General features: G+C 44.2%; 2 protein-coding genes, 1 long non-coding RNA gene and 1 pseudogene across 4 annotated transcripts; 2 read left to right on the top strand and 2 right to left on the bottom strand.

Moving 5' to 3' along the window:
- The first annotated feature begins 6,464 nt into the window (after positions 1-6,464).
- Positions 6,465-8,410, top strand: LOC115151194 (somatomedin-B and thrombospondin type-1 domain-containing protein-like; annotated as a pseudogene).
- Positions 8,411-13,315: 4,905 nt separating this feature from the next.
- Positions 13,316-80,330, bottom strand: LOC115150332 (potassium voltage-gated channel subfamily B member 1-like). Its single transcript, XM_029693518.1, has 4 exons — positions 80,024-80,330; positions 73,690-74,371; positions 15,379-15,589; positions 13,316-15,222 (listed from the first exon to the last, which is right to left on the bottom strand). Exons 2-4 carry the CDS (start codon positions 74,263-74,265, stop codon positions 13,406-13,408), a joined length of 2,604 nt encoding a protein of 867 aa, XP_029549378.1. The 5' UTR covers positions 74,266-74,371; positions 80,024-80,330; the 3' UTR covers positions 13,316-13,405.
- On the top strand, positions 19,496-20,384 carry LOC115150333 (uncharacterized). Its single transcript, XR_003867093.1, has 2 exons — positions 19,496-19,612; positions 20,262-20,384. It is a non-coding gene; the product is annotated as an uncharacterized LOC115150333 (long non-coding RNA).
- A 9,357-nt stretch (positions 80,331-89,687) lies between the features above and the next one.
- LOC115150334 (prostacyclin synthase) lies at positions 89,688-102,493 on the bottom strand. Of its 2 annotated transcripts, none has more exons than XR_003867094.1 (10): positions 99,975-100,667; positions 99,514-99,689; positions 98,391-98,537; positions 98,039-98,166; positions 97,364-97,572; positions 94,883-95,048; positions 94,225-94,406; positions 92,779-92,930; positions 91,059-91,758; positions 89,688-89,838 (listed from the first exon to the last, which is right to left on the bottom strand). XR_003867094.1 is itself a non-coding variant. In XM_029693519.1 (10 exons), the coding sequence occupies exons 1-10, from the start codon at positions 102,421-102,423 to the stop codon at positions 91,608-91,610; spliced, it is 1,506 nt and encodes a 501-aa protein (XP_029549379.1). In that variant the 5' UTR covers positions 102,424-102,493; the 3' UTR covers positions 91,280-91,607. The 2 variants fall into 2 exon arrangements, 1 of the variants encoding a protein (XP_029549379.1); XM_029693519.1 differs by lacking the exon at positions 89,688-89,838 and adding an exon at positions 102,353-102,493 and having other exon boundaries at positions 91,280-91,758; positions 99,975-100,098.
- Between the last annotated feature and the right edge of the window lie 1,942 nt (positions 102,494-104,435).

Genomic DNA, 104,435 nt, shown 5'->3' on the forward strand with positions numbered 1-104,435 from the left:
TGTTTCTGCTAAAGAGCCTTCATCGGGGTGTGGTTGGATAAAAGCGAAGGATCATGTCTGAATTAAACACCTTGAACAACACCTGGCTGGCACAGTCAGAAAAATAATAAACAGACAAACCTTTGCTTACAGTACTGGAATCAGGTCCAGTTTATATTACTACTACAGAGTGGCTGGCATGGCCTGACATCTGTTGAGACTTGGAAACTGTGCAAATAACTTATCAAAGCTTCCAATTGCGCTGCCTTGTTGGCACATAGTGCTGCCTGATGGTGTGCCAGCCAGCCAAGTCCTGCCCAGGCCACATAGCAGAATAGGCCCTAAAGCCTGAGTTAGCGTTTCATCATTACAGTATTGCTGCCTGTGGGGATGATCCAATCACACCGTTAGCTAGCAGTCCTATGTTTCCCTTATAGCAGTTATCTTGATTTTGGTTTGATGTTGATAGGTTTTAATGTTGTGAGTCAGGATAAGAACTATGATCATACTGTATAACGCAAAATGCAAAATGTAAATATGAGAGTGCGTGTAGTATATTACCAAAAAGGCTGGTCAACATACATGTGCAGTACTTGTCAGTCTTTAAATGAGGTGAGATGTGCCCTTAAAGGACTGCTGACAAACTTACAGTATACATCTGGCCCATATTCATAAAGCATCACGGAAAAGGAAAGGTCTTATTCATTATGATATAAAGGCAAAGCTGGATCAGAAGTCCTACTCTGATTATTGCTGTCTATCAATAATGACAAACCTCCTGGTACTGACAACTTGGATGGAAAATTACTGAGGATAATAGCGGACTATATTGTCACTCCTATTTTCCATCTCTTCAATCTAAGCCTACATGAAAGTGTGTCCCCTCAGGCCTGGAGGGAACCACAAGTCATTCCATTAACCAAGAATAGCAAAGCACTATTTTCTGGTTCAAACAGCCAGCCTGCTACCGACTATTAGTAAAAGTTAGGAAAACATTGTTTTTGAACAGATAAAATGCTATTTCACAGTAAGATTAACAACAGACTTTCAGCATGCTTATAACGAAGGGCACCCAACATGTACGGCACTGACACACACATGATTGATGATTGGCTGAAAGAAATTGCTAAGATTGTGGGAGCTGTTTTGTTAGACTTCAATGCTTCAGTAATCTGCTGTTGAAAAAACACGTGTCATGGCTTTACATCCTCTGCCATATCATGGATTGAGAGCTACCTATCTAACAGAACATTATTTAATGGAAGTCTCTCAGGTTGAGTGTGGTATAACTCAAGGCAGCTGTCTTGGTCCTTTACTGTTTCCTATTTTTACTAATGACCTACCACTCGCTTTGAGTAAAGCCTGTGTGTCTATGTATGCTGATAACTCAACATTATACACATCAGCTACCACAGCAAGTGAAATCACTGCAACCCTTAACAAAGAGCTGCAGTTAGTTTCAGAATGGGTGTCTAGCAATAAGATAGTCCTAAATATATAAAAACTAAAAGCATTGAATTTGGTACAAATCACTCTCTAAACCCTTAACCTCATTTAAATCTTGTAACAAATTGTATTTATTTAACCTTTATTTAACCAGGAAAAGCCCAATTGAGACCCAGAGTCTCTTTTTCAAGGGAGACCTGGTAAAGAAGGCAGCAACAATCAATACATTACATAATTAAAACATACAACAATAGAAGACAACAACGTGATCCAGCCTAAAAAAAGCATTTACACTCCTCTGTAATAGAGTCTAACATCAATATTTGAAATTAATTCAGTGGCACTAACATATCTAGATGAAGCATGGATTGTAGATTATTCAATGTGTCTGGTGCACAAGAAGAGAAGGCAGTCTTGCCTAATACTGTGAATGTCCTGGGGACTTTAAGTAGCAACCACCTAGCAGACCAGGTATGGTAACTGCTGGTGGTGAAGGAGACCAGACTACAGAGGTAAAGAGGGAGTTTACCCAAAAGGGCTTTGTAGATGAACACATACAAATGTATCTTTCTGCGCATATAAAGTGAGGTCCAACCTACCATTTGGTACAATGTGCAATGGTGGGTGAGTGACTTGGCATTTGTAATGAAGTGCAAGGATGCATGATAAACAGAGTCCAGTTTCTGTAAAACGGAGGAGGTTGCATGCATATACAACAAGTCACCATAATCAATTACAGAGAGAAAAGTGGCCTGAACAAGCTTCTTTCTAGCCATAAGCGGGAAGCAAGTCTTATTACGAAAATAAAAACTCAATTTCAATTTAAGCTTAGTCACAAGATTATCCACATGAACTTTAAAGGACAACTTGTCATCCAACCAAATACCTAGGTATTTGTAGGATGACACTTTTTCAATGGATAAGCCACCAGATGTGACATTGCTAACGTTCCCTGGCAGAGTTCTAGCTCTGGTAAAGGTCATGAATTTAGTTTTTGTATATTCAAGACCAGTTTGAGAACATAAAGGGAAGCCTGCAGTGACTGAAAAGCAGTCTGGAGCTCTTCAACAGCCTGAACCAGAGAAGGAGCACGTGCATATATGACTGTATCATCTGCATATAGATGTAACTTTGCTGGTTGCATCACATTTCCCAAATCATTAATAAAAATTGAGAACAACACAGGGGCTAAAATGGAACCCTGGGGCACACCTCTATTAATGTCAAGAAAGCTAGTCTTGTGATTGTCAGTATATACACATTGTGTTCTGTCAGAAAGATAGTTCCAAAACCAATTTACTGCCCCTTCACTGAGACCAATGTTCCTGAGTCTAGCTAGCAACAATTCATGGTCAACTGAATCAAAGGCCTTTGATAAATCCACAAACAGAGCAGCACAATGTTGCTTTTTATCAAGGGCATTAATGATATCGTTTGCCACTGCCATAGCTGCAGTTGCGGTGCTGTGCCCCGATCTAAAACCAGACTGAACCCCCTCAGTATGTTCTTTTCAATTAAGAAGTTTTAAAACTGTGAGTTCACTAGGGATTCATAGACTTTGTCCAGGATAGGGAGTTTAGAGACAGGACGATAGTTATTAGTATCTGAGGGATCTCCACCCTTTAGCGGTGGGAGGACATAAGCATTTCCAAATGCTGGGTATGGAATTGGTCAAGAGACTCAAGTTGAAAATGTGAGCCACAGGTTCAGTAATAATACCAGCTACTATCTTTAAGAGGTAGGGGTCCAGGTTGTCTGGACCTGCAGACTTTTTAGTGTCTATAGCCTTTAGTGCTTTATAGACCTCAGTATAAGAAACAGGCTCAAAGTTAAAATGGTTCATAAGGGCCTGTATCATAGTTGACTGTAACAGAGTTTACATTAGAGGCCTGGGCCCCACCATTATCGAAAACTGAACCAGCAGATATGAAGTGCTTGTTAAAAACCCCTACAATATTGGCTTTATCCTTCACTTCATTAGAATCCATCATTAAATGGTCAGGAAGGCTAGAGGATACACTAGAACCTGAAACTGATTTGATTAGTTTCCAGATCTTTGTAGGGTTGTTTAGGTTCTCTGTAACTGCATTTAAATATTAATATGATTTCGACTTCCTGATCAATCCTGTGAATTTGTTTCTTAGCCCTCTGATGGAGGCCCAGTCAACAGGAGCATTTGTATGTCTAGCTTGAGCCCAATAGATATTTCTCTTTCTAATTAATTCTGCCAAGTTATGTGAAAACCAGGGATTGTCCCTTCCACTGATTCTAAATGTCTTCACAGTGGCATGCTTATCACAAATTGACACAAATTTTATATAAAAATAGTCCCAGGCACTGTTAACATCGGGAATCAGACTTACTCTGTCAATATTATGGTACAGATCATGTAAGAACGCTTCCTCATCAAACTGTCTAAAATGTCTTTTAAAAATATAACAGGGTTTGGCTTTGGTCAGTTTTGTATTTCTAACACAAGCAATTACACAGTGATCACTGACATCATTACAGAATATCCCAGTCGATGTGTATTTGTGAGGGGTATTCGTTAGAATAATGTCCAATAGCGTTGATTTGTTAGGTGCTCTGGGATTCGGTCTTGTAGGCACATTCATTAATTGAGCGAGATTCAGAGTCACACAGTTCTTTAAAAGAGTCCGATACAGATGTAAGCATATCCCAGTTCAAATCTCCTAAAATAATCAATTCAGAGTAATTTAGCTTGTGTAGGACATCAGAAAGAGTGTTAAGTGCGTCTCCCGAAGCCGAGGGTGGTCTGTAGCAGCCGACTACAGTGATGTGGGAGTCCTTATGTATGTTCACTTTAACTGCAAGCAATTCAAAATGTTTGGCTTTTGTAATCGAGAGAATTTCAGAGGTGTTAAACTCGGATTTCACATAAATTGCTACCCCTCCTCATTTACTCATCCGATCCGTTCTAAAAACCGTGTACCATCAATAGAAATCAAGTTATTTGACACAGATTTCTTTAGCCAAGTTTCTGATAAAACCATTATGTCTGTGTTTGTCGTTTTGGCCCATATTCTAATCATGTCTATTTTTGGAAATAAACTTCTGACCTTAACATGCACGAGGCCAACACCTGCTCTGTTTTTAAAATCATATGGAGTCGGTAGAGATTGCATGGTATCTACCGGCCCAGGGTTTGGTTGCACATTACCTAACATCAACAATAAACGCGTAACAATATATCTCAGTTGCCCAATGCGTGACGACTTGGTGGAGCCAGCACCATTGTCAATAAAACAGACTGAGTCTTTCGACAAGTTGAGGAGACTAAATTGCTTGGTCTATACCTAGATTGTAAACTGACATGGTCAAAACGAATTGATGCAATGGTTGCTAAGATGGGGAAATGCTCTGCTTTCTTGACATCACAATCAGCCAAACAAGTCCTACATGCCTTAGTTTTATCACACCTGGACTACTGCCCAGTTATATGCTCAAGCTCTGCAAAGAAGGACATAGGCAAATTACTGTTGGCCCAGAATAGAACAGCATGGCTGGCCCTTAAATGTACATATCAATCTCTCCTGGCTCAAAGTAGAGGAGAGATTGACTGCATCACTACTTGTATTTGTGAGAAGTATTGATGTGTTCAAAGCACCAAACTGTCTGTTCAAACAGCTAACACACAGCCCGGACACCCATACATACCCCACAACACATACCACCAGGGGTCTCTTCACAGTCCCTAAGTTCAGAACAGACTCCGGGAAATGCGCAGTACTACATGGAGCCATGACTACATAAAACTCTCTTCCACATCAGGTAACTTAAGCTAGCAGTAAAATTAGGTTAAAAAACAGGGAAACTACACCTCACAGCACAACGTGGACTGTGAAGAGAGACACACACACTCTAACATACAAACTCTACACACACGCACACATTGTAATATTTTATTGTTTAAATATTGTACATTTTATATTTACAATTTGTAATGGTGAAGCAGTAGCCATTTGTGAAGTGCAGAATGTCTTGTGTGATGTATTGTTTTATTTATTTATTTAGCCCCTAGAGCCGCATTTGGTCTTCAACGAGATCCGGAGGGCCGCACCAATTTTTGGAAATATTTCTTCGCCGTCAAAATTTGCAATAAATGATCCCCTATCCATCATTTCTGTCATTTTTTGTGCTCCCTGACTGTCTAGCTTCTATTTTGTATTAGCAAGCTGGACACAGTCAAGAAAATGTATGAATGAAGAAGGTCCATTAATATTCCTACACAGTTTCGATTTGGTTTTAGTCATTTTAAAGTGTATTGAGTTTGCCCCCGCCCTGCTTGATACAGAGACAAAAAGAGAGGAACAGAAGGAGTTTGAGAGAGAAGGAGGCAGAGTTATTACTGCTATGTATAATATGCCACTCAGAGAGAAGTCAATATATAACACAAATCTTTCAACAGGTAGACTACAATTATGAACTGTAAATGCAAAGGTTCTTCAGAACTCCCAGTGTACACCAGGACAGGGCCCCTCAAACTGTTGGTATGTGTGTGGAGAGAGAGGCACTGCAGTCAGGTCAATGCTTGGGAATATGCCCCCCCCCCCACGTTAGAGAAACTAACTGAAACTAACTGTCCCTTTAAGAGAGAGTGAAAGAGACATGGGGTTGACATAGGCCATTGTGTAGGCCAGAGATTGCAGCATGATTGCCTGATGACACTTCGACCCAGCACACAGAAGTAGAGGGTACAGCAACAGCCTGCCAGGGTGGTTTGTCTGAGCAAGAAGAACAATTTGACATTTGAATTCATGGGGATATTTGGCTGAACAAACTTGGTGTCAAAAACATTTCTGAATGATATATATTTTCTAAAATCGAATTACAGAGATGAACGACATCAGAAACTCTCTCAATTTGAGCGTGTGAACGAACAGCTCTCTGGGATTTTACAGGTGTTGACTGCGGTGCCAAGTGGCACACGCGGAAGTAGGCTACTCCTCTGTGCCATAGCCATGCCCCCGTTCAGGTATACTGTTACCGGCCGCTGGATCTATTATTGTGTCGGGCTGATGGTTTTCCTGGTCGTTTTTTTGGATGCAGGGTGTGAGGAGGCTGGTTTCTGCTGCACCGGCCGCGACCCGTCGTGCATCAGTAAGGGATAGAGAGCTGACCGTTCGTATGGCACCTGCTATTGCGACCAGGCTTGTACCTCTACCCTGGACTGCTGTCATGATTATGAACTAGCCTTCCCAGGTAAGAAGTTTGACAAATTATATGTCGCCCAAATTGTGTCAATTTCAACAACACCACACTAGCCTGTTATCTGTTTTTAACATCACTGGATACCTATGGTGATTTTTAAACCCAGTTTGGGGCAAAGGTAACTGAGTTTCTCCTGGAAGTGGGTTTATTCATTTCTGTGTCAGACATGATTTGTTTGTAATTCATATATGTCTTGCTTATAGATGTACTGTATACCAATATACTTTATCTCTCTCACTTTGACTACATGCTTTTTCAGTAGCAACATGGTAGAGGACACTACCATAGATTAATGATTGTATTTGCTTTTATTTCCTCCCTGCTATGTCCTCATCCAGTCCTGTCCTCCTTCCTAGCGGTGTCCTGTGTGGTGAGTGAGTGGAGTGTGTGGTCTAGCTGTGCTGAGCCTTGCAGGGCCACAGTTCGGATGAGGAGCAGGCAGGTCCTGCAGGAGCCCCAGAACGGGGGGGGGGGGAACCCTGTTCACACGTAGAGGAGCATGCCGGCTGTGCAGAGTACAGGGACCACCACCGGCAGTGCAACAAATCACTGGGTAAGTACCACAGCCATACATATAGCCTTAGGTTGCATCTAGCGTTGGTTAGGACCTTACCCATATGCCGTTAATGGCATCTTGTCTATGTCAAATATTCCTCTGTCTTCAAATAAAGGTTACCTTCCCAGGTCCCTCTTGGGAAAGAAGTCTTCTGACCTCTATGATACTACCTGGTTAAATAAAGGCTAAATAAAAAAGCATATTGTGTGTGGGGGAACTAAATCTGTTGTTGTTGTCATGATGTTGTTATTATGGATGTTGTTGTCTTTGCAGTACCGGCTCTCATCCCTACCGGTGGCTATGGCAATGCCAGGAAGAGAGACATCCCTGTTAACAATGATGATGATGTCACAGGGTGAGAGGCCCTGTTTATGTGTTTGTGTTATTCCATGGTATTCCTGTTATCTTCAGAGAAATATGATATCTAACCCGTGTTTATGTGCGGCAGGTAGCCTAGTGGTTAGAGCGTTGGGCCAGTAACCGAAAGGTTGCTAGATCAAATCTCCGAGCTGACAAGTTAAAAACCTGTCGTTCTGCCCCTGAACAAGGCAGTTAACCCACTGTTCCTAGGCCATCATTGTGAATAAGAATGTGTTCTTAACTGACTTGCCTAGTTAAATAAAAATGTGTATGTCTATATATGCTTGTGTTTGTGTGTGTGTATGCTTATCCATGTACTGTGTGCAGTTCCAGCTGACCTCCCTGACCCCTGGGTGCCAACATAGTGTGGGGCAACACACACGCTGGATGCAGTACCTGAAGGAGGGCCAACAGGTGTGTGTGGAGTGCCAGCCTCCTGCCCTCGCTGCCGGGCAGAGTCACTGCTCTGGAGACGGTGAGGAGGAGGAGAGGTAAGACAGGCTGGGCCCACAAGGAGAGGAGAGGCTATAGATAGGTAGTAAAGATTTAAATCATGTTTACATACTAACCCAATATTGTGTTTCTTGTTTGGAGAGTCAGATTTCAGCCACTAGGTGGCAGGCATAGTCTAAACGAGTGCCTGATAAAAACTGTCTAGTTAACAACAGTTGTTTCTCTCTCTCCAACTCCCACCCCCTCCCCCCTCTCTCTCTGATTTTCTCTCTCTTTCCCTCCCCCCTCTCTCAGTGGCAGACAGTCTCTGCAGTGGCAGGAAGTGGGTAACGTGTTTGGAGACTAGACTCCTGCTCCTGTCCCACCGTCCACAGCTTCCTCTTCATATAACCCTGGACAGCTTCCTCTTCATATAATCCTGGACAACCTCCTCTTCAGATCATCCTGAACAGCTTCCTCTTTGTATTACCCTGGACATCTTCATCTTCATATAACCCTTGACAGCTTCCTCTTCAAATAACCCTGGACAGCTTCCTATTTATTTAACCCTGGACAGCTTCCTCTTTATATAACCCTGGGTAGATTCCTCTTTATATAACCCTGCACAGATTCCTCTTTATATAACCCTGGGTTACTGTCTACCTCCTCTTCATGGACATACAGACACAGGACAGCACATGGATCAGGCATAATCAGAAAGCCGCTCAGACAGTGTGTGCATGCATATGGACCAGACTGTACCAGTATCTCCCATAACAATTGGTATGAAACCTCTGCCAACATATAAGTCTTGTTTATATGGGTGTTTTGGGTCATTTTGTTCTCTGGTTGGACAGAATCTTCCTTCTGAAACATGCTATTGTAGATCTGCTTCTTTCCTAAGAGTATATAACTGTCAGTTCAATTTTTCTTTATCACTGAAAGCCTTCAATAATGCCTGGAATACATGTCAATAATCAAAACCATGAATGAATTTGATTTTATTTAACTGTCAGTCATCTAAGCGGAATGTAAAGAAAGATGTTGGGACATTGAGACACTTTTTACAGGACAGGTAAACCGGAGTTGTGTGTGTGTGTTTCACAGCCAGTCACGGCCCCAAAGTTACAACATGCATTGATAGAACAACATAACATTTATACAGAAACAACTTACAGCATAGGAAAGACAACAGGTAGAAACATTACAAAACAAACAGTAGCCTAGAGACCTTCAAACAGTAGAAGAAGAGGTGTAACGTACACAATTTCCCTGGAATTTGTGTATGTTACAATGACTGGTGGATTCAGCAAGGTTGGAATCAATTCCATCTATTTAAATTCTCTTCAAATTTCAAATTCAATTATTTAATTGAATTCTAATTTACCAAAGCATTTCAAATGGACCCCAACCCTGAAATCTAACACATTTCAATTGCATTTGGCTAATTCCTAATTGTAAGTTTTTCATATCTTATATATAAAAAAAGAGAGATAAAAGAAGTCATTTGATTGTGCTTTCTCATTAAAACATAACATTTACAAATCCGTTGACACCAGAAATCCTCTTGTACAGGATAACAGTAGAAGTTAAAGGTCTTGTACACTACAGCCGTGTTTCACTACCCTGTTCCTCCAGTACCACTAACAGTACACAGTTTCATTGTAGCCCTGGACAAACACACCTCATTCAACTCATTGAGGGCTTGATGATTAGTTGACAAGTTGAATCAGGTGTGCTTGTCCAGGGTTACAACAACAATATGTACTGTTGGGGATACTCGAGTCCCAGGGTTGGGAAACACTGTACTACAGGACATTTGGATGTTGGGTGACTTAGAGATGGAAGAGAGGACTGATGTAGAAAATAGTTTTTTTTAGACATACCAGTCAGCGGTCACAGTATAGTAGTAAAGATATTTGACCTTGTCAGAATATTTTCCAGAGTCGTCCCTCCTACCAAAACGAAAATATATAAAGGCTATAAGTAGATACTTGACCTGTATGTGTCTGTATGTCTGTCCATGACATGTGATCCAGTCAGTCTGTCCATCCTATGACTCTCCATTGGATCTTCTCTTCACAATGCTACAATTTATTTCATGTCTATTCATGAGGATTTGATTGTCATCATTCTTTAAAGAGATAGTTTCCATGACAAAGCGGTCCCTGACTCCCACAATATATTCTTACAGTGAAAGCATAAATTGATGTGTGGTAATGTGAAACATAGGGGACAGGAACACATATCTCAGTGTTAGACAATGCTCAATACCAGAACCGAGCACGAGAAGCTAGCGCTCTACAGATGACAACTAATTCAACCACCGGGGCAGTCAAAGGAAGGATTTGAAGGAGGATTTGAAATGCATTGTGAACACAATGAAAATAAACCTGTGACATTGTACTGTATGTCCACCCTACAGCTGAAGTCATTCATGTTAACATTGTTAAACAAAGTGGAAGTCTAGTTCTCTCTCTCTCTCTCTCTCTCTCTCTCTCTCTCACACACACACACACGCATGCACACCACTGTGACTGTTCAGGCCTAAGCATTAAATAGGCTGTGAACTACAGTGTTATGTGAAGGTAGAGATTGCCTTGAAGCGCTCTACAGGCAGAGAAAAAAACTGTAGCCAGTGAAAAAGAAGTGCTCAGTATATAGGCAAATGGTGTTCCCCAGATATTACTGTAACTCTAGTCACTGTTGATGATAACAGGTGCAGTCTGTAGGGTTGAAAACGACATACACCCTCTAGATCAGAACTATCTCGTCCATTACGAACATATATACACACACACACACACACTGGAAGCAGCTCAACTTCCTCCACTAAACAGTAACCACAGCTCTAATCACCAGCTCTCTGCTTGGCTGAGCAGCAGTCCCTTTAGAAATGATCAACACACACACACTTTTTCAGAGGTTCTGCCCCTTCATTGCTATTCCTTTCACACCTCAGCTCCACTCGCTCGGATCCAGCTCAGACAGGAACAGGAGTGATACATTTGACTCTGGAGATGCAGAATCCCGCCTTTTCTCTTTTTCTCAGAGCGAAAGAGAGCAAAGGACAAACACATGGACGTTTATGTGGACAGTGTTGTGGGTCTGTCTATGATTTTATACGATATCTACAGTATGCACTGTGATGTCTATTATTCAGAAAGCATTATCATGGATATATTCAAAACTAGGGTTGCATTATACCTGTATCTGAATTACAGAACAATGCAGGGGGGCTGTGGCTTCATGAGAGATATTTATCTATGTACATACCTGTGTACTAACTACAGTATGTTTGAGAGTTTTCAAACTGTATAAACGGATGAGAATGCATGCAATTTGATACAATCAGACTACCCACCCAAATTAGCAGAGCTATGCAGCCCTGGTATCAGCCTTGCCAGGAGAGAGCCTGTTACTATGGAAACTGGGCTGGAGCTTTGTTGAAGATGTCTGCCATATAAGACCTGTGTATCAGCTGGCCTTTAATGTATGAATGTCTGTGTGAATGAATGCAGACGCACTCAAATAACACTAGACTTGCTATTCAATCCAAACCTATAACCAGGTTTGGTTACGTAAGCTCTTCCCTTTATGAATTAATATGCTGTTCAGATAGCATTCTGGATTATTTTATGGCTTGTACGGCAGACCCAAGGAGTACCGCATGTAGGATCTCGCTCTCAGTGTCTGTCTCTCTGTCTCCCCCCCTCTCAACGCTCAGTCCCCCCCACCCCCTCTCTCAACACTCAGTCTCTTTATGTTGTTCAAAGGAAAATGATGATGATGCATGTTGGGGCAGCTGTGTATCAATGTTTCACACTGTTTTAATATGAGCATATATCCTAAATGTTTGCTTGGATTTGGAAATATAAATTCATAAATCCATTCACTACATTCTTTATAAAATACCATAAAAATAAACAGGTTATTTTTCCTTTGCACATCTCAGCATTTCGTCTGAAGCGATTCTTTTGAACCCTTGTGTCTTGGTGGTATCACTAGGAGGAAGAGGCAGGCTATTCGGTACATGAATGCCTTGGAGCAGAGCTCTCCTAAATGTGTGCTTGATACACAAATCTTCAGGGATGATTATGATTCCTCACTTTGATACCAAAATGTACAGATTATTTCAACCATTCCCCTCTGACTCAAACTCAGTGTAACACAAAACAACAGACAATCAAGACATTTTCACAGACAGAAATGGAAGATCAGATGTGGTACTCTACACTCACCACGAGATAAACAAACTGTACCAAGAAGAACAAGACTCACCGACTGGTTTTCCCCTAAAGCAAGTCTGGTTGAATCTCCAATAACTGTCTGACAAGAAGAAATATCTCATACAGAAATACGCAAACAGATATGGTCATGACACAACAGACTAGTAAACCTCAGATTCATATAGGTAACCTCCTTTATCTATATAAAAATAAATTAATCAGGTAAGACAATCTCAAAATGTGGATACATAAATTATCCTTAAACATGTGCGCGCGCGCACACACACACACACACACACACACACACACACACACACACACACACACACACACACACACACACACACACACGCACACACACACACACACACACACATATGACTAAGGCCAGGTTTGGGGCTAGGGGGGCTCTAGTAAGTAGCTTATTGGCGTCTACCGTAACTCTTCTTCTGGAATCCCTACTACAGTGTGAGCTGGGCTGGGGCTCAGGCTGGAATGGGACAGTGGTCACCTGAGATAGGTAGAACTGTAGGAGAATATAGGGGATGATTGTCTTTCTATCCCTATGCTCACAACATGAATCTCTCCTTGCTCTTCCCTGCCTCCTGGTTCCCCCCTTCATCCATTCTGCCTCACCTCTTTCCCCCTACCCCAGAGCCAATCAATTGGATGCTTTGCTTTGACCTTTGATTGTCTTTCTATCCCTATGCTCACAACATGAATCTCTCCTTGCTCTTCCCTGCCTCCTGGTTACCCCCTTCATCCATTCTGCCTCACCTCTTTCCCCCTACCCCAGAGCCAATGAATTGGATGCTTTGCTTTGACCTTTGACCTACTCCCTACACCCCTGCTCAGATGGGTCCCTGGGAGTGCTCTCTGCAGTTTTGTGGTAGCTAGTGTACTGTGGCTAATAGGGAGGGAGAGTGGTGTTCTCGATCTATTCTACAAGTCTTTTCCCAGAGTATTCAACACCACAGCCCAAACTCTGCCCTGAATCTCTCTCATTTCCTGGCCCTTTCTGTTAGTTTGTAAAGGGACTCGGCACAGTGTGTCTCTCTTTCCTTCCTTTTCTTTCTCTCTCTTTCTATCTCTCTATCACTTTCTCTTTCTCCGCCTTCCTCACACGGCTAGTCCGTGTCTCTCTGGATGTCACTGGATGTCCCTCTGCAGCTCAGAGGCTCTGGTCCATGGTACTAGACTTTCCTCTGTCCCCTTTGGGCCTGCGGGGCAGCTCCGGCACCACATTGTTCTCCATGTGGCCCCCGCTCCCCCGCGTCCCCCCATCCAGGCTGGGGAACAGGCAGTTCTGCCCCAGCATTCGCTGGGTGGTGCTTGATGCCAGGTGGTTGATGCCTCTATGGTTGTAGCCACTGTTGATGTTCTGGCTGCATTTGGGGGCGCTGGAGCCGGCCAGCAGGCACTCCGAGGGGCTTGTGGCATCCGACATGTCCCTCAGGTGCTCGTCGTCATCTGTATCGGCGTCAATGTACTTACTGATGGAGGAGTCATGGAAGGTGAAGACAACTGGGGTGGAGGTCGGGGCCGTGGTCAGGGTGGAGCTGTCCGGAGACTTGGGTGGGGTCCTGCTACTGGCCGTGGTGTAGATGGACGTCTCCGGGCTGAGCAGGGAGCGGTCAGACAGGATGGAGATGCCTGAGAGAGGATCACCGCTGCTGGGCGACCGACCTGGTCCTGGCCCCGACTCCCCTCCACTGCTCCGGTACTTCACCTTGTAGGAGTGGCTGCCACCTTTCAAAGGTTTGTTGAAGTTGTGAGTGTTGTCCGAGACTGAGTTTTTTGCAGCAGAAAAAAACTCATGCTCCAGGGTGGTCTGGAGGCCAGGGTTGGTGCTGACCCGCCCAGAGAGGGCCATGGCTGGGATGATATGGGAGAAGCGGCTGGTCTCCTGGGCAAGGAGGGCCAGGCCGGAGGCTGGACTTAGGGGGTAGACACCACGTGAATTCTCCTGGAAGTCTGCAGCACAGCTGATGTAGCTGTCAATACTAGACAGGCTCTTCATGTCCCCCACCCCCTCTCGACCCCCTAGCATAGGGTCCCCTGGACCTCCAGGGATGGCCCCCAGCTCTATCTCATCCCTCTGTCTGCCAACCCTGGAGCTGTTGTCTTTGGCGTTGAGGTTGGGCTGTGACTGGGTCTTGGCCATCTGGTAATACATCTCCTCCAGCTTCTGAGCGTTGAGCCCCTGAGGACTGGAGGCCCTGGCCTTGCTGGGGGAACCCGTCTGGGACTCCACAGGGTTGAAGGAGTGGGCCGAGCTGGTCTCTGAGGCGTTGGCAGCCCGCTTGGGCGTCCACTTCCAGTGGCTGGGCGAGAGGTGGTTATCTTGCGTCAGCAGCCTCTCGCTCTTCTCCACCACCACGTTCATCAGCTCGGCGCTGCGGGCAAACGCCTCCTTCATGTTCATGGAGACAATGCTCCCATTGCGTTTCGCCCTCTCCAGTGCCTCCCGACGCTTCACAGCTTTCTCTTGACGCTTCTGCTCCTTGTAGAACTCCGAGAAGTTGTTGACGATGATGGGGATGGGCAAGGCTATCACCAGCACTCCTGCAATGCAACAGAGACCCCCCACAATCTTCCCAAGCAAAGTCTTAGGGTAAATGTCCCCGTAGCCCACCGTGGTCATAGTAATGGTGGCCCACCAGAAGGAGGCAGGGATGCTTTTGAACTTTGTGTCATCCTCGTCCTTCTCGGCAAAGAAGACGAGGCTGGAGAAGATCATGATGCCCATGGCCAGGAAGAGGATGAGTAGACCCAGCTCATTGTAACTTCTTTTCAGGGTGAAACCTAGAGACTGTAGCCCCGTGGAGTGACGTGCCAGCTTCAGAATTCTCAGGATACGCATTATCCGGAAGATCTGAACCACCCTCCGGACGTTCTGGAACTGTAGAACACTTTTGTTGGACTCTGTCAGAAAGATTGTGATGTAATAAGGAAGGATGGCCAGCAGGTCGATCACGTTCAGGGGACCTTAAAGATAAGATAAGACAGTACTTTATTCATCCTCAGGGAAATGTGTTTGCACCAGCTAAAATATAAAACACCAATAAATACACAACAGTGGACACACAGACAGACACTAAAGGTAGCACATCTTAAAAGTACATTAAAAACAGAAGTGTTCACCTTTGATGAACTTCCATTTGGTGGGGGATGAGAGGAAACGGAGGAGGTACTCCATAGTGAACCAGGCTATACAGATGGCCTCTACGTGGGCCAGCTGGGGGTTGTCTGAGGCATGGCCAAACTCATCTGTGTCCTGCAGCTCAGGCAGGGTGTTGAGGGACAGGGCGATGGTGGAGAGGACAATGAAGAGGATGGAGATGATGGCTAGGATCTGGAGGAGAGAGAGAGAGAGAGAGAGAGAGAGAGAGAGAGAGAGAGAGAGAGAGAGAGAGAGAGAGAGAGAGAATGTATGCGTCCCAAATGAAACCCTATTCCCTATATAGTGCACTTTTTTTTACAATTCTGTGCCATTTGAGACTCAGGGTCATTATCAAAGACATTATCAGTGTCATTGATATACGCTATTTAGCAGACGCCTTCATAAAAAGTTACTTACTGTAAAGTACAATATGTGAGCAAGTAGCAGTGGAGATGTCAGGAGAAGAGGAGGACAAACAGAGGCTCTGTGAGCCCCATGAATGGGAAAACAAACAACATACAACTTTATTGTCTAATGTGATTTGCACATTCGGTTTTTGCTGTCGTGTGTTATTCTGAACAGATCTGCACATCTGACACATACCTAGATTCAAATTTATTGAGGACAAATTGAGGAGAGTAGTATTAGAGAAAAACTCTGAATGCATTATAAAAATGCATAGTCTTGAAAACAAGGTTCCTGGTTCCAATCAACCACCCCACAATACAAAAGCTTACACCAGTTTTTGTGTGTTTGGGTAGGAGTTCAGCCTAATGCAGGGGGACTGGCTTGGAACAGTTATTAACTCATGACCCACTTATCTGACTACAATTGCCTCCTTGCTATGAATGAGCGTTAGAGTGAGAGATAATGCTTAGCCAGCAGAATGGCAACAACAATCTGACATTTCAACCAAAATTTAAAAAGGTCAAACAATGGATGGAAATATCTTTAAGAGCCTGACAAGTCACAGAAAAATCCTATTTCCAAATTAATTTTGGCTCCCGAGTGGTGCAGCGGTCTAAGGCACTGCATCTCAATGCTTGAAGCGTCACTACAGACACACTGGTTTGAATCCAGGCTGTATCACAACCGGCCGTGATTGGGTGTCCCATTGGGCGGCAAACAACTGGCAGAGTCATCCGGGTTTGGCCTGTGTAGGCCGTCATTGTAAATAAGAATTTGTTTTTAATTGACTTGCCAAGTTGAATAAAAATATATATATATACATTTCATAACTGTTTTATTCGCTCTATCTAAAAGGTTGAATACAAACACATACTTTAATGTTACCCCTTCCTTGTGTTTTTTGTAATAAATAATATATTTTAGAACAAACAAGCTTTGTTCAAAATGATTCCAACTGTATTCAAATTCAAATGAATTCCAATGATAATGCCCATGATAGATCCCAAGGTAACTGTTAATCTGACCTTGATGTTATCCAACAACAGTAGTGCTTTAACCTGGGGTTTACTGTAGAATCACTGCAGATAATCCATCTCTCCAGAGCATGTGTGAAAAATGTCTGTGCCTGTGTTTGTTTATCTGTTTGTGTATACATTGTGTGTTTGTGTGTGTGCATGTGTGTGTATGGAACGTTACTTGAAAGTTAGCCACAGGCTCATTGAGGCTAGTCCAGTATGACAGTTCTAAAAGAGCCCATTGCCTTCCACATGTCACACACTCACACACACTTTACATTTTAGTCAACTTAAGGATCTGGCCCTTTTTTGCAATTATGACATACCCAAATCTAACTGCCTGTAGCTCAGGACCTGAAGCAAAGATATGCATATTCTTGATACGATTTGAAAGGAAACACTTAGAAGTTTGTGGAAATGTGAAATTAATGTAGGAGAATATAACACATGAGATATATATATATATATTTTTTTCCCCATCATCTTTGAAATGCAAGAGAAAGGCCATAATGTATTATTCCAGCCCAGCCATAATTTAGATTTTGGCCACTAGATGGCAGCAGTGTATGTGCAAAGTTTTAGACTGATCCAATGAACTGTTGCATTTCTGTTCAAAATGTTGTATCAAGTCTGCCAAAATGTGCCTAATTGGTTTATTGATACATTTTCAAGTTCATAACTGTGCACTCTCCTCAAACACTAGCATGGTATGCTTTCACTGTAATAGCTACTTTAAATTGGACAGTGCGGTTAGCTTAACAAGAATTTAAGCTTTCTCCCCATATCAGATATGTCTATGTCCTGGGAAATGTTCTTGTTACTTACAACCTCATGCCAATCACACATTAGTGCACGTTAGCTTAACTGTCCCGCAGGGGGGATACTGACCCCCCCCCACCCCACCCCCCACAGAGAAGCACAAACACAGGCACACTGGGGAACACTTTACTGTCTGTCTGGCCTTTCAATCCTTTTTCATTGATAAGAGCATTAGGAAGAGATGCTGGAATCAGCACTACTCAATCCCATAGCCTGAGGCACAAATCCAGTCTGGTCCAGTCAAGTTCAGCCAGTCCAGTCCAGTTAGTCAAGTGCAGTCCAATCCAGCCAGTCAAGTCCAGTCCAGAAAAGTCCAACCAGTTCAGTCCAGTCTAGTCTAGTATATTAGGATATACTGCTACTCTATGGCCTACAACTCATCAGTATATTAGGATATACTGCTACTATATGGCCTACAACTCATAAGTATATTATTAAATACTGCTACTCTATGGCCTACAACCAGGGCTGGCCCTCCCATTAGACCTATGGCGGCACTTGAATTTGGGGCGGCATTTTAGGGGCGGTTCTGGGGGGGGGGGCAGTGCCCCTGTGATAACAATTTTGAACCCCCTTGTGGCCCCCCTAAATGTGGAGTATGAAATAATTTTGACATAACAAATTTTTGCTATCGTTCTTTTTTTACATCCGTTATTAGACAGTGGCAATGCGGAACACTAATGATTATGAACATGGTCTTTTGCCTGCTAATGCCTGCAATGCAGTGAAGAAAACGATATGACAACAATAACGTCTAATGTAACTGGCCCCTCTAACAGTACAACTGGCCCCAGCTTGGCCCCCCTGTTGAAATGGTCTAGAACCGCCACTGGGCATTTTGACAATTGGCTGCCGCCCTCAGACGCCCCTGATCAGCTACTACACTGCCAGCGGCACCCCAGCCAACAGCTCATAGCGTTGCTGCCGTTCCCGCCCCCACCGCATTCCCGCTTCTCCTGAAGTTCACTCCCACTATCCTAAAGTGATGTGTGTGTTTATATGGGATTATCCAATTGTGAAACATTAATAAAAATGAATCTGCCAATGAAATGATTGCATTGGTTTTTTATGTTTGTGTGTGACTGTAAGGACCGAAGCCGGAGATGAGAAGCAGGTATGGGGATCATCATTTAACCAGGAACAGACAGGTAACAGAACAGGAAAAGCGTCAGCACACGGGTAAACAAAGACAAGTGACAATTCACGCTAAAGGAGGGAACAGAGCGAGGAACCAGGCATATATAGGGAAGGTAATGACAGAGGTGATTGAGTCCAGGTGAGTCCAATAATCGCTGATGCGCGTGATGGGGGGGAGGCAGGTGTGCGTAATGATGGTGGCAGGAGTGCGCAAACTGGGGAGCCTGGCACCCTCAAGCAGCAGGGGGGAAGAGCGGGAGCAGGCGTGACAGTGACGAAGACGATTAGTGATTAAGGCAGTAGCTTAACCTAGCCTGTTAACGTTAGCTAGTTACTAATAGTGGATATAATTTTTGCTAAAAGTAAGCTATAGAGATTTGAAACAATTTGCTACCATGTCTAAAAGACAAAAACTATCAGGAAGCGAATATTAAAAAAAAAAACGGATGAGAAAAGAGCCACAATCTCTAAACCAAAGAAATTCGCTGCTGAAATGTATCAGCGTGCAGCAATGTCCATCAGCCGGTGTGGAGAATGACAAGCCTCCGGGGACAGGCCATTCATTCGCGCAAGAACAACGAGCCCCCGTTCGCTGATTGTAGCAGCGAAGAGGGCAAACCGGAGGAGTCCGAGCCATGCACTTCCACCGATGATGACAGCTCTCTGGCTGGAAAATGACAATTGGTTACACCAGGCCTAGCCACACCTCCAAACAATGCCGGCAGAGACCCTACTATCTTGGACCCAGACTCAGATTCGTCAATCCTCGTCCCCGATGACAGTGGCGGTGCTGCTGCTAAATCCGACTTCCAGACAAAAAAAACTAAAGATCCCGGTGAGTGGCCAAAATATATGAATGGATCTTTACGGGATATGTTGTGCAGGCTGGGCCACATCAGGATAAAGAGGGGAATTTCCCAAGGGATGAGGGGCATCGAAAGTTACAATAGGAGGATGGCGAACAGGGAGAGAGTGGAGAGACCATTGCTTTTTTAACAGGATTGCAAATCTGCGCTGGTCAGGGATGGAAGCAGGGACTGGAAGAATCTGTGCCCCCTCCTCAGCTCGCATGAGAAGTAGCATTACCACCAAGTTAGTTTCCAGAGGTGGAAGGAGCTGGAGATCAGGCTGGTGTCAAAGCAAACTATCTTGTCCCAAGCCTAACGGGCTATTGACGGAGAGACTGTCAACTGGCATCAGGTGCTGCAGAGGCTCATAGCCCTGATACGCGTAATGGCCACTGAGAACATTGCATTACGTGGGACCACCGACAGGCTGAACGAGCCAAATAATGGGAACTTTCTGGAGTTTGTGGAAATCTTGGGTATCTTTGATGGAATTATGAAGGAGTACTCAATTATGAGAGATTATTCTATCACCTGTTTACATTGTATTTTTTAGATTTAAATAGACTACATCCTAATCTCGTTCTCTCACTCTCTTTCTCTCTCTCTCCCCTCTCTATCTCTCTCTGTCTCTCTCAGGTGATTTGATTTCAGGACCATGGACAGCTACAGAGAGAAAACATCGCTGACTGCAATGCAGCACCACAGAAGAGGAAAGAGGCCACTTTAGGCGGAGACTAAATAAATAAATGCTGAAACTGATGTTGGACAATCAAATTCGATATGTAAATAAACAAAAATCGTTAAGGGTGGGTCATTGACATAAAGCTTATTTTACATTGCTCCAGCAAAACGAGGCCCACCATGCATTTATGAAAGCACTTCTTTCTGAAGCTCAAATGATCTTACTATTTTTTTTACAGTTCTACGGGAATATAAAAATGTGTTAAATATGTTATAGAAAAGTGTTATCTTTATTGTAACAATTATGGGATTGCGCCATGTGTGATAACAGGGGGCATTTTATAAATAAGACACTCGGTTTCCTACTATAGGCAGTTCGCTGCATAGTGATAGCAACATTGTAACTCTCCAATGCAGGGGCTAAAGTCAAATATTCCCTTCTGCCTGGTAAGGGACCTCCTATATGTGCACGCGTGCACCAACATTTTCTATGGGCATAATCATAGAATTACATGTATAATCGGAGCCCATTTCTTCGTATTCCAAAAAATAAGTGGAAAGCTTACCTGTTTGACAGACACAATTATGCTATTCATAGATTTCGGTATAGCCAAATACAATACTGTCGCATGCACTGATTAAATACCTCCGTATCTGGGAAGGGCTTGTTGTGTTTGGTTAAAACCAGGGCTCGAATTGAGTGAGGGTATCACATATCCTTTTTGCCCTTTTCTTTAACAAAGGGTATCTATTGTTTGCTTTATATTTTGAAATAAATACATAAAACGTATCCAGATTATATAAAGTGTTCTTTAACAATGCTTAACTCGTTGATGCCTAATGGTAAAAACAAGCTCTAAAGTGCCCGAGAAAGACATGACTCCGATGCATATGGGGTTAGATTGGTTTGATAGATTGATTCCTCTCTGTGGCATTCTGAAGCTGAGCTGCAGCCTATAATATTCCAGGAGATTAAAAAAAAATGTACTTTGCTATTCTGTCCCTATCAATTGAGCATTTCTATTTCTGAAAAGAGAAGATGTTTGTTTAAACCCAGGCAGCTTTTAGGGAAACACTTCTGTTGTTGGGTTATGCAATGGACGAGTAGCCAGCAGTTGAAGCTTACATTTTTCTGCTCTGTCTGGGTGGAAAGGTCACTTTTGAAAGTGCCATGCTTAGATTCATAAGGATGTCTAACATGTAATTATTTGCAAACAGCGTTGCAAACAAGACACTCTGGTATGACATTAAGAAATATGGCAAGAATGCCTATTTTCCTGTCCATTATTCCCTGAAACTTCAAATTTTTTTGGGGGGGGGGTTCGTCTCGCCGAGGGCGGCAGAGCGTCCAGGGCCGGCCCTGCCTACAACTCATCAGTATATTAGGATACACTGCTACTCTATGGCCTACAACTCATCGGTATATTAGGATACACTGCTACTCTATGGCCTACAACTCATCAGTCTATTAGGATACACTGCTACTCTATGGCCTACAACTCATCCGTATATTAGGATATACTGCTACTCGTCAGTATATTAGGCTACTAGACAACAACTTAACTCACCCTGACAATTTGCCAATTTATCTGTAGTATTACCTGTATTACATGCAGTCTTATAAAATGACTAGTTTATAAATGAACAACCCGGCCATCTCTCTCTCTCTCTCTCTCTCTCTCTCTCTCTGTGTCATGCACGCACGCACGCACGCACGCACGCCCTCACACACACACACACACACACACACACACACACACACACACACACACACACACACACACACACACACACACACACACACACACACACACACACACACACAGATGTAGAGCTTGATGTTAAAAACTAGCGAGGAGATAAGAGCCAAAACAGTGCAATAGGAGTGGTTGTTAGGAAGTGACTGACAGCGAAGGCCTTGACAACGGTCTCATAATGATTTTTCCGGCTCAGTCTCCCAGGAGGAGAAATGATGACCAGCCAGGCCACCTTATCTACGACCAATCAGAGACAGAGCACACTGTTGCCATAGTGTCACGGCAGATGTGAATAATGACCCTATCTGTTTATCTTCATCTGTTTATCTTCTCCTCCTTCTCTCCATTCTCTCCTTCTTTCAGCTTGAAATCTGGTGTTTGGCTTAAATGCTCGCGGAGCAGAGAAGTGCAGCCAGGGCCTGGTGTGTGTGTGTGTGTGTGTGTGTGTGTATGCTGGGCAGGAAGGAACAGAAGGGGTGGTGGAAGGGCCGCAAGGAATGGAAATGTATTATCCTAATAAAACAGGCAGTGAGTCGCAGACTGTACGGTTCTGAACTGATTTCTCCGTCTTTACAAATAGACTACGGTGACAATATATTTCGCGAGTAAGTCAGGGGTCAATGACGACAAGCTACAGGGGTAGGGTACACGAAGAAATTGTTCGGGAAAGAGCTCAAGATGAAATTGTATTTTGGATTGGTATTTATTACTCTTCCTGGGGTCCAGCAAAATTAAGGCAGTTTATAAATTTGTAAAAACATTACAATACATTCACAACACACTGTGTGCCCTCAGACCCCTACTCTACCACTACCACATATCTACAGTACTAAAGCCATGTGTATGTATAGTGCGTATGTATGTGTATGTGTGTGTGTGTGTGTGTGTGTGTGTGTGTGTGTGTGTGTGTGTGTGTGTGTGTGTGTGTGTGTGTGTGTGTGTGTGTGTGTGTATGCATGTGTCTGTGCCAATGTTTGTGTTGCTTCACAGTCCCCACTGTTCCATAAGGTGTTTTTTTTAATCAGTTTTTTAAAAATCTGATTTTACTGCTTGTATCAGTTACTTGATGTGGAATAAAGTTCCATGTAGTCGTGGCTCTATGTAGTACTGTGTGCCTCCCATAGTCTGTTCTGGACTTGGGGACTGTGAAGAGACCTCTGGTGGCATGTCTTGTTGGGTATGCATGGGTGTCCGAGCTGTGTGCCAGTAGTTTAGACAGACAGCTCAGTGCATTCAACATGTCAATACCTCACATTAATACAAGTAGTGTTGAAGTCAATCTCTCCTCCACTTTGAGCCAGGAGAGATTGACATGCATATTATTAATATTAGCTATCTGTGTACATCCAAGGGCCAGCCGTGCTGCCCTGTTCTGAGCCAATTGCAATTTTCCTAAGTCCTTTTTTGTGGCACCTGACCACACGACTGAACAGTAGTCAAGGTACGACAAAACTAGGGCCTGTAGGACCTGCCTTGTTGATAGTGTTGTTAAAAAGGCAGAGCATCACTTTATTATAGACATACTTCTCTCCATCTTAGCTACTACTGCATCAATATGTTTTGACCAAGACAGTTTACAATCTAGGGTTACTCCAAGCAGTTTAGTCACCTCAACTTGCTCAATTTCCACATTATTTATTACAATATTTAGCTGAGGTTTAGGGTTTAGTGAGTGTTTTGTTCCAAATACAATGCTTTTAGTTTTAGAAATATTTAGGGTTAACTCATTCCTTGCCACCCACTCTGAAACTAACTGCAGCTTTTTGTTGAGTGTTGCAGTCATTTCAGTCACTGTAGTAGCTGACGTGTATAGTGTTGAGTCATCCGCATACATAGACACTCTGGCTTTACCCAAAGTCAGTGGCATGTCGTTAGTAAAAATTGAAAAAATCAAGGGGCCTAAACAGCTACCCTGGGGAATTCCTGATTCTAACTGGATTACATTTGAGAGGCTTCCATTAAAGAACACCCTCTGTGTTCTGTTAGACAAATAACTCTTTATCCATATTATAGCAAGGGGTGTAAAGCCATAACACATACGTTTTTCCAGCAGCAGACTATGATCGATAATGTCAAAAGCTGCACTGAAGTCTAACAAGACAGCCCCACAATCATTTTATCATCAATTTCTCTCAGCCAATCATCAGTCATTTGTGTAAGTGCTGTGCTTGTTGAGTGTCCTTCCCTATAAGTATGATGAAATTCTGTTGTCAATTTGTTTACTGTGAAATAGCATTGTATCTGGTCAAACACAATTTTTTCCAGAAGTTTACTAAGGGTTGGTAACAGGCTGATTGGTTGGCTATTTGAGCCAGTAAAGGGGGCTTACTATTCTTGAGTAGCTGAATGACTCAGCCCACTCCTGTACTCCCTGTTCACTCATGACTGCACGACCAGGCACGACCCCAACACCATCATTAAATTTGCCGTTGACACGACAGTGGTAGGCCTGATCACCGACAACAATGAGACAGGCTATAGGGAGGAGGTCAGAAACCATGTGGTGCCATGGCCATGTGGTGCCAGGACAACAACCTCACCCTCAACGTGATTAAGACAAAGGAGATGATTGTGGGCGACAGGAAAAAGAGGACCGAGCACGCCCCCATTCTCATCAACGGGGCTGCAGTGGAGCAGGTTGAGCGCTTCAAGTTCCTTGGTGTCCACATCACCAACAAACTAACATGGTCCAAGCACACCATGACAGTCGTGAAGTGGGCACGACAAAACCTATTCCCCCTCAGGAGACTGAAAAGATTTGGCATGGGTCCTCAGATACTCAAAAGGTTCTACAGCTGCACCCTCGAGAGCATCCTGACTGGTTGCATCACTGCTTGGTATGGCAACTGCTCGGCCTCCGACCGCAAGGCACTACAGAGGGTAGTGCGAACGGCCCAGTACATCACTGGGGCCAAGCTTCCTGCCATCCAAGACCTCTATACCAGGCGGTGTCAGAGGTAGGCCCTAAAAATTGTCAAAGCCTCCAGCCACCCTAGTCATAGACTGTTCTCTCTGCTACCGCATGGCAAGCGGTGCAGGAGCACCAAGTCTAGGTCCAAGAGGCTTCTAAACAGCTTCAACCCCCAAGCCATAAGACTACTGATCATCTAGTCAAATGGCTACCCAGACTATTTGCATTGCCCCCTCCCCTCTCCACACCACTGTCACTCTCTGTTGTCATCTATGCATAGTCACTTTAATAACTCTACCTACATGTACATACTACCTCAACTAACCGGTGCCCCCGGACATTGACTCTGTACCGGCACCCCCCTGTATATATTGTTATTTTTTACTGCTGCTCTTTAATTACTTGTTACTCATCTCTTATTCATGTTTTTTTTTAACTGCACTGTTGGTTAGGGGCTTGTAAGTAAGCATTTACATTTTAGTCATTTAGCAGACACTCTTATCCAGAGCGACTTACAGTAGTGAATGCATACATTTGCTCTCCATACTGGTCCCCCGTGGGAATCAAACCCACAACCCTGGCGTTGCAAACACCATGCTCTACCAACTGAGCCACACGGGACCACCGGGACCACCATTTCACTGTAATACCTGTTGTATTCGACGCATGTGACTAATACAATTTGATTTGATTTTAGCTTCCCTCCAGGCCTGAGGGCACACGCTCTCTAGTAGGCTTAAATTGAAGATGTGGCAAATAGGAGTGGCAATATCGTCTGCTATTAGCCTCAGTAATTTTCCATCCAGATTGTCAGACCCCGGTGGCTTGTCATTGATGACAGACAACAATACTTTTTTCACCTCTTCCACACTGACTTTATGGAATTCAAAAGTACAATTCTTGTCTTTCATCATTTGGTCCAATATACTTGGATGTGTAGTGTCAGCGTTTGTTGCTGGCATGTCATCCCTAAGTTTGCTTATTTTGCCAATGAAAAACTTGTTATAGTAGTTTGCAATATCAGTGGGCTTTGTGATGTATCAATGAACAATGAAGCCGAGTTGTCTTTTTTCCCCAAAGTTTCATTTAAGGTTCCCCAAAACTTTTTACTATCATTCTTTATATAATTCATATTTGTTTTATAGTGTAGTTTATTTGTATTTTTATTTCGTTTAGTCACATGATTTCATAATTTGCAGTACGTTTGCCACTCAGTTGGCTGCCAGACTTATTTGCCATACCTTTTGCCTCATCCCTCTCAACCAAACTCATTTTTCAATTCCTCATCAATCCAAGCAGATTTAACACTTTTTAAAGCCATTCTCTAAGTGGGTTTGTGCTTATTAGTAACTGGAATAATTATTTTCATAAATGTGTCTGGTTGCTCCTCATTACACACCACAGACCAGGAAATGTTCTTTACATCATCAACATATGAATCACTACAAAACTTCTAGGTTGAACTCTTATACACTATATTAGGCCCAGCCTTTGGAACTTTGGTTTTCCTAGATATGGCTATTATATTGTGATCACTACATACTATGGATTTGGATACTGCTTTTAAGCAAATATCTGCAGCATTAGTAAAGATGTGATCAATACATGTTGACGATTTAATTGATTGGGAAGCCACCAAGGACGAAGGTGCCGGAACCTCTGGATCCAGGGCGGCAAAGCTGTTTCTGGTCTGTGTCAGTTCCGGGCTCAACATCTCCATGAAGACCCCCGTTGCCAGAGGACGCCTTCTTTGACTTCCACGGCGAGTGACGTACCTCCATGGCTGGTTGGTTGGGTCGAGAACAGCTCCATTCTCCAGGGAAGGGGGAGACCCATTCGGGGATGAAACCCTGCCTAGCACCGGCCAGTCGGCTGTGGAGAGCTGACACGGCGGCGAAACTTCCACCAGACCAGAGCGGTGTCCGGCTACTGGGGTGGAAGAAAAATAAAAAGTAGGTGGGCATGGGTTCCCCAGTAGCTTATGTAGGTTTGCTACTTGCTTGCTAAGAGTAGCTACTTCGCTCCTGTAGTCCTCCGCAAGCAAGCAGTAGCTATATTGAAAGTCAACGCGGTCCACGAACCGCTTGCACATTTTATTCTGCGCTTGCAGATTTAGCATTTATAATTCTACATTTTGGCATTAGTTTTAGCGAAACTCTGTTGGAGCCAATTTTGTTACTGTAGGCCTAATAACTGCATTTAATTCAAGGGGGTTTGTACAGGTTTAGCATAAACAATGCGTGCGCATTGAATATATGGCGCAAGTTGTTGTTCGTTTGTATAACAGCACACACACTCAAATCAAATCAAATTTTATTGGTCAAATACACATGGTTAGTAGATGTTATTGCGAGTGTAGCGAAATGCTTTAGCCACAACAAAACCTAATATCTAACAAATTCCATAACAAAACCTAATACACACAATCTAGTAAAGGAATGGGATAAGAATATATAAATGTAAAATATATGGATGAGCAGTGACAGAGCGGCTAAGATGCAATTGATAGTATAGAATAGATGTTTAAGAACAAGTATACAGTATATACATATGAGATAAGTAACGCGAGACATGTAAACATTCTTAAAGTGCCATTATTAAAGTGACTAGTCTTCCATTTATTAAAGAGGCCAATGATATCAAGTCTGTAGTTAAGCAGCCGCCTCTCTGTGCTTGTAATGGCTGTTTAACAATCTGATGGCCTTGAGATAGAAGCTGTTTTTCAATCTCTCTGTCCCAGCTTTGATGCACCTGTACTGACCTTGCCTTCTGGATGGAAGCGGGGTGAACAGGCAGTGGCTCGTGTGGTTATTGTCCTTGATGACACCGCAGACCGTACCACCCTCTGGAAAGCCCTGTGGTTGTGGGCGGTGCAGTTGTCGTACCAGGCGTTGATACAGCCCGACAGGATGCTCTTGATTGTGCACCTGTAAAAGTTAGTGAGGGTTTTCGGTGACAAGCAAAATTCAACCTCCTGAGGTTGAAGAGGTACTGTTGCGTCTTCTTCACCACACTGTCTGTGTGTGTGGACCATTTCAGTTTGTCGGTGATAAGTACGTTGAGGAACATAAAACTTTCCACCTTCTCCACTGCTGTCCCGTCAATGTGCATTGGGGGGTGCTCCCTTTGCTATTTCCTGAAGTCCACGATCATCTCTTTTGTTTTGCTGACATTGAGTGAGAGGTTATTTTCCTGACACCACACTTCGAGGGCCCTCACCTCCTCCCTGTAGGCTGTCTCTTCGTTGTTGGTAATCAAGCCTACGACTGTTGTGTCGTCTGCAAACTGGATGATTGAGTTGGAGACGTGCATGGCCATGCAGTCGTGGGTGAACAGGGAGTACAGGAGGGGGCTGAGAATGCACCCTTGTGTGGCCCCAGTGTTGAGGATCAGCGGAGTGGAGATGTTGTTTCCTACCTTCACCACCTGGGGACGGCTCATCAGGAAGTCCAGGACCCAGTTGCACAAGGCTTGGTCAAGACCCAGGGACTCAAGCTTAATTATGAGTTTGGAGGGTACTATGGTGTTGAATGCTGAGCTGTAGTCAATGAACATCATTCTTACATAAGTATTCCTCTTGTCCAGACGGGATAGGGCAGTGTGCAGTGTGATGGCAATTGTATTGTCTGTGGACCTATTGGGGCGGTAAGCAAAGTGGAGTTGGTCTAGGGTAACAGGTAGGGTGGAGGTGACTAGTCTCTCACATGATGACAGAAGTGAGTGCTATGGGGCGATAGTCATTTACTTCAGTTACCTTGGCTTTCTTGGGAACAGGAACAATGGTGGCCATCTTGAAGCATGTGGGTACAGCAGACTGGGACAAGGATTGATTGAATATGTCTGGAAAACACACCAGCCAGCTGGTCTGCGCATGCTCTGAGGACGCGGCTAGGGATGCCGTCTGGGCCAGCAGCCTTGTGAGGGTTAACACGTTTAAATGTTTTACTCATATCGGCCATGGAGAAGGAGAGACCACAGTCTTTGATAGCGAGCCGCGTCGGTGGCACTGTACTGTCCTCAAAGCGCGCAAAGAAGTTGTTTAATTTGTCTGGGAGCAAGACGTCGATGTCCACGGCGGGGCTGGTTTTCTTTCTGTAATCCGTGATTGTCTGTAGACCCTGCCACATACGTCTCGTGTTTGAGCCGTTGAATTGCGACTCCACTTTGTCTCTATACTGACACTTTGCTTGTTTGATTGCCTTACGGAGGGAATAACTGCACTGTGTATTCGGTCATATTTCCAGTTGCCTTGCCATGATTATTTCCAGTTGCCTTGCCATGATTAAATACGGTGGTACGTGCTTTCAGTTTTGCGCGAACGCTGCCATCAATGCCATATTTCTGGTTAGAGAATATTTTAATAGTCCCAGTGGGTACAACATCTCCTAGTCAGCGTCAGCGTATACGTCAATGTTGTTCTCTGAGGTTACCCGGAACATATCCCAGTCCAGGTGATCGAAGTAATCTTGAATCGTGGAATCCGATTGGTCAGACCAGCATTGGATAGACCTAAGCATGGGCGCTTCCTGTTTTAGTTTTTGCCTGTAGGAAGGGAGCAACACGATGGAGTCATGGTCAGATTTACCAAAAGGAGGGTGGGGCAGGGCCTTATATGCATCGCAGAAGTTAGAGTAGCAATGGTCGAGCGTGTTACTCGCTCGTATACTGCAATCGATATGCTGATAGAATTTAGGTAGCCTTGTTCTCAAATTAGCTTTGTTAAAATCTCCAGCTACAAAAAATGCAGCCTCAGGATATATCGTTTCCAGATTGCATAAAGTCCAGTGAAGTTCCTTGATGGCAGTCTTGGTCTCCGCTTGCGGTGGGATATACGCCACTGTGACAATAACTGAGGAGAGTTCTCTTGGGAGATAATACGGTCTGCATTTAATTGTGAGGAATTCTAGGTCAGGTCAGAAACTCAAAAAACTCAAAAGGACTTGAGTTTCTGCATGTTGTTACAATTACACCATGAGTCGTTAATCATGAAACATACAGTTGAAGTCGGAAGTTAACATACACAAGGTTGGAGTCACTAAAACTCGTTTTTCAACCACTCCACAAATTTCCTGTTAACAAACTATAGTTTTGGCAAGTCGGTCAGGACATCTACTTTGTGCATGACTGTCCTGACCAGTAAAGGGGTTATTTGTAATTGTAGTATGATCAGGGCGTGGCAGGGGGTGTTTGTTTTGTGTGTTTTGGGGTTGTTTGGTTCTAGGGGATTTTTGTTCTAGTTTTCTATTTCTATGTTTCTTTTTCTATGTGTGGGCAGGTATGGCTTCCAATCAGAGGCAGGTGTCTTTCGTTGTTTCTGATTGGAAGCCATACTTAGGCAGCCTATTTTTCCTGTGTTTTGTGGGTGGTTGTTTTCGGTATAGCCTATGTGTCTTACGGAACTGTTTATTGTCGGTTTATTATTTTTGTTTTAAGTGTTCACTTTATTAAATATTAAAAGAAGATGAACACTTTACCCGCTGCATTTTGGTCCCCCTTCATTGACAGTTATGACAATGACACAAGTCATTTTTCCAACAATTGTTTACAGACAGATTATTTCACTTATAATTCACTGTATCACAATTCCAGTGGGTCAGAAGTTTACATACACTAAGCTGACTGTGCCTTTAAACAGCTTGGAAAATTCCAGAAAATGATGTCATGGCTCTAGAAGCTTCTGATAGGCTAATTGGCATCATTTGAGTCAGTTGGAGGTGTACCTGTGGATGTATTTCAAGGCCTACCTTCAAACTCAGTGCCTCTTTGCTTGAAATCATGGAAAAATCTAAAGAAAGCCAAAACCTCCACAAGTTTGGTTCTTCCTTGGGAGCAATTTCCAAACGCCTGAAGGTACCATGTTCATCTGTACAAACAATAGTACGCAAGTATAAACACCATGGGACTACGCAGCCGTCATACCGCTCAGGAAGTAGACGCTTTCTGTCTCCTTGAGATGAACGTACTTTGGTGCGAAAAGTGCAAATCAATCACAGAACAACAGCAAAGGACCTTATGAAGATGCCGGACGAAATAGGTACAAAAGTATCTATATCCACAGTAAACCGAGTCCTATATCGACATTAACCTGAAAGGCCGCTCACCAAGAAAGAAGCCACTGCTCCAAAACCGCCATAAAAAAGCCAGACTACGGTTTGGAACTGCACATGGGGACAAAGATCGTACTTTTTGGAGAAATGTCCTCTGGTCTGATGAAACAAAAATAGAACTGTTTGGCTATAATGACCATTGTTATGTTTGGAGGAAAAAGGGGAAAGCTTGCAAGCCGAAGAACACCATCCCAACCGTGAAGCACGGGGGTGGCAGCATCATGTTGTGGGGGTGTTTGATGCACGAGGGACTGGTGCACATCACAAAATAGATGGCATCATGAGGTTGGAAAATGATGTGAATATATTGAAGCAACATCTCAAGACATCAGTCAGGAAGTTAAAGCTTGGTTGCAAATGGGTCTTCCACATGGACAATGACCCCAAGCATACTTCCAAAGTTGTGGCAAAATGGCTTAAGGACAACAAAGTCAAGGTATTGGAGTGGCCATCACAAAGCCCTGACCTCAATCCTATAGAACATTTGTGGGCAGAACTGAAAAAGCGCGTGCGAGCAAGGAGGCCTACAAAACTGACTTAGTTACACCAGCTCTGTCAGGAGGAATGGGCCAAAATTCACCCAACTTATTGTGGGAAGCTTGTGGAAACGTTTGACCCAAGTTAAACAATTTAAAGGCAATGCTACCAAATACTAATTGAGTGTATGTAAACTTCTGACCCACTGGGAATGTGATGAAAGAAATAAAAGTTGAAATAAATCTTTCTCTCTACTATTATTCTGACATTTCACATTCTTAAAATAAAGTGTTGATCCTAACTGACCTAAGACAGGGAATTTTTACTAGGATTAAATGTCAGGAATTGTGAAAAACTGAGTTTAAATGTATTTGGCTAAGGTGTATGTAAACTTCCGACTTCAACTGTACACCCCTACCTTTCTTCGTACTGGAGAGAATTTTATTCCTGTCGGCGCGATGCACTGAAAATCCGGTTGGCTGTGATCATACAGATAGCGGAGCACAGAATACAGTAGAGAAGGCACAATTAGACCTTGCATATCCTGTAACAGTTCCATTTCACTTCACGGTGTTAATATAAATTATTGATTATAATTTATTGGTTTCTCGCAGTTATTTATCTCAGAAAACAGGCGTGGGTGTGGGTGGTACATCCCGGTAACCTGGTTCCCGCTATTAAACCCTTCTGTGTCTGTGGGTCTTTGGGAGCGTGCCTGTGTGTGTGTGTGTGTTTGTGTGTGTGTGTGCATGTGTGTGTGTGCGTGCGTGTGTGTCTGTGTGGGTTTTCTGTGTGTAAGTGTCTATGTGAGGGTCCCAAGGAGTGGGGCCCATGGGGAAGAGGTGCCTGTGTAGGACAGGAAAGGATAGAGCTAATAGGATTGGAAGGCTGCTGGAAAAAGGTTGCTAAGACAGGGAGTTTAATAATGGCACATTGCTGCCTCTGCTGCTGCTGCACTATGTTCCACTATAGGAGGAAAGCCTGTAGTGTGTTGTGTTCCTTCTGACACCTTCTGCCCTTGTTGCCATCTAATGGGAATTCCCTCTACACATGACACTACATTGAACAACATTGAACAATAACAATAACAATGGCCAAGAGGACATGTGCAGGTTGGTTGGTCTGTCAGACACTGTCCCTCATCTTATGGCATCTTCTCTCATCATCTGATCATCTCTCTCTGTCCCTTTTCTCAGTCTTCTCTCCATCTCTCTCTGTCCCTTTTTTCAGTCTTCTCTCTGTCTCTCTCTGTCCCTTTTCTCAGTCTTCTCAGTCTTCTCTCCGTCTCTCTGTCCCTTTTCTCTGTCCCTCTTCTGTCTTCTCTCTATTCTCTGTCCCTCTTCTGTGTTCTGTCTATTCTCTGTCCCTCTTCTGTCTTCTGTCTTCTCTCTATTCTCTGTCCGTCCGTCCGTCCGTCTGTCTTCTCTCTATTCTGTCCGTCCGTCCGTCTTCTCTCTATTCTCTGTCCGTCAGTCTGTCTGTCCGTCCGTCTTCTCTCTGTTCTCTGTCCGTCAGTATGGCTGTCCGTCTGTCTTCTCTCTATTCTCTGTCTGTCTGTCTGTCTGTCTGTCTGTCTGTCTGTCTGTCTGTCTGTCTGTCTGTCTGTCTGTCTGTCTGTCTGTCTGTCTGTCTGTCTGTCTGTCTGTCTGTCTGTCTGTCTGTCTGTCTCTCTTTTTCCTCTGTCTGTCTCTCTGTCTCTCTTTATTTTTGCTCTGTCTGTCTCTCTGTCTCTGTTTCTTTTTGCTCTGTCTGTCTGTCTGTCTGTCTCTCTCTGTCTGTCTTTCTCTGTCTGTCTCTCTCTCTCTCTCTCTCTCTCTCTCAATTCAATTCAATTTGCTTTATTGGCATGACCTAACAATGTACATATTGCCAAAGCTTAATCAAAATTGTCAACAGTCTCAACAATAACCAAGGGTCAAAATAACCATAAATTGAACAATAAGTAAGCATACAGTAGAGGTCATGTGCAGGTTGATTGGTCTGTCAGACACTGTCCCTCAACTTATGGCAGGCAGCAATGTAGTGCGCTGCCAACCCACAGCTCTCTGCGTCCTCCCCCAACAGGATGGGTAGCCTACTCTCATCAGAGAGGTTTTTGAAACATTGAATAAGGGTTTCAAATTTGGGGAAATGACAGTCTCTAATTGTTTTATATTTTTTACATTTTGTCAGGAAATGCAGCTCGGTCTCAGGTTCTGCTGTTGTGCAATGGTTGCACAGCCTTTCCTCTACAGGGAGCCAGGTTTTCCTGTGTCTACCCTTCTCAATGGCAAGGCTGTGCTCACTGAGCCTGTACTTTGTCAAGGTTTTTCTAAGGTTTCGATCAGTTGACCATGGTCAAAAAGTTTGCAATGGTGTACTGTCGATTTAGGGCCAGATAACACTGAATTTTGCTTTGTACTTGTGCTTCAATGACACATTCAATTAGTTTTAGCCAAATTTTAATAGGTATTTCAATTTGAATTTGTTTTTTAATGGCGTAGAATGCCCTGCGTGCTTTCACTCTCAGTTCATTCACTGCCTCATTAAGGTGTCCAGTTGAGCGTATTTTTAAACCTAAGTAATTGTAGTGTGTGCAGTACTCTATATACTTTGTACCAATTGAGAGCTTTGGTCTAATTCCCTGAGATCTCCATCTTCTCTGGAAAATCATTATTTTAGTCTTTTTGGGGTTTACTGCCAGGGCCCAGGTCTCTCTCTCTCTCTCTCTCTCTCTCTAAGTGAGGGCAGTAGGTTGTTAGTAATCCATCCCACTGTAAGTAAACAACTGCTTCAAGGGGCAACGCAAACACACATGCATGCACACATGCACACACACAAAAACACAGATTTCCACAGAGAGTTGTTGGTGGTACTACTGTTTGTGACAGCAGACAGTAAATAATAGGGCAGTCTGGTGATATACACTGACTCTGGACCCTGTGGCAACATGCATAATGAAACTGTCTGTCTGTCTAAAAATAGTGTCCATGTAGCCCCAGGTAATCTGTCTAATATGAGTAAGCGTGAGCCGAGCACACCAATGCAGGCTGTTGTTGTTTTATATATATTGGGCTGTCTGTGTGTCAATGGGCTATGTGTGTGTGTGTGTGTGTGTGTGTGTGTGTGTGTGTGTGTGTGTGTGTGTGTGTGTGTGTGTGTGTGTGTGTGTGTGTGTGTGAGAGAGAGAGAGAGAGAGAGAGAGTCCTCTCACCAACCAAGAATTCACAAAATGTGAAAACACCAAATTGAGACTCTGCATGCAGAATTCTGCAAAACTATCCTCAGTGTACAATGTAAAACACCAAATAATGTATGCAGAGCAGAAATAGGCCAATACCCACTAATGATCAAAATCCAGAAAAGAGCCATTAAATTCTACAACCACCTAAAAGGAAGCGATTCCCAAACCTTCCATAAACAAAGCGATGACCTACAGAGAGACGAACCTGGAGAAGAGTCCCCTAAGCAAGCTGGTCCTGGGGATCTGTTCACAAACACAAACAGACCCCACAAAGCTGCAGGACAGCAACACAATTAGAACCAACCAAAACATGAGAAACCAAAAATATAATTTGGCCCTAAACAGAGAGTGCAGAATACCTGACCACTGTGACTGACCCAAACTTAAGGAAAGCTTTGACTATGTATAGACTCGGTGAGCATAGCCTTGCTATTGAGAAAGGCCGCCGTAGGCAGACCTGACTCTCAAGAGAAGACAGGCTATGTGTTCTGTTTCATGTCCATTGTTCATTAAATGTTCACCCTGTACCTGCTTCTCGTCTACCAGTGTCAATCCTCACAGAATGCTGACACCACTATACTAAGCATCAGGGAGTTTTTTGGGTGGGTTTTTACGTCGGGTCCAGCTGCCGCCGCCGATGGTGGTGCCTCAGCTGGCTCGTCGGGCTTTCACGCCTTAGCTGGCTCGAGAGGTTTGCTTGCCCCGGTTGGGTTGGCAGGCTCCCATCCCATGTCCTGCCTCAGCCGGCTTGTCGGGCTACTACGCCTCAGCCGGCTCATCAGGCGCCCATCCCACATCATGCCTCAGCCGGTTCATCGGGCTGCCACACCTCAGCGGGATCATCAGGCTCCCACGCCGCTGCCGGCTCATTGGGCTTCTACGCCTCCAGCCGGCTTGTCCAGCAAACATGCCTCGGGTGGCGACCCTGGGGGAGGGGTACTGTCACGCCTGCTACCGCTATCCCAATCAAACTGTCCACTTAGGAAGCAACACTGATTGACAATACATTTCACATGCTGTTGTGCAAATGGAATAGACAACAGGTGGAAATTATAGGCAATTAGCAAGACACCCCCAATAAAGGAGTGGTTCGGCAGGTGGTGACCACAGACCACTTCTCAGTTCTTATGCTTCCTGGCTGATGTTTTGATCTTTCACTCTAGTGGTAGCTTGAGACGGAGTCTACAACCCACACAAGTGGCTCAGGTAGTGCAGCTCATCCAGGATGGCACATCAATGCGAGATGTGGCAAGAAGGTTTGCTGTGTCTGTCAGCGTAGTGTCCAGAGCATGGAGGCGCTACCAGGAGACAGGCCAGTACATCAGGAGACGTGGAGGAGGCCGTAGTAGGGCAACAACCCAGCAGCAGGACCGCTACCTCCGCCTTTGTGCAAGGAGGAGCAGGAGGAGCACTGCCAGAGCCCTGCAAAATGACCTCCAGCAGGCCACAAATGTGCATGTGTCTCCTCAAACGGTCAGAAACAGACTCCATGAGGGTGGAATGAGGGCCTGACGTCCACAGGTGGGGGTTGTGCTTACAGCCCAACACCGTGCAGGACGTTTGGCATTTGCCAGAGAACACCAAGATTGGCAAATTCGCAACTGGCGCCCTGTGCTCTTCACAGATGAAGCAGGTTCACACTGAGCACATGTGACAGACGTGACAGAGTCTGGAGATGCCGTGGAGAACGTTCTGCTGCCTGCAACATCCTCCAGCATGACCGGTTTGGCGGTGGGTCAGTCATGGTGTGGGGTGGCATTTCTTTGGGGTGCCGCACAGCCCTCCATGTGCTCGCCAGAGGTAGCCTGACTGCCATTAGGTACCGAGATGAGATCCTCAGACCCCTTGTGAGACCATATGCTGGTGCGGTTGGCCCTGGGTTCCTCCTAATGCAAGACAATGCTAGACCTCATGTGGCTGGAGTGTGTCAGCAGTTCCTGCAAGAGGAAGGCATTGATGCTATGGACTGGCCCGCCCGTTCCCCAGACCTGAATCCAATTGAGCACATCTGGGACATCATGTCTCGCTCCATCCACCAATGCCACGTTGCACCACAGACTGTCCAGGAGTTGGCGGATGCTTTAGTCCAGGTCTGGGAGGAAATCCCTCAGGAGACCATCCGCCACCTCATCAGGAGCATGCCCAGGCATTGTAGGGAGGTCATACAGGCACGTGGAGGCCACACACACTACTGAGCCTTATTTTGACTTGTTTTAAGGATATTACATCAAAGTTGGATCAGCCTGTAGTGTGGTTTTCCACTTTAATTTTGAGTGTGACTCCAAATCCAGACCTCCATGGGTTGATAAATTGGATTTCCATTGATTATTTTTGTGTGATTTTGTTGTCAGCACATTCAACTATGTAAAGAAAAAAGTATTTAATAAGATTATTTCATTCAGATCTAGGATGTGTTATTTTAGTGTTCCCTTTCTTTTTTTGAGCAGTATATTTCCCCTCTCCAAATGCTGTTCCAGCATCAATCCTCACACAACCCATATTTGTGTTTATTTATTTTCCCTTTTGTACTTTAACTATTTGCACATAATATGACATTTGAAATGTGTGTAATGTAATGTTTACTGGTATTTTTTAAATATATTTATTATTTCACTTTTGTTTATTATCTACAGTGCATTATGAAGGTTTTCCACATTCCGTTACTTAACAGCCTTAAATTGCTTTTTTTCCCTCATCAATCTACACACAATACCCCATAATGACACAGCAAAAACAAGTTTTAAGAATTTGTTGTTAATTTATTAAAAATAAAAACCTGAAATATGACATTTACATAAGTTTTCAGACCTTTACTCAGTACTTTGTTGAAGCACCTTTGGCAGTGATTACAGCCTTGAGTCTTCTCGGGCATTACGCTATAAGCTTGGCACACCTGTTTTGGGGAGTTTCTCCCATTCTTCTCCGCAGATCCTCTCAAGCTCTGTCAAGTTGGATGGGGAGTGTTGCAGCACAACTATTTTAAGGTCTCCCCAGAGATGTTCAATCAGGTTCAAGTCCGGGCTCTGGCTGGGCCACTCAAGGACATTCAGAGACTTGTCCCGAAGCCACTCCTGCGTTCTCTTGGCTGTGTGCTTAGGGTTGTTGTCCTGTTGGAAGGTGAACCTTCGTCCTAGTCTGAGCTATTTAGTGCTCTAGAGCAGGTTTTCATCAAGGATCTCTCTGTACATTCCTCAGTTCATCTTTGCCTCGATCCTGACTAGTCTCCCAGTCCCTGCCACTGACAAACATCCCCACAGCATGATGTTGCCACCACCATGCTTCACCGAAGGGATGGTGCCAGGTTTCCTCCAGACGTGACGTTTGGCATTCAGGCCAAAGAGTTCAATCTTGGTTTCATCAGACCAGAGAATCTTGTTTCTCATGGTCTGAGAGTCCTTAGGTGCCTTTTAGAAAACTCAAAACGGGCCGTCATGTGCCTTTAACTGAGGAGTGGCTTCCATCTGGCCACTCTACCATAAAGACCTGATTGGTGGAGTGCTGCAGAGATGGTTGTCCTTCTGGAAGATTCTCCCATCTCCACAGAGGAACTCTAGAGCTCTGTCAGAGTGACCATTGGGTTCTTGGTCACCTCCCTGACTAAGAAGGCCTCCTTTTTAATTTATTTAACCATTATTTAACTAGGCAAGTCAGTTATGAACAAATTCTTATTTACAATGACGGCCTACCCGGACGACGCTGGTCCAAATGTGCGCCGCCCTATGAGACTTGCAATCACGGCTGGATGTGATGCAACCTGGATTGCTCAGTTTGGCCGAACTTCCAGCTCTAGAAAGAATCTTGGTGCTTCCAAACCTCCTCCATTTAAGAATGATGGAGGCCACTGTGTTCTTGGGGACCTTCAATGCTGTAGACATTTTTTGGTACCCTTCCCCAGATCTGTGCCTCGACACAATCCTGTCTCGGAGCTCTACGGACAATCCCTCGACCTCATGACTTGGTTTTTGCTCTGACATGCACTGATATAGAGAGTGCACCTGTCCAAATAGTGTCCAATCAATTGAATTTACCACAGGTGGACTGCAATCAAGTTGTAGAAACATCTCCAGGAGGATCAATGGAAACAGGATGCAGCTGAGCTTAATTTCAAGTCTCATAGCAAAGGTTCTGAATAATTATGTAAATAAGGTATTTCTGTTCTATATTTTTTATACATTTGCAATTATTTCCACAAACCTGTTTTCGCTTTGTTATTATGGGGTATTGTGGTATTGTGTGTAGATTGCTGATGATTTGTATTTATTTAATACATTTTAGAATAAGGCTGTAATGTAACAAAATGTGATAATATATTAAAGCCCTTCAATTGAAATTGAATTGAGAGAGAGAGAGAGAGAGAGAGAGAGAGAGAGATAGAGAGAGAGAGATACAGACAGACAGACAGACAGACAGACAGACAGACAGACAGACAGACAGACAGACAGACAGACAGACAGACAGACAGACAGACAGACAGACAGACAGACAGACAGACAGACAGAGTGAGACACAGACAGAGAGCGAGAGAGTGCGAGACAGAGAGAGACAGACAGAGATAGAGAGAGAGATGGAGACACACAGATAGAGAGAGAGACACACACAGACAGACAGACAGACAGAGAGAGTCACAGAGAGAGAGAGAGAGAGAGAGAGAGAGAGAGAGAGAGAGAGAGAGAGAGAGAGAGAGTGCCAGAGGGGGTGATGTGGCTGGTTGGGACACATAGATTAACAGCACCTGCCACTCAGAAACTACACACACCCGGAACCTTCTTTCGTCTACTGGCACGTTTCCACCACACCAGGCACACCACAGCTCTCTCACAGTACTGCAGACAGCGCCTAGACATTGTGTTAGACAAGGTCGTCCTAACCTGCACCAAGCTATTTCCGAAGATTCCCCAGACATTGTTGGTGGGCGTACCAGTCCAGATAAGCAGACAACACAACACTAAACAGCTCTAAAGGAATAGGCAGTCTGCCAACATAGCCACTGATAGCCACTGTAATATTGTACTGGTGTACTGAAGTAATGTAATATACTATGTTTTATTGTGTCATTGAGAAGATGTGCACTGGAGTGATGTTTCCTTGAAACAATGACGACATAAATCAAAGGAAATTTAATAACATTGAAGATCATGTTAATTCCTGACAAAGGCATTATTCATGAAATCATGACGATCTTCTACGATGATACAATTCACAGGGGTGCGTCCATAATGGCACCCTATTCCCGTCATAGTGTACTGCTTTTGACCAGAGCTCTATGTGTCCTAGTCAAAAGTAGTGCACTACATAGGAAACAGGGTGCCATTAGGAAGGCAGAGTTTTGATCTACAGAATCCTCTATGAAAGGCTTCACAGTATAATGGTTGTACAATGTATTATTACAGGACGTGTGCCACTTAAAGTTGCAGTCTTGAATCTTAAGCACTTAAAAATGTGTAACATATTGTACGAATTGGACAAAAAATATATATTATTATTAGTTTATTACTTTTTCAATTCGTAACATACTGCATCATACAAAATAGATGATGTAGTACACAATTGTGCACAATTTCTGGGTACCTGTTTTGGCTCATGAGCACTACTTTCAAAATCACTGGCTCAAATTATACAAAACCATTGGAGCATCAATTTAATACAACCACTTCAATATGCTTCTGCATTATAAGGAAAAATATAGCCTAATTAGCACCCAAACCTTTTCAAAATGAGCTCATTTATTCCTGTTCACTGCTTGAATTGGCAATAACAGTCTCTTTTTCTCTCCTACAGACGGTATACTATCCTCTCTGTCTATCTCCTACAGACTGTATACCATCCTCTCTGTTTCTCTCCTACAGACTGTATACCATCCTCTCTGTTTATCTCCTACAGACTGTATACTATCCTCTCAGGAGATACCCTACTTAGAGCTGAGTCCTTGTAACTATGAATCCTTTGCTCCACTGTGTGTGAGTAGGCTACAGCTCTGATCAGGGCAGGGGTCTTACGCAGCGAAGTGCACATCCTGGAAAGTGTTTTGTCATCCCAGAGGGCAGGGCAACAAGAAGGAACTCGGAGACCTCGAAGCTGGCATCCATCTCATTACCAGGCCCAACTGAGTGCTGTGTGTGTTTGCATGTGTGTGTGTGTGTGTGTGTGTGTGTGTGTGTGTGTGTGTGTGTGTGGTGTGTGTGTGTGTGTGTGTGTGTGTGTGGTGTGTGTGTGTGTGGTGTGTGTGTGTGTGTGTGTGTGTGTGTGTGTGTGTGTGTGTGTGTGTGTGGTGTGTGTGTGTGTGTGTGTGTGTGTGTGTGTGTGTGTGTGTGGTGTGCTCTAACCAGACTGTTCCTGAGAATTCCTCCTCCACCATCCTCATTGAACTCAGTACCTGGTCGGCCCTCAGGAAGCCATGACACTCCACAGGGATATTGCTCATATTGTGTCCATCTCTCTCCATCTCGCTCACTCTCTCCCTCACTTTCACTATCTCACTTACTCACTCTCTCTCCCTCACTTTCACTATCTCACTTACTCACTCTCTCTCCCTTACTTTCACTATCTCACTTACTCACTCTCTCTCCCTTACTTTCACTATCTCACTCTCTCTCCCTTACTTTCACTATCTCACTTACTCACTCTCTCTCCCTTACTTTCACTATCTCACTCTCTCTCCCTTACTTTCACTATCTCACTTACTCACTCTCTCTCCATTACTTTCACTATCTCACTCTCTCTCCATTACTTTCACTTACTCACTCTCTCTCCCTCACTTTCACTATCTCACTTACTCACTCTCTCTCCCTCACTTTCACTATCTCACTTACTCTCTCTCTCTCCCTTATTTTCACTATCTCACTTACTCACTCTCTCTCCATTACTTTCACAATCTCACTTACTCACTCTCTCTCCATTACTTTCACTATCTCACTCTCTCTCCATTACTTTCACTTACTCACTCTCTCTCCATTACTTTCACTTACTCACTCTCTCTCCCTTATTTTCACTTACTCACTCTCTCTCCCTTACTTTCACTATCTCACTTACTCACTCTCTCTCCCTTACTTTCACTATCTCACTTACTCACTCTCTCTCCCTTATTTTCACTATCTCACTCTCTCTCCCTTACTTTCACTATCTCACTTACTCACTCTCTCTCCCTTATTTTCACTATCTCACTTACTCTCTCTCTCCCTTATTTTCACTATCTCACTCTCTCTCCCTTACTTTCACTATCTCACTCTCTCTCCCTTACTTTCACTATCTCACTTACTCTCTCTCTCCCTTACTTTCACTATCTCACTCTCTCTCCCTTACTTTCACTATCTCACTTACTCTCTCTCTCCCTTACTTTCACTATCTCACTTACTCACTCTCTCTCCCTTACTTTCACTATCTCACTTACTCTCTCTCTCCCTTACTTTCACTATCTCACTCTCTCTCCCTTACTTTCACTATCTCACTTACTCTCTCTCTCCCTTATTTTCACTATCTCACTTACTCACTCTCTCTCCCTCACTTTCACTATCTCACTTACTTACTCTCTCTCCCTCACTTTCACTATCTCACTTACTCTCTCTCTCCCTTATTTTCACTATCTCACTCTCTCTCCCTCACTTTCACTATCTCACTTACTTACTCTCTCTCCCTCACTTTCACTATCTCACTTACTCACTCTCTCTCCCTCACTTTCACTATCTCACTTACTTACTCTCTCTCCCTCACTTTCACTATCTCACTTACTCACTCTCTCTCCCTCACTTTCACTATCTCACTTACTCACTCTCTCTCCCTTACTTTCACTATCTCACTTACTCACTCTCTCTCCCTTATTTTCACTATCTCACTCTCTCTCCCTCACTTTCACTATCTCACTTACTTACTCTCTCTCCCTTACTTTCACTATCTCACTTACTCTCTCTCTCCCTTATTTTCACTATCTCACTCTCTCTCCCTCACTTTCACTATCTCACTTACTCACTCTCTCTCCCTCACTTTCACTATCTCACTTACTCACTCTCTCTCCATTACTTTCACTATCTCACTTACTCTCTCTCTCTCCCTCACTTTCACTATCTCACTTACTCACTCTCTCTCCCTCACTTTCACTATCTCACTTACTCACTCTCTCTCCCTTACTTTCACTATCTCACTTACTCACTCTCTCTCCCTTACTTTCACTATCTCACTTACTCACTCTCTCTCCCTCACTTTCACTATCTCACTCTCTCTCCCTTACTTTCACTATCTCACTTACTCACTCTCTCTCCCTCACTTTCACTATCTCACTTACTCACTCTCTCTCCCTTACTTTCACTATCTCACTTACTCACTCTCTCTCCCTCACTTTCACTATCTCACTCTCTCTCCCTTACTTTCACTATCTCACTTACTCACTCTCTCTCCCTTACTTTCACTATCTCACTTACTCTCTCTCTCTCCCTCACTTTCACTATCTCACTTACTTACTCACTCTCTCTCCCTTACTTTCACTATCTCACTTACTCACTCTCTCTCCCTCACTTTCACTATCTCACTTACTCTCTCTCTCTCCCTTACTTTCACTATCTCACTTACTTACTCACTCTCTCTCCCTTACTTTCACTATCTCACAGTACCCAGGTCCAGAACAAATTCAAGGAAACGTACAGTATTATACAGAGCCAGGAGTGCATGGAACTCTCTTCCATCTTATATAGCTCAAGTGAACAGCAAACTTGGTTTCAAAAAACAAATAAAGCAACACCTCTCCACCATGTGACCTACTTGTTATGTGCATGTACTGACATGTATGTGGAACTGATAGATGTACACACACTACATGTTCATGTTTTTAGATGTGTGTCAATTGTAAAGTATTTTGTCTGTAATGTCTTTTTCGCTATGTGTCGGATCCCAGTAAGACTAGCTGTCACCGTTGGCGTCGGCTAATGGGGATCCTAATAAATCAAACACGAAAATCTCTCTCTTCTCTCTTTCCCTCAATCTTTCTCCCTCCTCTTTTCCACCATCTCTCTCTGCCACCCTCTCCTTCTCCCTCTCTGATAGAGGTCGACCGATTAATCGGAATGGCCGATTAATTAGAGCCGATTTCAAGTTTTCATAACAATCGGTAATCGGTATTTTTGGACACCAATTTGCCGATTAAAAAAAAAAAATCTTAAATTTTTGTATTTTTAAATAAATACTTTTTTACAGCTTTTTTTAACTAGGCAAGTCAGTTAAGAACACATTCTTATTTTCAATGACGGCCCAGGAACGGTGGGTTAACTGCCCTGTTCAGGGGCAGAACGACAGATTTTTACCTTGTCAGCTCAGGGATTCAATCTTGCAACCTTACGGTTAACTAGTCCAACGCTCTAACCACCTGCTTTACATTGTACTCCACGAGGAGCCTGCCTGTTACGCGAATGCAGTAAGAAGCCAAGGTAAGTTGCTAGCTAGCATTAAACTTATCTTATAAAAAACAATCAATCAATCAATCAAAATCACTAGTTAACTACACATGGTTGATGATATTACTAGTTTATCTAGCCTGTCCTGCGTTGCATATAATCGATGCAGTGCGCATTCGCGAAAAAGGACTGTCATTGCTCCAACAAGTACCTAACCATAAACATCAATGTCTTTCTTAAAATCAATACACAAGTATATATTTTTAAACCTGCATATTTAGCTAAAAGAAATCCAGATTAGCAGGCAATATTAACCAGGTGAAATTGTGTCACTTCTCTTGTTTTCATTGCATGCAGAGTCAGGGTATATGCAACAGTTTGGGCCGCCTGGCTTGTTGCGAACTAATTTGCCAGAATTTTACGTAATTATGTGTCACGTCCTGACCATATACTTAGGTATTTTTTGTATTATATTTGGTCAGAACGTGGCAGAGTTATGTTTGGTTATGGTATAGTGGGGTTGTGAGTGTTGGGTTAGGTTCTAGGTTAGGTTTTCTATGTGTAGGTGTATGTCTATGTTTGGTTAATTGGGGTTGGGACTCTCAGTTGAAGGCAGGTGTTGTCTATCTGCCTTTGATTGAGAGTCCCATATAGTGGGGTGTGTTTGTGTTTGGTATTTGTGGGTAATTGTATTTTGCACTGTGTTTCGTTTCACCTGTGAAACTGTCACCTTTCTCCTTTGCGTATTTATTTTGTTTTGTCGTTCCTATCTAAAATAAATATGATGTGGAACAGTCAACCTGCTGCGTATTGGTCATCGAGTGATTTCGATATATCGTCCGATGAGGGAGAATACGAGGATCGTGACATTATGACATAACATTGAAGGTTATGCAATGTAACAGGAATATTTAGACTTAGGGATGCCACCCGTTAGATAAAATACGGAACGGTTCCGTATTTCACTGAAAGAAAAAACATTTTGTTTTCGAGATGATAGTTTCCGGATTTGACCATATTAATGACCTAAGGCTCGTATTTCTGTGTGTTTATTATATTATAATTAAGTCTATGATTTGATAGAGCAGTCTGACTGAGCGGTGGTAGGCACCAGCAGGGTCGTAAGCATTCATTCAAACAGCACTTTCGTGCGTTTTGCCAGCAGCTCTTCGCAATGCTTCAAGCATTGTGCTGTTTATGACTTCAAGCCTATCAACTTCCAAGATTAGGCTGGTTTAACCGATGTGAAATGGCTAGGTAGTTAGCGGGTGCGTGCTAATAGAGTTTCAAACGTCACTCGCTCTGAGACTTGGAGTAGTTGTTCCCCTTGCTCTGCATGGGTAACGCTGCTTCGAGGGTGGCTGTTGTCGATGTGTTCCTGGTTCAAGCCCAGGTATGAGCGAGGAGAGGGACGGAAGCTATACTGTTACACTGGCAATACTAAAGTGCCTATAAGAACATCCAATAGTCAAAGGTATATGAAATACAAATTGTATAGAGAGAAATAGTCCTATAATTCCTATAATAACTACAACCTAAAACTTCTTACCTGGGAATATTGAAGACTCATGTTAAAAGGAACCACCAGCTTCCATATGTTCTCATGTTCTGAGCAGGGCACTTAAACATTAGCTTTCTTACATGGCACATATTGCACTTTTACTTTCTTCTCCAACACTTTGTTTTTGCATTATTTAAACCAAATTGGACAAGTTTCATTATTTATTTGAGGCTAAATTGATTTTATTGATGTATTATATTACCTTAAAGTAAGTGTTCATTCAGTATTCTTGTAATTGTCATTATTACAAATAAAAAATAAAACAATTTGCCGATTCATCGGCACCGGGTTTTTTGGCCCTCCAATAATCGGCATCGGCAAAAAAATAAAATAATCATAATCGGCCGACCTCTACTCTCTGACACACCCAGCACAGTATCAGTCAGTCAGTCAGTATGTCACTAATAAGTGTGCTCAACTGGACAGAAAGACACTGCCTGAACCAATCCCATCCCACCTCATCTCCTTTCTCCTCAATAATTCATGCCTGGCGAAATGAGGAGATTCCAGACTCAGCAGAGGTCTATATTCATATCATTCACGGACTGCATGCCTGTCACACACACGCACACACGCACGCACGCACGCACGCACGCACACACACACGGCAGGCCCATGCCCAGGGCAGTCCTATAAATAGAAGCATCAGGCAGAGGGTCTCTCTCTCTCTCTCATTCTCTCTCAAAATGTAGCCTACAAAAAAGAGTAAAAGAGGCCGACTAAAGGGTAGAACAAAATACAAGATACAAAGGTTGACATCTAAAGGTATTTTTCCACCAGACAGCCCTGCCTGGTCTGGTTGACCCCTGACCTCCAGTTTTACTCACCCTGAGGCAGGGACAGCCATGTCTGCCACAGGTACTGCATGCCACGCTCTCAGACGCTGGGATACCATGACAACCCCCTTGATGCTCGACAGGAGGTAGCTATGTGGAGCTATTTGTGAAAAGCAAGTTTGACAGTCTCTCTCTCTCTCTCTTTCTTTCACACACACACACACGAACATGCACGTGCAAGCATACTCTCTCTTTCTCTAGCTGTGCTAGTTCACTTTGTGCTCACAGTTTCAAGCCATCATCTCTCTCCTCTCTAATTCCATTTCTCTGCTTTCTCTCTGCTCTGTCTTTCTTTGAACTGTCTCTTTCCCCCTCTCATTATGTCCTCCTTTCTCTTCTCTTCCCTTTCTTTTCTTTTATCAGCTGAAATAAACTACAGATATAGTATTGTTAGTTGTATTGTTTAGAAACCTTAGAAGGTTCTAAAGGCAGTCAAGCTGCGCTGGTCTATGGCTGCATGTCCAACCCAAACAGCTGAATTGACCGTGATAGTGATATGTAACACTGGCTTTAGCTAGAGGAACTATCCATCTCTGTTCTTCACCAGACAACAACCCTTCTGAGAGCTCACTGTACAGAAAACTGCCTGCAGCACGACTCAACGTTTTTGCAAACTCCTCTGTGTTTGAACGTCTCACTGTAAAATCCTAGCATATGCATGGGGATATGATGATTCATTGCAAATGGCATAACATTTTGATTTGTCATCCAGGTTTGCTAGAAGGCATGTGATTGGTGACATCAGAGTGATACTGTGTAGCACTGTTGAGCGGAAGATAATGTGACGTAATACAGCCTGCTGATTGTGAATGTAGCAGTTCAGACATATCTCTCTCCTTCCTCTCTCTCTCTCTCTCTCTCTCTCTCTCTCTCTCTCTCTCTCTCTCCCTCCCTCCCTCCCTCCCTGCCTTTCTGAAAGAGATGGGGTTACCATGGAGATGGGAGGAGAACTTGTCTTCCACATTTCCCACAGTGGGATGGCTGAAACAACACACAAAGCGACACAAACATAGGCACACACACACACACACACACACACACGATAGCATACGTACTATACACACACGTACATATGGATTTTGTACTGTATATATGTGGTAGTCGTGGAGTAGGGGCCTGAGGGCACACAGTCTGTGAATGTATTGTAATGGTTTTAAAATTGTATAAACTGCCTTAATTTTGCTGGACCCCAGGAAGAGTAGCTGCTGCCATGGCAGGAACTAATGGGGATCTATAATAAATACAAATACACTCCTAAACACACACATGCATATACACACACGCACGCACATGCACACACAAATACACACAAATGCATAAACACAGGCACGCACATACACACATGCATGCACACAAACACACACAAGTTCAGAAACACAGGCACAAACGCACAAACAAACAAACCAGCCACGAAGACCAAATACCAGCCAAGACTGGGACATTGTTGATACAGCTGTGGCCAAATTGCCCCGGAGTCTACAGGGATAGAATACAGCTGTGTAGGACTCTCTCACACACATACACCCTCCAGTCTCTCTTTCTCACTCTCCCACTTCCTTCCCTTCTCTTCTCTCTCCAGGGGTCTTTTCACACTACCCAGGTCCAGAACAAATTCAAGGAAACATACAGTATTATACAGAGCCAGGAGTGCATGGAACTATCTTCCATCTCATATTGCTCAAGTGAACAGCAAACCTGGTTTCAAAAAACAAATAAAGCAACACCTCACGGCACAACACCTCTCCAACATGTGGCCTACTTGTTGTGTGTATGTACTGACATATATGTGTAACTGATAGATGCACAAACACTACATGTTAATGTTTTTAAATGTATGGAAATTGTTAAGCGCTTTGTCTGTAATGTCTTTTTTATATGTCGGACCCCAGTAAGACTAGCGGTCACCACTGGCGTCAGCAAATGGGGATCCTAATAAATCAAATAAAAAAATCTCTCTCATCCTTTTCCCTCAATCTCTCTCCCCTACCCTCTCCTTCTCCCTCTCTGACAAACCCCATCCCAGTATCAGTCAGTATGTCACTAATCAGTGTGTTCAACTGGACAGAAAGACACTGCCTGAACCATTCATCTCCATCTCCTGAACCAATCCCATCCCACCTCATCTCTTTTCTCCTCAATTATTCATGCCTGGCGAGATGAGGAGGAGATTCCAGAGGTCTATATTTATATAATTCACGAACTGCCAGCCTGTCACACTCCCGCCACTTAGGGTCTGGTCCTCTGGTCGTCACTCCCTCCACTGAGGGTCTGGTCCTCTGGTGGTCACTCCCTCCACTGAGGGTCTGGTCCTCTGGTCGTCACTCCCTCCACAGAAGGTCTGGTCCTCTGGTCGTCACTCCCTCCACTGAGGGTCTGGTCCTCTGGTCGTCACTCCCTCCACAGAAGGTCTGGTCCTCTGGTCGTCACTCCCTCCACTGAGGGTCTGGTCCTCTGGTGGTCACTCCCTCCACAGAAGGTCTGGTCCTCTGGTCATCACTCCCTCCACTGAGGGTCTGGTCCTCTGGTCGTCACTCCCGCCACTGAGGGTCTGGTCCTCTGGTGGTCACTCCCTCCACTGAGGGTCTGGTCCTCTGGTGGTCACTCCCTCCACTGAGGGTCTGGTCCTCTGCTTGTCACTCCCTCCACAGAGGATCTGGAGGAGACTGACGTGAGGAGGACATAGTTAGAACCTTGTGTGTGTGTGTACATCCAGCCCCTCCTCCTCCAGCGGCCAGAGACAGGATGGATGAAAGCTCGGAGGGAACAGGAAGAGTGACAGGCAGCAATGCTTCTGCTCCTAGGCTGGTCTGAAGTATGAGCTAAAACTAGTTTTCATGTGATGCACAACTGATCATCAGAAGTGATATCATCTCCTTCCTGGCATGGGCCAAAAACGCCTGTGAATTCACTCATCATGCATGACATGGGAGAGTGGCTTATACAGTGGAGCTGTCCAGTGCTGAAACACTGGGAAATGGATGTGTTGATGCTGGGCAGATGTGCCAACATTTGTTTTTAGACCAAAGATTGGTGACCAACAGTGATGGTTTTAACTGCCAGGCCACCTACTGAGCTCCTCTGCTCTGTCTAACTCTGTCCTTCACAGCCAAACCCACACTGGCTACAAACACGCCAAATCTACCAAATCTACCATTGATTTGATTTGATTTGATCCTCCTACAGAATCATACAGTTCAGCTTGGTTAGTTAGAGACCGCAAGTGGATGAACAAACGTGATGGTCCTCGTGTTTTGCCAGCTGAGGTTTACACCTGCCAGACTCCACGGCCAAAACAACACTGGCTCCTAACAGGCTAAAATGGAAAATCTCTCTAGCCTCGTCCGATATCTATTTGTATAGGATTTGGCAAGGCAGCAGAAACAGATCTGGGTCCATGTTATCATCCTCCTATCCTGTCAGTCAGTCAGTCAGTCAGTCAGTTTTCTGTGAAGGTCTGATCATCACCTGCAAGGAGTGTGTGAGTGTGATGTTGGCACACGTCTGTCACCTCAAAACAGATTTTGAGAAACAGATAATGAGTTTTACAGAATCAATGTGACTGTTAGAGATATACATCTAAGACATGTAGAAAAGGTTACTGGCATAATCTAAACTAGAACAAAGATAACCAGAGCCACCCATACTCCTTTTCAATGATATAGACAAAAAGAGAGGACTGACAGACACATAGACAGACACATACCTAGACCTTCAGACAGACAAACAGACAGACAGACACACGCACACACACACACGCACACGTTCCTCAGAGTAGACAGCAGTGTTTTCAAGCATGGCAGCAGTGACAGACAGTTGCTATGGTGATAGTGGTGATAGGCTTTTTAGCAATGCAGAGATGACACAGAAATGATGGAGACATTCACATTCACAAAACCACAAAAACAAAAGAGGAGACAACCACCACTATGGCTGATAAAACAGAGATGGTTATTATATTGATTCACTGACAGGGAACAAACACAGCAGAATGTATCCGCTTAACCCTTGTGTAGTCTTAACATTCTGTATACTCCGCTTATCCTAAGGATAAAAAATGACCTGCCTTCACTAAACCCCTAAAATAAAGCAGCTTAATTGAATTTTAAACCCCAAATCTAGAAACAACCTGTCACTCCTCACAAACTTTGTGAAAATCTGGGTTTTCCCTCTTCACAATGCAGAAAGATTGCATTTAATCAGTTGACACCACTCATGTTTATTACAACACACCTGTCATAATTGTTTTCTTTACTAAAGTAGAGGTTTATTATTATTATTATTGCTAAAGGTACTGCATAGGTGTAAACATTACTTTTTGCAAGAGATAGCACTTGTATAGCCTAAGAAAGTAGCAGAAATGTGCAGAAAGTAGTTTTGAATGCATTTTATTGAAAGGAAACAATAGTCTTGAACTTTTTGTCAACATAGTGATATATTCTTATATACTGTACAATGCGGAATTCAACTACAAAATACTAGTCTTCTCCCATTTTTTTTAACCATTGGCCCCACCCACAAGGTGTATAAACAACAATAAATAACAATAAAATAAGATAATAGATACAAAACAAAAATGTGAATAACATAAATCAATCAACTCCAATTAGCACATGTAGGACAGTATGCAAGTGTGTGTGCATGGACTTTGCAGATGTATTTCTCACATGTGCAGCACATGGTATTTGGTTTACAGTCCTTCTTTGGGGGGCAGAATTGGCATCTCCTCCTCTTGCCTGCCCCAGCTGCAGCCTGAGGTGTATCAGGACAAGATTCAGCCCCCTGAACAGCTTTCACAAGCACTGCAGAGGCTGCTGTGCGGGGGAGGCGCTCCCTTCTTTCAATGTGTGGGGTTACAAATGCCTTTCCCAGCTGCTCCAGGAACACCCTCCTCGTGTTCCGCTTATCAGGCATCCAGGTAGGGTTAATCTTGTTCCGTATCACAAAGGCATTGTATGAGGACACATCAATGATGTTATGGAAGATGACCAGCGGGCAGTCATCAACGGGCAAGTTCCAATCACCTTGTCCAGGTTGTCCACGCCTCCTTTGCAGTGGTTGTAGTCCAGATTGATGGCTGACTTCCTGTCCTCACAATCACTGATCTCAGCCGTTGTTTCTGCAGTGCTCAGTAGGACCACATTCTTGTTCCTCTTTGGGAGGTAATAAGTTAGAGTAAATTAGAGCCTTCTTTGGGTGGGGGTTAAAGATGAGAAGGCCTGTCTCCCCCTTGTTGTGAGGAGTGCGGGGGAAGCACAGGCTTGTTCTTTCTAACTATGCCAACCATGGTGATCTTCCTCTTCAGAAGCTGCTGGCTGAGTTCAATCAGTAGCACACAATCTCAATTTCTCATTGTATGTGTGTCTTTGTGGTTTTTGTGGTGTGTAAATGATTTTATAACTGCCGGGTCAAAAATGACCCCAAGACAATCTTTGTACCCTGCTGGTGTAGAGCTTTCATGGAAATATGAACAAAGGCGATGTTTCACTTTTCTAATGTTGGGGTCACTCTAGGAAAAGTTATCAAATTTAAATTTGAAAAAATATAATTTAAGGGGTTTTCTCTGCTGTTAACATAGTGGAGGGTAATTTTTGACCTGAAGACAACACAAGGGTTAAGCACACACAAGTGCATTTATGTTGATCTCATTTGAACAATGCTGAATATGCCTTAAAAATATAAAGATGGAGCTGAGAGTGCTTTTCACCCCTTTTTCGTGATATCCAATTGGTAGTTACAGTCTTGTCCCATCGCTGCAACTCCTGTACGAACTCGGGAGAGGCGAGGTCGAGAGCCATGCATCCTCCGAAACATGTTTCTTGGCACACTGCTCGCTTACCCCGGAAGCCAGCCGCACCAATGTGTTGGAGGAAACACTGTACAAGTCAGCGTGTGTGTGTCCCCGGTCTGCCACAAGGAGTCGCTAGAGCACGATGGGAAAATGAAATCCCTGCCGACCAAAACCTCCCCTAACCCGGACATCGCTGGGCCAATTGTGCAACGCCTCATGGGTCTCCCAGTTGCAGACGGCAGCGGCACAGCCTGGGATCGAAACTGGGTCTGTAGTAAGGGGAAGCCCTATATCACAGGGCGTTCCCTGATTCCCTGGCAGTTTTCCCTAATCACATTGAGACTGTAAGGAAGACTAAAACTGTTATGATTAGCTGGCAAATCCTCCATGATGTTGTAATGTTGGATAGACATTATGCAGCGAGGAGCTTCTATGTCTGTGTTAAAATGGTCATGACTCAAACTGCTGCCTGGCTTTTAGTGTTTGTCATTGAATCCTCACCCTGTGTCCTAGACATGGCACTGACTGACTGTGTTATTAACACTGACTTTACTAATGTATTAACACTGGCTTTACTAGTGTATTAACACTGGCTTTACTAGTGTATTAACACTGGCTTTACTAGTGTATTAACACTGACTTTACTAGTGTATTAACACTGGCTTTACTAGTGTATTAACACAGACTTTGCTTGTGTATTATTATTATTATTATTTTTTTCACCTTTATTTAGCCAGGTAGAATAGCTGAGAACAATTTCTCATTTACAACTGCAACCTGGCCAAGATAAAACAAAGCAGTGCAACAAAAATAACAACACAGAGTTACACATAAACAAACTTACAGTCAATAATACAATAGAAAGATATATGTACAGTGTGTGCAAATGTAGAAGAGTAGGGAGGTAAGACAATAAATAGGCCATAGTGGCAAAATAATTACAATGTAGCATTAACACTGGAGTGATAGATGTACAGATGATGATGTGCAAGTAGAGATACTGGGGTGCAAAAGAGCAAAAAGAGCAAAAAGATAAATAACAATATGGGGATGAGGTAGTTGGGTGTGCTATTTACAGATTGGCTGTGTGCAGGTACAGTGATCGGTAAGCTGCTCTGACAGCTGATGCTTAAAGTTAGAGAGGGAGATATACATTTCCAGCTTCATTGATTTTTGCAATTCGTTCCAGTCATTGGCAGAAGAGAACTGGAAAGAAAGACGGCCAAAGTAAGTGTTGGCTTTGGGGATGACCAGTGAGATATACCTGCTGGAGCGCATGCTGTAGTGTGTGTTGCTATGGTGACCAGTGAGCTGAGATACGGCGGGGTTTTAGCTAGCAAAGACTTACAGATGACCTGGAGCCAGTGGGTTTGGTGACGAATATGAAGCGAGGGCCAGCCAACGAGAGCATACAGGTCGCAGTGGTGGGTGGTATATGGGGCTTTGGTGACAAAATGGATGGCACTGTGATAGACAGCATCCACTTTGCCAAGTAGAGTGTTGGAGGCTATTTTGTAAATGACATCGCCAAAGTCAAGGATCGGTAGGATAGTCAGTTTTACGAGGGTATGTTTGGTAGCATGAGTGAAGGAGGCTTTGTTGCGAAATAGGAAGCCGATTTTAGATTTAATTTTGGATTGGAGATACTTAATGTGAGTCTGGAATGAGAGTTTACAGTCCAACCAGACACCTAGTTAATTATAGTTGTCTGCATATTCTAAGTCAGAACCGTCCAGAGTAGTGATGCTTGACGGGCGGGCGGGTGCGGGCAGCGATCGGTTGAAGAGCATGCATTTAGTTTTACTAGCATTTAAAAGCAGTTGGAGGCCATGGAAGGAGAGTTGTATGGCATTGAAGCTCGTTTGGAGGTTTGCTAACACAGTGTCCAAAGAAGGGCCAGATGTATACAGAATGGTGTCGTCTACGTAGAGGTGGATCAGAGAATCCCCAGCAGCAAGAGTGACATCATTGATATATACAGAGAAGAGAGTCAGCCCAAGAATTTAACCCTGTGGCACCCCCATAGAGACTGCCAGAGGTCCGGACAACAGGCCCTCCGATTTGACACACTGAACGCTATCTGAGAAGTAGTTGGTGAACCAGGCGAGGCAGTCATTTGAGAAACCAAGGCTATTGAGTCTGCCGATAAGAATGCGGTGATTGACAGAGTCGAAAGCCTTGGCCAGGTCGATGAAGACGGCTGCACAGTACTGTCTTTTATCGATGGCGATTATGATATTGTTTAGGACCTTGAGCGTGGTTGAGGTGCACCCATGACCAGCTCGGAAGCCAGATTGCATAGCGGAGAAGGTACGGTGGGATTCAAAATGGTCAGTGATCTGTTTGTTAACTTTTCTTTCAAAGATTTTATAAAGGCAGGGCAGGATGGATATAGGTCTATAACAGTTTGGATCTAGAGTGTCTCCCCCTTTGAAGAGGGGGATGACAGCGGCAGCTTCCCAATCTTTGGGGATCTCAGACGATACCAATTTCGGTGGATCATTTTAGAAAGAGAGGGTCCAGTTTGTCTAGCCCAGCTGATTTGTAGGGATCCAGATTTTGCAGCTCTTTCAGAACATCAGCTGTCTGGATTTGGGTGAAAGAGACGTGGGGGGTGGGGTGGGGCTTGGGCAAGTTACTGCAGGAGGTGCAGATCTTTTGGCCGGAGTAGGGGTAGCCAGGTGTAAAGCATGGCCAGCCGTAGAAAAATGCTTATTGAAATAATCGATTACCGTAGATTTGTTGGTGGTGACAGTGTTTCCTAGCCTCAGTGCAGTGGGCAGCTGGGAGGAGTTGCTCTTATTCTCCATGGACTTTACAGTGTCCCAGAACTTTTGGGAATTAGTGCTACAGGATGCAAATTTCAGTTTGAGAAAGCTAGCCTTTGCTTTCCTAACTGACTGTTTATATTGATTCCTGACTTCCCTGAAAAGTTGCATATCGCAGGGCTATAAGATGCTAATGCAGAATGCCACATGGTGTTTTTGTGCTGGTCAAGGGCAGTCAAGTCTGGGGTGAACCAAGGGCTATATCTGTTCTTAGTTCTAAATTTTTTGAATGGGGCATGCTTATTTAAGATGTTTAGGAAAGCACTTTTAAAGAGCAACAAGGCATCCTCTACTGATGGTATGAGGTCAATATCCTTCCAGGATACCCGGGCCAGGTCGATTAGAAAGGCCTGCTCGCTGAAGTGTTTTAGGGAGTGTTTGACAGTAATGAGGGGTGGTCGTTTGACCGTGGAACCATTACAGATGCAGGCAATGAGGCAGTGATCGCTGAGATCCTGGTTGAAGACAGCAGAGGTGTATTTAGAGGGCAAGTTGGTCAGGATGATATCTAAGAGGGTGCCCATGGTTACGGATTTAGGGTTGCAGCTGGTAGGTTCCTTGATCATTTGTGTGAGATTGAGGGCATCTAGCATAGATTGTAGGACTGCCGGGGTGTTAAGCATATCCCAGTTTAGGTCACCTAACAGTACAAACTCTGAAGATAGATGGGGGGCAATCAATTCACATATGTTGTCCAGGGCACAGCTGGGGGCTGAGGGGGGTCTAATAACAAAGGTGAGAGACTAATAACAAAGGTGAGAGACTTGTTTCTGGAAAGGTGGATTTTTAAAAGTAGAAGCTCGAATTGTTTGGGCACAGACCTGGATAGTATGACAGAACTCTGCAGGCTGTCTCTGCAGTAGATTGCAACTTCGCCCCCATACATACTTTACTAGTGTATTAACACTGGCTTTACTAGTGTATTAACACTGCCTTTACTAGTGTATTAACACTGGCTTTACTAGTGTATTAACACTGACTTTACTTGCGTATTAACACTGACTTTACTAGTGTATTAACACTGGCTTACTAGTGTATCAAGACTGACTTTACTAGTGAATAAACACTGACTTTACTAGTGTATTAACACTGGCTTTACTAGTGTATTAACAATGTCTTTACTAGTGTATTAATACTGGAATAAAACTAGTGCAGCTTGTCTTGAAGTTACCTGTTTCGCTTAAAAAAACAAGGCTATACTGAAGCATGATTTGCTTTTACTTGTGCCTAGTATGTGTGTGTGTGTGTGTGTGTGTGTGTGTGTGTGTGTGTGTGTGTGTGTGTGTGTGTGTGTGTGTGTGTGTGTGTGTGTGTGTGTGTGTGTGTGTGTGTGTGTGTGCGTGTGCCTGCATGCCAGCCAGTCTGAATAGCATTTTGACAAGGTGAAAGACCTCTAACGGTTTTGGCTCCCGAGTGGCGAAGCGGTATAATGCACTGCATCTTATCCTTCACTCTTATCCTTCAGTTTCTCTCCAATCAGACGTCCGTTGGCTGTCTTGATGAATGTTATCTCCAATCACGTCTTTAGAACAGCTGCTACCAAGAGAATTCCACCAATGAGGGAGGCCATGAAATCAAGAAGAGCGGGGTTGTCTCCCAAACGTTCTGAACATGCCCATAGTGGCCTATTCCAGGTCCATGTGGACACCGTGGTAGAGCCAAATTACTGTAGACCAAAAACTATCCATTACTAGAATAATAGCCTACAATTTTATATTGGGTATTATTCTGTATATTTGAAGATTCAATTCCTTGTAATGTCCATCCTAGCCATGCTAGATTACGGACACATAATTTATAGTTCGCAGGTAAGGGTGCTATCGGGCGGCTAAATGTGCTTTACCATTCGGCCATCAGATTTGCCACCAATGCTCCTTATAGGACACATCACTGCACTCTATACTACTCTGTAAACTGGTCATCTCTGTATACCTGTTGCAAGACCAACTGGTTGATGCTTATTTATATAACCCTCTTAGGCCTCACTCCCCCATATCTGAGATACCTACTGCAGCCCTCATCCTCCACATACAACACCGGTTCTGCCAGTCACACAGATCCCTGGGTTGCTCCTCTTTTCAGTTCGCTGCAGCTAGCGACTGGAATAAGCTGCAAAAAACAGTCAAACTGGACGGTTTTATCTCCATCTCTTCATTCAAAGACTCAATCATGGACACGCTTACTGACAGTTGTGGCTGCTTCGCGTGATGTAATATTGTCTCTATCTTCCTTCCATTTGTGCTGTTGTCTGTGCCCAATAATGTTAGTACCATGTTTTGTGCTGCTACCATGTTGTGTTGCTACCATGCTGTGTTTTCATGTGTTGCTGCCATGCTATGTTGTTGTCTTAGGTCTCTCTTCATGTAGTGTTATGGTGTCTCTCTTGTCGTGATGTGTGTTTTGTCCTAAACTCAGCAAAAAAAGAAACGTCCTCTCACTGTCAACTGCGTTTATTTTCAGCAAACTTAACATCTGTAAATATTTGTATGAACATAAGAAGATTCAACAACTGAGACATAAACTGAACAAGTTCCACAGACATGTGACTAACATAAATTGAATAATGTGTCTCTGAACAAGGGGGGGTCAAACTCAAAAGTAACAGTCAGTATCTGGTGTGGCCACCAGCTGCATTAAGTACAGCAGTGCATCTCCTCCTCATGGACTGCACCAGATTTGCCAGTTCTTGCTGTGAGATGTTACCCCACTCTTCCACCAAGGCACCTGCAAGTTCCTGGACATTTCTGGGGGGAATGGCCCTAGCCCTCACCCTCCGATCCAACAGGTCCCAGACGTGCTCAATGGGATTGAGATCTGGGCTCTTCGCTGGCCATGGCAGAACACTGACATTCCTGTCCCGCAGGAAATCATGCACAGAATGAGCAGTATGGCTGGAGGCATTGTCATGCTGGAGGGTCATGTCAGGATGAGCCTCCAGGAAGGGTACCACATGAGGGAGGAGGATGTCTTCCCTGTAACGCACAGCGTTGAGATTGCCTGCAATGACAACAAGCTCAGTCCGATGATGCTGCGACAAACCGCCCCAGACCATAACGGACCCTCCACCTCCAAATCGATCCCGCTCCAGAGTACAGGCCTCGATGTAACGCTCATTCCTTCGGCGATAAACGCGAATCTGACCATCACCCCTGGTGAGACAAAACCGCGACTCGTCAGTGAAGAGCACTTTTTGCCAGTCCTGTCTGGTCCAGTGACAGTGGGTTTGTGCCCAGGTGTGCAAAGCTCTTAAAAACGTACCCAAAAAAACACAGTTGCCAAATGTGATTCTAACATGTGTTGACTCAGGGTTTAATACTTATATAATCAAAATATTTAAAGATGTATTTTCTATTCATCATTTAAAAAAAGTACAATATATTTTGAGTATTTTGAGAAGATCTTTGAAAAAAAGAGACAATTAAATCCATTGTAATCCCAATTTGTGACAGAACAAAATGTGGAAAAAGTCAAGGGATGTGAAAACTTTCTGAAGGCACAGTATACTCCCTGTTCACTCTTATCCTTCAGTGCAACACACACACACACACACACACACACACACACACACACACACACACACACACACACACACACACACACACACACACACACACACACACACACACACACAAACGTATGTGTGAAACTTACAGTGCATCCGGAAAGTATTCAGACCCCTTGACCTTTTCCACATTTTGTTACGTTTAAGCCATACTGTAAAATTGATTTAAAAAAAAAAATCCTCATCAATCTACACACAATACCCCATAACGAAAAAGCGAAAACAGGTTTTTAGAAATTTTGCAGATGTATAATAGAAATACCTAAAAACCTTATTTACATAAGTATTCAGACCCTTTGCTATGAGACTCGAAATTGAGCTCAGCTGCATCCGGTTTCCATTGATCATCCTTGAGATGTTTCTACAACTTCAATGGAGTCCACCTGTGGTAAATTCAAATGATTGGACATCATTTGGAAAGGCACACACCTGTCTATATAAGGTCCCACAGTTGACAGTGCAATGTCAGAGCAAAAACCAAGCCATGAGGTCGAAGGAATTGTCCGTAGAGCTCCGAGACAGGATTGTGTCGAGGCACAGATCTGGGGAAGGGTACCAAAAAATGTCTGTAGCATTGAAGGTCCCCAAGAACACAGCGGCCTCCATCATTCTTAAATGGAAGAAGTTTGGAACCACAACGACTCTTCCTAGAGCTGGCCGCTCGGCCAAACTGAGGAATCGGGGGAGAAGGGCCTTGGTCAGGGAGGTGACCAAGAACCCGATGGTCACTCTGACAGAGCTCCTCTGTGGAGATGGGAGAACCTTCCAGAAGGGCAACCATCTCTGCACCACTCCACCGATCAGGCCTTTATGGTAGAATGGCCAGATGGAAGCCACTCCTCAGTAAAAGGCACGACAGCCCACTTGGAGTTTGCCAAAAGGCACCTAAAGGAATATCAGACCCTGAGAAACAAGATTCTCTGGTCTGATGAAACCAAGATGGAACCCTTTGGCCTGAATGCCAAGCGTCACATCTGGAGGAAACCTGGCACCACCCCTACAGTGAAGCATGTTTTTAAGCGACAGGGACTGGGACACTAGTCAGGATAGAGGGAAAGATGAACAGAGCAAAGTACAGAGAGATCCTTGATGAAAACCTGCTCCAGAGCACTCAGAATTTCAGACTGGGGCGAAGGTTTACCTTCCAACAGTACAACAACCCTAAGCACACAACCAAGAAAATGGAGTGGCTTCGGGACAAGTCTCTGAATGTCTGGCCCAACTTGAGCCCGGACTTGAACCCAATCGAACATCTCTGGAGAGACCTGAAAATAGCTGTGCAGCAACGCTCCCCATCCTACATGACAGAGCTTGAGAGGATCTGCAAAGAAGAATGGGAGAAACTCCCCAAATACAGGTGTCTGAATACTTTCCGAATGCACTGTATTTCTCAGCCTAGTGTCCACACTTGCGCCAGCAAATAGCTAGCTTTTCGCATAGCGCTGACTGGTAAGACGCTTCAGGAGGGCGGTCACGTGTGCTATCAAGGCAGAGGTCCCGAGTTCGCGCCAAGTATTGGCCGAATCGGGAGGAAGAGGCACGCAAACACACACACAAACAGGAGTCAAAATGGGAGAGTGTCTTTATCCTCAGGCTACAGGATTACATGAAAAGTACAGTATAATACTGCTACATACTCTATAGTATAATAATTTATAATTATGTGACAATAAGCTTATAGTACATTGATTGATCTAAGAATATCTAATAAATAGCTTGTAGTAGAGAAAAATGCCTGTGTCATGGAATTCAGTGGTACACATGAGGAACCAAGAGAAATCCAGCCGTATTAAGTAACTTCATCCATCCTCTTACTCACCATCTCTCTCACTCTAATTCAGTGCCCGTCTGCCTTTCTTTAATCCTTTTTGTCTCTCTTTCTTGCTTTGTGTCTCTCTCTCTCTCTCTCTCTCTCTCTCTCTCACACACTTCAAATCAATGGGGCTTTATTGGCATGGGAAACATTTTGTTAGTTTTTTCACATTGTTTGTAACTCATTTTGTATGTAATGTTGTTGCTACCATCTCTTATGACCTAAAAGAGCTTCTGGACATCAGAACAGCGATTACTCACCTTGAACTGGACAAAGATTTTTTCTTTAATGAGTCCGACGCGAAGGATATACTGCTTTGTCAAGACAAGGCCCAAATCTCTGTCATCAGCGTGAAGAAAAGACGGAGAAAAAGGGGGAGGAGGGCGGGATGCCTTGTAAGAATTCACTGACGAGAAGGTAAACCACCACTACACTCCGTATTATTGGCCAACGTGTAATCATTGGAAAACAAACTGGACAATCTACGATTAAGACATTCCTACCAACGGGACACTAAAAACTTTCACAGAGATTTGGCTGAACGACGACACGGATAATATAGAGCTGGCTTCTCCGTGTTTCGGTAGGAAAGAGCAGCTACATCTGGTAAGACGAGGGTCGGGGGTGTGTGTCTATTTGTAAATAACTGCTGGTGCGTGATGTCTAATATTAAAGAAGTCTCAAGGTATTGCTCACCTGAGGTAGAATACTTCATGATAAGCTGTAGACCAAACTATCTACAAAATCAAATCACATTTTATTGGTCACATACACATGGTTAGCAGATGTTATTGCGAGTGTAGCGAAATGCTTATGCTTCTAGATCCGACAGTGCAGCAGTATCTAACAGGTAATATCTAACAATTCCACAACAAAACATAATACACACAATCTAGTAAAGGAATGGGATGAGAATAAATAAGTATAAAATATATGGATGAGCAGCGACTGAGCGGCTAAGATGCAATAGATAGTAAAGGATAGATAGTGAAGGATACAGTATACACGTACATATGAGATGAGTAATGCGAGATATGTAAACATTGTTAAAGTGGCATTATTAAAGTGACTAGTGTCCAATTTATTAAAGTGGCCAATAATATCAAGTCTGTAGGTAGGCAGCCTCCTCTCTGTGCTAGTGGTGACTGTTTAACAATCTGATGGCCTTGAGATTGAAAAACAGCTTCAATCGCTCTGTCCCAGCTTTGATGTACCTGTACTGACCTTGCCATCTGTATGGCAGTGGCTTGGGTGGTTATTGTCCTTGATGATATTTTTTGGCTTTCTGTGACATCGCTGTTGCGCCATCTTCACCACACTGTCTGAGTGGGTGGAGCATTTCACTTTGTCGGTGATTTGTACACCGAGGAATTTAAAACGTTCCACCTTCTCCACTGCTGTCCCGTCGATGTGGATAGGGGGGTGCTCCCTCTGCTGTTTCCTGAAGTCCACGATCATCTCTTTTGTTTTGCTAACATTGAGTGAGAGGATGTTTTCCAGCCAACTGGTCTGTGCATGCTCTGAGGACGCAGCTAAAGATGCCGTCTGGGCCGGCAGCCTTGCAAGGGTTAACTCGTTTAAATGTTTTACTCACGTTGGCCACGGAGAAGGAGAGCCCACAGTCTTTGGTAGCGGGTCGTGTCGGTGGCACTATATTGTCCTCAAAGCGCGCAAAGAAGTTGTTTAATTTGTCTGGGAGCAAGACATTGATGAATGGTTTTCTTTTTGTAATCCGTGATTGTCAGTAGACCCTGCCGCATACGTCTCGTGTTTGAGCCATTGAACTGCAACTCCACTTTGTCTCTATACTGACACTTGCTTGTTTGATAGCCTTATGGAGGGAATAACTACACTGTTTGTAATTGGTCATGTTTCCAGTCGCATTGCCATGATTAAATTTGGTGGTACGTGCTTTCATTGTTGCGCAAATGCTGCCATCAGTCCACGGTTTCTGGTTAGGGAAGGTTTTAATAGTCACAGTGGGTACAACATCTCCAATACACATCCTTATAAACTCGCTCACCGAGTCAGCGTATACATCAATGTTACTGTCTGAGGCTACCCGGAACACATCCCAGTCTACGTGATCGAAGCAATCTTGAAGTGTGGAATCCGATTGGTCAGAGCAGCGTTGGATAGACATAAGCACGGGCGCTTCCTGTGTTAGGTTCTGCCTATAGGAGGGGAGCAACAAAATGGACTCATGGTCAGATTTTCCAAAAGGAGAGTGGGGGAGGGCTTTGTATGCAACGCGGAAGTTAGAGTAGCAGTGGTCGAGTGTGTTATTCGCTCATGTACTGCAATTGATTACTGTAGGTAGCCTTGGTCTCAGATTAAAATTCCAGCTACAATAAATGCAGCCTCAGGAAATATGGTTTCCAGTTTGCATAAAGTCAAGTGAAGTTCCTTGAGTACCGTCTTGGTATCCGCTTGCGGGGGGATATACACGGCTGTGACGATAACCAAGGAGAGTTCTCTTTGGAGATAATAAGGTCGGCATTTAATTGTGAGGAATTCTAGGTCAGGTGAACAAAAGGACTTGAGTTCTTGTATGTTGTTACCATTACAACATGAGTCGTTAATCTTGAAACATACACCCCCGCCCTTCTTCTTACCCGAGAGATGTTTGTTCCTGTCGGCACGATGTACTGAAAATCTGGTTGGCTGTATGGACTCAGACAGGATGTCCCCAGCTAGCCATGTCTCCGTGAAGAGACTTCTCATCTATATTATTTGTATCTGTCTATTTACCACCACAAACTGAGGCTGGCACTAAGACCACACTCAATGAGCTGTATAAGGCCATAAGCAAACAAGAAAATGCTCATCCAGAAGCGGCACTCCTAGTGGCTGGGGCCGAACAGGCCCCTATTAACATCTACGGGACTGAAGTGGAGCGGGTCGAGAGTTTCAAGTTCCTTGGAGTCCACATCACCAACAAACTATCATGGTCCAAATACACCAAGACAGTTGTGAAGAGGGCACGACAACACATTTTCCCCCTCAGGAAACTGAAAAGATTTGGCATGGGTCCCCAGATCCTCAAAAAGTTCTACAGCTGCACCATGGAGAGCATCCTGACCGGTTGCATCACCATCTGGTATGGCAACTGCTCGGCATCTGATCACAAGGCGCTGTAGAGGTTAGTGAGTACGGCCCAGTACATCACTTGGTTCCTGACATCCAGGATTTATATACTAGGCGGTGTCAGGGGAAGGCCAAAAATTGTCAAAGACTCCAGTCACCCAAGTTATAGATTGTTCTCTCTGCTACCGCACGGCAAGCGGTACCGGAGCGCCAAGTCTAGGACCAAAAGGCTCCTTAAGAGCTTCTACCCCCAAGCCATAAGACTGATAAACAACTAATTAAATGGCCACCCGGACTATCTACATTGACTCTATTTCTTGAATTGCATTGTTGGTAAATGTCTTGTAAGTAGGGATGCACAATATATCAGTAAGCATATCGGAATCGGCCAAAATTAGCTAAAAATGCAACATCGGCATTGGCCCGATGTCTAGTTTAACGTCGTTGTGCAAAACCCATGTCAAAGCATACCTATATAACGTAGGTAGATGACATAATGACGCCACTAAAAATATAGCGATACACATGCAACACAGCATTCCTGTCACGCCCTGACCTGAGAGAGCCTTTTTATGTCTCTATTTTGGTTTGGTCAGGGTGTGATTTGGGTGGGCATTCTATGTCCTTTTTTCTATGTTTTTGTATTTCTTTGTTTTGGCCTGGTATGGCTCTCAATCAGGGACAGCTGTACATCGTTGTCGCTGATTGGGAGCCATACTTAGGCAGCCTGTTTTCCTTTGGGGTTTTGTGGGTAGTTGTTTCCTGTCTTGTGTGTTCACCTGGCAGAACTGTTGGCTTTAATTTTCTTGTTTTATTTAAAGTGTTTCATTATAATAAATTATGACCACTTACCACGCTGCATCTTGGTCCCCTCTTTCAGATGATCGTTACAATTCCAGACCTAGCCCACAATGTCTGCTGTGTGGATCTAGAATCAACAAGTCGAGCAGCCATTTGAAAGAGTAAGAACATTTCAGTGAGACAACTCAAAGGCGAAATCCATTAACTCTAAGATAATGGAATTCATTGCCCTTGACAATCAACCTTTCTCTGTCGAGGATGTTATTGGCTTTCGCCGACTTGTCGAGCACCTGTACACACTACCCAGTAGGCGCTATTTTTCAGATGTTGCCCTACCGGAGTTACACAGCATTGTTGAAACTCAAATCCATGAGCGTCACTGCTATTAGCTTCATGACTGACATTTGGACCAGCGATGTCAGCCCCATGAGCATTATGAGTCTGACAACATAGTGGGTCGACGAGGATTTTGTACTGAGAAAAGGTGTATTGCATGCTCAAGAATGTATTGGTTCTCATACCGCTGCTGCCATTTCAATGGCATTTCAGAACATGTTTGAAACTTGGAAACATGAACACTCCTAGCTCCATTGAAGCAGCTGACTCGAGAAATAAGCTCAACTGCGTCTGCAGCAGATGTGATACCCTGTCATGGCATTGAAACACCTGCTCAACAAAAATGCCAACACAGACCGTCGGGTTAACTTGGAAAAGTACTCTACTACAGTTCTCTCTGAGCCTCGACTGTGTCGCCACCATGCTCCATGCTAGGTACAAGAACCGCTACTTCGATGCAGACAAGAAACAGGGTTTACGTGAAATGTTACAGACACAGCTGGACAAGATGGAAATGGACACAGTGACAGTGCGCGCACTGAGGATGAGAAGCCACGGACAGACAGAGATGAAACTTCACTGATTGACATGTATGATGAAGTCCTGGTTGAGACTGAACAAATGAACAACGAAACAGCACAGCAAGTAAGTGAAAGAAATAGGTATTGATTATGTTTTACTGGTAAAGGGGACATATGTAAATGTCAACAAAATAACTTTTTGGTCAGTGTGTGTCACGTCCTGACCAGTAAAGGGGTCATTTTGTTATTGTAGTTGGTCATGACGTGGCAGGGGTGTGTGTGTTTCGGGGGTTTTGGTTTATGTTCTATGTTTTCTATTTCTATGTGGGTTTTCTAGTTTGTCTATTTCTATGTTAGTTTTGGGAACGACCTCCAATTAGAAGCAGCTGGTTGTCGTTGCTTCTAATTGGAGGCCATATTTAAGTGGGGTTATTTTCTCTTGTGTTTGTTTCTTTGTATAGTCGTAGTACCTTACAGGACTGTTGTTTGGTTTCTTCTTTTGTTTAGTGGTCACGATTAAATATAAGTATGGACACTTACCACGCTGCGTATTGGTCAGATATTTCTTACTCTTCATCTGAAGACGAAGCTTGTGACAGTGTGTGCGTGTGTTTCAACTATTTAACTGTACCAGAATGCTTAAAAGGCCGCACATTTTAGGTATTGTTTTTTTTTTTTGGCAAGGAAAATATTGGATATCGGTATCGGCCAAAAATGTAATCGGTGCATCCCTACTTGTAAGTAATAATTTCACTATAAGGTCCTGTCGTATTTGGCGCATGTGACAAACTTTGATTTGATGTGTTTATATGGCCAAAGCAAGTGAAATAAACAAACAAGTGGCAAGACACAAAACATCAACAAAAACACTATTAGAGATTAACAGTAAACATCTCACGTTTCAAAACGATAGACATTAAAAGTATTATACTATATTATCAGTCATGTACAGTGATTTAGTACAAATACTAAGAAAAGTAGGGGAAGATAATATACATATTGGTGGTATTTACAATGTTGATTGTGCTCCACTGGTTGCCCTCTTATGACTACATGCCACAAATATTGCTGCAGGGATTGCACATTGAGGTATTTTGCCTAACAGATATGGTTTGATTCGTTTTCAATTACGTTCTGAGTCTGTGTGAAATATGTATTCGTAATGTGGTCTTCCTGTACATTTGGCAGGAAGTGCAGCTCAGTCTCTCTCTCTCTCTCTCTCTCTCGCTTAGCCAGGCTGGGCTCCCTGTTCTCTCTCAGGCAGTTGTGCTAATGGTGATGCCTGTTTGCTCATCGCTCACTGCACAACACGACAGATTCACTCTGAATAATGGACAAGATGTGGCTAATAAGTTCATAGTCACCACCTCCTTACCCCACTCTCTACTCTCTACCCTCTACTCCCTCTACTCAGTATACTCAATACTCTCTACACCTTCTACACTCTGGTCCCTCCCTACTCTCTCTCCTCCCTACTCTCTCTACTCTCTCTCCTCTCTACTCTCTCTACTCTCTCTCTACTCCTCCCTACTCTCTCTACTCCTTCTACACTCTCTCTACTCTCTCTACTCCCTCTACACTCTCTCTACTCTCTCTGCTCTCTTAGAGGTCTTCATGGGTCCAACAGATCCGAGATTCTGAGGTCTGGGTCCTAAATTTGGACTTTTGTCTTGGATCAAGATCGGGTCTGATATAATTGCCACAGGTATCGGGTATGTGCAATTCAAATTAATTTACTGACTGGACCCGATTGGACCTGTCCTCTGTTAATTTACTGTTTGTGTGATGAGAACTGCGCCAGCTTTTTCTGTCAGCCAATTGCAACTCCATAAAACCATATAGCTTATGTCCAGCTGAAACTGGTTCCAGCTGCTCACCTCATTTGCGTCTGCTGCTGAGGAGAGAGAGTGAGTAAAAGGAGCCTTGGCCTAGACTAACGTTGATTGCGAAGATGTTATTTTTCATTTAAGTAAAACTGTCACACCTTGATCTGATTCACCTGGCTTTGTGATTCTCCACCCTCCTCCAGGTGTCGCCCATCTTCCCCATTATCCCCTGTGTATTTATACCTGTGTTCTCTGTTTGTCTGTTGCCAGTTTGTTTTGTTTCATCAAGCCTACCAGCGTTTTGACCTCTGTTCCTGTCTCTCGATTGTTCCTGTTTTCTAGTTAATCCAGTTTTGACCTTTTCTGCCTGCCCTGAGCCTGCCTGCCAAAAGTTAAAGAAGAAAGACTATAGTTAAGCCGACAAGGGGACTGTCCTCAGGGACAAGTTTTAATATTATAGTGGACAAAGATGAGAAGAACGTTGGCGAGGCCAAATGCACTGTGTGCATGTCACAAAGTCTACCGAAGGTGGCTCCTCTCCCTGTTCGGGCAGCGGTCGTTGTCGCCAGCCGACTAGCTGCCACCGATCCTCTTTTCCTTTTCGTTTGGTTGTCTGGTTTTGTTACACCTGTTTTGAGTTAGGTAATTAGTGGGGTATTTAGTCTTGCTGTTTAGGTTTTTGTGCAGGATTGTTCGTTTGTTGCTTTTCGTGGTGTTTATGTGGGGTGTTTTAGTTTTCTACAGTATTTTTGTAGAGGACGTGATTTCTGTTATGGGACTGCGCTCCAACTGCTTTTGGTGGACATTGTTATTTTTGTCTGGTACGGGTTTTCCTTGTTTTATTTTTTCACATTTGGATTTTGTGTGGAATTAGGAAAATAAACACCCTACTCTGTATATGTGGTCTCCTGCGCCTGACTTCACCCCCATCACTCTAGTGAGCCGTGACAGTGCAACTCGTTATTCAGGTTTGATGCAGCATCAAGCAATCAATAGCTTACAGGAATCTGATGTTAATATAAACTCTGTACTCGTTACATGATACCCTAATATAAGACCTGGTAAAAGGTCTGTACATGATTCCTTAATATAAGACTTGGTAAAATATCTGTACATGATACCCTAAGAGTTACTTAAAGGAAAAGGGTGATATGGCTTTTAAAATAAGGTCTTAGGAACGGTTCAAGTCTTTGGATCTGACCAGTCACTATTGACTTTCAGGAGTTGGGATGCACTCGCTCAGCCTTGTGGCTTCCTCCCACATGGCACCTTATTCACTATATAGTGCTAAATAAGGAATAGGCTGCCATTTGGATGAAGCCCCTGATTCAAGGGGACATTGCCCTTATAGACCACTTGCTCTGCTGTTGATGGAAAAATGCCATGAGGGGAGGGACCGCCAAGACCGCCCGTCTGCCACGAAAGCAGCAGCAATTGCTTGGCCACTCAATCTTCCCCCTGCACAAATGTTAGGGGCCTGTATCTGTGGACTGCACTAACCCCTTGGAAGGCAGAGAGGCAGGAGATCAGGCTGGGAGCACCGTGATAAGTGATTATTTATACTTCCCTTTCCAGCCACTGTCCAGCAGCCATAAATTCAAACACACACACACACCCGACTCACAGCTTGGTGTCAGGCCAGATGTCCGTCGGGTTTATGAGTGGGAATAAAGACAAACAGCTTTAATTTGCCATCTAAATTATAACATGAGAAAGGCATAATTGGAATTTGTTGCCTGGACGTCTGCCACACAATGCCAGTTGACAGCGTTGTAATTTGAAATTCCCCACTGCTCAGTTGGACAGGGACAAAACAAAGCAAAAGTGCCACTATTATTCCTTCTGTCTTTGTTAGTTATGTTTGCTCTGAACACTTTCCTGGAGCCAAACTCCTCTAGATATTTAATTCTATTTCTCAACTTAACATCAGTTCCAATTTAGTGTGTCAGAGGGTAGCTTTCAGAGACAGTTCATTTCATCATTGCCCTACAGTTAGCGGGGAAAAAAGCAAACAATACGTTTAATGAGTATTGAGAAAGCGTATTATGATACCTTAAATTTACACAATCAAGTTGGGGATAGGTCAGTATTGGATTGAGACAGTGACAAACAGTCAGGGGCTCTACGTCCCCCTCCTAGGATGGAGGCACAAATGACCTTAAATGTAACAAGGAGTGACCAATCAGACAAGTCACATCTCAGCAGCACACACAGCCAACCATAACTACATGTCATTATCAGATAACAGCTATGAGTCAGACTACATATCAGTCCTCCAGAGATCTGTGTAGTCACAGCATGGAACATAACTCTCTAAGGCTCTAAGGCTTACAGCAATTTGAACCAAACCATCACATGTATTGCTCTGTTCCACTGAATGCATTACTCCATCCCACTAAATTATATGGTTTATTGACATTGCCGGGCCATGGTAAGGTTTGTTAGGTTAACAGAAGTGAATGTGAAAAAAAGCCAGGTCTAGGCTGGGAGCAGACACACTGATACGCCTGCGGTCAGGCACAATCTTATTGTGTAGTATGGCCATAGACCCAAATCTGATTTGAGGCAGACTTGCCTGTGGCCAGGGGAGAGGGAGAGGGAGAGGAGGAGAGGGAGGGAGAGAGAGAGAGAGAACATATTCCCTCCATGGTTATTCATATTATCAAGACCGAGTAAATGTTCACTTCATGCCAAAATCATTCACTCAGAGAGAGAGAGTCAAAGAGAGAGAGAGAGAGAGTGATAGGAAAAGAAAATAATAAGGGAGAGATGTTAAAGGAGGGACAAAGTAAGTCAGGCACAGACATAAATAGCATCAATGTTTTACATTTCTCTCTTCTGTACTGACTGGGGACACGTGCTTACAGTAAGTGAAGAGAACTGAAGGTCACTGCACCTCTTCTGCATTAATGTTTAAAACTCAATTAAAAATGTAATTACACATCTTAGTGCTTGGCCAGCAGCCACTGGCATGGGCTAACTAAGTAATGCAAGAGTCAGAATTACATGTGACGCTCTCTCTCAATCTCTCTGTCTCTTTTCTGTCTCTGTCTCTCTCTCACACACACACACACACACACACACACACACACACACACACATAGATACAGTATACCCACACTCAAACTCGCACACATGCACACAAACGCACACACACACACACAAACTGACGTTCTGTGACTACCCCTTTTATAAAGATAAAATAATCTTGTTGCCAGGTGACCATCTGTTGATGGGTTATTGTGTGTGTGTGGACGTGTTTATTCTTGTAAGCCCCCACAAGAATAGTAAACAAACAAAAATTTGACCAACTTGGAACATTTTGTTAGTCCCCACAAGGTCAAATGCTATTTCTAGGGGGTTTAGGGTTAAGGTTAGAATTAGTGTTATTCTAACCAAATTACATTAAGGGGTTAGGGTTAGGAGCTAAGGTTAGTTTTAAGGTTAGGGTTAGGTTTAGGGTTAGGTTTTTCGGTTAAGGTTAGGGTTAAGGTTAGGGTAAGAGTATGGGATAGGGTTAGGTTTAGGGGTTAGGGAAAATAGGATTTTGAATGGGACTAAATTGTGTGTCCCCACAAGGTTAGCTGTGTGTGTGTGTGTGTGTGTGTGTGTGTGTGTGTGTGTGTGTGTGTGTGTGTGTGTGTGTGTGTGTGTGTGTGTGTGTGTGTGTGTGTGTGTGTGTGTGTGTGTTCGATGATCACACCATTAGCCAAGGAGAGTGGTACGTTCACAGGTGAAGTCAAGCAGAAGGGCTTGGGGCTTAAGGTGCTGGTGAGACTCAACTCAACATGCCCACAATGTACACAGTTTGCCTACTGAAACAAGGTTGGTAGGAGAAATGCAACAGCTGTATTAATGCTTTTAGTAGTTTTGTGGTTTTAATTTGTCCTTTTAAACTAATTAGGAATTGATAAACACTCCCACATATTGTGTAGATGCTGCCGTTTTTCCTGGCACACACATTACAAGTCTCCAGAGACTCCGAGGAGTGACATACATTTACAGTATGGCCAAACGGCTATCTGACCGAAAGTGCTGCAGCCAGGCATTACATCAAGACATTACGTCAATGGGTTGTTAACTACACAGTCAGCCTGCCTTCGATGGAAGTACTGGTGTAAAAAAAATCTAACCCTCATGATAGAGATTTCAATACTTCTAATATCAATAGCTTATAAGATATCAATAATGTCTAATTAGGTAAGGAATTTGACCAGCCTGAAGTTTCTCCTTTTACTTATTAATTGAAGAGATGTGATTGAAGAGAGGTCAATTGCCAATGTCAGAATAACTAAGACAGAACGATATAAGATCAACCTACTTACAATCTTACAGTAGCACTACAACATAACCTCAAGTTAACCTGATAAACATTGATTTTGCATCTCCTTGATGCCTATGTGAACGAGTCATTACGCTGATACACTATACTCACTGATCTCATCTACTCCACAGCCTGTTTGTAAAGTACTGACAGCTCTCACTTTTACAGTAGCGTAGCTACTTCCTGTAAAGCTTCAGCAGCTGACATCGACTCCTGCTCTAATTCTATTTCCGAGACAAGGCAAGAACAGCTACAGGCCGAACAAATAAGCAGTGTGTGCTAATTTGGGGTATTATCACAGTAAAATACTCTGAAATGTTTTACTGCAGCAAACTGTAAATTCTAAAGCATTGTGGGAAAATGATGTGGGCGGAGCAAAACATTGCTGTATTTCGAATGGTACTGTAATTCCAACACACAGAATACAGTACCGTACCATATCTTTGGCGCGCAAAAAACCTTTTGACCACTAGTGGGTGTATGGTATTGTTGTTTCTGGCCTTGTACGAAGCTATATATGTTGCATCGAGTTGGACCGCAGAGTGATGGAAAGTGCTCAGCATATGTGGGAACTCCTTCAAGTCTGTTGGAAAAGCATTCCAGGTGAATCTGGTTGAGGCATGCCTTGTACGAAGCTATATATGTTGCATCGAGTTGGACCGCAGAGTGAATGAAAGTGCTCAGCATATGTGGGAACTCCTTCAAGACTGTTGGAAAAGCATTCCAGGTGAATCTGGTTGAGAGAATGCCAAGAGTGTGCAAAGCTGTCATCAAGGCAAAGGGTGGCTACTTTGAAGAATCTCAAATATATAATATATTTTGATTTGTTTAACACTTTTTTGGTTACTACATTATTCCACGTGTTATTTCATAGTTTTGATGTCTTCACTATTATTCTACAATGCAGAAAATAGTAAAAATAAAGAAAAACCTTGGAAAGAGTAGCTGTGTCCAAACTTTTGACTGGTACTGTATGCACTGTAACATAGTGTAATGTGTAAACACTTTACCTAACAGCCAACCTGCTTGCAACAATCTCTTGTAATTACAGGAAAATACTGTGAAATGCAAACCCCTCCCCCTCAATGGATTTCATTTATCCATTAATTCATTCCAATTATGGTAGTATTTACTTTTTTATTACATTTTTACAGTATAATACAGCCAATTGTATGGTTTTGTACTGTGTGTCATTACACAGTACTTGCTTTGATACTGCATTTATATTACTGTACATTAGGTGTACTCTAATATGAAATACAGAATTTTACTTTCCACCGAGCTGCCTGTAAGCTACTGTCAAATTCATGGTAACCCCTTTACAAGTGTATGCTCCTTTTCACATCATGAGAAGGGGTGGTGGAGGGAGAATCTTTCAAATACTTTTAATTAGCTTGAGCCTGCCAAATGGGCCGGGGTTTGCACTTTCGGGCCTATGCCATTGTGCCAGGCAAATTTAATCAAGCACAGCTTAAGTATTTGAAAGATTTCAAATATAATTTGAACCCAGGTCTGCAAACAAGGCAGTACTACTAACCCTTTAAATGTCATTAGCAGGAGGGGGCATTATGTTTGATCCCTCCAGTCCAGCTAAGAACCAGATGGGAGTGAGAGACACAGCTCTTTGCTCTGCTCCCCCAGGTCGCTTCTCCAGGTAATATTCAGTGTTCTGCTGTGTGTACTCAATGCCTATACCTACTGTATGTCTCTGTCTCTCCCTCTCCATCTCTGTACCTCTCAGCTTCTCTCTCTTTCTCTCTCCCCCTTTTCTCTCTCTCTGAGCAGCGTTAATGTCTGCAGTATTGAAGAAAGCTAGCTCCAGCTGAGCCCTCCTGACATGGCCTTAGAGGAAGAAGTAATGAACAGTGCTGGCTGAGCTCATCCATTCCAGTTTACACCTGATCACATCACTACTGGGGCTCATGGTTGGGATTACGTTGAGATAACACAGCAAAGGAATAGTGATTGTATTTCAGCAGGCCAGATAAGACCCTAATATAAATAAACCCATCATGACCGCACAGAAGCTATGACTGTTTTCTGATTGATTTGCTTAATTCTGATTAATTTAGTCAATAGTCACACACGTTTAATTACTCAGTTCTCTCTCTGTCTCTCTCTCTCCCTCTGTATCTCTCTCTCTCTCTCTTCCACTGCTATAAGGTGGAGCAATTTTAGCAATAAAAATAAGTTATGATAAGCAAGTTAAAGGCATACTGTCCGCATGATTTTTAGAATGAAAGGTTACCTTGGCTGCGACAGACGAACTGGGCTTTTCCAGAAGGTCCCAGAGTTTCTTTCGTTTCTCAGCACAACACGTGTTGTCGAACTCTTCTCCCTCTCTGTCGTTCAAGGTGTCTTGCTCTCTTTTGAGCTCCTCATTCATCTGTTCTTTCTTTTGGTGGTACCTGGCCTGGCAGCAGGACTCCAGGTAGATCTCATCTATGCCCCAGTAGTCCAGCTCCTGACTAAACGACAGGGCGCACATCTCCTCCATCATGTGGAGCTTACCGGTCCGGTAGAAGTTCAAAATGGACGTGAACGCCCCTGGGTGCCGGTCGAAAAAGTACTCGTTCTCGTCCAAATTGTAGTCGTCACATACCTCCATGAGCGAGTCGTGGGTGTTGCAGTCTCGTAGTTTCCCTAACCGGGTGCGTGGTAACCTATCCAACGTTCGCCAGAGGACCTCATGTGGAAGACCCCCAACGTTGAGCCTTACCCGGCGGTAGCATGACTTGCTGTGGATTATGTCCGCCGGTTCCGGGGGTAGCGATGCGGTCGATCGCGAGCCATTCTTATTCAATCCCGTTGAGGATTTCTCCATTTTGAACTAACAAGAGTTCCACCGAGTTCCAATTGTCCAATAGGCAAGATCCGGATGGGGAGAAGTTACAGTCTACATTTGTGCTTGCTTTCTTTCATCCTTGAATCTGGGGGAAGAAGGAGGGAAAAAAAGAGAGGAGATTGAGAATAAGAAAAATGTCAATGACAAGATTTCAAAATAGAGCTGTTAGCCCAGGCAGTCACAGTGACCTATAGTCAGAACATTTCTCGAGCCATGCTACAGGCTTATCACCTAATCAAAGGAGTGAATAGAAAGACTGAGACTCAGACTGAGAGTGCTGTCCTGTCCACACACTCTTTCTGAATAGTGAGTGGGGACGTGGCAGCGGCTCAAGTGAGCGATGTCCACTCTGCACTGGTGCTGAAACGACAGCGTGCGCTGTTCACTCGACTGCGTGAAAGGAACCAGGGCCATGGCGAGTTCACTTGGGGAAAATAAGCATGCTTCTAAATATTTAATGGTACACTGTTCACGTTGCTGTATACAGTTGTGGAAAAAATACCCAATTGTCATACTAGAGTAAAAGTAAAGATACCTTAATAGAAATGACTCAAATAAAAGGGAAAGTCACCCAGTAAGATACTACTTGTGTAAAAGTCTAAAAGTATTTGGTTTTAAATATACTTAAGTGTCAAAAGTAAAAGTATAAATCATTTCAAATTGCTTATATTAAGCAAACCAAATGACACAATGTTTTTTTTTATCTACAGATAGCCAGGGGCACACTCCAACACTCAGACATCATTTACAGATAGCCAGGGGCACACTCCAACACTCAGACATCATTTACAGATAGCCAGGGGAACACTCCAACACTCAGACATCATTTACAGATAGCCAGGGGAACACTCCAACACTCAGACATCATTTACAGATAGCCAGGGGAACACTCCAACACTCAGACATCATTTACAGATAGCCAGGGGAACACTCCAACACTCAGACATCATTTACAGATAGCCAGGGGAACACTCCAACACTCAGACATCATTTACAGATAGCCAGGGGAACACTCCAACAATCAGACATCATTTACAGATAGCCAGGGGCACACTCCAACACTCAGACATCATTTACAGATAGCCAGGGGAACACTCCAACACTCAGACATCATTTACAGATAGCCAGGGGAACACTCCAACACTCAGACATCATTTGAGAACTTGTTCTCAACTTGCCTACCTGGTTAAATAAAGGTGAAATAAATTAAAAACATTTTTACAAATGAAGCATTTGTGTTCAGTGAGTCTGCCAGATCAGAGGCAGTAGGGATGACCAGGGATTGTTAAGTGTGTGAATTGAACCATTTTCCTGTCCTGCTAAGCATTCAAAATGTAACGAGTACTTTTGAGTGTCAGGGAAAATGTATGGAGTAAAACGTACATTCTTTTCTTTAGGAATGTGGTAAAGTAAAAGTTGGAAAAAATATAAATAGTGAATTAATGTACAGATACCCCAAAAAAACTACTTAAGTACTTTAAAGTATTTTTACTTAAGTACTTTACACCCCTGGCTGTACAGACAGGTTAGTTGACAATGTCCTGAAAATGATGCACACGATTCAATAGGGCAGAAGTCCATGTGTTGTGATTCTGGATGGCCAGATAGCTAGCAACAATGACAAAAAGCTGCCATGTAGGAAATCGTAGGTGGCTCTTTCAGCTAGTTTTATCTTGTTCTTGATACCATGTCTTGTTTTGATCCCTCCCATGTCAACAACTACAGACCAGTATCCCTTCTTTCTTTTCTCTACAAAACTCTTGAACGTGCCGTCCTTGGCCAGCTCTCCTGCTATCTCTCTCAGAATGACCTTCTTGATCCTAATCAGTCAGGTTTCAAGACTGGGCATTCAACTGAGACTGCTCTTCTCTGTGTCACGGAGGCTCTCCGCACTGCTAAAGCTAACTCTCTCTCCTCTGCTCTCATCCTTCTAGACCTATCTGCTGCCTTTGATACTGTGAACCATCAGATCCTCCTCTCCACCCTCTCCGCGTTGGGTATCTCCGGCGCGGCCCACGCTTGGATTGCGTCCTACCTGACAGGTCGCTCCTACCAGGTGGCGTGGCGAGAATCTGTCTCCGCACCACGCGCTCTCACCACTGGTGTCCCCAGGGCTCTGTTCTAGGCCCTCTCCTATTCTCGCTATACACCAAGTCACTTGGCTCTGTCATATCCTCACATGGTCTCTCCTATCATTGCTATGCAGACGACACACAATTAATCTTCTCCTTTCCCCCTTCTGATAACCAGGCGGCGAATCGCATCTCTGCATGTCTGGCAGACATATCAGTGTGGATGACGGATCACCACCTCAAGCTGAACCTTGGCAAGACGGAGCTGCTCTTCCTCCCGGGGAAGGACTGCCCGTTCCATGATCTCGCCATCACGGTTGACAACTCCCTTGTGTCTTCCTCCCAGAGTGCTAAGAACCTTGGCGTGATCCTGGACAACACCCTGTCGTTCTCCACTAACATCAAGGTGGTGACCCGATCCTGTAGGTTCATGCTCTACAACATTCGCAGAGTACGACCCTGCCTCACACAGGAAGCAACGCAGGTCCTAATCCAGGCACTTGTCATCTCCCGTCTGGATTACTGCAACTCGCTGTTGGCTGGGCTCCCTGCCTGTGCCATTAAACCCCTACAACTCATCCAGAACGCCGCAGCCCGTCTGGTGTTCAACCTTCCCAAGTTCTCTCACGTCACCCCGCTCCTCCGCTCTCTCCACTGGCAACCAGTTGAAGCTCGCATCCGCTACAAGACCATGGTGCTTGCCTACGGAGCTGTGAGGGGAACGGCACCTCCATACCTTCAGGCTCTGATCAGGCCCTACACCCAAACAAGGGCACTGCGTTCATCCACCTCTGGCCTGCTGGCCCCCTACCTCTGAGGAAGCACGGTTCCCGCTCAGCCCAGTCCAAACTGTTCGCTGCTCTGGCACCCCAATGGTGGAACAAGCTCCCTCACGACGCCAGGACAGCGGAGTCAATCACCACCTTCCGGAGACACCTGAAACCCCACCTCTTTAAGGAATACCTGGGATAGGATAAAGTAATCCTTCTAACCCCGCCCCCCCCCCTTAAAAGATTTAGATGCACTATTGTAAAGTGGTTGTTCCACTGGATATCATAAGGTGAATGCACCAATTTGTAAGTCGTCTGCTAAATGGCTTAAATGTAATGTAAATGTTGTTTTGACTGATGTTATGCTTATGCTAATATGGCTCAAATTCGCTAGCTATCTAACCATCAACTGTAATGATGTATTTGAGAGACAACAAGTGCTCATTGTGCAAATGTATTTATGTTTTCAATAAACATTGGAGACTAAATATAGTTTACATCTTGTCAACAATCTAAGCCAACCCGTCTGTTTTTCCCCATCTGTTGCTGAACAACCAACCTGTCTATAACACCTACAAAAGCAGTTCATAAGTGATAGAGCCATGATACCCAAAACGCTGTAGTCACGCAAACCCATTTTTCCTTGAAGAAATAATATTCTAGAGACGTTTGGGACTGAGGAGGCCATTTTTAACCATGCCGAAGAACTGAATACATATACTGTATAAGGTAAGCTTATGACACAACTGAAAGCTACTATGGCAGGCCTTTCCTAAATCTGGTGTTTTAATGGTGTCCCTCTACAACTCAGACAAGACGTTTTCTCTCGCCGTTTATAACGACTTCCCAAATCAAACCATCACTTCCCACCCTCTCTTTCAGTAGCCTGCTCTGCTGTATATGGAATGCTTTGGCATGATCACAGATCCATACAGTACCAGGGGAAGGATCCACAATGTCTGTTGAATATGGATGTTGCGGCATGCTCTGTCCCTCCCTCACTAATGAACCATTTGCATGCATTTGTATTCAAATTATGGTTTCAAAATCAAAGCAACAATGTTCAACAACTGTACAGAACACATTAACATGCACAGTACATGCATGGATAGGATGTAGACCTATCCTTTCTGTCTTGAGGATACAAAAGATGTGGTAGACTACTGTATTTTCCATTCCAGACAATCAAGTCCTACATCAATACTGTTGTGTCAAAGAAGTTACACAATTGATTTGCTCTCTGCAGTATGTACAGTGAGCTCCAAAAGTATTAGGACAGTGACACATTTATTGTTGTTTTGGCTCTGTAGTCCAGCACTTAGGTTTTTAAATAATACTGCTACCTTGATTACGGATAATCCTGAAATAATTGTGAATAATGATGAGTGAGAAAGTTACAGAGCCATAAATATCAACCCCCTCCAAAGAATGCTAACCTCCCCTGTTTTTTAAATGGTGAGAGGTTGGCATGTCTTGGGGGTATGATCTTTGTGCTTCTGTAACTTTCTCACTCATCATTATTCGCGATTCATTCAGGACTATCTGTAATCATGTTAGCATCGCATTCATTTAGAAGTGTTTAGAAACATATTAGATTCTTATTTACAATAAAAGTGACTCCAAAATGACACAATACAATATTTATCAATAATTTCAATTGGACACAAAACTATCTGAAACACAACCAAAACAAACAGCAAATGCATCCAACAAGTTTGTAGAGTCACAAGGTTGATGTACCACCACGTCGGAATTAGACATTCTCACGTCGGAATTAGAGGTTCATCCACATTTCTCAAATGTCAAATTTCAAAGTTGTTCCAAGCGACAAATGTTGAAGTATTTAAGGTTAACATTAGGCATGAACTCAAAATGTTTAAAGTTAAGTACAGGCATCAACTCCAAATTGTTAAGGTTAGGCATTAACTCTGAATGGTTAAGGTAAGGGTTAAGTTTTTGGATAGGCATAAAACAAAAAAAAATATAAATAATTACTTTCTATCAAGGATTCAAACTTGCTACCTTTGGAATCAGAGGCTGGATTTGAACTTGCAACCTTTGGAATCAGAGGTTCCCTTGTGGCAGGTTTCCATGTCATCTCCCAAAGTCCTCAGTTGAATACTGACTTGTATCACGGGTGACTTGGCTATGATGTAATCATTGCATGCTAGGAATATGGGACCAAATACAAAACTTTTGACTACTTTAATACACATAGTGTAGCTGCCTTAGGTCTCTCTTTATGTAGTGTTGTGTTGTCTCTCTTGTTGTGATGTGTGTTTTGTCCCATATTTATATTGTATTTATTTTTATTTTTTAATCCCAGGCCCCCACGGGGACTTTTGCCTTTTGGTAGGCCATCATTGTAAAAATGAATTTGTTCTTAACTGACTTGCCTAGTTAAATAAAGGTTAAATATAAATAAAATAAAATATCGTCTTATACCTGGCCTGTTTTTTCCAGGATGTCAATATTGTACATTCATCAACCATTGTTGAAAACCGAAATAACCAAATGTATCTGTAATTGTCTATTGGTCTGGCTATGTGAGAGTTGTATAGGCTACACGTCTTAATGTGCATCTTCAAAAATACAGGATTTTAATGCTGTACCAATTCCCCTGCGATTTCCCCTGCTCTGAAGGACAATTCCTCAACGTTGATTTGCATTTTGCGTTTTGCCCATTCAATAGGTGTTTGTTGCCCATTAATGTCATCCTTGGTGTAGCCTAACATGCTATTCATATATAGCAGGCCAATATTTCCGTATTAAAAATAATGACGTTACATTGATAACAATAGCAATATAACCATTTAGCAATACTTGTTTTATAAAGGAGAACAACAAATAGAACCTGTTATTTTAATATATGGAACAAGCCTCAGTCCCGCGTACCTTAACTTTAGGTTGGCTCATCAGACCGTAGCGAGAGACAGTGTTGAAAACATGAAATATCCGAGGGAAAAGGAGGAAACGGCATTAGGTTTATTAGCCTACTCTCGGCACGGTTTATGACCCATTCCGTTTCAAACGGCGTTACCTCCGTGGCACTCTGGATCTCCTACGCCTTATGGTTAGATAAGAATCCTCCTATACACTGATTTAGTCCGCCTAGGATGACGCCCGCCTATTTTAATAGAGAAGATCAACAAGTATGTTGTGAATCCACACGGTTTTCCGCACCAGGGTCTTCCCCATCTCCTGTCTGGGAGTAGGGCGGCGCGACTGGTATGCTACTCTAGCGCAAAAGGTCGAAACGCGGCGCGGCAAGCAGCTTCACTGCCCAGCTTCACGTTGATGCGTTTAACCCTTACGTAACAGAACCAAGGAGCTGCAATCGTATTCGTCACAATATAACATGTTGTTTGGCACAAAAATGCCACCACAGGCTGGTGGAAACGAGCAATCAATGATTCCAAGGCAAGAGATTATGTGGTACACTATATTCAAGAATCGCTTTCCAATCCATACGAACACAACCAACCCTAGAGAGGGAGTATTAATACCCTCCCATTCATCCAGACAGATGTTGGCCTACTATTTGTTGAAATATTGCATTGAATTCTGTCCCCTGAATGTCGTCGTGCTTCAAAACCTATTAGATGCAATGTGTTTAATTTTCCATGACTATGACTATGATGATGTGCACTTCATTCAAGGCATTTAGTCTTGAAAGACACAAGCAACACAAACAATGAAGATATATTGGCCCTACATATGCAAGGCGTGTATTATTCAGAGATATACATGGGATATAGTTCTAATGTAAAAACAATATTTACAATATAAATACAAGCATGGAACTGATTTGTATAGAGTGCAGTCAGTTTCAGGAAGAGGATACTTGATGAAGTCATGTCATAGCCTGGTCCCACATTCTATGGTAATTGTGACTTGCTTAGTTAAGTAAAGGTGAAATTTAATAAATAAATAAAGTTAAGTAAAGGTTAAATAAAATAAATAAATAAAAATGCCAAACATGGGTATACAGCACAAACAGATCTGGGACCAGGCTAGTCATGTCCTAGTTCTAGTGCAGCAATTTGTATTTGTATTTATTATGGATCCCCATTAGCTGGTGCCAAGGCAGCAGCTACTCGGGTCCAGCAAAATTAAGGCAGTTTATACAATTTTAAAAACATTACAATACATTCACATATTTCACAACACACTGTGTGCCCTCAGGCCCCTACTCCACCACTACCACATATCTACAGTACTAAACCCATGTGTATGTGTGTACATTAGTGCATATGTTATCGTGTGTGTGTGTGTGCATGTGTCTGTGCCTACAGCATGTTTGTGTTACTTCACAGTCCCCACTGTTCCATAAGGTGTTTTTTTAATCTGCTTTTTAAATCAAATTTTACTGCTTGCATCAGTAACTTGATGTGGAATAGAGTTCCATGTAGTACTGTGCGCCTCCCATAGTCTGTTCTGGACTTGGGGACTGTGAAGAGACCTCTTCTGGCATGTCTTGTGGGGTATGCATGTGTGTCCGAGCTGTGTGCCAGTAGTTTAAACAGACAGCTCTGTGCATTCAACATGTCAGTACCTCTCATAAATACAAGTAGTGATGAAGACAATCTCTCCTCCACTTTGATCCAGGAGAGATTGACATGCATATTATTAATTTTAGCTCTCTGTGTACATCCAAGCGCCAGCCATGCTGCCCTGTTCTGAGCCAATTGCAATTTTCCTAAGTCCTTTTTTGTGGCACCTGACCACATGACTGAACAGTAGTCAAAGTACAACAAAACTAGGGCCTGTAGGACCTGCCATGTTGGTAGTGTTGTTAAGAAAGCAGAGCATCGCTTTATTATAGACAGACTTCTCCCCATCTTAGCTACTACTTTATCAATATGTTTTGACCATGACAGTTTACAATCTAGGGTTACTGCAAGCAGTTTAGTCATCTCAACTTGATCAATTTCCACATTATTTATTACAAGATTTAGTTGAGGTTTAGGATTTAATGAATGTTTTGACCCAAATACAATGCTTTTAAGTATTAGAAATATTTAGCGTTAACTTATTCCTTGCCACCCACTCTGAAACTGACTGCAGCTCTTTATTAAGTGTTGCAGTCATTTCAGTCCAATCAAATCCAATTTTATTGGTCACAATCACATGGTTGGCAGATGTTAATGCGAGTATAGCGCAATGCTTGTGCTTCTAGTTCCGACAGTAGAGTAATATCTAACAAGTAATTTAACAATTCCCCAACAACTACCTAATACACACAAATCTAAAGGGATGGAATAAGAATATGTACATATAAATATATGGATGAGCGATGGTGTAAGAGGTGCGTAACTGGCTGCAGAGAAGTCAGGCGCAGGAGAGCAGAACTAGGTAACAACCAGAGCAGTTTAATGAAGCAACACAAACTGCATCCAGAACAACAAAATACGGGTTGAAAATAACCCGTGGCAAACCAGTCTGAAGTGCACACACACTTACAACAAACAATTCCACACACAGATATGGGGAGAACAGAGGGTTATATACACGTCAAGTAATGAGGGAAGGTAAACCAGGTGTGCGGGAAAACAAGACAAAACAAATGGAAAATGAAAGGTGGATCGGCGATGGCTAGAAGACTGGTGACGTCGACCGCCGAATGCCGCCCAAACAAGGATAGGAACCAACAGCAGCGCCGACACCGGCCTCGGGGACGACCCGGAGGGCGAGGTGCAGCACGATCTGGACGGGGACGGTGGAACTCCCGCAGCATTGAAGGGACGAACACGTCCTCCATCGGAACCCAGCATCTCTTCTCCGGACAGTACCCCTCCCACTCCACGAGGTACTGAAAGCCCCTCGCCCAACGCCTCGAATCCAGTATGGAGCGAACGGCGTATGCCGGGTCCCCCTCAATGTCCAGAGTGGGCGGAGGAACCTCCCGCACCTCAGACTCCTGGAGCGGACCAGCCACCACCGGCCTGAGGAGAAACACATGGAACGAGGGGTTAATACGGTAATCGGGGGGGAGCTGTAACCTATAACACACCTCGTTCAGTCTCCTCAGGACTTTAAACGGCCCCACAAACCGCGGACTCAGCTTCCGGCAGGGCAGGCAGAGGGGCAGTTTTCGGGTCGAGAGCCAGACCCGGTCCCCCGGTGCGAACACCGGGGCCTCACTGCGGTGATGGTCTGCGCTGGCTTTCTGGTGCAGCATGGCGCGCTGAAGGTGAACATGGGCGGCGTCCCATGTCTCCTCCACCCGCCGGAACCAGTCGTCCACAGCAGGAGCCTCGGTCTGACTCTGATGCCAAGGGGCCTGAACCGGCTGGTACCCCTGTACGCACTGGAAAGGAGAGAGGTTAGTAGAGGAGTGGTGAAGCGAGTTCTGGGCCATCTCTTCCCAGGGCACGAACACCGCCCACTCCCCCGTCCCGTCCTGGCAATAAGACCGCAGAAACCTTCCCACATCCTGGTTAACTCTCTCCATCTGCTCGTTACTCTCGGGGTGAAAACCTGAGGTAAGGCTGATCGAGACCCCCAGACGCTCCATGAACGCTCTCCAGACCCTCGGCGTGAACTGGGGACCTCGGTCAGACACTATATCCTCAGGCACCCCGTAGTGCCGGAAGACGTGAGTGAACAAGGCCTCGGCAGTCCGATAGGGAGACCGGGCAGAGGAAGGAAACGGCAGGACTTGGAGAAACGGTCCACAATGACCAGGATCGGGGTGTTACCCTGTGAGGGGGAAGATCTGTGAGAAAATCTATCGACAGGTGAGACCATGGCCGTTGTGGAACAGGTAAGGGGTGTAACTTACCTCTGGGCAGGTGCCTAGGAGCCTTACACTGGGCGCACACCGAGCAGGAGGAAACATAAACCCTCACGTCCTTGGCCAAGGTGGGCCACCAGTACTTCCCACTCAAACAGCGCACTGTCCGACCGATACCTGGATGACCAGAGGAGGGTGACGTGTGAGCCCAATAGATCAGCCGGTCACGGACAGCAGACGGAACATACAGACGCCCAGTGGGACACTGGAGGGGAGCGGGCTCTGCACGTAACGCCCGCTCAATGTCCGCGTCCAGCTCCCATACTATCGGCGCCACCAGGCAGGAGGCCGGGAGTATGGGGGTGGGATCCAAGGGCCGCTCCTCTGTGTCATACAGCCGAGACAGTGTGTCTGCCTTGACGAAAGGGTGAAAACAAAGCGGGTAAAAAACATGGCCCACCTTGTCTGGCGAGGATTCAGTCTCCTCGCTGCCCGGATGTACTCCAGTCTGCGGTGGTCAGTCCAGATGAGAAAAGGGTGTTTAGCCCCCTCAAGCCAATGTCTCCACGCCGTCAAAGACTTGACGACAGCCAACAGCTCCCGGTCCCCCACGTCATAGTTTTGCTCCGCCGGGCTGAGCTTCCTCGAGAAGAAGGCACAGGGGCGGAGCTTCGGTGGCATACCCGAGCGCTGAGAGAGTACAGCTCCTATCCCAGCCTCGGACGCGTCCACCTACACTGTGAACGCCAAAGAGGGATTCAGATGGGCCAGCACGGGAGCCGAGGTAAACAGAGCCCTTAGGTGACCAAAAGCCCTGTCCACCTCAGCCGACCACTGCAAACGTACTGGGCTCCCCTTCAGCAGTGAGGTAATGGGATCCGCTACCTGACCAAAACCCCGGATAAACCTCCGGTAGTAATTGGCAAACCCTAGAAACCGCTGCACCTCCTTTACCATGGTGGGAGTCGGCCAATTACGCACGGCTGAAATGCGGTCACTCTCCATCTCCACCCCTGAGGTGGAAATGCGGTACCCTAGGAAGGAGACAGACTGCTGGAAGAACAGGTATTTCTCAGCCTTGACGTACAAGTCATGCTGCAACAGTCGACCATGCACCCTGCGCACCAGGGACACATGCTCGGCGAGTGCAGCGGAGTATATCAGAATGTCATCAATATACACCACTACACCCTGCCCATGCAGGTCCCTAAAAATCTCGTCTACAAAGGCTTGGAAGACTGATGGAGCATTCATCAAATCAAATCAAATCAAATTTATTTATAAAGCCCTTCGTATATCAGCTGAAATCTCAAAGTGCTGTACAGAAACCCAGCCTAAAACCCCAAACAGCAAGCAATGCATGTGAACGAGGCACGGTGGCTAGGAAAAACTCCCTAGGAAAAACTCCCTAGAAAGGCCAAAAACCTAGGAAGAAACCTAGAGAGGAACCAGGCTATGAGGGGTGGCCAGTCCTCTTCTGGCTGTGCCGGGTGGATATTATAACAGAACATGGTCAAGATGTTAAAATGTTCATAAATGACCAGCATGGTCAAATAATAATAATCATTGTAGTTGTCGAGGGTGCAACAAGCACGTCCGGTGAACAGGTCAGGGTTCCGTAGCCGCAGGCAGAACAGTTGAAACTGGAGCAGCAGCATGGCCATGGGATTCATCAACCCGTACGGCATGACGAGGTGCTCATAATGCCCTGAGGTCTTCCACTCGTCTCCCTCCCGGATACGCACTAGGTTATAAGCGCTCCTGAGATCTAGTTTGGTAAAGAAGCGCGCACCATGCATTGACTCAATCGCTGTGGCTACGAGAGGTAGCGGGTAACTGTACTTCACAGTGATCTGGTTTAGGGCTCGATAGTCAATACAAGGGCGCAGACCAGTGGGGTCATGGCAGGCTAACCAGGGTAGGCCTAGCACCACGGGAAACGCAGGAGAGTCAATGAGGAAGAGACTGATTCTCTCCTTGTGACCCCTTGCGTCACCATGCCCAGGGGAGCGGTGGCCTCCCTAATCAACCCCAACCCTAATGGTCGACTGTCTAAGGCGTGAACTGGGAAGGGCACAGCCACTGGAACAATGGGGATCCCTAAACTATGGGCGAATGATCTGTCTATGAAATTCCCAGCCGCGCCTGAATCGACGAGCACCTTATGCTGGGAATGCGGGGAAAACTCAGGAAAAGTAACATACAAAAACAGGTGTGCAACAGAGCGCGGTGGGTGAGAATGGTGCCGACTCACCTGGGGTGACGCCAGAGTGCCCTGCCTGCTGCCTCGACCCCAGAGGAACTAACCTGGCACTGACCGGCAGTGTGACCTCTGCGGCCACAGATGGTGCACGTGATGGAACCTCCTCCGGTCTCCCTCAGCGCAGCACCCCCCCAGCTCCATGGGCATCGGAGCGGTGGTGCTGGGGGATGGAACCAACAGACCCCGCTCTGGACGTCCGCGGGTAGCCAGCAGGTTATCCAGCCGAATGGACAGGTCCACCAGCTGGTCAAAGGTGAGGGTGGTGTCCCTGCAGGCCAACTCCTGACAGACGTCCTCGCGCAAACTGCAGCAATAGTGGTCGATCAAGGCCCTGTCGTTCCATCCCACGCTGGCAGCCTGGGTCCGAATGTCCATCGCGAACTCCTGGGCACTTCTCGTCCCCTGCCTCAGATGGAAGAGATGTTCACCTGCCGCTCTTCCCTCGGGCTGGTGGTCAAACACTGCCCGGAAGCGTCAGGTGAAATCCTCGAAATGGTCCAGCGCTGCATCTCCTTCTCCCCACACGGCGGTGGCCCACTCCAGGGCTTTCCCCAAAAGGCACGAGATGAGGGCGGACACCCTCTCATGACCCAAAGGAGCCGGGTGGACGGTTGCCAGGTATAGATCCAGCTGCAACAGGAAACCCTGGCAGCATGTAGCCGTCCCATCGTACTCCCGGGGAAGGGCGAGACGAATCCCACTGGGACCAGGTGCAGGGGGGGGGGGGGGGGGGGGGCGAGTAGTGGAGACCCTGGTTGTGCTGGTGGGGGCGCTGGAGGAACTCCCTGTCTCTCCCAGCAGTCCATGGTTTGGACGACTCGGTCCATGGCGGCGCCGAGATGGTGGAGCATCGCCTCGTGCTCCTGGACGCGCTCCTTGACCCCTATACCAGGGGCACCTGCTCCTGCTGACTCCATATATAGGTGTGTAATTCTGTAAGAGGTGCATAACTGGCTGCAGGGAAGTCAGGCTCAGGAGAGCAGAACTGGGTAACAACCAGAGCAGTTTAATGAAGAAACACAAACTGCATCCAGAACAACAAAATACGGGTTGAAAATAACCTGTGGCAAACCAGTCTGGAGTGCACATACACTTACAACAAACAATTCCACACACAGACATGGGGGGAACAGAGGGAAATATACATGTGAAGTAATGAGGGAATGTAAACCAGGTGTGCGGGAAAACAAGACAAAACAAATGGAAAATGAAAGGTGGATCGGCGATGGCTAGAAGACTGGTGACGTCGACCGCTGACCGCCGCCCAAACAAGGAGAGGAACCAACTTCGGCGGAAGTTGTGACAGATGGCCGAGTGTCATAGGCAAGATGCAATAGATGGTATAAGATGCAGTATATACATATGAGATAAGTAATGTAAGATATGAAAACATTATTAAAGTGGCATTGTTTAAAGGGACTAGTGAGTCTCTATGTAGGCAGCAGTCTCTCTGAGTTAGTGATTGCTTGTGGAATTTAAAACGTTCCACCTTCTCCACTACTGTCCCTTCGATGTGGATAGGGGGGTGCTCCTCTGCTGTTTCCTGAAGTCCACAATCATTTTCTTTGTTCTGTTGACGTTGAGTGAGAGGTTGTTTTCCTGACACCACGCTCCGAGGGCCCTCCCCTCCTCCCTGTAGGCTGTCTCGTCGTTGCTGGTAATCAAGCCTACCACTGTTGTGTCGTCTGCAAACTTGATGATTGAGTTGGAGGCGTGCATGGTCACTCAGTCATGGGTGAACAGGGAGAACAGGAGGGGGCTGAGAACATACCCATGTGAGGCCTCAGTGTTGAGGGTCAGCGAAGTGGAGATGTTGTTTCCTATCTTCACCACCTGGGGGCAGCCTGTCAGAAAGTCTAGGACCCAATTGCACAGGGCGGGGTTGAGACCCAAGGCCTCCAGCTTAATGATGAGCTTGGAGCGTACTATCGTGTTGCATGCTGAGCTGCAGTCAATGAACAGCATTCTTACATATGTATTCCTCTTGTCCAGATGGGATAGGGCAGTGTGCAGTGTGGTGGCAATTGCATCGTCTGTGGACCTGTTGGGGCGGTACGCAAACTGAAGTGAGTCTAGGGTGGCAGGTAAGGTGGGGTGACATGATCCTTGACTAGTCTCTCAAAGCACTTCATGATGACAGAAGTGAGTGCTAAGGGGCGATAGTCATTTAGTTCAGTTACCTTTGCTTTCTTGGGTACAGAAACAATGGTGGCCATCTTGAAGCATGTGGGGACAGCAGACTGGGATAGGGAGCGATTAAATATGTCCGTAAACACCAGCCAGCTGGTTTGTGCATGCTCTGAGGATGCGGCTTGGGATGCCGTCTGGGCCGGCAGCCTTGCAAGGTTAACACGTTTAAATGTCTTACTCACATCAGCCACGGTAAAAGAGAGGGAGGGGGGGCCGCAGTCCTTGTTAGCGGGCAGCATCGGTGGCACTGTATTATCCTTTTCCGTGGCCGTCGCTGTAGTAGCTGACGTGTATAGTGTTGAGTCATCCGCATACATAGACACTCTGGCTTTACTCAAAGTCAGTGGCATGTCGTTACTAAAAATTTTAAAAAGCAAGGAGTAGCCTAAATATCTACCCCGGGGAATTCCTGATTCTACCTGGATTGTGTTTGAGAGGCTTCCATTAAAGAACACCCTTTGTGTTCTGTTAGACAAGTGACTTTTTCTCCACATTATAGCAGGGGGTGTAAAGGCATTACACATAAGTTTATCCAGCAGCAGACTACTGTATGATTGATAATGTCAAAGCTGCACTGAAGTCTAACAAGACAGCCCCAACAATAATTGTATCATTAATTTCTCTCAGCCAATCATCAGTCATTTGTGTAAGTGCTGTGCTTGTTGAGTGTCCTTCCCTGTAAGCGTGCTGAAAGTCTGTTATCAATTTGTTTACTGTGAAATAGCATTGTATCGGGTCAAACACCATTTTTTCCAGAGATTTACTAAGGGTTGGTAACAGGCTGACTTGTTGGCTATTTGAGCCAGTAAAGGGGGCTTTACTATTCTTGGGTAGCGGAATGACTTACACTTCCCTCCATGCCTGAGGGCACACACTTTCTAGTAGGTTTAAATTGAAGATGAGGCAAATAGGAGTGGCAATATCATCTGCTATTATCCTCAGTCATTTTCCATCCAGATTGACAGACCCCGGTGGTTGTTGATAGACAACAATAATAGTTTCACCTCTCCGCAGTGACTTTACGGAATTAAAAAGTTAAATTCTTGTCTTTCATAATTTGGTCCGATATACTTGAATGCGTGGTGTCAGCATTTGTTGCTGGCATGTCAACCCTAAGTTTGCTTATCTTGCCAATGAAAAAGTAATAAAGTAGTTGGCAATATCAGTGGGCTTTGTGATGAATGAGCCATCTGATTCAATGAATGATGGAGCCGAGTTGGCTTTTTTCCCCAAAATGTAATTTAAGGTGCTCCAAAGCTTAATACTATAAATATTTATATAATTGATCTTTGTTTCATTGTATAGTTTATTTTTATTTAGTTTAGTCACAACTTCTATCACGTTTAGGTAAGACCCAGATGCAGACAGTGTAGAAGTAACAAGAGTTTATTACAACCACAGGCACAGGTGAACAACAGGTCAAGGCAGGCAGGGGTCAATAATCCAGAACGGTGGGGTAAGGTACAAAACGGCAGGCAGTCTCAGGGTCAGGGCGGGCAGACCGGTCAAAACCGGGAAGGACTAGAAAACAGGAAACAGGCAGGAGCAGGGAAACAAACGCTGGTAGGTTCTACAAACAAAACTAACTGGCAACAGACAAACAGAGAACACAGGTATAAATACACAGGGGATAATGGGGAAGAAGGGTGACACCTGGAGGGGGGTGGAGAAAATCACAAAGACAGGTGAAACAGATCAAGGTGTGACAATTTCTTCATTTGCAGTATGTTTGCCAATCAGTTGGGCTGCCAGATTTATTTGCCATACCTTTTGCCTCATCCCTCTCAACCATACAATTTTTCAATTCCTCATCAATCCAAGGGGATTTAACAGTTTTTACAGTCATTTTCTTAATGGGTGCGTGCTTATTAGTAACTGGAATAAGCAATTTCATAAATGTGTCAAGTGCAGCTTCTGGTTGCTCATCATTACAGACCACAGACCAGAAAATATTATTTACATCATCAACATATGAATCACTACAAAACTTATTGCATGACCTCTTATACACAATATTAGGCCCAACCTTTGGAACTTTGGTTTTCCTAGATATGGCTATTATATTTTGATCACTACATCCTATGGATTTGGATACTGCTTTAAAGCACATTTCTGTAGCATTAGTAAAGATGTGATCAATACATGTTGATGATTAAATTCCTGTGCTGTTTGTAACTACCCTGGTAGGTTGACTGACAACCTGATCCAGGTTGCAGGCACTGGTTACAGTTTGAAGGTTTTTCTTGAGCGGGCAGCTTGATAATAGCCATTCAATATTTAAAATCACCCAGAACATATACCTCCCTGTTCATATCACATACATTATCAAGCATTTCACACATATTATCCAGATACTGACAGTTAGCACTTGGTGATCTATAGCAGCTTCCCACAAGAATGGGATTTAGGTGAGGGAGATGAACCTGTAGCCATATTACTTCAACAGTATTTAACATTAGATCGTCTCTAAGCTTTACAGGAATGTGGTTCTGAATATAGACCGCAACACTGCCTCCGTTGGCATTTCTGTATTTTTGGTAGATGTTATAACCATGTATTGCTACTCACATCAAAGTGAGTTTCAGAGATAGTCAGAATATGAATGTCTGTTACAAGCAAGTTGACTTCATGGACCTTGTTTCTTAGGCTACATATGTTAATATGGGCTATTTTTAGCAATTTTCTGGGTTGCTTGATTGTTTGTAATGCTTTACTGTGAAGCTTATCAGAAGTAGACTTACTCATGTTATTTACATTGTAGCTGATGGTGCAGGGTGAGCTGCACAAAGTGGTCTTCCTTCTAGGGGACACCGCCTCAGTGCTAATAGTGTAACTCTGGTTCGTAGGCTCATGATTACTGCATGCAATAGCTGTAGGATAAACAGAATTATTTGGTGCAATTAGGGGTACATCAATTAAATTACTTACATTGTGTTTGCCAATGCCCCTAGGATCATGTATATTTGATACAGCATTATGACGACTCATTGTCACAACGGTAGGAAAAGTCATTGTTTCAACACAGCCTTGAAATGCATGGACAGAGTCCAGGAGCCAAGATGATTTGGATGGACTCCGTCATTCCTGTAGAGTATCTTCTGTTTCCAGAAGGTGTCAAAGTGACTCCAGTAGAGCTACAGTAGTCTTTTAGCCAGATGTGTAATGCCAGCAGTCTGCTGAATCTTTCACACCCGCGGCCCAACGATGGTACTGGACCTGAAATGATTGGCCGTTTTTTGGAGTCTTTTAATGCTAAAATCAGGATGGTGTGTGGGGTCAGGGGTCATGACCTAGTGCAGAGTCTTGAGTCTGTAGTGGACCTCCAGGTCTCCATCGGGCTGGAGCATCCCGAATCCATATCGACTGGGGTTGACCGGAGGAACGGTGGCAGTCGGGTCACACAGCTCCAGGTCTAGCCGGGAGAGGACCATGAACGCAAACCTGACAGTCACAGAGAGGGGAGAGAAGCATGAGGTGAGAAAAGATTCAGACTTGAATGTATCTTTGAGTACACAGTTGTAGATAGAATGTAATCTGAATGCAGTCTGCCATGTAATTCAATATTTGCATATCTCACATATGGTAAAGCCTAGAAATTGCGACCCCATACTGTATGTCTACAGCTGTTCTACCACCTGCCTCTTACTCTCACTGTGGATTAGTAGGATTTGACATTTAAACTACTAATATCTGCCACAGAAAGGCACACTCATCAGCAGTTTATGATTGTCTTTGAGGACCCCTATACAACTACACATCGATACAGCATTAACTATAGCACTCACAGCCGTTAATGGCCATTTCAATAATTTATGACAAATTTAAACTCTATAGAGATACAGGTGTAGGATCTTAATTTGAGTCAGTTTGCTACAGGAAAATAATCCTACAGCAACAGGACAACAATTATTATGCTGATTATAATTAATGGACATTTGTATGGATTGATAATTTTTTTCTCAAGGGAAAAACAAGTCTGAAATTGCAAAATGACAAACTTCAGAATCCTTTTTTAACCTCAAAAACACTACAAGTAAAGAAATTCCTGGATTGCAGGTACATTTTCCTACAACAGAGTGATCAAATTAAGATCCTACATCTGTACCAAACATTTGACAGCTAAGCAGACAGAATGATTAATATAAATAAAGAACAGATCCTGAGAAGTGGATTTGCTTAGTTGTTTTATACAGCACTACACACTACAGCTACATAGCCTAAGGTAGCGATCTTGATGTGGTTGTAAATGCCTCATGAATCATTAATACCTTACTAATGAACTCCTTCATTAGGGAAACATCCATCTTAAAAACGTTATGCAATAGCATAACAAACGTGGAGTGGTTAGGAAGTACTAAGCTTAGTGTGAGGTAACCTGCCTCCGGATCTGATTGTGCTGTCTTGCCAACTCCTATGGTCACTGTCAATAACAACAGGTAGAGAATGTCATATTATACTCACTGTTTGATGCCACTGACTGCAAAGTGTCTCCCAACACACATGTTCTTGTCTGCACCCCATGGCATGGTGTAATATTTCAGTCTCTCCCCATCTTTATAGAACTTCTTCTTCTCTGTCCCGTCTGCGTTTAGGAAGCGGTCATATTGAAATGTCTGTAAAGCAGAGAGAAGAAAAGACAAGTTAATTTGATGATGACACAGAGGTGCTACAGAACAGTGAGTGGTACAGTGCTGTGATGACACAGAGGTGCTACAGAACAGTGAGTGGTGCAGTGCTGTGATGACACAGAGGTGCTACAGGACAGTGAGTGGTGCAGTGCTGTGATGACACAGAGGTGCTACAGGACAGTGCTGTGATGACACAGAGGTGCTACAGAACAGTGAGTGGTACAGTGCTGTGATGACACAGAGGTGCCACAGAACAGTGAGTGGTACAGTGCTGTGATGACACAGAGGTGCTACAGAACATTGAGTGGTGCAGTGCTGTGATGACACAGAGGTGCTACAGAACAGTGAGTGGTACAGTGCTGTGATGACACAGAGGTGCTACAGAACAGTGCTGTGATGACACAGAGGTGCTACAGAACAGTGAGTGGTGCAGTGCTGTGATGACACAGAGGTGCTACAGAACAGTGAGTGGTACAGTGCTGTGATGACACAGAGGTGCTACAGAACAGTGAGTGGTACAGTGCTGTGATGACACAGAGGTGCTACAGAACAGTGCTGTGATGACACAGAGGTGCTACAGAACAGTGAGTGGTGCAGTGCTGTGATGACACAGAGGTGCTACAGGACAGTGCTGTGATGACACAGAGGTGCTACAGAACAGTGAGTGGTACAGTGCTGTGATGACACAGAGGTGCTACAGAACAGTGAGTGGTACAGTGCTGTGATGACACAGAGGTGCTACAGGACAGTGCTGTGATGACACAGAGGTGCTACAGGACAGTGAGTGGTGCAGTGATGCTGCATCATCCTCACCCCACAAGTACGCACGGGCACACACACACACACACACACACACACACACACACACACACACACACACACACACACACACACACACACACACACACACACACACACTCATATACACACACACACACTCACACGCGCACGTACGCATACATACACACTGTGTAGACACGCTCGGCTGGCTACTGCCATCTCACTAGGTAATAATTCAAAGGTATTTTGAAATGAAGGACTCTCTGATCCACCTAGTAGTCAATAGACTGGAATAACTAAGTAAGGTGGAGGTTAAGGTTAAAGACACTGTCACGCAGAGTCATTGTATTAGATTCATTGTATTAGCAGATGGTGGATTAGACTGAATAGTAATGTAAAATACATCTGTATACTGGTATGCTTCCAGTGCTTAGATTATTATGACATTATTTCAAAACCAACTGGGTGTTTGTCAGGTAATAGTATTGTGCTGTATTACCTGTGGGTCGTGGTGTATCTGAGGGTCCATCTGCGGGCTGAGGAAGGGGAACAGACATACCCTGTCCCCCTGTCTGAGGTGGTACTCCTGTCCACTGGCCAGACGAAGGGTCGTGTTCTGGATCACCTCTCTGTTGATGAGGGCAGCAGCAGTCAGACGCAGGGTCTCGCTCAGAACACTGTCTATGATTGGGGAAAGGTATCATACACATGATGAGAGTGGGTTGGGAGTGTGTGGGAGTGAAGGGGATCATAATCATTACCTTTGGCCCAGATTGGTTTATAATGTAAAGCCAACTCCAGTGGTAGACAATGACCATATGATTTAGCTATAGCACAAACAGACCTGGCACCAGGCTACTTAATCATAACACTAGAGGTATTCCCTTCTGGAAAGCTGTGGATACATAAGAAGAGGATAATATCACATATTTTAACTTCATTAAACCACTGCTAAAAACATATTCATCCATCTTTACTTATTCAGCTCTCTGAATCTCTTTCATTTTCTCACTGGTTATCCCCCCCCCAGTTCAGAGCTCCAGTTCAATATTTTACAGCATGTCTTTGGCTGGCTGGCAGAGCTAGGCAGAGAGCCCTGAGAGCTCTGAGGTGGAAGGGACAGCGAGTGAATAATAGAGGTTGCCTGGGGCTCTTACCAAAAACAGGTGTGCTGTGGTGCTCCAGTGTGTCCAGAAGGTGGTGCTGTAGGGAGCCGTCCTCCTGCAGAGCCAGGCCTCTGAGCTCCTCCTTCACTGCTCTCATGGCCTCAGGGTTGGTGAGCAGGAAGCCCAACAGCCAGAAGGCAGCAGGCCCAGCGTTACCCTGGAATAAAACACAACATAGACTCAGAGTCAGTTCAGAAACAGCAGGTGTATTACAGAGCATAACTCTAAGGTTAGACATATCCAACACAGCACTTACTCTGAGCCCATCAAAGACAGTGAACCCACTACCAAGCATGATGTTGCAGTTATACTGTTAGACTGTTATACTGTTAGAAGGTTAGACAAATCAGACAAATCAGAGTACATATACTGTACTGCTTGAACACACTGCCAGAAGCCTCAAGGAGAAAATGGAAGTGTGTTTAGAGAAATCTATAAATGGATGTTCTCTTTTCCCCCCTTTTTTTCAGTCTTTTATTCTCAGTTTTAATCCTTCCTTACATCATGGTACTGCGGTAGTGTACTGTAGAAGTGTTCTGATCTGAGGGGCTGCGAGGAGCCTTTAGAGCTGTCAGGTCTGTGTAGACCGGGCGGTCAGAGTCTACAGAGGGCTGAGAAGTCTGTCTGAACAGTCAGACGATAATTGCTGTCGGTTCAGGGAGCCTCTCTCTTCACCATTTCCTCTCACAGGTCAGGTCTTCACTGATCCAATGACAGCCAGGGCTAATGCAAGGCAAAGACCAGGTCCAATGGCTCTCTGGGTGACTCACTGGCCTGTCCCATCACAGATCCCATATGATGAACACTAGGCTACACAAACTGGAAGGCTTCATCTCAGTTTACTTTAGGGGGAACAGTAGGAGTCTTACAGTATAAATAGTCAATGAATATGCTGCATGTTTTTACTGACACTTTAGTGTTTTCCTGCAAATCAAGAATAAATTAAGATTCAACAACTTGGAATTCCAATTGAAAATTCACTGGTGTACACAGTAAGACACTTTGTCTCCTCCTCAACTCTTCTGAGTGTGTATTTGTGTACTGGTGTAGTTGTGTTGACAGCAGGGGAGCAGTCAAGTGTGTGATGGACTGAGTATGACACTGGCTCAGAGATTCACTGGGCTGTGGAACAGCCTCCACCCCAATCCTCAACAACACATACAGAGCCATAAACATAAAGCTCTCATAACTATGTTGCAATACATTTTTATATTTTGTATCAACATGAGAGCATGTTGGGTGTAAAGCATGTGACGAAGCATCTGCGATGGAAGAGACTGACATTCAGTCAGTATTGTATTTTACACTGAGGAAGCCTACCTCTGCTCTGTGTGACTGGTCATGACAGAAACTACAACGCACTACCTTCTCCTCACCCTCAGTTGTAATATGTTTCAGTGGTGCTCCTCTTCCTGGCACTGTCTAACTGTGACTGGGCCAGATTCCCAGCAGAACAAACATCAATAAGCAGGATACACTGATGCTAAGGGACAAGCTGCCCTCTCCTATCCCAGCCTGGCCAGAGATTCAAGGTCCCGAGAGGCAGAGGTACCGTCTTGGCCAAGCACTCTCTAGCGCTCCCCTGGTCTGAGTAGGCCGACTAGGGCTCCAGTGCTCCAGGCTGAACAGAGCAGCCAAAGTGCCAGAGGGAGCAGAGAGGGCCTGGTACAAATTGCACCTGTGCGTCTTTGCTGCTCTGAAACTGATGGTGAGACAGACAGACAGACAGACAGACAGACAGACAGACAGACAGACAGACAGACAGACAGACAGACAGACAGACAGACAGACAGACAGACAGACAGACAGACAGACAGACAGACAGACAGACAGACAGACAGACAGACAGACAGACAGACAGACTAGCTCTCCCATCTGGTTTGAGGAAGGAAGCCACAAGGAACCTGTTATTAAACCACCTCTGGAGCTCATGAATATAGAGTTGGAGACAACTTCATTGATGTGATCTATATTGGATTTTGACATCAACATTTACAGATGATACCTCTAAATTGTCCTTCAATTTGCACACTAGGCCTAATGCTTGATCTCATTTTGAGAACACATTCTGATGCCTCAGATGTATTCTGGCACATTTGTCCATTTCTGTTTGAAATTAGACAGGTTGGTTTGGGTGTCCTGCCAACTCTTCTTTTTTCCACAGAGGGCTGGGATCTGTGCTGTTCTGGAATGTGTGGACCCATTGTCTAAGACAACACATAACTCCAAACAGGTGCCATGGAAACACATTAATGGAAACTTTTTTCACATTTATTACTTCTCACATAATGGCATCATGAGTCAACTGTGCTGACATGGACGTTATGAGTCATTGGGAGAGAAAAATCCTGTGAACTCATTCATGCCAGGGCCACTAGTAGCAAAGAAGGCACAGGAAGAGAAGGTGTATTTGGTCATCGGGGTGTGCCAGAACATTGTGTGAAAGGATTAGTCTGTTCTGTCTTCTGTCACCTGGGTGGCCCAGAGCTGAAGCAGCATGGCTCGTCTCTGCATCTCTGTGTCCACTCCTTCCCTCTGTAGATGCCTGAGGTAACTCTGCTGCCAGGAGCTGCTGTTTAACCCATGATCTATGCTCTCTGACCCCTTTCCTCTGCTCAGCCAGGCTGGGGACAGCAGCTCCCACAGTCGCTCCTGGGACAGGCTTGCTGTCCTCTTCTCCTCTATCAACATAGAGAGAGAGACACAGATTAGAGAGGCCAGATCACACACAGAGAGACAGGCAGACAGAGAGACAGGCAGACAGAGAAACAGATAAACAGAGATATGTACACAGAGAGACAGGCAGGCAGAGAGATGTAAACAGAGACAGGTACACAGAGAGACAGGCAGACAGAGACACAGGTAAACAGACAAGTACACAGAAAGACAGGCACACAGAGAGACAGGCAAACAGAGACAGCTACGCAGAGAGACCGTCAGACAGAGAGACAGGTAAAAAGAGACAGGTACACAGAGATGACAGGCAGACAGAGAGACAGGAAAACAAAGACAGCTACATAGAAAGACAGGCAGACAGAGAGACAGGTACAGAGAAACAACTGGTGTTTATGAATAGATAAATACTGTATACATATGAGTAATGTACGACTACATATTGTATATTAGATTAAACTCTGGATTATGTACCTTGCTTAAGGGTTGAACGAGCCAGTTTTGTGAGAAGACCATCAAACTTGCGGAACTCTTTGTAGACAGCAGCGAGTTCAGTGACGTTGTTGCTTTTCTCTGTACCAAACAGTGTGAGATACCCAGCCCTATAAGGACAGAAATAAGTGTAACTCTTGTGTAAGAGTAGGTCTTAACTCTTCTGTGTAAGAGTTATGCAATTTGGTCCAAGCATGATACTCTAATTTGACCCTAAATTAACCCCCAGGCCAGTGACTCTGAAAAATGTCTGATGTTACCTGAAGAGCAGGATGACTATTAACACATGTACAGTAGCTGGCCAGCAGAGACAGAATTTAGTTCTGGTTTTCACCTGAAGAGCAGGCTGTAACAGAGGCTGAAGAGTCCGTCCTGCCTCCACTCTGCTGGGCTACAGCTCCTCTCCTCTTCCCTTAGCAGGGTCTGGAGGTGGAGGTGCATGCGGCTGCTCAGTCTGGCCAGGCTGGGGCCCTGGAAGTGCCTGGACAGGGATATGATGTAGAGGACAGATTATTGCTACAGCATGTTAACACAGAGGGAATTAGATGAATGTGCATGTAGTCTTCTGGTGGAGAAGAATTTCTTATTAGTTACAATATAAGAAAATAGAATATAAACTATTGTCCTTGTCAGTGAACTGTACATTACGGTGTGAGGTCAGGTGTGTGTGGATAGGTGTGAGGTCAGATGTGAGTTAAGGTGTGAGGTCATGTGTGTGGATAGGTGTGAGGTCAAGTGTGAGGTCATGTATATGTGGATAGGTGTGAGGTCAGGTGTGAGGTCAGGTGTGAGGTCATGTGTGTGTGGATAGGTGTGAGGTCAAGTGTGAGGTCATGTATGTGTGGATAGTTGTGAGGTCAGGTGTGAGGTCAAGTGTGTGTGGATAGGTGTGAGGTCATGTGTGTGTGGATAGGTGTGAGTTCAGGTGTGAGGACGGGTGTGAGGTCATGTGTGTGTGGGGATAGGTGTGAGTTCAGGTGTGGGGTCATGTGGGTGTGGATAGGTGTGAGTTCAGGTGTGAGGTCATGTGTGTGTGTGGATAGGTGTGAGTTCAAGTATGAGGTCATGTGTGTGTGGATAGGTGTGAGTTCAGGTGTGAGGTCGTGTGTGTGTGGATAGGTGTGAGTTCAGGTGTGAGGTCATGTGGGTGTGGATAGGTGTGAGTTCAGGTGGGAGGTCATGTGTGTGTGTGGATAGGTGTGAGTTCAGGTGGGAGGTCATGTGGGTGTGGATGGGTGTGAGTTCAGGTGTGAGGTCATGTGTGTGTGTAGATAGGTGTGAGTTCAGGTGTGAGGTCATGTGTGTGTGGATAGGTGTGAGGTCATGTGTGTGGATAGGTGTGAGGTCAGGTGTGAAGTCATGTGTGTGTGGATAGGTGTGAGGTCAGGTGTGAGGTCATGTGTGTGTGGATAGGTGTGAGGTCAGGTGTGATGTGCATACAGGTCTAGAACACCTACTGTTCCATCCAGGCCCTCTCTGTGTCTGGGTTGTGATTGGGTAGTCTCAGGTTGAAGATCCTCTGCTTCAGGACCTGGGCGTAGCGACTGAAGTCCAGAGAGGCTGTGTCATCGAGGACCGCGTCATAGGAGTTAGGGTCCAGCAGTACAGTGATGTAATGACCACAAACACGCACCTGGAAGACATTATTTCAAATGTTAAAGTCATGGCATTGTCTATGCACGACTGTCAGAGTCACATTACACATTACAATAGTATTGTTTGTGAAAGCAAAAGCAATGTGAATTGGAGATGCACATAGCACTAGATGACATAAAGATGAAAGAAGCGTTTGAAAGTCAAATAACTTCTACAGGTTCACAGCAACCCTTTCTATATCACTAGCAAAGACATAAAGAAAGTGTTGAAGATTGACGAGGTAAACAGGTACCTGTACACAAAAATGTATAGCGAATCCTACCGTAAAAATGTCACCATGTTTTTGTTTCATCCGTGTTAGGAACTTTGCAGCATCTTTTCCAAACTCCAGGGCATGACCCAGCCATGGAATAAAGCCTTTGACTAATGGTGGCTCATTTTTCTTTCTGGGAGAAACAGACATACAGTTGCCAACCAAGACTAACACTTCACCTCCCACACAAAACCAACTGGTTTCAGAGCTACAGTTCGGGAGATGCCCTAAAGTAGTTGAATGTGTGGGCTCTCCTTGAGCTGTTCTTGGGCTCTCCTTGAGCTGTATCATGTTATGTTTTGTGTGGACTCCAGGAAGAGTAGCTGCTGCATGAGCAACAGCTTATAGAGATCCAAATAAATACAAAAAAAATACTAACAATAGTACTGCAATGTAGACATATGAAATAGGGTTAACAATGGGTTTTGGCTAACCATATAATCATGGTCTAATTGTCTATGCTGCATGTTCAACAATGTTGTATATTCAGTGAGACATTTATAACCCTGACATTCTTTTCATGAATTGATTTCTGTGTAGAAAGTCAATCTCTTTGTAACTGAGGAAGTAAACAAAATGTTAGACATTGGTTACGGTTTTCACAACAATGTTCAATATTAGAAAGAGAACACGTTTACAATATAACTTAAATATACAGTTGAAGTCGGAAGTTTACATACACAAGGTTGGAGTCATTAAAACTCATTTTTCAACCACTCCACAAACTTCTTGTTAACAAACTATAGTTTTGGCAAATCAGCTAGGACATCTACTTTGTGCATGACGCATGTCATTTTTCCAACAATTGTTTCACTTATGCGATTATTTCACTTATAATTTACTGTATCACAATTCCAGTGGGTCAGAAGTTTACATACACTTAGTTGACTGTGCCTTTTAACAGCTTGGAAAATTCCAGAAAATGATTTCATGGTTTTAGGAGCTTTTGATAGACTACTTGACATCATTCGAGTCAATTGGAGGTGTACCTGTGGATGTATTTCAAGGCCGACCTTCAAACTCAGTGTCTCTTTGCTTGACATCATGGGAAAATCTAAATAAATCAACCAAGACCTCAGAAAACAAATTGTAGACCTCCACAAGTCTGATTCATCCTTGGGAGCAATTTCCAAACGCCTGAAGGTACCACGTTCATCTGTACAAACAATAGTACATAACCGTCATACCGCTCAGGAAGGAGACGCGTTCTGTCTCCTAGAGATGAACGTACTTTGGTGCGAAAGTGCAAATCAATCCCAGAACAACAGCAAAGGACCTTGTGAAGATGCTGGAGGAAACAGGTACAAAAGTATCTATATCCACAGTAAAACGAGTCCTATATCGACATAACCTGAAAGGCCGCTCAGCAAGGAAGAAGCCACTGCTCCAAAACCACCATAAAAAAGCCAGACTAAGGTTTGCAACTGCACATGGGGGCGAAGATCATACTTTTTGGAGAAATGTCCTCTGGTCTGATGAAACAAAAATAAAACTGTTTGGCCATAATGACCATCGTTATGTTTGGAGGAAAAAGGGTGAGGCTTGCAAGCCGAAGAACACCATCCCAACCGTGAAGCACAGGGGTGGCAGCATCATATTGTGGGGGTGTTTTGATGCACGAGGGACTGGTGCACTTCACAAAATAGATGGCATCATGAGCGAGGAAAATGATGCGGATATATTGAAGCAACATCTCAAGACATCAGTCAGGAAGTTAAAGCTTGGTTGCAAATGGGTCTTCCACATGGACAATGACCCAAAGCATACTTCCAACGTTGTGGCAAAATGGCTTAAGGACAACAAAGTCAAGGTATTGGAGTGGCCATCACAAAGCCCTGACCTCAATCCCACAGAACATTTGTGGGCAGAACTGAAAAAGCACGTGCGAGCAAGGAGGCCTACAAACCTGACTCAGTTACACCAGCTCTGTCAGGAGGAATGGGCCAAAATTCACCCAACTTATTGTGGGAAGCTTGTGGAAGGCTACCCGAAACGTTTGACCCCATTTATAGGCAATGCTATCAAATACTAATTGAGTGCATGTAAACTTCTGACCCACTGGGAATGTGATGAAAGAAATAAAAGCTGAAATAAATCATTCTCTCTACTATTATTCTGACATTTCACATTCTTAAAATAAAGTGTTGATCCTAACTGACCTAAGACAGGGAATTGTTACTAGGATTAAATGTCAGGAATTGTGAAAAACTGAGTTTAAATGTATTTGGCTAATGTGTATGTAAACTTCCGACTTCAACTGTATCAAATTACACTGACTTCATCCTTGAAATATTGTAGGCTATCCTTATTTGAACTCAAATAACCTAAATTATTTACAATGTTTTGTTTTGCACTCCAAATGTTCCAGAAATATGAAGAACAATTACCTTGAGCGGGAAGAGTAAAGCATGATGAGAGCGAGCAGACCACTGACCGTTAAAAGTATAGTCCATAACATGGTCCCTGTTAAAAAAGAGATTGACAGTGTTATGCGTTCCTCTGGAGTTGTTGGCTTTATAGTCAAGTGGCAGCCCTACAGTAGAACAGAGGCGTGGGGTGGAGGTGGGCGGGGTTGGTGACAGGTGTGTGTCATCTTTGCATGACAACAAGGGAACTGAAATGAACATCCTCCATAAGTATTTCTCAAGAATGATTCAAACATATATATTAGAGGGCTTTGGTCATTCTCTGCAGATGTTCCTAACAGAAAAGTTAATTGTCTTAAACATCTCCTTACTATTGTGTGTGAAAAAAAGGTAATAATTCTTGTCCTAAAATCCCATTTAGTCATATAATTAAAGGGCTTTGGAACTTGGCAGTTGCTTCTGAACAGAAAAGTACCCAATCTGAATCATCTCTCCTCTGTTGACTTATCCTGTCTCACTCAACCATCAGAGTAAGAACATTCCATTACAATGAGATAACCTAAATAAAGGGACTCCTCCTCTTCTAGTTCTAGAGCTCTTGTAAAGACATGCCTCTCTCTACTCTGCTGTCTACTTTTTCACAAACATCATTTTCAGCAATAAATCTTTGCAGCAAGGATTCCCACTGCCTTGAGAATGGTTGTGAATATTGTGTGACAGTTTGGCAAATGGCAGTTTATTTTTCCACACATGCTTGCTGATTAAGCTGACATTGAACCCACACAAAGCAGAACTTGTGCTGTTTCGATTATGCAATAATGAGAAGAAACACAGGAATCTCACCACAGAATTTTCCCTGGAATTGTCATTCATTCCACGAACAAGAGTTAGTTGAATTTCCAATGTGTTATCACTATGCTTTCAACCATCCAAAAGCATAACCAAATTCCAGTGGAAAACAATGTCTGATTTTGGTTTAGTTGTCACCCAAATGTCTATCACTGTGCTTTAGACCATTTAAAAATGGTTGAAAGTTCAAATGGGAATACAATGTCAGATATTTTGCTTATTTATTCATCAGACTGAAGTGTTATCCCTGTGCTTCCTAATAGCACAACCAAATGAACGGGATTTCAGATGAGAATACATTAAAAGTACATGGTGCAAGTGTTCCAAGACATTCGAGATTCTGTGCAGATTATTACAGCATTTGTGAAGATGTCCACAGACCTGCGTTGTCCTATGCATGCTATCTTGAACATGCACGCTTTATATGATTGCATAAGAAGACATTTAAAGTTATTGTTACCTCAAAATGTGGCCATGGATGTGTTACACATTTTAATGTTAATGTTAATGTTGAATATCCGGTTGTAGCAAACTGGCTCTAACTAAGATCCTACGTATGTATACTCAGAGTCGATATTCACATCACATGAAGGATTTCCCTTCAACCCCGCCCACAAATTGGGGAAAACAACTTCATTGTAGATTTTTTGTTATACAGAAAGAAAAAAACACGAGGAAAAGCTGATGTTGTTCCTCTGTGGAGAAAAGGTACAATCTCTCCAGCACACCACAAATCAGGCCTTTATGTTAGAGTAGAAAGACGGAAGCCACTCCTCAGTAAAAGGCACATGACAGCCCGCTTGGAGTTTCACATGACAGCCCGCCTAAAGACTTTCAGACCACAGAAACAAGATGCTCTGGTCTGATGAAACCAAGATTGAACTCTGTTCTGAATGTCAAGAGTCACACCTGGAGCAAACCTGGCACCATCCCTACCGTGAACAATAGTGGTGGCAGCATCATGCTGTGGGGATGTTTTTCAGCTGCAGGGATTAGAAGACAAAGATGAGTGGAGCAAAGAACAGAGAGATCCTTGATGAAAACCTGCTCCAGAGCGCTCAGAACCTCAGACTGGGGTGAAGGTTCACCTTCCAGCAGGACAACAACCCTAAGCACAGCCAAGACAACACAGGAGTGGCTTCGGGACGAATCTCTGAATGTCCTTGAGTGGCCCAGCCAGAGCCCAGACTTGAACCCGATCGAACATCTCTGGAGAGACCTGAAAATAGCTGTGCAGCAACGCTCCCCATCCAAC

The sequence above is a fragment of the Salmo trutta genome, chromosome 16 (genome assembly GCF_901001165.1).
Source record: "Salmo trutta chromosome 16, fSalTru1.1, whole genome shotgun sequence".
In the NCBI taxonomy this organism is placed as follows: Eukaryota; Metazoa; Chordata; class Actinopteri; order Salmoniformes; family Salmonidae; genus Salmo; species Salmo trutta.

What these genes read in the sequence shown, in the direction of transcription:
- LOC115150332 (XM_029693518.1), bottom strand. Translation starts at nt 74,265, where the DNA reads ATGGAGAAATCCTCAACGGGATTGAATAAGAATGGCTCGCGATCGACC. An exon ending in GTTCGTCTGTCGCAGCCAAG is followed by an intron (nt 15,590 to 73,689) that starts GTAACCTTTCAT and finishes TCTCTCCTCCAG; the next exon opens with ATCCTAGCCATCATCTCCAT. An exon ending in CAAATGGAAGTTCATCAAAG is followed by an intron (nt 15,223 to 15,378) that starts GTGAACACTTCT and finishes CTTATCTTTAAG; the next exon opens with GTCCCCTGAACGTGATCGAC.
- LOC115150334 (XM_029693519.1), bottom strand. Translation starts at nt 102,423, where the DNA reads ATGTTATGGACTATACTTTTAACGGTCAGTGGTCTGCTCGCTCTCATC. An exon ending in CTTTACTCTTCCCGCTCAAG is followed by an intron (nt 100,099 to 102,352) that starts GTAATTGTTCTT and finishes TGTTTCTCCCAG; the next exon opens with AAAGAAAAATGAGCCACCAT. An exon ending in TCGTTCAACCCTTAAGCAAG is followed by an intron (nt 97,573 to 98,038) that starts GTACATAATCCA and finishes CTATGTTGATAG; the next exon opens with AGGAGAAGAGGACAGCAAGC.